This window comes from Cervus elaphus, chromosome 13 (genome assembly GCF_910594005.1).
Source record: "Cervus elaphus chromosome 13, mCerEla1.1, whole genome shotgun sequence".
In the NCBI taxonomy this organism is placed as follows: Eukaryota; Metazoa; Chordata; class Mammalia; order Artiodactyla; family Cervidae; genus Cervus; species Cervus elaphus.
In genome coordinates this window covers 30,830,179-30,972,524 of record NC_057827.1, presented here as the reverse complement: position 1 = coordinate 30,972,524, position 142,346 = coordinate 30,830,179, and the positions used below count along the sequence as shown (strand labels likewise).

At 43.8% G+C, this 142,346-nt stretch overlaps 5 protein-coding genes and 1 long non-coding RNA gene across 8 annotated transcripts in view; 3 read left to right on the top strand and 3 right to left on the bottom strand.

Annotated features, from left to right (window-relative positions):
* The window catches only part of TRPM1 (transient receptor potential cation channel subfamily M member 1), a 65,327-nt gene extending 23,880 nt beyond the window's left edge, over positions 1-41,447 (top strand). The window contains exons 14-26 of the mRNA XM_043922319.1: positions 2,863-3,003; positions 4,082-4,111; positions 8,717-9,009; positions 10,559-10,787; positions 16,193-16,315; positions 16,724-16,855; positions 19,653-19,781; positions 22,655-22,906; positions 24,377-24,551; positions 26,947-27,091; positions 28,953-29,155; positions 30,717-30,849; positions 40,118-41,447. Of these exons, the coding sequence (XP_043778254.1) occupies positions 2,863-3,003; positions 4,082-4,111; positions 8,717-9,009; positions 10,559-10,787; positions 16,193-16,315; positions 16,724-16,855; positions 19,653-19,781; positions 22,655-22,906; positions 24,377-24,551; positions 26,947-27,091; positions 28,953-29,155; positions 30,717-30,849; positions 40,118-41,375 (3,243 nt within the window). The 3' untranslated portion in view covers positions 41,376-41,447. The remainder of the gene's footprint in view (positions 1-2,862; positions 3,004-4,081; positions 4,112-8,716; positions 9,010-10,558; positions 10,788-16,192; positions 16,316-16,723; positions 16,856-19,652; positions 19,782-22,654; positions 22,907-24,376; positions 24,552-26,946; positions 27,092-28,952; positions 29,156-30,716; positions 30,850-40,117) is intronic.
* LOC122706823 lies at positions 4,522-12,202 on the bottom strand. The gene is made up of 3 exons (XR_006344472.1): positions 12,136-12,202; positions 7,233-7,237; positions 4,522-4,535 (listed from the first exon to the last, which is right to left on the bottom strand). It is a non-coding gene; the product is annotated as an uncharacterized LOC122706823 (long non-coding RNA).
* An 8,252-nt stretch (positions 41,448-49,699) lies between the features above and the next one.
* Positions 49,700-87,710, top strand: MTMR10 (myotubularin related protein 10). The gene is made up of 16 exons (XM_043921367.1): positions 49,700-50,209; positions 50,758-50,818; positions 61,896-62,032; positions 64,296-64,368; positions 64,815-64,957; positions 70,599-70,689; positions 76,558-76,717; positions 77,188-77,275; positions 77,356-77,444; positions 77,848-77,978; positions 79,009-79,078; positions 79,678-79,748; positions 81,240-81,409; positions 82,483-82,653; positions 83,754-83,936; positions 84,691-87,710. Exons 1-16 carry the CDS (start codon positions 50,150-50,152, stop codon positions 85,285-85,287), a joined length of 2,295 nt encoding a protein of 764 aa, XP_043777302.1. The 5' UTR covers positions 49,700-50,149; the 3' UTR covers positions 85,288-87,710.
* A 1,153-nt stretch (positions 87,711-88,863) lies between these two features.
* On the bottom strand, positions 88,864-111,998 carry FAN1 (FANCD2 and FANCI associated nuclease 1). Of its 2 annotated transcripts, none has more exons than XM_043921366.1 (14): positions 111,820-111,998; positions 109,822-111,363; positions 107,437-107,577; positions 106,842-107,043; positions 103,026-103,259; positions 101,364-101,495; positions 98,655-98,763; positions 97,597-97,716; positions 95,668-95,832; positions 95,082-95,229; positions 93,450-93,553; positions 92,503-92,697; positions 91,738-91,866; positions 88,864-89,107 (listed from the first exon to the last, which is right to left on the bottom strand). In XM_043921366.1, exons 2-14 carry the CDS (start codon positions 111,071-111,073, stop codon positions 88,970-88,972), a joined length of 3,069 nt encoding a protein of 1,022 aa, XP_043777301.1. In that variant the 5' UTR covers positions 111,074-111,363; positions 111,820-111,998; the 3' UTR covers positions 88,864-88,969. The 2 variants fall into 2 exon arrangements, with proteins under 2 accessions (XP_043777301.1, XP_043777300.1); XM_043921365.1 differs by having other exon boundaries at positions 111,833-111,998.
* A 3,285-nt stretch (positions 111,999-115,283) lies between these two features.
* On the bottom strand, positions 115,284-127,528 carry MPHOSPH10 (M-phase phosphoprotein 10). The gene is made up of 11 exons (XM_043922313.1): positions 127,063-127,528; positions 124,060-124,765; positions 123,351-123,502; positions 122,715-122,886; positions 120,436-120,577; positions 119,605-119,672; positions 118,639-118,776; positions 117,796-117,906; positions 117,187-117,294; positions 115,910-116,140; positions 115,284-115,529 (listed from the first exon to the last, which is right to left on the bottom strand). The coding sequence occupies exons 1-11, from the start codon at positions 127,149-127,151 to the stop codon at positions 115,380-115,382; spliced, it is 2,067 nt and encodes a 688-aa protein (XP_043778248.1). The 5' UTR covers positions 127,152-127,528; the 3' UTR covers positions 115,284-115,379.
* A 146-nt stretch (positions 127,529-127,674) lies between these two features.
* On the top strand, positions 127,675-134,768 carry MCEE (methylmalonyl-CoA epimerase). Of its 2 annotated transcripts, XM_043922526.1 has the most exons (4): positions 127,681-127,771; positions 128,005-128,168; positions 131,746-132,080; positions 134,352-134,768. In XM_043922526.1, exons 2-4 carry the CDS (start codon positions 128,162-128,164, stop codon positions 134,502-134,504), a joined length of 495 nt encoding a protein of 164 aa, XP_043778461.1. In that variant the 5' UTR covers positions 127,681-127,771; positions 128,005-128,161; the 3' UTR covers positions 134,505-134,768. The 2 variants fall into 2 exon arrangements, with proteins under 2 accessions (XP_043778460.1, XP_043778461.1); XM_043922525.1 differs by lacking the exon at positions 128,005-128,168 and having other exon boundaries at positions 127,675-127,771.
* The last annotated feature ends 7,578 nt before the right edge of the window (positions 134,769-142,346 follow it).

Here is a 142,346-nt window from a genome sequence, read left to right as displayed (position 1 = left end):
TCCCTGTGCCTCTTTCCAGAAGTCCTAGTAGGACAGGCCTCATGTCAATCTGCGTGTCCCATGCAACAGTTCTTCTTGGCCCTGTTTCCTCATTAGACAGTGATAGACACCTCCACTTCATGGCCCCACCGTCCTTTCCAGCACTACAACCCCTTACAGTCTTGTAGGATCCCATCTACTCCCTGTTCTGTCGTGGAGTTTCTGGGGTCCTGCTGCCCGCTGCAGGCTGGAGGATCAGACCAGGTTAACACAGAATGATTCATGCTGCCAGAAGCAACCCCTGGCATGTGGAGTGCAGGACGGGTGTTCGTGTTCTGAGCAGGAGGGAACAACTCAAACCGGAGGAAAGGGCCTTCAGTCAGAGTCCCAGACAGAGGGGTCAGACTTCAAACATATCTGATTCTACTGATGTGAGAATGTGGCTTTTACTACAAATGTTACCAACTGGCTTCTTGAGCTTCCTCAATCAATAGAGATGGACTAGAGGCCAGACAAGGAATTCAGGTGAGGCTTTATTGGGGTTCTTGCTGCAGCAGTGGGGAGTGAGAACAACCAACAGTTTCCCTTGCTTGCTCCCTGAGGAAGGGCAAGCTGGTTCCTTAGGCAGTGGAGTGAAAGTAGGTGTGTGTCCAGGGTCGGGCTGGAGGAGTGACTTAGGTGGGTTGCTCACCTCTTAGGTGGTGCTGTGTGAAGGGGGCAGTACCCTGCTTTTGCTCCAGGCTTCTCAAAAGAGGCAGTTGCAATTTTTGGTCTCTTTGTATCTTTTGGGTCCAGAATTTGCCCCAACTGCACATGCATACAATTATTTTTAGTCCCACACAGTTTGTTTGTATATTGTTGTTCAAGGAGAGATGTGTCCAGGTGCAAGCATTGCAGCGAAGGGTCCCTGGTCCCAGCCTATCTCACAAATGCTCACTGGATCAGAGCAGAATCATTGGGTCTGGGAACCAAGAGGGACTTGGGATTGTCCTGCCCTTGTTTCCCACTTTCCCAGATTTCTTAGTTTTGGAAGCGCTGAGAGTCAAAAGCCACTGCTACTCAAGTGTAGACCCAACCAACCAGGTCTCACTTAAGTGGCTTCAATCGTTCTCCTCCTGCCCTCCACAGACACAGGACACCCTCACTTGAAAGCCTCCCACATCTCATGAAGTTAAGGCTCCTTCTAAGACACTTACATCCACTGGGCCCATCACATGCCCACCATACGGGGTCTGCCACACACTCATGTGTCCTGTCCTGGGGCCGAGCACGGTCATATCTGCAGTGCTCTCCACCCTCGGCTGCAGCAGCCCCTGCTCTGCCTCAGTGTTACCCTCCCCAGGAAGCCCTTTCTCACCTGCCCACCCAGGCAGAGTGGGGGTCTGAAGATGCTGCTGTGTCAAGATTTGGGTGGCCTTGCCCTTAACCCCCTCCCCTCCACAAACAACAAGCTCACCAAGGCAGAGCTGTATCTTGTCCCCTCATGTGAAATCCCTGACTTGATCAAGGATCACGATGGGGGCTGAACAAACTTGCAAAGCCTGAGTGAAGGATGAGGTCCCTGTGCCCAAGGAGGACATTCGAAAAGTGTAGTCTACATGAGTGGAGAAGGAAATGGCAACCACTCCAGTATTCTTGCCTGGAGAATGCTATGGACAGAGAAGCCTGGCGGGTTGCAGTCCATGGGGTCACAAAGAGTCAAACGCGACTAGTGACTAAATAACAACAATAGAGTCTCAATGGGATGGACCCCAGGTTTCTGCCATCATTTCAGCTGCAGGAAGTTAACCAAGCCAGAAATGGCACATAGCATAGCATCCTTTGTTTGTTTGTTTGTTTTTGCATAGCATCCTTATAATGGATGGGTCAGCTCTGCCTCCTGGATCAGCCAGCTGCCCAGAGGCGTGAGTGACTGGCTTACAGGTGTATGGATGCTCTCAATTCCTCTCCCTTCTGCCCACACCCTGCCTTCATCTTAACACAGCCTCATCCATTCTGCAGCAGAAGTCTGCCCCTTCACGAGCTCCCAGCCACCTCAGGTAGTTTGTGTTCTTACTGAAGCATTTGGGGTCCCTCAGAAAATCCTGGGGTACCACATGGAGGTTTCTTCAGAAAGGTCCCAGTCCCAGGAGTGTCCTGTCCTCCCCTACCTTTCACAGAGTCCTCCTGCCCATCATGCGCTCACTCCCTCCTTCTGTAGAAAATCTGGACGCCAGCCCCTGAAGACACCTTCTCCCCTGCAAGCAGCTGTCAAAGCACCTTCTCAACAGGGCAAATCTACTCACATCAAGGAAGGCTTGTACCAGCTACACCATCTGTCCTCAATGATTTTTTCCCTTAATCAATTTTTTATTGAAGTGTAGTTGATTTACAATGTTGTGTTATTTTCTGCTGTACAGTAAACTGATGTAGTTATACATACATATACATTCTTTATATATATATTCTTTATTTTTATTTTTTGGCCTCACTCTGTTGCATGTGGGACCTCAGTTTCCAGATCGGGGACTATAATGGTGCCCCCTGCAGTGGAAGGCAGAGTCTCAACCTCTGGACCACTGGGAAGGTCCCTCTTTCCTTTATGTTTAAATGCACATTACTGGTCATTCTGTCCAAGCGCACAGACAAGCCCAGGCCTCTCCCCTACAGCCCTGCGGGTTTCTAACTCATCCCATGGGGAAGTTTAACCTATTTTCTGGAACATGGTTCACTCTCTTATCTCCCTCCATCCTGTAGTAACAGATAGAAGATAGTTTAATGTCCCATTGGTTCTGTTAACACCCACATCGCCAGCAGGGATGGCCATGACGCCAAGGTGTGTGATGCAGTCCAGGCCACAGGTACCTTCTTACAGGGCCTGAGACATGACTCCTTTCCTTACAGGGCAACCTTCCTCCTGACTACCACATCAGCCTCATAGACATCGGGCTCGTACTGGAGTACCTCATGGGTGGCGCCTACCGCTGCAACTACACGCGCAAGAGCTTCCGGACCCTCTACAACAACCTGTTTGGACCCAAGAGGGTAGAGCTCAGTGGACACGCAGTTATTCTGTGGTTCCCAGGGTCACACATGGTTCCTTGCTCACCTCCACAATAACTCAGCCTGTTCAAAGCCAAGCTCATTACCCCATCCCCCCCCCCCCCCCCCCACCTTCCAGTCCTCCTGTGGTGGCTTTTGGTGTGAAGCATCTTTTTTCCCTCCACCCATCAGGCCCACAGCCCAGCACTGGCACCTGCCCCATCCTTTGTTCACAGCTGTCTTCCTCCTGGGCTCCTTTGTCTCTGCTTTCTTCCATGCTTCCTGCCTCTGGAGCCACCCTGATCCTCCAAAGTGAGGATCCTGACGGGGCATTCCCTGCTCACAAACTTCCAAGGCTCCCCAGTGCCCGAGGAATCACCGTCAAGCTCCTGATTGAAGCGTCTAAGGCTCTCCCTCATTATCCACACCCTGTTGTGGGTGACCATGTACCACTTTCAGAACAAACTCTACTAACCTGTGGAGCTGTGTCTCCCCACTTCAAAACCCCACGTGTGTCCCAGGCCCAACTCATGTGTGAGACCTCCCATGAAGCCCTCCCTTCGCCCCACTCAGAGCCCCATAGCTCAGTGTCTGTGCTTCTGTGGGTGAACTTCTCTGGTTCTCCCTGGGGTGGGGTTCCTGTGTCTGCACGTCTGTCTCCTCACCTGACCTGGGATGACAGAAGCAGGGGAAAGGAAAATAGATTTTAATAGATGAAAGAGTACTTTATATCATGAACTGTGAAGGACAAATGCTTTCCTTAGGTTTGTCCTTCATTGTTAATTATACAAAGTACTTTAAAAATTTTATTTATTTTTAATTAGAGGATAATTACTTCATAATATTGTGTTGTACAGTATTAATTGCTTTACAATATTACAATACAATATTTCTGCCATATATCAACATGAATCCACCATAGGTATATGTATATGTTCCCTCCCTCTTGAACCTCCCTACCCAAAGTACTTTTTAATCTATTATTAATCTACTAGCGATATCACTAATATACAACTCACAGTATTGTAACTTCAGTTATCTGATTCCATTGAATTTTTTTCCCTCCCTTTTCATTATGCAGCCGAAAGCTCTCAAACTTCTTGGAATGGAAGTAAGTAGGACTTGTTTCCAGTGGTTTCATGGTATCATGGAGCCTCTTCATTTTGTATTTAACATAAAATTGAGTGAATTTGTTTTCCATGAATAAATCCACTTCACCACATACAAAGAGTTACTTGGATGATTTAGTCAGATTATATTCAAAGGTCATAGACATTTTTTTAAAAGGTAAAAGCCACCCAGCTGACTTTTATTAAAATTAAGAACAAATCAAGCTCACCCATTATTGTTGGCATCATTATCCCCTCTGGTTTTTAAAAGTGTTCTGGAAATTTTACCAAATGAAAACATAAATAAAGGAAGAATACATAAAAGAAGGAGGAAATTATTATTGGCAGAAAAATATTTTGTATCTAGAAAGTCCAGGAAAATCAACAAAGTTTCCTCATAATGGGACAAAAATATCCAGAAATAACCTTAACAAGGGAACTTAAGAACAAATCACTAGACATGAAAATACACAAACGAGTAGAGGAAGTACCATAACACAATATTAAGACTGAGTATTGTAAAGATTCTTCTCAAATAAATTCATGAGTTAAGTAGCATCCCAATTTCTGTATGGATTCAGGGTAGAAGGTTTTGATTCTTGCTCACAGTTGACACTGACCTTCAGCATAACTAGAAGGGTTATGAAAGTCAGAGTTGCATAATCCCTTAGTCTCTCGGATTGGTTGTATCACATAGGGTTTATCTACTGGGTGAAGCCTTGGTGGAACTCTCCTATATAATAGCCTGTCCAGTCTTGTTGTCAGAGGCCCATTTTTCACCACCTTAGTAATAACTTTTATAATAGGAGTTCATCGAGGCTTTCTATTTTCTGGAGTCAGCTTTGGTCAATTATATTTTCATAGAAAACAATTTACTTCATCTAGACTTTCAAGTTCACTGTTGTAAATCTTTATTGCTGTTTAGTCTCTCAGTTGTGTCCTACTCTTTGTGACCCGATGGACTGTAGCCTGCCAGGCTCCTCTGTCCATGAGATTTCCCAGACAAGAATCCTGGAGTGGGCTGCCATTTTCTTCTTCAGGGGATCTTCCTGACCCAGGGATTGAAGCCATGTCTCCTGCATTGGCAGGGGGATTCTTTACCACTGAGCCACCTGGGAAGCCCCATAAACCTTTACAGAGTATTTTAATTTTTTCAGTCTACTCTGTATCTTTAGTTGCGTATCAAATCTTGTTCCAGTTTTTTCTTTTTTTTATATCTCCTCCCTTTATTCTTAACCATACCTGTCTTTGGATTTCATTGGTATTTTTGCTTAATTCAGCAACTTTCTTTTTTTCTGTTTTCTATTTTATTAATATATTTTAATTTTTATTCATTCCCTCCATATACTTTGTATGGAGTTATTGTATTATTTTTATTGACTCAATTTGAAAGTGAAGTTTGCCCATTTTCAATATTCCTTATATTTCAATGAATTCATGAAGAGTATACGTTTTTCTCTGAGCATTGTTTTTCATGGTACCCTACAGGTTTCGGTAAGTAGAGCTTTTATTGATATTCATTTCTAAACAGTTTATAATTTCCTCCTTAATCCAAGAGTTATTTATAAGCATATTTTAAGTTTCCTAGATACAGACTTTTGTTATTGTGGTTATCTTAGTCTTATTGATTTCTAGTATTACTCTTTGGGTGTAGACTATATGATTTCCAATATCTAGAACTTGTTGAGATTGAAAATCTCAAAGGAATTGGGGAATAATGCCAGGTGGAATTTTGTTAATGATCCATGTGTGTGGAAACAAATGTATATTCTCAGTTTGTTGGGCACAATTATATACTTCTCTGCAGGAGACCTGGGCTCGATCCCTGGGTTGGGAAGATCCCCTGGAAAAGGGAAATACTCCACTATTTCCACTCCAGTACACTCCACTCCCTCCACTGAGAATCCCATGGATGGAGGAGCCTGGCAGGCTACAATCCACGGGGTCACAAAGAGTCGGACACGACTGAGCGACTTCACTTCACTTCACTTCATACTACACTCCAGTATTCTGGCCTGGAGAATTCCCTGGACTGTATAGTCCATGGGGTCACAAAGAGTCGGACAGGACTGAGTGACTTTCGCTTTCAGCATACTGTCAGATCAAACTTAGTAATTTTATTATTCAATTTGCTTCTATATGTACTAGTTTTTTCAAGTTAATTTCTGACTAAGGGGTGTTTAGAGGCTCTTACTATTATTTGTGATTGTGGATGGATTCATTTCTTCTTAACTTCCAGTTCATATCTTTTGTTATTCTATTGGGTTGCTTCTCTTTTACTTGCTTTGTGTCTCTTCATGCACTGTAGGGAAATGAACCCCTTGTCGGTTATTTTCTGCCTATAGCAATATTAAAATTATTTTATGAGAAGTTGCATACAATTAATATTTTAATAATATACTATGGAAAGGTAGGATTAAAGGGGTTTCTGTTTGGGACTTCCCTGGCAGACTTCAGTGGTTAGGACTGCGCTTCCACTGCAGGGGGCATAGGTTTGATCCCGGGTCAGGGAACTAAGGTCCTGAATGCCTTGTAGTGTGGTGAAAAAAAGCTCTGTTTTACAATTTTTCATTAGTCCTTAGTGGATTTTTATTTGACTTGATATAATATTGAAAATAAAGCTACATTTCCTTTTTAATTTCAATATTCCCTAAATGACTGAAACTGCAGTTTTACTGGGACAAATTAGAACAAAAACATTTAAATTCAAGGCAAGATATGATAGTTTCAGTAAAAACATCAGAATACCTCATAATGAGGTTATAAAACTTGGTTTAGTCATGAACTACTTGCCATAAGAATTGACGAGTCAGGCTCCACCCCTTTTCCTGCCCCATGCCCAGCCACTCCATTCATGTGAATATGGGCAAATTATTCAGACTTTAAGCCACAACTTCCTCATCTGACTGGAAGACATTAACAACCTCTCAGGATCAGTGTGATAATAAAAGAAGGTCACTGATGAGAAAGCTATTTGCAAAAGAGCAGAGATCCATTTCTATTATCCTATTGGGTACTGGATCCTCAGCCTGGAATAGTCTGTTCAGTTCAGTTCAGTCACTCAGTCGTATCTGACTCTTTGTGACCCCATGAACCGCAGCACGCCAGGCCTCCCTGTCCAACACCAACTCCCGGAGTCCACCCAAACCCATGTCTATTGAGTCGATGATGCCATCCAACCATCTCATCCTCCGTCGTCCCCTTCTCCTCCTGCCCTCAATCTTTCCCAGCATCAGGGTCTTTTCAAATGAGTCAGCTCTTCTCATCAGGTGGCCAAAGTATTGGAGTTTCAGCTTCAACATCAGTCCTTCCAACGAATATTCAGGATTGATTTCCTTTAAGATTGACTGGTTGGATCTCCTTGCAGTCCAAGGGACTCCCATGAGTCTTCTCCAACACCACAGTTCAAAAGTATCAATTCTTTGGTGCTCAGCTTTCTTTACAGTTCAACTCTCACATCCATACATGACTACTTGAAAAACCGTAGCTTTGACTAGACGAACCTTTGTTGGCAAAGAAATGTCTCTGCTTTTTAATATGTTGTCTAGGTTGGTCATAGCTTTTCTTCCAAGGAGCAAATGTCTTTTAATTTCATGGCTGCAATCACCATCAGCAGTGATTTTGGAACCCCCAAAAATAAAGTCTGTCACTGTTTCCATTGTTTCCCCATCTATTTGCCATGAAGTGATGGGACCAGATGCCATGATCTTAGTTTTCTGAATGATTCCATGCAACATGCATGTTTCACCACCAGTTCTCCCAGTCATTAATGCCTTCCTTTAGGATCCTGCTTTATTATTAGAATGACCCCTCATAATCCCTTGGAAATGGAAAGCATTGGCCTTCCCTTTATAACACATCCATGAAAAGACAAATCTCATTCAAAATAGAACTCCTGCTTCCTTAAACTCTTGGTAGATGTGTGTGCATACTCAGTCGTGTCTGATTTTTTGAGATCACATGGAACTGTAGGCCTTCAGGCTCCTCCGTCCATGGGATGCTCCAACCAAGAATACTGGAGTGAGTTGCCATTTCCTCCTGCAGGGGATCTTCCCAATCCAGAGATCAAACCTGTGTCTCCTGCATCTCCAGCATTGGTAGGTGGATTCTTTACCACTGAGCCACCTGGGAAGCCCAAACCATTGGTAGAAAACCAAGATATTTTTCTCTACCTCCTTCTACATTTTTCCTATTAATCTCTGGTTCAGAGTGTTGATATTTAAAGACATCCCTCAGGAAATGAGTTTTGTGCTTTATCTTTCCTATGGGGTGATTTGGATTGAAGTATTTTCTTTGTTTTCAGTTTTGCAGTTTCTCTTCAATTTTTAGAGGCTTCTAGAAAAAAAACACAAAAACCTGCCAACCCAGGAGTATAAACTTCAAACAGTATTACGCCTTTTCAGCTCATTTGATTTTCAATGGTTTACTTCTTGTAATAAACATGTGCATCTTTTCAAAAGAATTCATATGATGGGTGGACACACAGATGTACTTAAGAGTCTCTGTGTTCCCGCAGACAGCAAGGTTTCCCTTCTTCCAGTTGGTCCTGAAACCCTTTACTGCATGTTTATGGCAGAACCACAGTAAAGGTGTTTCTCTCCCCTCAGGATGACGAGCCACCAGCCAAAGGGAAGAAAAAGAAGAAGAAGAAAAAGGAGGAGGAGTTGGACATTGATGTGGATGACCCGGCCGTGAGTCGATTCCAGTACCCCTTCCATGAGCTGATGGTGTGGGCGGTGCTGATGAAGCGCCAAAAGATGGCAGTCTTCCTCTGGCAGCGGGGGGAGGAGAGCATGGCCAAGGCCCTGGTGGCATGCAAGCTCTACAAGTCCATGGCCCACGAGTCCTCCGAGAGCGAGCTGGTGGACGACATCTCCCAGGACTTGGACAACAATTCAAAGTGAGTGTCTGGAGGGGACGTAGAGCTCAGGGAGACCCAGGTGTCCTGAGAACCACCCCTTTTCCAGGAAGGGAGGCAAATGTGGTTCTCACTTAAGTATCATCAAATTTAAAGCTTGTTCATCAAATGCTTTGTCCATTGTGTCAATATTTTTCCTTCTGTCTTTCTGAGGTGTTTCTGGACCATCATTGTTTTTGTTGATTGTCTTCTTGTGCAAACTATGGAAATGCAATTTTTTATTAATTTTTATGGGAGTATAGTTGCTTCACAATGTCGTGTTACTTTCTGCTGTATAGCAAAGAGAATCAGTTACACTTATACATGTATCCCCTCCTTTTTGGATTTACTTCCCATTCAGGTCACCATAGAGCACTGAGTAGAGTTCCCTGTGCTATACAGTAGGTTCTCATTAGTTATCTACTTTATACCTAGTTATGTATATATGTCAACCCCAATCTCCTGATTCATTTCACCCTCCCTTCCTCCTTGGCATCCATATTTTTTCTCTATGTCTGTGTCTCTATTTCTGCTTTGCAAATAAGATCAACTATACCATTTTTCTAGATTCCACATACATACATTAATACATGATATTTGTGGAAAAACAATTTTAGACAGTATATCTTTATTGAAATATAGCTGATTTACAATGTTGTGTTAATTTCTGCTGTACAACAAAGTATATATATATATATATATGTGATTCTTTTTTATATTCTTTTCTATTATAGTTTATCATAGGATACTGAATATAGTTCCCTGTGCTATACAGTAGGACCTTGTTATTTATCCATCCTATATAAAAAAGCTTATGTCTCCTAACCTCAACTACCCACCCCCTCCCTTCCTCAGTTCCAGTTGGCAATCACTGATGTGTTCTCTATGTCCATGATTCTTTTTCTGGGAAACACAACTTAAATGCAAAGACAACAAAACTGATTTTCATAAGGAAACATGCATTCAGAGGAGTACAGCCTTAGTGAACCTATGCCCTTGGACTTGATTTTCCCAAGGACCTCTTAGGTAGAACAGGATGGCTACAGGGGGCTGGAGCTAGGTATTTCCCTACCCTCAGCTCAGTCAGGTTCTGATAAAACACCAATAGGTTGAACTCTGCTTAACTAGTATTCCCCAGGGCAGGTTTTGTTAGGAAGCGCTCTGTGCATAGTTCAGAATGGACCCCCCCACCCCAGGCTGGCAGTATGAGGGGATTCTCCTCCCTCCCGTCTTCCCTGTGAGAACATGGTGGGGCACCTGGAGGTAAAACTCATGAAAGTGTGGACACACTTTTCTAAGCCAGGGCTCCCCAGACTTATTAACCTGCCGACTTGTCCTCATGGGGCCTCCGGAAGTCAGCCTCCGACATGGCTGAGCACGGACCCTGGCCCCTGGCTGTCCCCTTGGGGACATCCAAGGAGCTCCCTGCTGGAAGAGGACAGGGAGTCAAGGACTCTGTGTCCTGTGGCTCCGTGATGTCCCCATGGACACAGCTCTCTAACAAAGTGTGTGGCTGCCACTGCCTCACCCGCTCCCGTCTGTGTCTCGGCAGAGACTTTGGCCAGCTGGCTGTGGAGCTCCTGGACCAGTCCTACAAGCACGATGAGCAGATCGCCATGAAACTACTGACATACGAGCTGAAAAACTGGAGCAATTCGACCTGCCTCAAACTGGCTGTGGCAGCCAAACACCGGGACTTCATCGCCCACACCTGCAGCCAGATGCTACTGACGGACATGTGGATGGGGAGGCTGCGGATGAGGAAGAACCCTGGCCTGAAGGTACCTGTGGTGTGTCTGTGTAGTGACAAGTGACACCTGTGGGCTCTGACTCTCTGCCTGGCTGAGCTAAACACTGTCTGTGGATTATTTCATCCTTGACTCTGAACAACCCTGGGAGGGAGACCCTGTGGCAATCCTTGCCTTCAGGAGAACCTGAAGCTTTGAGATGAAGGGACTCACCTAGGATCCCAGCTATGAGGTGAGGGGCAGCACCTGAACATGGGTGGTCTAACACCAGAGCCCAACCTGTAGCAAGACTAGCTTGTGGGCATGGTGTCCACTGTAACGAGTTGTGCACCCCTGACCATCCACCCACCACTAAGGCAGGCACCTGAGCTCTGTTCTTATAGATTGCCTTATGACTCTGAAAGTACTTGCTATCATTTTATTGTTAATTTTTATTGAAATATAGTTGATTTACAACGTTGTGTTAGTTTAGGTATACAGCAAAGTGAATCAGTTATATATATATATATTCCTTTTTTATATCCTCTTCCATTATAGGTTTTTGAGCATAGTTCCCTGTGCTATACAGTAGGTCCTTGTTGATTATCTATTTTATACATAGTATTATGTAATATTACATGTTATTATGTAATAATAGTTTTAATATTATATTAAAAGTATTTCAAAAGTATTTTAATATAATAGTTTGTATCTGCTAATCCCAAACTCCTCGTTTATCCCTCCTTGCTTTGGCTTTATTAAACATAAGTTTGTTTTCTATGTCTGTGAGTCTATTTCTGTTCTGTAAATAAGTTCATTTGTATTCTTTTTCTAGATTCCACATGTGAATGACATTATATGATATCTGTCTGACTAACTTCACTAAGTGTGATAATCCCTGTCAATGTTGTTTAATGGCTCAGTTGTGTCTGACTCTTTGTGACCTCATGGGCTGTATCTCGCCAGGTTCCTCTGTCCATAGGATTTCCCAGGCAAGAATACTGGAGTGGGTTGCCATTTCCTTCACCACTGGATTTTCCCAACCCAGGGATAGAACCCATGTTTACTGTGTTGCAGGCGGAGTCTTTACTGATGAGACACTGGAGCAGCCCATGTAATCTCTAGGTTCATTCATGTTGCTGTAATTGGCATTATTTCATTCTTATTTATGGCTGAGTAGTATTCCATTGTATATATGTACTACATCTTCTTTATCCACTGTTTTGTTGATGGATATTTATGTTGCTACCATGTCCTGACTATTGTTAATAGCGCTGCAGTGAACAAACATTGGGGTGCATGTATCTTTTTGAATTATAGTTTTGTTCAGATATATGCCCAGGAGTGGGCCTGCTGAATCATTTGGCAACTCTGTTTTTAGTTTATTGAAGAACCTCTATACTGAACATATCTACAAACCAGAAACCGACTCACAGACATAGAGAACAGACTTGTGGTTGCCAAGGGGGATGGGTTGGTGGGTGAGGGAAGGATTGGATGTTTGGAATTAGCAGATGCAAACTAGCCTATATAGTATGTATAAGCAAAAGGTCCCACTGTACAGCTCAGGGAACTATATTCAATATTCTGTAATAAATCATGATAGAAAAGAATATGAAAAAGAATATATGTATAACAGAGTCAATTTGCTGCACAGCAGAAATTAAACCCAATATTGTAAATCAAATATGCTTCAATAAAATTAAAAAAAAACAACAACAACCAAGGTCTGGTCCAGCTTCAACATGTAGCTGCCAAGTGGCAGAAGATAAGAAGGGCCGAGGAGCATTCCCAAGTCCACTCTGTGATCAAGTCTACAGGTCCATATGTTCCAGCTCCTCAACCCATAAACAAACAGGGTACATATGTACTAAAAGTTCACTAGGACTTCCCTGATGGTCCAGTGGTTAAGACTTTAGGCTCCCAATGCAGGGGGCACTGGTTCGATCCCTGGTCGGGAATCTAAGATCCCACATGCTACCTGGCATAACTTAAAAAAAAAAAAGTACTTGAATATATTACTAAAAAGTAATTTTTAAACATGCCAGAATTTTAAAGAGTGAGATTAAACTGTATTGTCTTCAGCAGCACTGTCCAACAGAAACAAAGCACATATGTGCTTTACATTTAAATTTAAACTTTAGATTTTCCCTTTACAAAAAGATTTTTAATAGCTATAGAAAGTTTTTCAAGTACGTTGTAGAAAGTAAAAATGAAACAGTTGAAGTTAACTTTTAAAAATTATTTGTTTATTTGGCAGCACTGGGTCTTAGTTGCAGCATGCAGGATCTTCAGTCTTCCTTGAGGCACGTGGGACCTTTCAGTTGCCCCATGTGGAATCTAGGTCCCTGACCAGGGGGACAACCTGAGCCTCCTGCATTGGGAGCACGGAGTCTTAGCCACTGGACCACCCAGGAAGTCCTGAAGTTAATTTTAATAATATATTGATTTAAACCAGTAGGTACAAAATGTTTTTGAAAGGAAAAATATCACTAATGAGATAGTCTATATTCTTTTTTTGTACTAAGTTTTTGAGATTTGGTGGGTGTTTTGCAATTTCTTCCTTTTCTTTTTTTAACCTAATGCTTTTTTTTTGATATAATGTCTATCCATAGGTATAAATATTTGTAAGCATCAAATTTCCTTCAAAGCATTTTAAATTTGCAACATAAATATGTAATTATTGTAAAGCCAGGATTGTTTTTTTAAATTTAATTCTTTGACTAGTTCATATCATATGCACATATTAAAAAAATTAAAACTGTTTATGGGACTTCCCTGGCAGTCCAGTGGTTAAGACTTCACCTTTCAAGTGTGGGTTTAATCCCTGGTTCCATCCCTGGTTAAGGAGCTAAGATTCCACATGCCTCTGAGCCCAAAAACCAAAACATAATACAGAAGCAATATTGTAACACATTCAATAAAGACTTTGAAAATGGTGCACATCAAAAAAATAAAAATAAAACTGTTTAAAAGTGTGACAAGTCTCCCTGCTACCCCTGTCCCCCATGTGGCCTATTCCACCCAGTGGCAACCACTCATATTTGTTTCTTGTGTATATTTCCATATGTAAAACTAATATGCATACTCTCTTTTCTTTTCGTGGTGAATTAAATATACTTACTGTTTTTTCTTTTTCACAAAGGTTGACATAGTCATTCTTATGTACCTTTTTTTCCCACTTCCTCTGGGAACTCTTTCTGTATTACAACATAGAACATTCCTTCATTCTTACCTGCTTCCCCTGTTTTCCTTTACAGTGGACTATCACAGCTCAGGCCAGTCCCCAGTGCAAGTCACTCACCCCTAGGGGTGCTACACTCATGGCCACCATGGCTGCTCTTGAACACGCATTGTGCCTCACATGTCTGCTAAGTGAACATCCAGAAGGGAGCTGTTGGCCCCATGGGGATCTGGACTTGTGATCTTGATAGCCTTTCCTTCTGTGGAAGTGTTCCCCCCCACCATTGTGCAGAGAGTTTTCCCACAATCCCACTAATATGGTGTGTGAGCACACATTGGAATTTTTACAATCTAATGGTAAAAAATGAGATCTTTGCATAGTTTCTTTGAATGTCTTTCTTCCCGCCCCCACTTTTTTTTTTAAAAGATGCTATCAGTTTCTTTATTGTTATTTTATTTTTGGCCACGCTGCAGGTGGGATCTTAGTTCCCTGACCAGGGATCAAACCACTGAACCATCTGAAAAGTCCCTGAATATCTCTTATGAGCGAAAATGAGCCCATTTGCTGTAAGCACAAATGTCCCTAAGTTCACTACTTTTGCCCATTTTTTTGCTGGGTTGTTAGAAGTTTCCTTCTTGACGTCTAGGAGATCTTTTCTAATTAGAAAGATTGGCCCTTTTCCTGTGTCAAGAGCTGCAAGTATATTTTCCCATGAGTTGTTTTTTACTGTGGTTGTGATGTGTTTTTGCTGTGCAGAAGTTTGTGATTTAAGTACAAGATCTATTGATCTTTGCTTTGATTGTGTGTTGATTTGGGAGCATCATTAGAAAGGCTTTCTCCTCTATTTATGAAAGAATTCTCATGTGATGATTCTTAGTTGTTTCATCGTCTCTGTATGCATCCCCCTCCCCTATTTTCTTTCATGAAATTATTGAGCTAGACAGTTATTCTAGTGATTGTGTGAGATATGGATCCAACTTAATTATTTTATAAATGATCACACAGATTCTCAATACCGTGCATTAAATAGTCATCTTTACTCCTCTCATTGGATGTGGTGTTTGTCTCACAAGTAATGACTTTGTATATTTGAATCTTTTTCTGGATCCTTCCATTCTGCTCCACTGTTTGGTCTCTTCATATACCTGTACTACACTGTTTTAATTATTAGTGTTTTATAATATAATTTTTAGTATATGGTAGAAATAGCCCCTTTGTGGTGTTCTTAATAATGGATGGCTGAGGGGAAATTTTTTTTAAAAATTAGGACTTAACATTGGAAACAGCTTAGTATTGGAGACACACAGCACAGCAGTGATAAAAATGGCAAGAGTGGGACTTCCCTGGTGGTCCAGCGGTCAAAACTCCACAGTTCCAGTACAGGGGCTGGGGGTTCGATCCCTGGCCAGAGAACTAAAATCCCACATGCTGTCCAGAGTGGCTAAAAAATTAGAAAATAAAAACAGGAACGTGGTTTTTAAAAAAATGACAGAGGTCTCCATTTATAGGTTAGGCCATCCTTTTGCAATCTAGGCTGAGCCCATGTTAAGTTCTTCTTTCTTTCTTTCTTTTTTTCCCAGAAGAACAGAACCAATTTACTTATTTTATAGAATCAATGCACATGATTGAGTATGAGGACTGGTAAATCTGAATCTGTAATACAGAAATCAGGATTTCTATATTACATTCTTGAGGCAGAATTCCTAGTTCTTCAGAAAACCTTTGGGTTTTTTTTTCCTTTTTTGTTTTTTAATGTTTTTTATTATTGTGATAAAAGTCACATAATATAAAACACACTATTTTAGCCTTATCTAACTATACAGCTCAATGGGACTAAGTACATCCACAAATCCTTCTTTTAGGAGCACAGTCGTCTTCCAACCCTTGGCCCATATATTCACATTTACATCTAAGTTATTTCTATTTAAAATATTTTGGCCTAATTAATTAATTTTTACTTACTATATTTTACTTTAAAAAATTACCTGCTTTGAAACTCAATGTAAGATCTTTACTTTTTAAGCTAGGATTCCACATCATCCTGCTTGCTGTTCATCTTGAACAATGTGGTGGTTGTTCACATTTCTCAGTGTCTGCAATTCTATCCATGTACAAAACCAAATAAGCCACAGACCATCAGAGCAGAGACAGACCCACTCCAGAGCTGCTTGCTTACTGAGGAATGCTGAAGCTCATCATTTAAAATTTTACCTATACTGGGAAAATTTTCAGGAGTTCTCATAACTTAAAAATCCACTTTTCTCATCATACCTAGGTTATCATGGGGATTCTTCTCCCCCCAACCATCTTGTTTTTGGACTTTCGCACCTATGATGACTTCTCCTATCAAACATCCAAGGAAAATGAGGATGGCAAAGAAAAAGAAGAGGAGAATATGGTCAGTGATGCCCCCAATCATCAACCCTCATCTTCAAAAGGGTTGCTGTTTCTCTTGCTGTGAATTTAGACACTGCAGGAATACAGAACATTTGAGGTTGAACATCATTAACGTATTTATTTGTTTTCCTTATACCTTCATTGGTGAAAGGTCTATTCAAATCTTTTACTTCTTTTTTTAAATTTATTTTTTATTGAAGGATAATTGCTTTACAGAATTTTGTTTTTTTCTGTCATTAGCCTTTGGAAAAATTCAATTATTAATAAATCACAATAATATATCAAAAGAAAAAGAATAGAGAGCATTTTTATGATCCTTGGAAGGTGCCTGTCTGTTAGCTGTGGGGCTAGGGTCCCGGGAGTTTCCCATCTGGCAGCCTGCTTGCCATGTGCTCTGCTCTGTTTTCAGGATGCGAATGCAGATGCCAGCTCCAGAAAGGGGGACGAGGAGAACGAACACAAAAAGCAACGAAGTGTCCCCATTGGGACCAAGATCTGTGAATTCTACAACGCCCCCATTGTCAAGTTCTGGTTTTACACAGTAAGGCCTCCCTTAGCATGTTTTAGATGTATGAGAATCAAGAAGAATGATTCTTCTTCTTCAAGAAAGTGCTTTTAAAAAAAATCAATGGATTTTTGAAGTGAGATTAACTCAGATCCTCAAATTATATAACATCCCTTATATGCAGAATCTAAAAAGAAATGATACAAATGAGCTTACTTACAAAACAGAAAGAGACCCACAGACTTAAAAAACAGACTTATGGTTACCAGAAGGGAAGGATGGGGGGAAGGGATAGTTAGGGAGTTTGGGATGGACATAAACACACTGCTATATTTAAAATGGATAACCAACAAGGACCTACCGTATAGCACAGGGAATTCTGCTCAATTTTACATGGCAGCCTGGATGGGAGGGGAGTTTGGAGGAGCATGGATACATGTATATGTATGGCCAAGTCCCTTTGCTGTCTACCTGAAACCATCACAACATTATTAATCAGCTACACTCCAATGTAAAATAAAAAGTTTAAAAAATCAGTGGATTAAAATGAATTATGCACATGAAGTGGGACTAACTCAGATCTTCAACTAAAATTGAACCTAGATAGATAATATTTATATACAGGAATGTGATCATTCTAGACCAAATATACCATTTCATAAAGCCAAATAATCATATTCTATTTCCTTAAGAAGAAGGATTTTTCAAATGTCTTATAGTAATACACACTTAGGAAAATACAGTTCTCGTCCAACAATGAACAAAGATGACTCATCTTGAGAGAGCATGCTGACAAATGCCATTGTTCAGAAGACTGATGGGATCACTCAAAGTGGAGTTGAATCCAGTGGAATCAAACCCTCTGATTTGAGGAACGAATCAAGGCCTCCAAACTGTGGCCACATACTCTCATCCAGCCCTATCTGTGGCCACTGTCTGGACGGCTATAGGAGGGCACTGTGCCTGGAGAAAGAATGGTCCAGTCTTACACATGCAGAAGGGTGGGAGAAGTGGGGCAAAGAGACTGGAGCAATTTGGAAGGTTCTGAAGGAAACTGCGCTGGTTGCAGGTGGTCCCAGCAGGGGTGGCGGGCACACTGTGCCTCCCGAAATCACTGCAGTCTTCGGGAGGGTCAAGACTACTCATGAAGTCCCAGGTACCAGGGCACAACCCATCTCAGGCAGATCCTGGCAGTGCAGTTCCATCAGTGACTCGGCATGAGTAGCTGATGGAAAGTGAGGAGCCAGGTCCAAGGCCATGGACAGGGTGATGGCTGTGGGTAGGCAGAAGGTGGAGGCGGAGCACTGGGGCACAGCACCCCCGGGGCTACATGGGGACCCAGGCCAGTGAGAGTCCGGACACCCAACCTCTTGGCAGCCACACCTGAAGCCACAGCTGCCACCTGTTCTTGTCAGAACCAGCTGGGGCCCAGGCAGTTCTGAGCCCAGGTCCAGAACCTGAGCTCAAGTGGATGAAGAGGGTGGGGCCAGGAGGCTGACAAGCCTTTGGTGTCGCCCCAGGGCCTCTAAATGCAGCCTGCAGATGTAGGGGAGGGGGTCCCATGCTTTTACAGCTCAGGAGATGCAGGTTCAATCCCTGAGCCGGGAAGATCCCCTGGAAAAGGAAATGGCAACCCACTCCAGTATTCTTTCCTGGAGAATCTCATGGGCAGAGGAGCCTAGAAGGCTAGAGTCCATGGGGTTGCAAAGAGTTGAACACAACTGATGTGACTGAGTACAAGGGGTTCCCAATGCAACCCAACTTTGAGAACTCTTGCTCTAATCCTCCTGCAAAGACTAGACATGGGATGCTGCCTGTATCCTGGTGAAAAACCAATCAGGAGGGGGCCATTAAAAAAAAAAGACTGGGAATCACAGATGATCAATTGCTAGCACACACCTTACCCACACCACCAAAACTTCGGAAGGGGCCTGGACCAGAGGGGTAGGGGCTAAAGCTGAAGATTCTTCATCTTTGGAGTGAATCAACCTCACTCATCTTCAGATCACCTTCCTCAACCTCATACCTCACTCCTGTATCACCCAACTCTACATGCCTCAAAGATAGGGACCCTGTTGGGGTGCAGCACACCACAGACATATGGATGCTAATTAAGGGGCCTCAGGACCGCTGGGCGTGCCGGGCAGATGCCCCATCATCACCCTCCCCTCTTTCGAAACTCCCATGTCCATCAGCAGTGGGAAGATTCAAGAAGGAAATTAGCAATGCAGGGAGGGGTCAGTAACATTTTCCAATTTCCAGAAATGTAGAAGGCACACCAGTATACTACTTAAAGTTTCTCTATTTATCATAATTTTGTGCAACTTCATAATTTCCCCATGAAGCTGATGTGCGTGCGTGCATACGTGTCTGATTCTTTGCGACCCTTTGGACTGTAGCCCACCAGGCTCCTCTGTCCATGGGATTTCCCAGACAGGAATGCTGGAGTGGGTTGCCATTTCCTCTTCCAGCAGATCTTCCCGAGCCAGGGATGAAACATGAGTCTCCTGCATCTCTTGCATTGGCAAGCAGATTCTTTACTGTTGAGCCATAAGGGAAGCCCCATGAAGCAGACAGTAGCAACAAATATACTTTCATTTAGAGAATGGACTTTCAGCGTGCATATTATGCTAAAGTACAAAATGCCTCCCAACCTGCCTCAAGGTTCTCTGACTGCACCTGTGATGTGAGTGGAAGGTTTCCTCTAATAGAGTCAGTGCACCTAGAAATGAAAATTTGTTTTAGAGGATGTGTCCCCCTGTAAACAGGGTTTCAGAGCTTTTCCAGGCGCTGATCCTCTCCTCAGACACTACTGTCGGTCTCTGCCTTTCAGATATCCTACCTGGGGTACCTACTGCTGTTCAACTACGTCATCCTGGTGCGGATGGAGCGCTGGCCCTGCCTCCAGGAGTGGATCGTCATCTCCTACATCCTGAGCCTGGCCTTGGAGAAAATTCGGGAGGTGACGCTGTGAAGACCTGTCCCAGCCCCACCCACCAATGACTTCAATTCAGATGTAGATCCTTTATTTATTTAAATTCTTTTTGGCCACAAGGCATGCAGGATCTTAGTTACCTGACCAGGGATTGAACCTGTGCCCCCTACAATGGCAATACAGTGTCCTAACTGCTGGATCACCAGAGAAGTCCTCAGATATTGCTTCTTATTGCAAAAATGAGTCATGTAAATTCCAAGTGCCCTGGATGTTTTCTTTCCAGGTGTCACAATCCCAAGTTGATTCTATTCCCTCGCAGATTTATATGCCTTCTGTTTCAAACTGAAACTGAACTTGGAAATCAGAACACAAAGCAGAGTAGATGGTGTTTAGTAATAAAAACAAGTCTGAGGGCCTGTAAAACCAGCAGGAATTCTGCCAGGTACCTGAGATAAACCCATGACTCCAACTTGGTACAAATTGGGGCTCCATTTTCAGGGAGCTGAATGTAGACAGGGATATGTAGGATATGACATTTTTCTTGTAACTTAGGACTTTGAACCACTCTGTCCTAGCTGGGTCTCCCTCCATCTGAGATGGGGATTCTTGCACAAGTGGTTTATTAAAGGAGAGCTTCCAGGAGAGCGGGGAGAAGAAGCAGGGTGGTCAGGCCAGAGAGGGGACAGGGCTGAGGGAGGTGTGGCTTCAGTGGAATCTGTCCCTGGCCTCATTGGCAGGGGACTCTGAGTGTATTCAATACTGTAGAGTCTGTTCCATCTTGACCAAAGGGACCTGAGTTTCATACCCACATCAGTCAGCCAGCAGGGCCTCTGGGTAAGGGCTCCCATTGCCCAAGGGGGCAGGTGGGAGGGAAGAGTGGCCCTTGTAGCAGGTGGGGGCTGGGCACCCCCACCCAGAGGAAGCCTCCAGCACCTCTGGGTAGGCTTCCAGCACATCTGCTGCAAACACAGGAAACAGGGTTTTCAACTAAGTGTTGAGAAAGGACAGACACCAGTTCATGCACAACTTATATCACGGGGACGTGAAACTCACATATCTGAGAGGGCGGCCTGTGCAGGTGGCAGAGAAAGTGTAGGCCAGATCCTTTTCTTTCTAATGTCACCTACAGGTTTCAGCTCATTATATCAGTTTATAAGAGAAAGCTTACATCCAAGGAAATGGCAACCCACTTCAGAAGAGTTGGGCACAACTGCACGACTAAATAGCAACAATATACCCGAGAAGAAGTGAAGTTGAGATAGCACACAGCAGAATTTCGTATTCTTTCTCCCACTGATAGAGAAGCAGTATTATTTATTTTGCAATATATTTTTTGTATTGACCCTTTCACTGAACTGAAAAATTATTACTGGCAACTTCTTCCCAGGAGAGCTAATTTGATGCTGTCAGTCTGATGACAGCCCCAGATGAAAAGTGCCAAGTCTAAAACATTACAACCCATCTCCTACAACTTCTTTCTTTTCTAGCTGGGCTTCATTCAAACTCTGCATGCGACAACTGGGACTTTCAAGTGGCCTGCGTGCCACTCTAGTGCCACTGTGAGCTCACTGAGCACCAGCCCTCTGCTAAGACACTGTTCTTTACTGCAGAGAGCCCACCGTCCTTGCCCCCCACTCCCAGTTATAGGAAAGAGTGCAGCAGGCATAAGTCAGAGTGCATGAGTTTTTAAACTAGTGAATGCCTTCTGAGTTGGCTTATGAATAGCCACCACCCCATCCCACCCCTGGCGTCCCCAGGACCTACCAAGAAACTCCATAACTAAAGAGGCACCACCTTTAAAGCCCCCACCCTGCTGCACACCATAGCTGCAGCCATGTTTGCTTTCTGTGTGCCCCTGCATGCTGCTTGTTAAATAGTTTCAGTTTTACTCTGAGGAGAGACATCACTTTGCCGACAAAGGTGTGTGTGTGTTAGTCACTCAGTCATGTCCAACTCTTTGTGACCCCATGGACTGTAGCCTGCCAGGTTCCCCTGTCCATGGAATTCTCCAGGCAAGCGTACTGGAATGGGTTGCTATTCTTTTCTCCAGGGGATCTTCCCAACCCAGGTATTGAACCTGGGTCTCCTGCATTGCAGGCATATTCTTTACCCTTTGGGCCACCAGGAAAGCCTCTGAGAAAGTGTCCTCTTAAGCTGTGGTAACTTTGAAAGGGTAAGATCTCAAGCAGGAGAAAATGAAGCGCAGCTTTCCCCTGACTTCTCATCTCTGAGTTACAAAGGAATCTGGGCTGATTTACCCATCCTATCCCAGTCCCTCCATCTCCTCTGGGTGGATGCCCCTCTGTGGGACCACACAGGTTTATCTTTGCTCTAGGGTTTTCCTCCTGGACTAACTCTGGAACATGGGCTCACAGGCATGTGTCCAGAGAATTGGAAGAGGGGTCAAAAGGCAGCTGCTTTCATAATGGCCAGAGGGACATAACTCAGAAGGCATTTCCTGAGAGTTTGTGAAACTAGGAATCCAAAGGAGTCTTGTGGAATTTCCCTTTCTAGATATGTTATCTGCCTAAGAAGATGAGTACTTAGAAATCTAGAGCAGGAAAGGGGACCAGATGCCCTGGAATGCTGCTGTGCTGTGCTTAGGTGCTCAGTCCAGTCCGACCCTTTGTGACCCTGTGGATTGTAGCTCACCAGTCTCTTCTGTCTGCGGGATTCTCCAGGCAAGAATACTGGAGCAGGTTGCCATGCCCTCCTCCAGGGGATCTTCCCAACCCAGGGATTGAACTCAGTTCGCCCACATTGCAGGCAGATTCTTTACCATCTGAACCACTAGGGAAGCCCCTGGAATGCTGCTCCAGCCCTCAGTACCCAAGATTCTAAGGTGAAGCTTCCAACACCACTCTCCCTGATTTTTGTTGTTGTTTGGCATTTCTTTTCAGATCCTCATGTCAGAACCGGGTAAGCTAAGCCAGAAAATAAAAGTTTGGCTACAGGAGTACTGGAACATCACAGACCTCGTGGCCATTTCCATGTTCATGATCGGAGCCATCCTTCGCCTCCAGAAGCAACCTTACATGGGCTATGGCCGTGTGATCTACTGCGTGGACATCATCTTCTGGTATATCCGTGTCCTGGACATCTTTGGTGTCAACAAGTACCTGGGACCCTACGTGATGATGATCGGAAAGATGGTTAGTACTGATGGCCCATGAGGAACTGCAAGCACTGAGGCTGTTGGTTAGGACCTGGGGCCAGGTCTCAGGCGTGAGTCTGTGACGTTTCATTTGATCTTTCCCCAGCAATTGGTTTCTTACAGGAAATGTTCTTTGCTTTAAGCTCTTCTACATATTGATCACTTAATTAAATCCAGTTGACAAACAAGAGTTAAGGGCCTACTGTATGTATATGGATTAACCCAATGGTTAATCTCCTAACATGTTGTAGAAGCCAGAGACAAACAGGTGGGTGCAGTCACTCCCCCACTCCAACTCCAGACAGTTTTCAGATCACACGCTCTAGACTGGAGTAACCTATAACTCGATCAGTGCTCTGTCGTGGTTGACTGCAATCCCATGGACTGTAGCCTGCCAGGCTCCTCTGTCTGTGCAATTTTCCAGGCAAGAATACTGGAGTGGGTGGCCATTTCCTTCTCCAGGGTATCTTCTCAACCCAGGGATTGAATCTGCATCTCCTGCAATCTATATCTCCTGCATTGCAGGCAGATTCTTCACTGAGTGGACACAGGCAATGCATGTGATGAGGTCAAGATAAATCCATGGCAACATTTATCCAGAAGAGGCTACAGAATATGAAACTAAGAATGAACCATTCTTACATCACTTAAAATAGTCTCAGTGCTAGGACTGGTCCCAAAAGACAGGACATCTTTCAAGCTTAGGAATAACTCTTTGTATGGCAAGTGGTTTTGAGGGAAGGGACATATAGTCTAGGTGATCCCAGTCAGGGCTCTCATCTTCAGGGATGTTCAAAATTAAGAATTACACAAGGCCAGTATTCATTGTAACCAGAGCATTACTCACTGTAACTACTCACCATTTGTATAATGAACGAATGTTAGTACACACTCTCAACTCACCAAATTGTTACCTCCTTTGACATCTCCTCTTTTTACTCCTGGGTTTCCCTTACAAATTCCTGTTTTCCCATAATGTTTCCCTTTCTCTACTTGCAGTTGTAGTTACTAGAGGAATTTGTTTATGGGTAACAAGAGAGGAGGGCCTTCACTGGTGGCTCAGACGGTAGAGAAGCCGCCTGCAATGCTAGAGACCTGAGTTTGATATCTGTGTGTTGGGAAGATCCCCTGGAGAAGGGAATGGCTACCCATTCAAGTATTCTTGCCTGGAGAATTCCATGGACAGAGAAGCCTGGTGGGGTACAGTCTATGGGGTTGCAAAGAGTCAGACATGACTGAGCAACTAACACACACACCACAGAGAAGAAAGATTGAGAGCAGGAGACGGAAATGGCAATGTTCTAGAATAAGGTGTATGTGTTGCATGGAATTCAAGAACTAGTAGCCCATGGATGGGAGGGAGAGGGGGAAAGAAGCTTCCGCCATCCTAATTAAGCACTCATGAAGTCTCTGAGGGGAGCACACAGTAATGAACCAGGTGGACTTGGCCCATTTCCTCTCTCCTCAGATGATTGACATGCTGTATTTCGTGGTCATCATGCTAGTGGTACTGATGAGTTTTGGAGTAGCCCGTCAAGCCATCTTGCATCCAGATGAGGAGCCTTCTTGGAAACTGGCCCGGAACATCTTCTACATGCCCTACTGGATGATCTACGGGGAGGTGTTTGCAGACCAGATAGACCGTAAGAATAGAATTCATAGTAAGATTCTCTTCCCTGCTTCCCAAGGCAGATGATCAGTTCCAAATTAATGGAAGAGCCTGTGTTAATTTGGGAGTAAAGTATTTTTTATTCTGTCATAGGCATCCAATTATTTTATGAAGAAATCAGTGCATATTATGAAATACAGATTTTTTGAGATGCCAATCTTCTACTCTGAGAACCACTCCCTGGAATTCGGAGTCTCACATCCCTTGAGCACATTCTACACATGAATGTGGTCCCAATGCCAACATCCTAATTTTTCTTCAACCTAAATCTCTTTCTGCCCTAAGATAGAGCTTGTGATGTTATTTCACTCTCTCATTTGAGAGTGAGCATGAGGATGACTAGTGCCTTGTGTCATCCTCTTCTTCAGGCCTCATAACTCCTTTTCCATATAGCTGTTCTTCTCCTCCTCACTCCTGGGGTGCTATTTTTGTACTATCAACAGTAATATGGATGTTAGCAGAGGAGATGAGCTACAATCTTACATGGATTTCTGGGGAATGCAGGCCCCAGCTCTGCCCAAGCTGAGTTGGTAGGTCACAGTGTCTCTTGTGTTGTAGGGAAGTGAAGTTCAAGTGAGCTTACATGATTTCACCTGGACAGTTACTGCATCACCAGTGAACAAGCATCTTCAGACCCATATTCATATTCACACCACATATTTTGATTTGTATATTGTGTTCTGTCAAAAAGTGCCAGGTACAGTACCATGGCTACTACTTCCAGTAGAAGCAGAAGCTTCTTTAGAATAGAAGGTTTTGAACATCCTTGAGTTGTAGGAGATGCAGGGTTGTTCAGTGTATCTTCACTAGGTGAGACTGATAACCAGTTCACACAAATGCCTTCCATCTACTGCATTTCATCATGTGATTCAGACCACATTTTTATCATGATTACCTCAGAGTCAATTAGTGGATGTGTTTGTAGCTTGGTAAACCAGAACATAAAAATCTAATTTGGTTTCAAAAGAATATTAACTTCAGAAAACATACATAAATGTGGAAAAAGTCCCTGGATCTAGACATAAGTTGTAATATTTTTAAATTAAATTGGGTAATAACAGAAAATGAAGAGGCAAACTTGAGGCTATTTTCAGTAACAGTGGGAAATGTAGATTTTCAATTCTTAATCTGATTACTTCATAGTAATTTTGCATTTATTTGTGCTGACGAGGTATTTGAGTTGGCATACAGGGGATGCTTGATTGGTCAACCTACACATTAAAATGATCATCTGTCAGTAGCCTCATGTCTTTTTCACAGTCTTTTTAACTACTGAGCTTTAGCTATTGCTTATGACATCATAAAATAAATATTCATGAAATATATATACATATATTTCCTAGAACTAATAATGTGCACAATTCTCCTAAGTAGATCACTGTTTCCAAGTGTGAATGTGTAATTCCCTTGAATACTTTGCATTTCTTGACAGCAAAACAGTTCTTATATTACTCATCATTTGTTTGACATTTCTCTCAACTATCTTATTTTCTTTTCTTCCTTCCTGTCAAAACTAAAAAAATAAAATGCTGCTATCCAATCACTCTATAGTCTACGCCATGGAAATTAATCGTAAGTTTACACATAATTGATGACTCTAGTCTATGGAATGTGTGTATTAACTAGTCTCTTCCTCAGCTAATTACCCAGAGTTGTATGCTGGTTTCAAATACTTGTTTTCTGGTATCAATGTTTTTTTTTTTTTCAATGTTTTTTTTTAAATAGGAAGTGAAAAATAAGTAGACTGTGAATTCATGGATATTACTTCATTAATGACTATTAGGATCATCCTATCTTTTTCTTCAGAAAATAAGTCCCATAGGATCAAAGTGGCATTTCCGATGAGCAGAGAGAAAAAAGATTCTTTTCCAAACAGAGCACAGAATAGTCAATTAATGAATTTGAGCCTAGAGAGGATACTTACCTCCTACCTCATAATAAAATCATTTTCAAAGTTAATGATCAAGAAGACAACGTAAGTTAATATTACATAATTAGAAGACCCAATCACTTTCAAATGGTTAACAGTAAAAAAAAGGAAAAAATCCATAAAGACAGATGTGTCTGCTTAAAGATGAAGAACACATTTTTTCATTATATATTTTCACTGTAGATTGAAAAACACAACACAGAAATGAGAAAATATTTATAAATATGACAGGTTAAGAATGACTAACTCTGAGTGCAGAAATGAGTTTCTTATCTCCTTTGTATGAGTTGATAATCTTTCACATGGAAAATTACTGCTTAGGAAATCAGAAAAAAAAATCACAGTAAAAAAGAAATAGGTCCTTTAATAGCATAGGTCAGTTATTAATCTTTTCATTCTATGTGAAAATCAAACACAAAAAGACAAACTCTCATTTCAGCTCCTTGTGGTGACAACCAGTACGATGAGGAAGGCAAGCGGCTCCCCCCTTGCATCCCGGGTGCCTGGCTCACGCCTGCCATCATGGCCTGCTACCTGCTAGTGGCCAACATCCTGCTTGTGAACCTGCTCATCGCCGTTTTCAAGTGCGTGTCTCAGCTGATGACCATGTGCTTACTGTTTACTACTTTACAGATTTTCAGTCTAATCTCAGAAACCTCCGAGGCTGCCTGGGGTTTACATGGAATCCACTAGGGCTTTCAAATGCGTACAAATTTTTTTTTTTTGCAGTCTTTTTTGTTCAACCACAATCAGACTTCCTAAATAAAGTGTTCCTAAATAAATTTATGTGTTCCTAAATAAAGAGTTGACACCTAAATATATTTAAATTCAACCTTAGTTTGTATTTTAACACTTTGGCATGAATTTTAATCTAATGAAAGTATTTCCTCAGATGAAAGTCTCTTGAGATAGAAAGATTTATCAAGTTGAGTCTTGAATTCATGATCAGAGGCACAAAAGCAAAGCTAATTTTATAGGCTGTGGCAATCACTGGACACTAACCTAAGCAAACTCCAGAAGATAGTGGAGGACAGGGAAGCCTGGCATGCTGCAGTCCATGGGGTCACAAAGAGTCAGACATGACTTAGCCAATGAAAAATCATGACAATTACTGTACTATTTATTACATGAAATATTTTTCTTATTATTTACTGAATAGAAGATAAAGTGACCTAGGGAAGAAATGGCTTAAAATTCACAGTCCAGTTTTCTTGTAAAATTTGCCCCTCTTGGCATGATGCATTGAGGATGTGACCATGTTTAATAAATGTTGAAAAAAACTATTTTAACTTCTAAGATGAAAAATATGAGAGAAAAATCCCTCACAGAAATAGACTCTCAGAGCTGACCCACTCCAGTATTCTTGCCTGGAGAATCCCAGGGATGGAGGAGCCTGGTGGGCTGCCATCTATGGGGTCACACAGAGTCGGACACGACTGAAGTGACTCAGCAGCAGCAGCAGCAGAGCTGACCAAGGCACTGGAGAGAATATGGTTACACTCCTGACTTGACAGATGAGAAAATGAAGGTTTGACAGAGGTTAACTGGCTTTTCTAAGGACCCCGTGCAGACCACATACTTGATCAGGATTCCAACAATTCTAGGCTTATTGCCTTCTGCTGGAAGCTAAAAGAAGACAAAGATTGTACCAACCTAATATCCAAAATATCCAAAATAATGTACCTTCAATCAAAGTGTTCAATAATTAATGAACTCAGTTCCAAAAAACTGTAGTCAACTAGTTTTATGACTGAATTGAAAGTTTAAATACTTCAAAATGCTTAGCTGAATGGCTCATATCTTTAACTATATGAAATAAAATGGCCTGAGCAGTCAGTAGACTATGGTGTGGTTTTTCAAGAAAGTAGGGGATAACAATCTTCATTCTTAATTATTTATACATGGCCCTTCAATGTAGACAAGCCACACTGATAGAAAAACCAAAAGACAAGTCATCTAGAAGTCAGCCCTAATTTCCAGAATGGAACCCAAAGGCCATTTTATTGCATATTTTCAATTCAGTGTGAGTAACTCTAATTCTGGGAAATTACAATCAAAAGTAATACAGCTGCTTTACAACTTCGTGTTATGTCCTGCTGTACAGCAGTGTGAGTCAGCTACATGTATACACAACATTGTAAAGCAGTTATACTCCAATTTAAAAAATTAAAAATTAAAATAATTATTCTAGTGCTAAAAAAAGTAATACAACTTTGCAAATAGGTTCCTCGGTACCATTTTTCTAGATCCTACATATATGCATAAGTACACAGTATTTGTTTTTCTTCCTGACTTATTTCATTCTGTATGACACACTCTAGGTTCAATATGATTATATGTATGACTTTTGTTTATTATATGACTATATGGTTATATTATGCGACTGTTGTCACAATAAAAAATTTTTTTAAGTATTAGCTAACTAAACATGTATTCTTTTTAAAGCAATACCTTCTTTGAAGTGAAGTCAATATCCAACCAAGTGTGGAAATTCCAGCGTTATCAGCTAATTATGACATTTCATGACCGGCCTGTCCTGCCTCCACCAATGATCATTTTAAGCCACATCTATATTATCATCATGCGTCTCAGCCGTCGCTGCAGGAAGAAACGAGAAGGGGACCAAGACGAACAGGATCGTGGATTGAGTATGTGCGGCACTCTTCTGTTTCTATCCTGGGCAAGTTTCTAAAGAGAGTTATAATTGGATACCCGTTAGTTTATTACTAATTAATATCACTGAAAGTCCACTCCTGAGGGGATGAAAAGTTGAGAGAGTTCTTGAAAATAACTTTTCTCTATAAATCCATTGTTCCTTTCCAAATGTTTTACTGTGTTACACTTAAGGAGAATGGGAAAATATTCCTGCCACTTTGCCTCTATCCGTAAAATATATGGAAAACATTTCCCAGAAAATCATGCCTGGTTTCACGTTCCAAATAGCAGCAATCTGAGTTGTGTTAAAAAGTGAGCTGTTCACTGTTTACAATAGCCAGGACATGGAAGCAACCTAGATGCCCATCAGCAGACGAATGGATAAGAAAGCTATGGTACATATACACAATGGAATATTACTCAGCCATTAAAAAGAATACATTTGAATCAGTTCTAATGAGATGGATGAAACTGGAGCCCATTATACAGAGTGAAGTAAGCCAGAAAGATAAACACCAATATAGTATACTAACATATATATGGAATTTAGAAAGATGGTAAAGATAACCCTATATGCAAGACAGAAAAAGAGACACAGATGTATAGACAGACTTTTGGACTCTAAGGGAGAAGGCAGGGGTGGGATAATCTGAGAGAATAGCATCGAAACATGTATATCATCAAGTGTGAAACAGATCGCCAGTCCAGGTTGGATGCATGAGACAAGTGCTCCGGGCTGGTGCACTGGGATGACCCAGAGGGATGGGATGGGGAGGGAGGTGGGAGGGGGGTTCAGGATGGGGAACACATGTAAATCCACAGCTGATTCATATCAATGTACGGCAAAAACCACTACAATATTGTAAAGTAATTAGCCTCCAACTAATAAAAATAAATGGGAAAAAAAAAAAAAAGTGAGCTGACTAGGTGTCATGCAACCCAGCAGACTCAGCCAGACGCTCTGTGCTTGAAATTTGAACTTTCAGTGAAAGGAACCAGTTGGGAGCTTGGGATTAGCAGATGCAAACTGGTATATATAGGATAGAAAAACAATAAGATCCTACTGTAAAGCACAGGAAACTATATTTAATACCCTGTGATAAACCATAATAGAAAAGAATATGAAAAAAAAAGTGTGTATAACTGAGTCACTCTGCTGTACAGCAGAAATGAACACAGTATATAAATCAACGATACCTCAATGCTCTGGAGGAGGGCATGGCAGCCCACTCCAGCATTCTCGCCAGGAGAATTTCACGGACAGAGGAGCCTGCCAGGTTACAGTCCATAGGATCGCAAAGAGTCGGACACGACTGAAGCGACTTAGCATGCATACCTCAATAAAAATTTTTATTAAAAGTGAGCCGTTCATCTCCAATGGAAAGATGATCACTGATATTACAAAGAGTCTTTGTGTGATAACCAGTCCAGGAGGCAGGGTGCTGCCTGCAAGGGATGGGGAAACGAGCTAGATTAAAGGCGGCCTGTGAAACTCACAAGGACGCACCTACCTGGCTGATGTCTCACGTGCCAACCTCTTCTGCGTATACGCAGAGCTATTTCTCAGCGACGAGGAGCTGAAGAGGCTGCACGAGTTTGAGGAGCAGTGCGTCCGGGAGCACTTCCAGGAGAAGGAGGACGAGCAGCAGTCTTCCAGCGAGGAACGCATCCGTGTCACCTGCGAGAGGTGCGCCTGGGGCATGGCCACTGGGGGAGCGGGGAGCGGGGCATCAGGGCCAACGGGGACATCAAGTTCGTTTTAACATTCACTCACAGTTCTCCTGTTGACCCAACTTTGGCTTTTTAATGCGTTTCCCTCCCTGAAATAGTGTGACTGTTCCAGATAATGCTTATATATTGTATAAATAAGTGAACGATGACATTTATTGCAAATATCCCAGGCCAAAACCAAACCAAAACAAACAAAGCCGTGACAGTTCTTCCCCAACCCCAAAGTGGGCGCCTTTACAATGCAATACATGGGGAGAACCATTAGCTGCAGGGCCGTGTAACTGCTGGGGACATTTCTCCCCGCCCTTGACATACTGTTGCCTTAGCCAAGGATGGTCTGTCCCCAGCTTGACCTCCTCATCCTGACTAGTGCCCTCCTTGCTCCTTTCCATCACCTTTCCACCCTCAGGGAACAGAGGCACAGGAAGGGCAAAGGCATCTGTCCTGGCTACCCATCGAGATCAGCATCATCGCTTACAAGCTACATGAACTGATTGCCTGTGCTTGCGAGTCAGTCAATTAGCAGAGGAAGGCAGGTCTGGGAGGGACAGAGAGGGTGACTTGTTCCATTCTTTGTAGTATTGCTTTTCCTGCAGCTGCACACCTCAGAGCAACCAGCAAAGGTGGACAAGAACAATCAATCCACACTTCGGACATTTTTTTTTTCTCGAATTTTATAGTCTTTGAGAACCTTGATCACTTCATAAAAGCAACGGAAGCTTGTCAAAGTGCCTAAGAATTGATAAGACATTGTTCCAAAGACTTTAATGGACAATGTCCGTAGAAGGATGAGCATAGTGAGGGAGCCATGCCTAAGAGGATTCTGGAGCATCATTCTTTTTAAATTTTATTTATTTATTTTATTTTGGCTGTAACAGGTCTTAGTTGCGGCACTGGGGAGCTTCGATCTTCATTGCAGCATGCAGGATCTTTAGTTGCGGCATGAGAACTCTTAGTCGCGGCAGGTGGGATCTACTTCCCTGACGAGGGATCAAACCTGGGCCCCTTTCATTGGGAGCGCAGAGTCTTAGCCACTGGACATTCTACCCTGGAGTCTTGAGCATTAAAGTTTTCTGAAACCATGCATTTCATGTCTGATATACATGTGTATACCGAGAAACTTAAAAACATGGTACAATGTCAAAAGACTATGTCAGCACATAGTTCCCAATCAGGGGCCCCAGCAATTATAAGAGAATACATGATACACAGTGAAGTCTTCCTAGTGTGTGTTTAGGCCACCGTCTCTGCCCCAGGCCACAGGAGGGACTCTGCTCTGGGCATCTGCAGGGCTCTGTCCCCTCCCCACTCCTATACCTAGTCACCTTGTATTAATCATTCTGCCAGCCAAACTCAAGGATTATCTACACCAGCTTTTGGCCTTAATACTTTTCAATAAAACTTTGAGACACTTCTTTGCTATTTTACTAGTAATTACTAAACTTTCGAGATTATAAAAAATGATTTCTGTATGAGAAGGATAAGGTGCCTCATCTTATAAACCTAATCTCCATGTTTTAGTTATACGTTTACTTGACTGTAATCACAGGCAGTGATTTACCATGGAAACAGTGCTCTGTTTCACCCTGCCTGGCCCCCTCTCCCTTTCCCAGCATTGTTTGGATTTTTACCATTCTTGGATCAAGGCTCCAGGAATGTGATTATCAGGTCGCTGCCAAATTGCATTTTCCTCCTGGGGCTCCTTGCACACGTAAGAGGAATGAAAGTGTGCTGGGGCTGATGGCAGGGGGTGGGGAGGTAGTAAAAACACAATGCTTCCCATTTCCCTTGGCTGAGTTCTCAGGGTGACAGGAGCACATTCCTGCCCCTTCGTTTCCCTTTGTTGACGCTTTCTTGACTGACTCATAGGTAGATGCCAGACACAGAAAGAGGAGGGGGTCCAGGAGAAAGTGGCTTTCCTTCACCCTTAACCAGGACTGCTGGGGAGCAATGGCGGGGGGGAGGATCTCTGTGAAAGTATCAGCAATTGATCTTTCGGTATCCTTTTCCCAAGTACCAGGAAGAGAAGATGCTGGTAAGAAAGACATAACGAAAAGAAACAAGACAGTAACTGCAAAAAGACCTGAAAGAATGATCAGTCTTAGAAAGGAGGTGGTGATTCCTCTAATGTAGAGAAGGCCGTTCATATAGGGGTGGGGAAGGTGGGGGTAGAGCTTACCTGAAAGTCTTAATCTTATAAATTCATAAGAGTCAAGGATGCTTAGATGATAGAAGAGGGTTGGGCTGAAGTGGTGGAGTTTCAATGTGCCTGGTATGACAATCTCGCTCCTTATGTGACTTTGAAGGCCAAATCAGAGATCGTTGCCGACATTGGACTGAGATTAAAAACGTCAGCTTTATTAGTAATAAATTTTGTGCTAGAGGACGTGGATCAGGTCTTGCCAAATACACACCCCTGTCCCCACCCAGGCACAAGAAGCTCCAGGAGCCCACAGGCCCCGCTGCCTTCTCCCCTTCTAAGCTTACTCCATGACCCTGACAAAATGAGAACCCACACTCCCTGCAGGCAGCAGGCTCCCAGAGAGAGAGAGAGAGAGAGAGAAGCATGCTCATGTCCTGGTCCCCACTCCAGAAAATAAATTTTTGTCAAGAGTAAATGAAAGGCTAGAGAGCGGCCAAGAGTTTTATACGAATGGAAAATTGACTTGTAAGAAGCAGTAGGAATGGGGAAAAAGAATGACCCAGGAACATTACAGACTTGAAGCCAGAAGGAGGATCCGAGTTCACCTTGAGGGGAAATACTGTAGGAACGTCATTAACCAAGAGATTGCCTGGTGGCAATAATGACAACACAGTTGTGACTTTGTATTGGGTCAAGTCAATGTGGCTCCATGCCTCTCAACCTGAGGACAAGGATGCAGAAAGTGAATGATGCTTGAGGTACAGCAAAAGGGGGCTGATGGGGGCCTGGGCTGCTGAGAACCAGTCAATGTGGGTACCATGGTGATGTCAGGGTTCACAAATGGCAGCAAAACATATTACATCACCTCCAGCCCTGTTTATCCCTGTCTAGCCCCAGAGTCCTGGTCATGATGGATGAAGACTTAGGGACTGTCACTGCTATGTTGGAAGTAAGGGAGAGACAACCTAGGATATCAATAAGAGCTTCATTGAGGGCCTGACCAGAGTCTGGCCAGAGCAGAGAACACAGTCAGGAAAGGTTAATGATTTAGATGACCTGAATTCTAGAATCCAAGGAGGTTTGAGGTGTGCCTGGCCGAGTTGCTGTGTATAAATGATGTGGCATGGAGGCAGAATCCCAGAGAACTTAATATTCTTCAGAGACTACTCAGTCTTTTGCTGACTGAAAAGAATGAGTACAGAAGATTGAAGACTCAAGTATTGTTCTTTGTTTAGTCTTTCACATGTAAAAACTCCATAAGTAAGCACAATCAGGTGCCACCCTGGGTGTTCTCCCTACAATTACTAAACTTAAAAGGCAGCCTCATACGAAGAAGCAGATGGGAAGTAAAATAGCTGAATTTCGGCTGGATGAGACAACTTTATGATCTATAGACCTGGAATGAAATGACAGGGTAGGAATAGTCTTAGAACTCAACATAGACAACCATGAGATCTTGAAACATGGGTCTTGTCAAGTAGGAACCGGACCTGGTTGCTCCACTAATATTATGTTTTTATGTTACCTTTTAACTCTATCATTAAGGAAATGTTCCCATATAATTTGTGAGATGCCTTGCAGGTAAAGGGTGATCGTTTCACATAAAAAAAATGACTGTACAAAAAATGAGTTTTAATAACTGGCTTACTACAGAGCTCCCAATGTCTGTGTTCTGTCCTTTGCAAAGACACACAGGACTCTTACCAAGAGAACGTGAATTTGGACCTCATATTTTTTTTGTTTATTTATTTATTTTTATTTTTAATTGGAGGATAATTGCTTTACAATGTTGTGCTGGTTTCTGCTGTAGAGCAAAGTGAATCAGTTATAAGTATCTCCTCCCCCTTGAGCCTCCCTCCCACCTCCCGTCCCACCCCAGTAGGCCATCACAGAGCACCAGACTAAACTCCCTGTGCTATATAGCTGCTTCTCACTAGCCTGGACATTATATTTAATAGATAAGAGTCTATGAAAGTCAATAAAGTTATGCCCTACTTAGGCATATATTCTCTTGGTGCATGCTAAGTCGCTTCAGTCAAGTCTGACTCTTCAACCCCATGGACTGCAGCCCTCCAGGCTCCTCTGTCCATGGGATTCTCCAGGCAAGAATACTGGAGCGGGTTGCCATTTCCTTCTCCAGGGGATCTTCTCAACCCAGGGATTGAACCTGTATCTCTATTTTTTTTTTTTTTTTCCGAACCTGCATCTCTTAGGTCTCTTGCATTGACAGGTGGATTCTTTACCGCTAGCGCCACCTGGGAAGCCCAAGTTACTACAAAGTCCCACTAATTTATAGATTTCTGTGCCTATTATGTGAATGGAATGGAAAACATTATTCACAGAGCCTTATCAAAAATGCATTTTAGTTAAACTACTTTCAGGTTTAGTGGTATAAGATTCAAATTTAAATCCTCTAGGTATTAGATCTACTGAGATACAGATAAAAATATTTGAAGATCTGTAACCATCTCTACCCATATGGTCATGTCATTCTATACCTGTTTAGCACCTAGAGTTCAGCGAATCCTTTCACTGAAAGTTTTTGAAGCTAAACTGAAACTGAAAGCACAACCCACAACCCATAAAGATGTTTTCTTTATAGAAAACCTCTATAAAGAAAAGAAAAAGTGATAGACTGGGTTTCATCAAAAGAAAAAACTTTTGCTCTACAAAAGACACTGCTATGACAATGACAAATGAGGCACAGACTGGGAGGAAACACATGCAAATCACGTATCTGCTGTAGGACTGGTATACAGGATATCTAAAGAACTCTCAAAACTCAATAATAAGGGGGCAATGATCCGATGAAAAATGGGTCAGCAACTTCCCTGGTAGTCCAGTGGTTAAGAAACCGCGATTCTAATGCAGGGGGTGCAGGGATCTCGCATGCCACAAACAAGACCTGGTGAAGCCAAATAAATAAATAAACATTAAAAAAAAAACCAAACTGTACACCAAAAGACAAAGTAGTCAACTAACTGTATGATAGCTTTAAAGAGAAAACATGGCCTTAGAAATATGACATTATTGGAAATATGTCTTTGAGAGGAAATCAACTTTGTTTCATGGGTAGGCCGTGGACCTAGAACAGTTTTTTGTTCTGTGCTGAAAAGAAAACAGAATTAAGATGTCAAAAGTCAGGAAAGTCTGTATCTCACTGTGAGTTCTGTCATAAACGATGGATTTCTCTTATATGCCCTCCTGCCATTCAGTGTGTAGAGATGGGACCCTTGCCCAGTGGTTTCCTCCATCCCTTCTCTTTCCCCTCCTGAAATGAAAATCCCTCTCTTGATTTCCATATATGGATGTCAGGATTCGTGAAACACAGGTAAGTCATCATGTTACAAAAGTTACAAATCAAGGCTGGAGGGGAGATGGTTCTCCAAGTGTCCTTCTGTTAAATCATTTCAGAGAGAAGTGAATGTCACCTGGTTCTTTCTTCCTTCTTTTACACATGCTCTAAAAACTCAATACAACTTCCCTTGATTTGGCATAAAATGTGCTGTCTCCATACTGTAGCTATTTAAAAACAAGCTTGAAATAACATTCTATTTAATTACTTTTTTATTGGAGTATAGTTGGTATCCAATGTTGCATTAGATTCTGCTGTATAGCAAAGTGCATCAGCTATATGTATACACATATCACCTCTTTTCTGGATTTCCTTCCCATTTAGGTCACCGCAGAGCCTGAGTAGAGTGCCCTGAGCTGTACAGTAGGTTCTTGACAGTTAATCTATTTTGAAACAATATTCTTAACTTAAACCACATCTTGAGGCTTTGTTTCCTCCACAGCTTCAGCTAAGGGAGTGGCTCCAGTAGGGATGGGGCATTTCCGAGACACCTAGAGAGGCGTCCTACACACAGCGGGGTTATCTCTTTATCACAGGGGAGGAGGGACGGTTAGGGAGATGTCAGGGAGATAGAATCAGATGAGTCTGAGGTCTCCTTTTTCTGAGTGGCTGGTGATGCTGTCTCTGGATTAGGTCACACAAGGGGTAAGTTAGGCAGAGAATTAGAAAAGAATTGAGAAGATACGTATCTCTATTTTACCAGCCTATTTATTTTTAAAAGTTTGCACAGCTGCTTTCTCTCAAAACTCTTGTGTTTGTTCAAGGATCTCAAGTCTGTTCCAGAGGCAATGTGATTTCTAATACAAAAAGAATGAATCCTCGCGGCAATGGATTTGAAGGGCATGAGAAGACATGACATTTAACAGAGAAAATTAAGTTGGACTTGAAATCATGGAAAATTAGGAGTGAAAAGTTCTTCTGTTGGTCCCTGAAATGCAGGAGGAGAGAGAACCCTTAGAAACTGTAGTTGGGTTCCCTATGGTTGTTGTAGTTGTTTAGTCACTAAGCTGTGCCCAACTCTTTGCCACCTCATGGATTGTAGCCCACCAGGCTCCTCTGTCCATGGGATTTCCCAGGCAAGAATACTGGAGTGAGTAGCCATTTTCTTCTCTAGGGGATCTTTCTGACCCAGGGATGGAACCCATGTCTCCTGCTTGGCAGGTGGGTTCTTTACCACTGGGTCACCAGGGAAGCCCAATGGTAGTGAAGCTTGTTTTTTTTTTTTAAATATTTATTTCTTGATTTATTCATTTATTGAAGCATAGTTGATTCACAATGTTGTGTTAGTTTCAACTGTACAGCAAACAATTCAGATATGTATATATATATTCAGATCCTTTTCCTATAGAGATTATTACAAAATACTGAGTAGAGTTCCTGGTGTTACATAGTAGGTCTATTTTGATCATCTACTTCATGTACACTAGTGTGTATGTTAATCCCCGTAGGGAAGCTTCTAAAGGAGGAAGTCACATCTCTTCATACATGGTGAATTTGGTGAAATCGGTCCTCCTGGTGGCAAACTGCCAGGAAGCCAGATCCTTCCTGCTCAAAGGATGTGGTTTCCTAAGGGGCATAAAAATAGTCCTCTCCCCATGAAAAGAATTAAGAATAGAATCCAAGGACCCTCCCACACATCAGAGCACAGCTGTTCAATGTGGCCAAGAGAAGTAGAACCTTAGCAGGTTTTAGTTCAGGCAACATTATGATTTCACAGGCTGTTGCCTGATTATCTAAGAATTAAAAGAAAATCCAAAAGCAGATATTTATAATCTGCTATGATCTTCCTTACAATCCCATAAGGGAATACCAATTATTAAATATAGTTAACAATTTAAAGTTAATTGGTATTCCTCAGATAGTTAAAATGACTTCTTGTCCCTGAAGTAAAATATCTGATAATCTGAACTTAATTATTTTTGCATTAAAAAATTATTTCATTGAAGTATAATTGATTTATAATATTGTATTAATTTCTGTTTCAAAGTGTTCCAGTTATATACATATATATATTATTTTTCATATTCTTTTCCATTATGGCTTACCCAGGATATTGAATATAATTCTCTGTGCTATATAGTAGGACCTTAATTGATTATACATTCTACATATACTAGTTTGCATCTGTTAATCAGAAACTCCCAAAACTTCCCTCCCCACTCTCTCTCCCCCTTGGCAACCACAAGGTCTGCTCTCTAAGTCTATGAGTCCACTTCATAGATAGGTTCATTTGTGTCATATTTTAGATTCCACATATAAGTGATATCATTTGGTATTTGTCTTTCTCCATATGACTTAGTTCACTTAGTCTGATATTCTCTAAGTCCATCTATGTTGCTGCAAATGCCATTATTTCATTCTCTTTTATGGCCAAGTGACTTAGCAGCAGCAGCAATATTCCTTTGTCTGTACATACCACATCTTCTTTATCCATTCATCTGTTGATGGACACTTAGGTTGTTTTCATGTCCTGGCTATTTTAGTGCTGTTATAAACACAGGAGTTCATGTATATTTTTGAATTATGGTTTTCTCTGGATATATGCCCAGGAGTGGGATTGCTGGGTTATAGTGCAACTCTATTTTTAGTTTCTTAAGGAACCTCCATACTCTTCTCCCTAGTGGCTGCACCAACTTACATTCCCATTGACAGTGTAGGAGGTTCCCTTTTCTCCACACCCCTCTCCAGCATTTGTTATTTGTATACTTTTTGATGAGGGCTATTCTGTCTGGTGTAAGGTGATAGCTCATTGTACTTTTGAAATGGCAACTCACTCCAGTGTTCTTGCCTGGAGAATCCCAGGAATGGCGGAGCCTGGTGGGCTGCCGTCTATGGGGTCGCACAGAGTCGGACACGACTGAAGCGACGTTAGCAGCAGCAGCAGCAATAATTCGTGATGAACCTAAAGTTAACTATTAACAATGTATTTTCTGAATCCCCTGAATTTCAAATAAGGATTTGAATGTATTTATTTTGTCATTGTAACCATTCCTTGCTGACAGTTATACTCAAATCTCAAAAACCTAAGTGTTAATCTTTCTTTATCATCAGAGGCAGTGTGATGTGCCAGCTAAGACAGCAGAGCTGGAGCTCATGCTGGAGCCCCAGTGTTTGCCAGCTGTGTGTCCTTAGGCAGTTTACTTACCCTCTCCTTGACTCATTTCCTCGAAAAATGTTGTTGTTCTTCAGTCACTAACACTTCAGCAAACCGATGGACTGCAGCTGCTAGACTCCTCTGTCCATGGGATTTCCCAGATAAGAATACTGGTGTGGGTTGCCATTTCCTTCTCCAGGGAATCTTCCCAACCCAAGGATCGAATCTGCGTCTTTCTACATTGGCAGGCGGGTTCTTTACCACTGAGCCACCTGGGAAGCCCCATCAATAAAATGGGGGTGTTGAAAAGAGTGCCTGCCTCATAGGGCTGCTGTGAGATTAAACAAGCCTAGAGTAGGACCTCGGTGAGTATGTATTAATACATATATAAGGTACTTAGTGTGATGAATGGTAAAGAGCACCATATGTGTTAACTGTAATTCTGTTGTTTCCTGATGTTCCTCGGGGTAATTTTCAGTGGTTATATTAGGAGAGTGTGACGTTTAGAAATATGCCGGAGTCCCATGATTCCCCAAAGCCTGAAAAAATCATACAACAACAATAACATTAATTTTTGGTTTTAATCTTTAGTTCATCTCAGTGTAATACACCTGTCCCTTTGTATTCACCAGAGTTGAAAACATGTCCATGAGGTTGGAGGAAATCAACGAAAGAGAAAACTTTATGAAAACTTCCCTACAGACTGTGGACCTTCGCCTCTCCCAACTGGAAGAACTATCCAACAGAATGGTGAACGCGCTGGAAAACCTGGCAGGAATCGACAAGTCTGACCTGATACAGACGCGGTCCCGGGCCTCCTCGGAATGTGATGCCACGTTCCTTTTCAGGCGGAGCAGCATCAGCAGCGCTGATGGCTACAGCCTGTACAGGTACCATTTCAACGGGGATGAGCTTTTGTATGAGGATACCTCCTTCTGCATGCCGCCAGGGGCAGCGTTCAGGAAAAAAGCTGGTTCCTTCCGTGGGAAGGAAGAAAAGGACCAAAGGACGTACCTGGCCCCAGAGCGCCAGGGCAGCCTTCGCCTGCCACCCAGTACCGGCGTGCCAGCATCCCCAGACCGAGGTCAACTTGCCTCCGACAATGGCAAGAGCACCTCGGAGCCAAAGTCAGGTCCAGATACTGGGATTTCCGCTGAAAGTGATGAAAGGCAGGTAGTCCCTAAAAAAGAAGAAATGACTTCCCCAAGTTTAAGTCAAACAGATGCTATACGTGGAGAAAACAAGTCGGATTTTCAAAATAAAACTCAGCTGACAGTGGAAACCACAAAGATAGAAGGCACCATTTCTTATCCCCTGGAAGAATCAAAGACAAGCCGCTATTACCCTGATGAGACGTTCAGCGCTTGTAAAACGCTAAAGTCCAGAAGCTTTGTGTATTCCCGGGGAAGAAAGGTCGTTGGTGGGGCTAACAGCTGGGGTGCAGCCGGGGACCCAACATGCCCCTCGAAAGTTCAGCAGTGGACCACGGAATGGAAGTATGAAGTTCAAAAGATTATGCGTTCTCGGAGCACGGAAATACCTTCCGTTGCCTCCGAAGCTGCACTGCAGGCTGAGCATTGTGGACATTTCACAGACAAGGAAGATGAAAACTGTGTTTTTAAAACAGCCCCTCAGATCTCTCGCTTGTCTGTTACTGACAGAACTGACAAGGTAAACTTACTGTCTGTGAAAACACACCAAACTTTGGGATTCCCATCTTCAAGGTCAAAAAGTTTACACGGCCGTCCTAGGAGTGTGAAAGCCCTCCAGGGCAACTTACACAGACCTGGACACGCCAGCAGTGTAAATAACTTAGTAGTTGTGTCTGGAATTACAATGGAAGACCCCAAGGTTCAGCAAGAGAAGACTTCCTCGGAAACAGAATGCTAGTGTGTTTTGTTTCTTTGGTTTTTACATCGGAACCGTGGATGTGTTCCATCTTGGTCATCTAAACATCATCAGTTTCTGAAAACATTTTCATTAGAGATCTTTGACCATTAATTTAATTTACATTTTGATTAATTTAAAATGTAAAGGCACTAAACTTTAAGTAATAGTCCGGTAGCATATGTTAGTAAACTTAGTTTTTTTTTTTAGTTGGAATAGGATCAAGAAAAGTGAAGACTCCAGTTGCTTAATCAATAGGCAAGAGCCTGTGATCTCTTTGGGGCTTCCCAGGTGGCTCAGAGGTTAAGAATCCACCTGCCACTGCAGGAGACCCAGGTTCAATAATGGGCTGGGAAGATGTCCTGGAGAAGGAGATGACAACCCACTCCTGTATTCCTGCCTGGGAAATCCCATGGACAGAGGAGCCTGGGGGCTGCAGTCCTTGGGGGTCACAAAAGAGTCCAACATGACATAGCGACTAAACAACAATTACAACAATCTCTGTTTCTGAGGGCAACCAAAAACAGCCAAAGACATGCTTTTGGGTGTCACCAATAGTTTACTTAAGGGAGTAAGCAGCTATGTGAGAAGGGGAAACGAAAGAAAAAGCAAACGAGAAAGGAGGGGTGGAAGAGAAAACAAACTAAGAAGTGCAAGAAGGGAGGACTGGAAAGGGTACTTAAGTATCATATCTTCTTTATGGGTTTTTGTTTGTTTTATGTTTTCATGTTTTAAAATTACACAATATGAAAAAAAGGCCACGATTATATCAAAGGTCACACTGTAATAGGGTAAGGTGACCAATAGTTTTGTTAATGTGTAAAGATAGTGTCCCATGTGAATCTTCTTGTTGTCACATAGTCCTGGATGCCAAATACAAATTAATTGTACTTCTGTATATTGCAATGGTCTGTGTAAAGCTTGGGCTAAAATCTAAAGGATCCATGTTCGAGGTGGGAGTTCTCAAGAGTGTCAAAGATGAGTCACGGCTAAAAACAAAAGGTGAGGCTCAATTTGGAATTTCAGACATAACATTGCCGTAAAGTGGCAAAGAGTTGGGGAGAGAGGTAAAGAGAGAGAGATACAGTGCCGTTGTGCCAAAGGTACTGATCAGAGACTCTGGAGGCTGAAGAGATTAATGCCCAGATCAGAATCCCTGAACTGGGCTGGATTTATCAGAAAGCACTGCTACACCATTGCGTGGATGATGGGACTTTGACATTTAATAAATGATAACATTTATTTAATAAAGAAAACAATTGCTTATCTATTGCTACACTGAGACTGTTCAATCAATCCTGCTCCCTGTGTTATTTGACCCAAGGATAAACCCATTCTATTTGGCCTCATTCCTAATTCTTTGCTTTGGATGCCCAGAAAACTTTCAGCCCTTTCAGTTCAGTCAGTTCAGTCTCCAGTGTTGGAGTTTCAGCTTCAGCATCAGTCCTTCAAATGAATATTCAGGATGCATTTCCTTTAGTATGGACTGGTTGGATCTCCTTGCAGTCCAAGGGACTCTTAAGAGTCGTCTCCAACACCATAGTTCAAAAGCATCAATTCTTCAGCCCTTTGCCACACCCTAAAAAAAAAGTGTTTCTCAGCATAAGCTGGAGAACCTCTGACAGCCCTAGAGAACAGGTTTGAAGAAGGCAAAGTTTCTCTTCAGAATTCTCCACCTGTCCACTCATTACACAGCCCCCCATTCTAGGTCCCTCCCACCTTGCCTCGGGTGTGGGGCCTGAATCTATCCCCAGGAGTCTCACTGAGTTTCCTGTTGACATACTGGAATGGGTAGCTATTCCCTTCTCTAGGGATCTTCCTGACCCAGGGATTGAACCCAGGTCTCCTATATTACAGGTGGATTCTTTACCATCTGAGCCACCTGGGAAGCAATATTTCTAATTCTGGTTTACCTAATTTATTCATGTTTCCTGTCATTTTCTTTGTGTCTTTTAGCTCCATGAAATGCTGGGCGTTGTTTTGATCTGTATGGAGGGTGTGTCTTCCTCATGTGCTTTTACTGTCTGTAGGAATGCTATTCTGATCTTTTTTATTGTAATACTTGTCTATGGGATTTGACTTCCAGGCTTTCCCTTGATTATTGTTATGTGAAATAGGTTTTCTCAAACTTTTTGAAGACGGCAGTTCTCAGGATAGCTTTTCTAGCTTCACAAGAAAACCTTCTTTATTTTTACAGTCTGGCATTAAAATTTTGTAAAAGCCAGGGGACTTCCCTCGGGGTCCAGTGGTTAAGAGTTCATTGCTTCCATTGCATAGGGCACAGGTTCAGTCCCTGGTCAGGGAACTAAGATTCCCACATGCCCTGCAAACAACAAAAGAAATTGTACAGTCAGCTTATTTTCAGAGATTCCTGGTCCTCCATCTTTATTTGGACCTTCCCTTTCCTTTGTCTTGACTTGGCTCATTTTGTTTCCATGCCCAGCAGTCTGTCCTTGGTGTGGCTCCTTTGCTTTAAAGGAAGTCCAGGTAGGTCAGTTTCAAGAGTTCCTCTAGCAGTTTCAAAAGTTCCACCCCTCAGACCTCACCAGGAGCCCCTGCGGTCCCAAACACCATTCTCTACTTGCTCTTCTCCACTTGATTGACCGGGCCAGTAAATACCTTCTGGCTATTTGGGAATTCTCCAGATGCCTCATTGATTCCCTTTGCTGATATCACAAAAATCTTCTAAGTGCTGTGGTTTGCTCCTACTTACCTATATTTTGGAAATCTTGGGGAAACCAGTTCACTTAGATTTGTGGTGAATGTTGTCCATGGGGCTTCATTTTTGCACTATAGTTCCTTTGTCTATTTTCCTGGGGAAACTGAAAAATTATGCTGCTGTTGTCATCGTCTCAGAATTCCCCCTCAGGAAAAAGATGTTTTAAATGACTTAATAGTTATCTTCAAAGGCCATATACTCAGGTAATGGCATAGTTTTGTAGACATTGTTGTTGTTTAGTTGCTCAGTCGTGTTCCGACTCTTTGCGACCCCATGGACTATAGCCCACCAGGCTCCTTTGCCCATGGATTTTCCCAGGCAAGAATACTGGGGTGTGTTGCCATTTCCTTGTACATAACCACCATACACTACCTCTCCCCCACTGCTTCCACCATCACTTTCTGTTATCTGGACTCTTCTAACAGTTCCTAACTAGCATTGTTAATGAAAGTGGGGTCTGGCTGTTGGCTGCTCTAAAGTCAGTAAAGGAGCAAGATTGGTGGGAAGTTTGCTTTATTTCAGAAGCTGGCAACGTTGCAGGGGGTCGGGGGAGAGGAGACTCCTGTTCAAAGGCTGACTCCCACCACTATCAGTGGGCAAGGGCTTTTCTAGGCAGAAGGAGGGGGCTTCATGCAGAAATAGCACAGGCAGCTCTGACAGTCATCTTGAAATTGGTCATCAGTGGTCTGACCAGTGTTATCTTGATCATTTTGAGTACAATTAATCTTCAGTCCTGGAGCTGGTGTGTTCCCATTTCTTTGAGGACAGTTCTCAGAATTGTGGCAGCTAAGGTCATGAACACAGTCTGGTTGTCACGTATTGATAGTTAACCTCTTCCGCCTGGTGGGGGTTTCAGTACCTGTAAGACAGTTCATGCGTTTGAGCAAGCTCCAGGAGTTAGTGATGGACAGGGAGGCCTGGCATGCTGCAGTCCATGGGGTTGCAAAGAGTCGGATACTACTGAGTGACTGAACTGACTGACTGAAGATAGTTCACAGGATATGGCTCAGAGTATTATCTATAGCCCCTGAGGAGGAACTAAAGGTCCTTGACTGTGCTTAATGACTAAACTTATTATTTTGTCCTGTTTGTCTGTTTTCCTTTGCTTCTACATTTTCTCACTTCTCTGATTAAATATATTCTTTGACTGAAGTTTTTCTACAGGCAAGAGGCAGGTTTAGGGCATGGGAGGTGGGGGCAGAAGGAATGTAGGGTCCTGTTCTATTCCGTCTCACAGCTTCTACCATTATGTACCTCTACAGTGGGGGGGGGGGTGTGTGTGTGATTATTTTAAAATGTCAGATCAAATCATTCTCAACTCAAAGCATTGCAAAAGCACCTAAACTTTCAGAACCTATGTGATCTGGCTGGTTGCTTTTCTCTGACCTCTTCTCCCACTGGATTAGGCTGCTCCGAACACACCGGCAGAATCTCAACCCAGGGCATTTGTATGACTCTCTCCTCTTCCTCCTAATTTCCACCTGGCTTGCTTCTTCACTCCCTTCAGTTTCTGTCTGCTCCAATGTCATCTGATCAGAAAGGCCTTCCCTGATCACACTGCATCTCCCATTGAAAAAAAAGCCCTCATCCTCTTCCCATATTTTTCAGTTCATGGCACTTGTTATACATTAATTTTGTATATCTTTCCACCTGTAATGAAAGTGCCAGGAAAGTAGAAACTGTCTTCTTAATGACCCAAGTAGTTTTTAACACAGAGTTAGCAATCAATAGGGCTTCCCTGGTAGCTCAGATGGTAGAGAATCTGCCAGCCAATGCAGGAGACCCAGGTTTGATCCCTGGGTCGGGAAGATACCCTGGAGAAGGGAATGGCATCCCACTTGCCTGGGAAATCCCACAGACAGAGAAGTCTGGCAGGCTACAGTCCATGGGGTCAAAAAAAGTCAGACATGACTGACTAAAGCACACACACCCGTAGCAATCAATACAAATTTGGTAACTGACTGAATGAATATATAAATTACCTAGCACATAATAGGTATTCACAAAGTGTTAGTGCTTTTTGTTCCCCTCTTCACAGGGAGAAGGAAATGGTCTGTAGGAATACCACTGTCCCCCACCATTTCTGTTCAGTCACTCAGTCATGTTCAACTCTTTGCGACCCCATAGACTGCAGCATGCCAGGCTTCCCTGTCTTTCACTATCTTCTGGAATTTGTTCAAATTCAAGTCCACTGAGTCAAATGATGCCATCCAACCTTCTTATCCACTGTCACCCTCTTTTCCTGCCCTCTATCCTCCTATCCCACACAATAGAAGAACCAATACAAGAAACAGAGTCAGAAAAACAGGAGGACAAAAGAGTGACATTAGGGACAAAGAAGGAGATAGGCAGCTATTTCAAAGGTACAGAGTATCAAGGAGACCAAGACTAGTGCTTGGAATTGCACTGATTCTCCCAAAATTCAGACGCTAAAGCTGAAATTCAATGAGTGTATTTGGATAGGAGATACCTCTTTGCGAGGTAATTTATGTTAAATGAGTTCATAAAGGCTGGGATCCTAATCCAACAGGATTAATAAATGCCCCTGTAAGATGAGGCACCAGGAACAAAATTAGGTCATTTGCAGATGTGGCTGGACCTAGGGTCTGTTTTAGAGTGAAGTAAGTCAGAAAAACAAACATTGTATGTTAATGCATATATGTGGAATCTAGAAAGATGGTACAGATGAACCCATTGTGGGGCAGGAATAAAGACGCAGACATAGAAAATGGACATGTGGACACAAGGGAGGGGTGGGATGCATTGGGAGAGTAGCACTGACACATATATACTACAACGTGTAAAGCAGATAGCTAGTGGGAAGCTGGTGTATAGCACAGGGAGCTCAGCTCAGTGCTCTGTGATGACTTAGGATGGGGAAGGTGGGAGGGAAGCCCACCTCAACAGGGAGGGGATATATGTAAACACATGGCTGATTTGATTCATGTGCAGCAGAAACTAACACATTGTAAAGCAACTGTACCCCCCAATAAAAATTAACTTGAAAAAAGAAGAGGCACCAAAGTGAGTTCTGACACCCTGCACCCACCCACCATCCACCTCCCACCGCTCAACTCTCTCCACTGTCTGCAAGCCCAGAGTGCTCTCACCAGAATTCCATCTTTCCTACTTGATCTTGGGCTTCCCAGCCTCCAGAACTGTAAGAAATAAACTGCTGTTTAAGCTGCCCAGTCGGTGATGTTTCCTTAGGGCAACCCAAGCAACACTAACACAATTAGATATCTGAAAAGGTCCTAACATTTAGGGTAGGTCAAGACAAATCTGGAAATCAATTTTTTGGTTTTTTAATTGTATGGTACTTAATAGAGTTGTAGATCCTAAAACTTGTATGGCAAAGCCCAAGTCACAGTAAGCCATTTCAGCATAAAGAAAGATCCATACATTCCTTGCAGAGCATGTGTGGGAAAAAAATCCATTTTGTCCAGTTTTATTAAAGTATAATTGACATATATCACTGCACAAGTTTAAGGTGTACAGTCTAATGATTTGACTCGCGTATACTGTAGAATGATTACTGCAGTGAATTTAATTGGCATTCATCATCTTATATAAATACAGTAAAGGGAGAGAGAAAAACTTTTTTTTCCCCTTGTGATGAGAACTCTTAGGATTTATTCTCGTAACTTTCCCATATAACATATAGCAATATTATATTATTTCTCTAGTACTTACTTATCTTATAACTGGCAGTTTGTAGCTTTTAACCACCTCTCTCCTCTCCTCCCACCCCCTTCCTATGGGAACCACAAATATGATCTCTTTTTTCTTAGTTTTTTTTTTTTTTATTAATGCAGATGAATCACAGACAATTCATAAAAAGGTGTTAAATGTATGTGTACAGCAGTATCTGTAATACCTATAACTCAATGGACTTGATATTTTAAAGTACAGTTATAGTACCCGAGCAAAATGGAATCATATGTCACTGAAACAAGTTAACCAGAAAGATCACTGGGGTTCTGGAGCCAAGATAAATTTTTTTTAAAGGTAAATTTTGAAGTCTTCTTTAAGTTTTGTTGTTTAGTCGATAAGTCTGTCCAGTTCTTTTCGACTCCATGGACTGTGGCCCACCAGGCTCCTCTCTCCATGGGATTTCTCAGGTAAGAATATTAGAGTAGGTAGCATGTTCTTCTCCAGGGGATCTTCCCGACCCAGGGATTGAACCCACATCTCCTGCATCACAGATGGATTCTTTACTACTGACCCACCAGGTTGTTGTTCAGTTGCTAAGTCGTGCCCAACTCTGCCATACCAGGCTTCCCTGTCCTGCACTATCTCCCTGAGTTTGCTCAAACTAATGTCCATGAAATTGGTGATGCCATCCAGCCATCACATCCTGTCACCACCTTCTCTTGCCCTCAATCTTCCAGCATCAGGGTCTTTTCCAATGAGTTGTCTTTTCCCATCAGGGAGCCAAAGTATTAGAACTTCAGCTTCAGCATCAGTCCCTCCAGTGAATATTCTGGGTTGATTTCCTTTAGGATTGACTGATTTGCTGTTCAAGTGACTCTCCAGAGTCTTCTCCTGCACCAACACTTGAAAGCATCAATTCTTCACGCTCAGCCTTTTTTATGGTCCAACTCTCACATCCAGTACATGACTATTATTGTAAAAACCATAGCTTTTACTATCAGACATTTGAACCACAAGGGAAGCCCCTTAAATTTTTTAGTGTTTCCATTAGGAACACTTGTCAGAATGATTGTGACTCAGATGGTCGCATTGGAGCTTCCCTATGGCATTAATTATAAAATGCTAGATTAGGGATTTATTCTTCAAAACATAAGAAAAACCTAGTTTCAATTAATAATTTACCAAAATGTAACATCAGCAGTCCCCTTCCACCCAAGTCGGCTCCAGTTCGGAAACATGCTAGAGTTCAGAAATGCTCTGGGCTTCATAAGCTAAAGGTAGCTGGTTCTTTGCAGTTATTGGGTCCATAGCCTATTTGGTCCAAACAGTTAAGGTCTACCTCTCGCTGGGCTTTTTGATCATTTATCTGCTCACTGGTATTTTTACACGTTAGGATAGCCAAGAAAAGAAAGGAAGGTAACTTGCTTAATATCTTTGTCCACACTGGAGTTTAATAAAGAGGGTAGAAGTTAAAGTAAACGGAGGCGTTCAGGTTGCCTGTCAACGTCCTCTGTCAACAGCCTCAGCATCCCACGCAATTCAGCAGGACACCCCAGTCTCAAGGATCCATGCACGGACAGACACACCGGGTGATGGGAGATGATCTCCCCCACTGTGCACCTTGAAGGCACCGCGCTGACGGTCTGATCCCGGTCACTGCCTGCTGCCCCAGGCCGCCTCCCCGGTGCCCGCCCGATCCTCACAGGCTGGCCGCAGACGGCGTGACCGGTCGGTCTCGGGCTACAGGGTCCCCTTTCCCCGCTCTGGGCTCCTCCTGACTACGGAAAACACCGATCGCGAGAGCTGGGGAAGTAGCGAGCGGCGTCCAGGGACCTGTCGTGACCCCCGCCGGCCTCCGTACGTCCCCGTGACCCCCACGGATGGCCTTCGTGACACACGCCGGCCGCCGTACGTCCCCGCGAGGCGCCGTGACCCTCGCGGGTCGCCCCCGTGACCCCAGCCGGCCGCCGTACGTCCCCCTGGCCGCCGTGGACCCTGCCGGCCGCCGTAGGAGCGCCCCCAGCCCCGCCCGGGCCGCGCTCTCAAGATGGCTCCCGGGCCTCACTTCCCCCCGGCGCACTCGCTGAGGGCAGGGCAGCGGCGCTCTGCACAGGCCTCGCGTTCAGGCGCCCGCGCAGCCTAGAGGCCAGGAGCGGCCGACCGCCGGCCCTGCGCGAGCAGTCTCGCGGGGCGGGGCGGGGCGGGGCGCCGGGCCCCTTCCGGGGATGGGCCCGGGCTCCTCCCCGCTCGGGCGGGCGCTCGGCCGTGTCCCCGCCCGTCAGCCCGCCCGGCCCGGCTGGCTGCAGACCGAGCCCGGGCAGTCGCACCGGGAGCTCTCAGCCCGCGGGCGTCGGGAGGCGGGTCCCGGGCCGCGACCGGGCCGTGCCGAGCGGGCGGCCGCATCATGTTCTCGCTTAAGCCGCCCAGACCCACCTTCAGGTCCTACCTTCTGCCGCCGCCCCAGGTAAACAGCCGTCTCCCCGCTACGCCCTCTCATCGCGCTTCCGGGGAGCCGCGCGCGGGCCGGCCCGGGAGGCTGTCCCGGACTCCGGACCCCGGCCCCGGATTCCGTTGAGGGGAAGCCACCTTCCAGCGAGCCCAGCCGGCTCGGTGGAAACTTGCAAAACTCCGCCGCAGCCGTTGTCGGCTCGGAGACGGAACCCCAGGGAGCGATCGGACCTGGATTTACTTAGCCCTTTGCCCGGCGGCTGTCCATGCTGTGACTGCCGGCGGGATTGCATCGCCTGCGGGCTTCTAGAGGAAGGGGTCACCTACCTGTGTAAATGTGAACACCTGGAGGCGCCTCAGGCGGTTGTGCAATAGTGTTTTTATGGTCCGACTCCCAATACCTTCCCGAACAGATCTTTACAGGGGTTTAGTAAAAATGTGAAAGAATTTAAGTGGGGGGATACGTGCCTGTCGCGTGTGTCATCACTTAGAAAAAAAATTTGCCTTCTCTCACGGAGTGAGGGGGGGATTTTGATTTTGATTTGTTTTGCTAATGTGTTTCAGACTGACGATAAGATTAATTCGGAACCAAAGATTAAAAAACTGGAGCCCGTTCTTTTGCCAGGTAAGCATGAGAGTTCTGGCAGATACTTTGACAGATACTGGCCTAAGATTATTTTACCAACTAGTATCATGTGGTTAACTTTACTCATTTACTTTAAACTTTAGTGAGTTAAACATCTAACAACTGTGGAGGGGGGAAAAGTTGGTTAGAACTAAAGGACAGCAACAAAAAGTAATGATTAATTGATGTTTGTCCTTGAAAATTGAAGCATCATAGAAAACTGTCAAGAATGTCATTACGTCATTTTCTTTTTGTCTCCTGAAATGTTCTTTTTTTAAGCAGTCATGAATTGCTTAGGTAGTGAGAGGACACTGCTCTTCATGCCCATCTGCAACTTCATGCATTTGTGGTTAATAGTCAGATCATCATTTCAATAGTATGAAAAGCAACTTTTATTATGTCTCAGTCTCTGTACTAATAACAAAGCTTAGTGCACTTTGAATCACTTGGCAGTTGTTTTTTTGAAGGTATCAGCTGGCTGTGTTTGCAAATCTCCTTGTTTGAATTTAGAATGGAGTTTCCCAACAGAGACACTCCAGACATTTTGGGCCTGGTCATTGTTTAACGGTTGTCTTGTGCATTGCGGGCTATTCAGCATCATTCCTGGCCTTTACCCCCAGATGCTAGGAGCACCCCCTCCTCTACCTTTTGTGAGAACCAGAATGTCTTACTAAACTGTTTTGTCAGCGGAGCTCTAAGCACAAAACTTTCTCCCTGTGGAGAAGCACTGGTTTAGAACAAAATTAACCTTAAATGACCTTAGAGGTATCAGTAAGAATTGATGGTAAATTGTTACACACTTTAGTTTTAACGCATATAAGATATTTATTTGACTGGTAATTTGAATTGTATAGTAATCATATGACAGTTAGGAAAAATCAGTAGTTTAACTCGATTATTGGGGAAAGTAACCAGGAGAGCCCATTTTAAATCTGAAATGCTATCAAATACCAGTCTGTGTGGCTACTATCGACATTTTAAAATCTCAGTCATTACTTAATGCTAAATCTGGTAAAATGACTAAAGCTCTATAAGTAGTAACTGAACAAATATGGAAACTTTAAATTTTGTGCTGTAAAATTTTAAATGTTAAGTAGGAACAAACAAATTTAAAACATCAACCTTTGGTTCCATGTTACAGATGTTAACTTTTAAAATTGTTTCAAACTTAATTATGGAAGTTAGTTATAAATATTTTCTCTTTATTTTGTTAATGCTTTTTAGCCAAACTGCATGTACTAAGTAATCCTTTGCACTTGTCCCCAGAGTGAAGAATAGAATTAATAAATAAACTTTGCTCCTTGTGCGTGATCTGTTTTGGCCTTAGTCACTCTGGTCTTTTAAATGTCCCTGCGGCAAGCAGTGCTCATCCTGAATGAGAGCCTGTGAACTACTGAACTTTGGCTCCTTTTGCTCTGACTGAGCAGGCCCTGTTCTTTGATTCCCTGCTTCCAATACTTGATTTGATTTGACACTAATAAACCACATGGTCTTAGCTACAAATGATAGAGCTTGATTTTCATTAACTTCTGTGTTTAAGATATGCTTGTGAAAGTGTTGATACATATCAGTAAGCTCTAAGAACTTTGTGCGCTTAGTCACTCAGTCGTGTGCAACTCTTTGTGACCCCATGGACTGTAGCCTGCCAGGCTCCTGTCTCCATGGGCATTTTCCAGGCAAGAATATTGGAGTGGGTTGCCATGCCCTCCTCCAGGAAATCTTCCCAACCCAGGCATCAAAGCCAGGTCTCCCACATTGCAGGCAGATTCCCTGAGCCACCAGGGAAGCCCAAGAATCCTGGAGTGGGTAGGCTATCCCTTCTCCAGGGGAACTTCCCAACCCAGGAATCGAACTGGGGTCTCCTGCATTGCAGGAGGATTTTTTCCCAGCTGAGTTCAACTAAAAACTGGTTCAGTTGCTAAGTCTTGTCCAACTCTTTACGACCCTATGGACTACAGCACACTAGGCTTCCCTGTCCATCACCAACTCCTGGAGCTTGCTCAGACTTATGTCCATTGAGTTGGTGATGCCATCCAACCATCTCATCCTCTGTTGTCCCCTTCTTCTCCTGCCCTAAGTCTTTCCCAGAATCAGGGTCTTTTCCAGTGAGTTGGCTGTTCGCATCAGGTGGCCATAGTATTGGAGCTTCAGCCAGCATTAGTCCTTCCAGTGAATATTCAGGGTTGATTTCCTTTAGGATTGATTGGTTTAATCTCCTTATAGTCCAAGAGACTTACCTTTCTGTTAAAAAGTCAGAGTTTTCTGGGGAAGATGGAAACCTATTTCCTAACTGTCAGTGGTTTACTTGTCTTAGAGATTGCAGCTCAATCTGGATCCTCTTAGCCATGGTAGCGTTTTTTTCTTTGGCTCTGTGTGTGCACACATGATGGCTTGACACCCAGCATTCTGTCTGCACCTAACCTGTTCCTCACAGAACGCTTAGTCCTAAATTAGCCTGTCTTTTGCCCTCCTTCCCCCTCCTGTTCATACCTTCTCCTGGCCTTCTCACACCTTTCCCATTCTTCCTCACTAGCCACCCCACCCTGCTTCACCGCTCAGGTTGCATCTCTGACTCCCGCTAGAACCTCTGCTGCTCTGTTTCTGGCCTGCAGCCACCTGCCCTCCACCTGTGGATCCTGGGAGACACATGGAGAGTAACTGCAGCATTGGTTATCTTAAGACCTGGGCTAGCTTAGGGCTTTTACTAAGAGAGCTTAATAATACAGTTCTAGCCTTCTTTATAGTTTAAAAAGAGGAAACTTGACCAAGTCACCTGTGGCTTTGCATAGGCACACGAAACAAGGAAGTAATTGTTCAGAGATGTAGTATTGGACGTTACGCTTTGGCATGGTGCCTTGGGTTCAAGGATATCCTACTTCAGCTGCCCAAAGTTTGAACTTTTAATTCAATAAGCAGATGAAAATTGGAACACACAATCAATTGTTTATTTGTGTGTAGTTACCATGTGTTCTGTTGAACTTAATGAGGCTATATTAAAATGAACTTCAGCTTTTATTAAGCATAGAAACAGAAGAAACTGACTAGAAATTTAATTTAGATGGTGGTTTATGTCAGTAATTCCCAGCTTGCCCAGTTTATGAAACTCGTTGAGGTGAAGGTTGTACCTAATTCAGCTTTGTGGCCCCGATGTCCAGATTCATCATTACCTAAATCTCATCCTTAATGCGGAGAAGACACTGGCAACACACTCCAGTGTTCTTGCCTGGAGAATCCCAGAGACGGGGAGCCTGGTGGGCTGCCGTCTATGGGGTTGCACAGAGTCGGACATGACTAAAGTGACTTAGCAACAGCAGCAGCATCCTTAATGACTGTGTTGTGTGTTGGTGATGCCAACACACAAATCATCCCAATCTTTTGAAAACAGGGAGAGTATGAATTTTAAACTGCATGTGTGCTTGTGTGTGTGTGTTCCAGCATATATAAGATTGTGTCTGTTTGGTAGCTGCTGGGCTGGCGGATGCCCTCTCTGAGCTCCTCCTGGGAGCCAGGCACCCAGGCTGCAATGGGGGGAGGAGTGGGCATGAATTGCAGCAGGGCCGGGGCAAGTTCACACAGCCTGTGGACAAGGCCGAAGGTGACCTGGGCCAGTGGGGCCCAGATTCTCATCAGGGCCTGACTGGCATCACATCGGGATGGAGTTTTTATCCACCCTTGGTCAAACTGAGATAATGAGGGAAAATGGGGCTTTTTTCCATAAAGCTAAATTGATGTGATTAAAAGGATTGTCCTTTATTCTAAGATTATGTCTTTCCAGCTTCTTTGGTGTAGATATGTTCTTCTGTTAGCAGCTGTGACTTTAATTTTTTTGAGTTTTTAGGTTAGCTCTTGTGTCACTTCCCCAAATTATTTTTGTAGTGTACCTGCTTTGTGGAATCTGAACTGGAGATCGTTCTGTAAAATTATTGTTATGTTAAAGGTACAGTTTAATGAGCACTCACACAAAGAACATCTCTTACTTTGTCTGCCTGGAGTCTTTCCACCATCTTCTGAAAAACGTACCTCTTCTCTTTTGACAAATTCTCCTTCCACATCTCCACCCAGCCCGGCGTTCTTGTGTGGCCAGTGAGGGTGATACCCCAACCCTAGACTGGCTGGCAGGCACACAGGTTTGCCTCTGGGTATCTTCAGATGGGCACTTAGGGAAGAGCTCCCTTTTGGTCGTGCTGCCTGTAGCTGAGGCTGCAGAGGACCTGCGCGAAAGAGTGATGTCACATTGAGAACTGCAGAGGCAGAGCCCCAAGGAGGGGGAGGGGGCAGTCTGGTGGTTCCCTTCTCCTTGAAGTCCAGCCGACACCAGAGACAGAATTCTTCTTCTTGCCAAGCCAGTTCCAGGCGTGTTTCTGACAGTTTCGATTAAGATCCTTAACTGATACATGATGTAGCCTGCAGGTAGCTCCTCAGAGCCTGTGTGGCCGAGCTGAGCTGAGGCTGGTGAAGCACCGTCGGTCTCATCGTGGGGGGTGATTGAAAGGAGTGGGGCCTTTCAGAGGAGGTGAGTTCTCCCTCCTCTGTGTCTGGGACGTGGTCTTTCCAAGGATCTGCAGACTGGGAATGAGGACAGCCTGAAGTGTGTGGCCCCCAGCAGGGAGTGGACTGTGGCGCTGGTGCTGCATGTGTGCTCCCTACTGCCTGGCAGAGGAGGACCAAGCAGAGAGGGGGTCCTGCCCTGAGCCTTGGTCCCACTGAGGAGGGGCTTCAGTGGAGGGAGTGGAGGTGGTGGGGGCTCAGAGGAAGGGCACCTGAACTGGACTGGGGAGGCCTGGGCTTGGGAGAGCACGTGCTCGGGGATCAGCTCCACTACCCCTTCTGTCTGCAGTGCCAGCAGCACTTCCACTAGATTAACCAGTAGAGCGATAATGAATGCGTGGATTGTCAGAGTCCTTTATAATCAGATCAGAAAAGGGTACGACCTTGGGCCATCCGGAAATGAAAATAGCCATTGTTGGACAGCTATCTGGTTTACTTGCATTTTTTTTTTTAACGTATTCACTGCTTGGACCGTTCATGTATTGCTGTTCTTTGCCTCACCATAGGTCTTATTTCCTCTATCGAATTGTAAATCCCTTAAAGCAAAGTCTGTTTCAGGTGTCGTTTGTTTTGTTTTGTTGTATCTAGGATTTAGAGGTCACTGTAGACTGAATTTCATAGTATTTTAATTTTTAGATACCCTGCTTTTGAGAGACAAAGGCTTTTAATTGTTCCTTGGAACCGTGAGCAGTGTAATGAGCTGCGGTGTCTCCAGCTAGGTCTGTTCCTCACTGGGACAGCCTCCTGAGGATTTGGAGCCGGCCACTCCTCGGCTCCTGCTGCAGGACCTCAGGCCACCTTGGCGCTCCTGACCCTGCGGCTCCCACTCAGAAACTCTTCATGAACCTCCACTCCTGCTCAAGCAGGAGACCATCCCAGGTCTTTAATCTCTGTAATTTGCTGACCTCTGCTCTGCTTCCCAATGTTGATACCTGTCTTTCTCCAACCCAGATGACTTATTCCTTATCCAGGCCTTGGTTACTGGGATCACGTGTTCTCTCTGTCTTGACTGTCATCTGCCATCAAGATTTGCCTCTTCCTAAGGCCTGCCCTGCTGCCCTTCTCCAACCCCTATCATGGGCAGCATTTGCTGGGCCTGGCGCTTCATTCCGTGCTTGTTTGTGTCGTGTGTGACCCTGTGAGAACCAGGGGCAGCCTCAGATGGCTGGTGCAGAGTTTCAGCTTTCCTTTGTAACTGGTAGGCCACTTTAATTCCAGGACCTGAATTTCTCTGCATCCCAGGACCCTCAGGTCCTGGCTTTAGTGTTGAAAGTCCCACACCCGGGGATCCTCAGCCCCAGGCCATCTGGAACAGTCACTCACCAGATGTAAGGCCACGACTGAGCTATGCTTTGGGCCTCTGCACATTCCATAGGTTAATTAGCTTCTGTGTATAGTGAGGCTTTGTCTTAAGCTATTTTTCAAACTAAAATTTATGGGAAAGTTATTTTAATTCATCAGATATGTACTGACTTTCTAAATGTGTAAGATATTATGAAAGATAATGTGACAGGATTTTTTGGTTCTCAGGGAGTTAAAAACTTGCCTAGCTGTACCATTTAGAGACTTATTAATTTTAATTATATTTCCTTATTTATCTTTACAGATGAAATGGTCTTGAGAAAACAAACTTTGACGATTTCTTGATCCCTTACCAGGTTGCAGTAGAATGTCTTGGCCTGTCATCTTCTAGTTCGGATTTTTCTCTGGTGCTTTTCGCATACCCTACACTGAAGCTCATTTCCTACTTTTTCTTTCCTGCGGCCCCTGTAGCTTCCTGCCCATGGTGTGCTGGCAAGTGCCTGAGGCTGAGGATCCTCCCACATGGCTGGCAGCACTTCGGCCTCCCTCCTCAGGGGAAGCCCAGGAGGACAGTCTCTGGGAAACCATCGAGGTTCTCAGGAGCTTTGAAGCTTTTGTGCTGAGTTTCCTCTTCAAGGTCACTAATTTAAAATGTAGCGAGAACAGTCTGATGGCTCTTGTGTGTCTGTATCTGTCCCCTCTGGGAAGAGGACTTTGTGTCCTCTATTTCTCTCCCGTCTGTGAGCTGGTTTCCTGGCCTACAGCTGCAGGACGTGGCTGGCAGCCGCTGAGGATAGCTCCTACCCAGGGTCCCCGCTTGTTTATAAAGTGTGAGCAGAAGACTGTTTTGCGAGCAGAGAGCCGGCTGTGTAATCCTTGTACTATAAAGCCTGGGTCTATAGTGTCATCAGCTTAACCTCCAGCCAGGTTAACTTGGCGCTTATTTAATGACGTGCTCACAAGAAGAAGCCCCTGCTCTGCATCTCCCCGTGAAAGTGCCCTCTTGTTCTTCTACCTCCATCCCGCCTTCCTGCCTTTTCTGCCAGGGGCTCATTTCCACTCCACGCTTGAAAAGTTGTGCAACAGTTTTCCTTGAAAGACCACAGCCCAGCGGATCTCTCTCTTACTTTGTTGTTTTATTTTTGGTTTGTATTGTTTGTTTCTTGTCCACTTTCTTTTCTTTGGTAATTTTATTTTAAAGTAAACGTTGTTGTAAAAGAGTACAGATAGTTAACACATAGTCTTCACCCAGCATCCCCTAATGTTACTATCTTATAACCTCAATAAATTTAGCTGAACTAATAAATTAATTAGTCAGCCAGGTGGCTCAGTGGTAAAGAATCTGCCTACAATGTGAGAGACGAAGGTTTGTTCCCTGGGTCAGGAAGATCCCTTGGAGAAGGAAATGGCAACCCACTCCAGTATTCTGCCCTGGGAAATCCCATGGACAGAGGAGCCTTGCAGGCTGCAGTCCATGGGATCGCAAAGAGCTAGACATGACTTAGCAACTAAACAACAAGAAATTAACAGCACTATTAACTAAGCTGCAAGTTTTATTCACATTTCCCTAGTTTTTTTTTTTTTTTTTTACTAATGGCTGTTACCTGTTTTAGAGGTCCCGTCAGGACACCATAGTGCACTCAGCTATCCTCTCTCCCTAGCTTCAGTCTGTGACCATTTCTCCATCTTTACTGATGGATCATGAATTCTTTCATCTTGGCTCCTGTATCCTTTTGAAATATCCTTTCTCTCCTTTTTCCTCTCCCTCTCTCTCCCCCTCTTTCTCTCCCTCCCTCTGTTCCCTGCCCTTCCCCCAACCCCAACTGTGGCAGACACATCCAAGGGAAGTCGTGGATCTTCAGCACTGCTGAGTGGGCTTCCTGAACCCCCTGAGGTCACTGCATCATTGCAGGTTGAAAGTGCCTGTTTTCTGACAGGACGTGCCCAAGTGCTTTTTCCAAGCCTCATTTCACTAATGTTAAGAGTTGTCACTTAAGTGACTATATCTAGCACAGAGCTGGGCAAGCATCTTCTGTGAAGCCCCAGTCAGTGTTTGAGACTTTGCAAGCCCTGAGGTCTGAGACTTTGCAAGCCATGAGATCTCTGGTTGCAAGTACTTAGCTCTGCCTTTGTCCTGTGGAAGCAGTCCTGACAGTACACACATGAATGAACATGGCTACATTTCAATAAACCTTTATTTACAAAAATCGGGGGCTGCCATCTGGGTTGGCCCACCTCGAACCCATTAAATGCCTTCTGCTCCTTTTCATGTTTGTCTCATTTTTGCTGCCTTGGTGGACTGCATCTATTGTATTTTTGCCTATGGAGGAGAGTGCAGCTGGTGGGGAAGGGCTGCCCAAGTACAGATGTCATCAGCATGGTTGGCTACTGTGGTCGTGTGTCCTGTCCCACGGGCCCACCATCCCTTCCTTTCCATCATCATCCCTGCTCCCCTTCCCGGGATCTTGAAATCCTGTGGCGAGGCTTTTTTTTTGTAAGCAAAATTTATCTGAGTATAACATACCCCCAAAATGTGTATGAATTATGTGTGTTAACCAGGTGTGTTTTTGTAGCATTGTTTTGAGACTCCGGGTTAATTGGCTCCTTGAAAGTGGCAGAGCATTGAATTGGTGTGGGCTCTGCTCAGTGAGCCAGGAGTTTGTGTAAAGAGCTCAGTGTTACAGGAGTGCCACCTCGAACTGTCTGAGCTGGAAATGACTCTTGTAGTTTCAGGGTTTTTTTTCCCCTCCAAGTTGACTGTCCTCTTACGATTGGTAGCTGTGATTTTCTAGTGGAGAAAAAAGGTTGAGTGTTCCGTTGCCAGATTCTGATATGGCATTTGGTAAACATTGTGTCCAGGGGGTTATGGAAGATTTAAATTTTATGTATTTGGGTTATTTGGTGAGAATCAACATATGTTGATGGCTAGCACTTTGAATCTGTAGTTCTGTTTGGTGCCTCCTGCTGCATCTCGATACAGAGCATTTAATTCTGTGTCAGACAGTAAAGAATCAGCCTGCAATGCAGGAGACCTGGGTTTGATCCCTGGGTTGGGGAGATCTTCCTAGAGAAGGGAACAGCTGCCCACTCCAGCATTCTTGCCTGGAGAATTCTGTGGACAGAGGAGCTTGGCGGGCTGTAGTCCATGAGGTTGCAAAGAGTTGGACATGAATGAGCGACTAATAACTTTTCATAAAGAAACAAGTTGAAATCAGAACCCTTGCTTGTAAGTTCCAAGTATACTGCTTGCTTAAGATCTTGGTCTCTCTTTCGGTCCAGGTCCCTCATCTGACTCTCTCAGCTGATGAGTTGCTGAGAGAACCACATAGGAAAACATTGTGACCCTCCCACCAGAGGATTTTGCAGCTCTCTGTGGTGTGGCAGAGGAGCAGGATGGCCTGGGGTGGTTTTCCGAATTTGTGGTTACCGCTAGCACTTATCTCCTGACCCTCTTGGCGCATGGCCCTATGACATCACTGGTTTCTGTCTGGCTGGAACCATGCCTGCCCCATTGGTGGTGCTGGTCTGGTGAACCCAGGGCAGTGAAGTGGTTCATTCACTTGTGTGCTAGCACTCATTGACTGGGCCCCAGCCCCATGCTCAGCCTTCACCTTACAACTACACTGTCAGCAGTGGAGAAAAATCAATCTGTGCTCTACCTCCAGGGGCATGTGGTCCTGAGGGTGGGACAGGCACTGACTTTATGTAGAGTGTATGTCATTGTACAGTAGCTGTGATTAGGGCTGAGAATTACAAGTAGATGATGCTGTGATTGATGGAGTTAATCTTTATAGAGGTTTTTCTCAGGCATTCCTGAGAAAGCGATTGGACTGATGGAGAAGGAAAGAGTATTCCAGGGAATGGGCACAGGGTACGAAGACCCCATGGATGAAAGTAGCCCAGCCCCTGAAAGTGACTAGAAGCCCACTGAGGCTGGAGAGGAGGGAGGGTGTGAGGACAATGCCGGGGCACGAGGGACCTGGCAGGCCACATGGAAGAGGCTTGTCTGCTTAAAAGGGACAGTTACTCCACTGGTCCAAGCCAAGAATTGGACATGAGCACATTTAAATTTAATCCTCAAGTAAATGTTAGGGTTCTGTTCTTAAAACTAGTCTTGCGCATTTTAAGAATTTTGAAAGTTGTCTTTGCAATTCAAGTTTATTTAAGAGAGAAGATTGTTTTGAGACAAGTTGTGTTCTGTGAATTGGTGGGTGTTTGGGTCTTGTCAGCAAACAGTTCTGTCCATCACTATTAGAGGGTTTATCAGGCAAAGTGGATCAGCACCCTAACCCTTCCACCGAGGACTCTAGACACGGATTATTGAAAAATATCCCTGGGTCTGATTGTATTTTAGAACTTGAAGGATTAATGATGACCATGGTTTAAATCAGTTACAGAAAATCACTCTTTTCAAAGAACATTATAACTTTTGTTTTGGTATCTTATATTTATTTCTTTTAACTCTTTTAACTCAAAAGCTATATTGTAGTTTTGTTGCCAACTAGTTATCATGTGAGTGCAGCAGGAAACTCGATTTGGCTTTGTGGGTTTATTTTAGGTTAAATGGGCTTCCCTGCTGGCTCAGGCAGTAGAGAATCTGCCTGCCATGCAGGAGACCCTTGTTTGATCCCTGGGTCCAGAAGATCCCCTGGGGAAGGAAATGGCAACCCACTCCAGTATTCTTACCTGGAGAAACCTATGGACAGAGGAGCCTGGCAGGCTGTAGCCCATGAGGTCACAGAGAGTTGGACACGACTGAGCGACTAACGTTTTAGGATAAATAGATTGCATTCTTAATCTTGAGATTAACACGGAACTGTTTCTCATCCCTTATGAAAGGAATCGAAGACATGGGCTTTGGAGATCAAGTCACATGTTAATAGAACACAACTATCCCATCAAATAATACTCTGCAGGAGACAGGGCAGGTCATTTCTTCTCTGGGATGCCTTTCGGTAAATAATGAGAGGCAGTGTAGCACAGTAGACAGTGCAGACTCCCGCTCAGCCCTTCTGGTGGAACATCTCAGACCCAGGTCTTTGTGCCTCAGGTTCTGTATCTCACAAATGGAACACAGCGCCCCACTGCGGCTGTTACTGTTGTGAAGTCCTGGCTCAGTGTTTCTTCTTACTGTCATCAGGAAATCTTCCTTCTAGGTCACACAGCAACTGTTGACATTTTATGGTGTGTTTATAGTTCACACAATGATATGTTTCTTTTTGTAAAGGAGAAATTGTTGTAAATGAAGTCAATTTTGTGAGAAAATGCATCGCATCGGACACAAGCCAATATGATTTGTGGGGGAAACTGATATGCAGTAACTTCAAAATTTCCTTCATTACGGATGATCCAATGCCATTACAGGTGCGTTTGATTTGTATGCTGTTTAATTGTATGAAGGCTTTATACTCTTATACCTTATACCTGGAGAAGGAAATGGCAACCCACTCCAGTATTCTTGCCTGGAAAACCCTGTGGACAGAGGAACCTGGTATGCTACAGTCCATGGAGTCACAAAGAGTCAGACACGACTGAGTGACTTCACTTTTATACTCTTATGCAATACATATTCTTACACAAAGCACAGATATGGAAAAATTACAATAAAATTATTAATAAGTGAGTAATGTAAGGTTGGATCTCCTTGCAGTCCAAGGGACTCTCAAGAGTCTTCTCTAATACCACAGCTCAAAAGGATCAATTCTTCGTCACTCAGCTTTCTTTAGAATCCAACTTTCACATCCAAAAAAAAAAAAGACCCTGATTCTGGGAAAGATTGAAGGCAGGAGGAGAAGGGGACGACAGAGGATGAGATGGTTGGATGGTGTCACCAGCTCACTCAGTGGACATGAGTTTGAGCAAGCTCCAGGGGTTGGTGATGGACAGGGAAGCCTGGTGTGCTGCAGTCCATGGAGTTGCAAAGAGTCGGACACAGCTGAGCAAATGAACTGAACTGAACTGAGTGCAAGGTTAGGAATGTATTAAATTAAAATTCGAAGTAAAGTTTAAGGAGAATGTTGAGACGGGTGCAGTTAGTGAGATGGTTTTAAGTCACATTGCTATTTTTATCCTCTGTGATCTTTGCTTATGTAACCTTTTAAATAAGGGAGCTATTATTTCCTTCTAAATCTTTTAACGTACATATAAAAACAAAGAGATTCTTTTTGACTGGTCATAAAGAGAAAAAAGTATACAGCAAATAATCTCATAAATGCTGCATGTTTTATGTATTTCATAGTATCTAACTGGTATTTTTCCAAAAAAGTCAAATTCTTATTTTAAATTTCTAGTACAGTTAGAATGAAGAAAATATTGATTAATAACCTCTTGCTATTTTATTTTCTAACTGGATAAGAGTAGCTCCATATAATTTGAGTTCTCAAAAGTTCAGTCATTTGACAAACTTAATAATTAGGGACTTTTCCTCAATTCTCATTTTCTATTTTGATTTGTAAAGTGTTATATACTTTACCCCCTAGACTTTTATTTGTGATAGTTATATTTGGGTGTTAATTCTAAACTTTTGACTGAAGTGTGTAACTATGGATAAGTATATTTCAATCTATTGCAGTGTGTAGGGATATTTAAATTTAAGGCATTTAGAGATACTTGCTATGTAGAGACATTGGCTTATTAGACTGTAAACTTGGGTTTTTCCTCTTGTTTTTAGCTTTATTTCTATCTTTGGCCCCAGATTTCACTGTAAATGAGACCTGTATACCTGGAAGAGCTTAAATCCAGTACCACTAGTAGAAAAAAATAAGCCAGTGCCCCACCAGCAGAAGGTTAATATCATCAGCTATGTCCTTAGTTTAAAAGTGTGTTTAAAAAGTGAGTTTAACAAACAAGCAGTAGTTTGACTAAAGATTTTTATTTCTGGTAGACTTTCTGCTCTAAAATCTCCATTGTGAAAATCAGGCCATGACTTTACCCATTAAAATCTGATGACTTTGAAGGCCCATTTCTTTACTATTTTAATGACAGTTTTACCTGAACTAGACATGCATGTGTTTGCTGTGAAGTGATTGACAGGATACTGTGACATACCCTGTAAGTTATAGTGACACTGTAGTGTGTAATCCGCCCTAATTTTATTGTTTAAAGTGTGGGAAAAAGGTGGAGAGAATGTGATCAAAGCAGGCATGTCATGTCTCTCTTCCTCCCCTGATTCCCACTGGAGTGTGTTCTGTGCGGCCACAGTGCCAGCACTGTCAGAGCTGCTGCTGCTGCTAAGTCGCTTCAGTCGTGTCTGACTCTATGCGACCCCATAGACGGCAGCCCAGCAGGCTCTCCCGTCCCTGGGATTCTCCAGGCAAGAATACTGGAGTGGGTTGCCATTTTCTTCTCCAGGGCATGAAAGTGAAGTCGCTCAGTCCTGTCTGACTCCTAGCGACCCCATGAACTGCAGCCTACCAGGCTCCACCGTCCATGGGATTTTCCAGGCAAGAGTACTGGAGTGGGGTGCCGTTGCCTTCTCCAACTGTCATAGCTACACACAGACAAGAGCTTTCTGTTCTTTTCAGAGAGCGTCCTTGCAGCTTCTCATCACACCTAACAGTAAGGCTTGTTATTACCATTGGGAAGTGATTGCTAACAGAATTAACATGAACATACTTTTTTATTTCAGAAATTCCATTACAGAAACCTTCTACTTGGCGAACATGATGTGCCTTTAACATGTATTGAGCAAATAGTCACACGTATGTATTATTCTTCACTCAGTTGCTAAATTCTTGCTTGAAGAATTATATCCCTCGAGTGCTTTGGTTGAAATTTTATTTCTGTAGGTTTTTTTCCTTTTTTATTTTTTGAGTCCCAGGAAAATTAATGAGAAAGTAATCAGTAAATTATTTTAAATAGAGATATAAAATATATGGCTTTTTATATTTTCTGGTATTTGTCCTCTTTTTAATTAAAACTTTAATCATTAAGTATAGATGGTAGTGATTTTGTGTAAAGAGATACCTTTGGTATCATCAGAAGCAGTGTTAAAACTGACCCCCCAAAGTTCTCAGAATCATATTTGAATGGGAAAGATTCCAGAGAGGCAGTACCCAAGTGGTGGGTGATCTTCCAGTTCTCAGCAAGAGTTTGTTAAAGTATACTAAAGAGTAAGTATCAAGAAAGAAATGTTTTTCCTTTTCAGTAAATGACCATAAGAGGAAGCAGAAAGTCCTGGGTCCAAACCAGAAGCTGAAATTTAATCCAACAGAGTTAATTATTTACTGTAAAGATTTCAGAATTGTCAGATTTCGCTTTGATGAATCCGGTCCTGAAAGCGCCAAAAAGGTAATCCTGTTAAGTTCTGTCACAACTTTTGCACTGTGTTTATCAGTTGCAGTTCCTTATGGAAGTTCTCATTTCTCAGCTGCTCAGTTTTGTTGTTGTTTTTTGGGGGGGGGGGGGGGGAAGTTATTAGATGTCTCCTTATGTAAAGTGGATGTCAGAAATGTTTCTAGAACTCTTTCCTTGGACTAGTTTATGGCTACTTTAAGCTATTCTACATAATTTTTTTTATCAACTTCTAAAATACAAAAAACTATTGTGTACCTTTTACATTAAGATCATTACCATCTGGTTTTTTTCTCATTAAAAAGATTGAAAAGATGATGCTATATTGTAATTGAGGTTTGGTAAGACTTAATTCAGAATCTCAGAGCTTTATCATCAAACTAAAAGCTCAACTGAGGTTACATAAGGTTAGGTAAATATGCAGTTATAGGAGGGGTCTAATAAATATTGGTATGATAAAGAAATTTTAATGAATTAATTTAAATGATATTCCACAGGGGCAACTAAAAGCTAAGGGCTTTTTAATTGCCTTGTTTTTCCCCTGCCTTCCAGGAAATGTTTACCGCAAACTCATGGAGTGAGATTCAAGGGCAGAAATTCCTTCTTTGAGTCCATATTTTGGCTTTAGTAGAGGAGTGAAGCTGGTCCTAAGCAACCTCCCATCCCAGCTAGTCTATGGTGCAGCAAGTACAGAGTCTACTAACAGAATCTCCAAGGGAGCCTTGCTCTCATGTATTGGGAATAGAGGAGCGATGAGGGAGTTTTGGGCCATGAGAAATGGGTGCATTTGTTCTCCATGGTCTGTAAACTTACTGTAGTTAATTTTCTGTTGATATCAGTGAGGCTATCGGAAAAATCTTATGGCAGCTATCTTCATGTACTTTGGTGGGGAGGTGATAAGTTTATTTTTAGAACCAGAGTCAACAGTTTCTTTACAGGAGGGCAAACATGAAATGAATATCTGAAGATGCCTGGCCATTGCAGCTCGGTTAGGTAGCAGAAGTGGTGGTGGGTTGGTGGCTGACCAGTTTTCAGAGAGTGTGTTAAGACCAACTTTCTGCATGCTGCAGGATGGGAAATTCAGCCAGATAACTTTTATGGCTGCTATTAGCCATTCAGTTCTGCAGTTGTGATTTTGGCATTTTACTAGTTTGAGGTACCTGTTCTTATGTAGAAAGACTTCAGAATTAATTAGGTGGTAGATTACATATAAAATAGTTGAACCAAGTTAATTTTTAAAATTCCTCTATAGTTGTTTAATCAAAGCACCAGGAATCTGCTTATGGAAACATCACCTTCAGGACGTATAGCATGTCAAGAATAGGGACACCATTGGAACTGAGGGAATGGAGTTACAACAGGATTTTTTTTTTTTTTTTTTAAGTAAGAAATTGATACAGTGGCCCAACAGTCTTCCAGGAAGTTTACGTTTCTCCCATCCTCTATTCTGTGTCTCAGATGACACTGTGTCAGTCATTGAAAATCATAATTATCTAACTCCTTCTTGCGCCATCTAGGATATTTGTTGCTAAGTATAATTGAGGCAATAAAGCATGAACAAATGAAAATTAAATTTAACAGTACAAAGTAGAAGCATGAAAGATGTTTCCACATAAATGATTAATTTCCAAATGAATGATACAGGAATTCAGAATATCCCTTATCTGTTGTTGCTGCTTGCAAGTGCTTCAGGGGCCTCACTGAACCATCTACACAAAACTGGCCAGGTGGCTCCAGTTTTTTATGCCCTTTCTGCAGACCAGATTGCTGGCAAAAATCCTTTACCCACTGTCTTAAAATATAAAAAGCAGTTACCTCACACCCAAAAGAAATACTGTTTTTGTACAATCATAAGGGGGGAAATACAGGAAAGAAACATAGGCATTAAGAATATAAATGGAGGGACTTCCCTAGCAGTCCAGTGGTTAAGACTCCGTGCTTCCACTGCAGAGGACTCAGGTTCATTCCTGGTCAGGGACTCACATGCTATGTGGTATGGCCAGAAAAAATACAAGTAGAGAATTTTTTCCCTGATTTACATATCTTCAAACACAGAGATTAAATCATGTATGGCTGCCAAAGTTTAATGTCTTCATGAATTTAAAACAAAAATTCTAGTATATCTTTTATTTCATGTGAAAATTTTTGTTTGAAACTAGGTCACAGTCGGGAAGTTACAGCTTGATTCTACCTCCTGGAAACTTTGAATACTGTTTTCTCTGGAAGTGCTCTGATTTTTGTAAATTGTTTTAAAATGACCAGATGCGTGTTCACAGTTCTCTGATGTATGAACTATTGATAATTTTTGGAAATACAGCAGTTATATTCCTATTTGAATTACAAAATCTTGAAATGTTAAATTGGTTCACGTATTGTTAAATATTGCTCCAAAGCCTTCTGGTAGTCTATTTTGTTATTGCCTAAATATCAATCAATAGTATTACAAAAAATTACAATTTCCTACAATAGCCAGGGCAAATGAACTATTTCAGAAGCAGTTTTCAAAGGTGTAGAGTTTTTCTGAAAATTTTTTAATGCTTAGGGAGTACATTACAAGATTGGGATAATTGTACATGAAAATGAGACCTACTTTTTTAAGTCTCTTATTACACTCTTAGTGATAGAACCTAGGAACGTGGACATAGGCTTTCTAGGTAGTGTGTGTGGAAAGGCTGAAGGAAGAGGACTCCTGGCTTTCCTGCTCTTCTCAGAGTGTCCTGCAGTGACAGTGGGAGTGTGACACAGTTGTGTGTGCCTTTGTCTGGGTTCCCAAAGGTAGCTCGGACTGAGGTTACCTGAGCGGAGTCATGCGCACTTGTGGTTACACTGCTGACCAACAGCTTAGGTCCGGCTGTGTCTCCTTCCCCCAGAATCAACTGTAGTGCAAGAGATTTAACTGAGTCAGTGTCACAGTATTTTTGTAGTCTTCTTTAAATGCGAATGCAAAGGCTTGTTTCCTAACCTTTGTAAATATGATGTTGTGCTATTTTTAAGGGCTTTTTAGAAATGGGCTGCGCTGGGTTTTGCGTAACAGATAGGCTTGGTAGCCATAAAAAACATAATCCATCGTCAGTGATCTGTGGATTTCTTTTGTGTAAACACGGCCCCTGACTGCTTTCTAAAGGTCTCAGAGAAAATGATAACTAGTATGATGGGCTTGGAGTACTTCCTGACTACATTAGGAACTCATTCTGTAAACTGGTATTTTCAGTGCAGCTGTTCTGAAGTGCAGAGCGCCCCCAGAAGGTACTAAGGAGATGGCAGAAGTGTAGAGTCTCCTAGGCTTCTTCAGATGTGCACGGAGGCGTTGCCTGGTCTTCTCTTCTAAAGGACTAACGTGCTTTCTCCTTCCCTCACTTTATCACCTTACATCCTCTTCCCTCCTCGTTTTACTTTCCCCTTTAGCACTCACACTTGTCTCTTTTACTATAGACTTTCCTGTTGATCTGGTTCAGTGTCTGTCTTCCCCACTAGAATGTAAGCTCAGGGTGAGCACAGGGTTTGTGTTTGTTTTGTTCATTCTGAGTCCCCAGGACTTAGGACAGGTGGCTGCTCCGTAAGTACCTGTTGAAGGGAGGAGACATGGTGTCTGCCCTGGAGGAATTGAACTTCATAGTAGAAGTAAAACAGATCCCAGTATCCTCCTCCTTATCCATGCTCATGACTAGTATGTGAAGCCCTGGAAAGGACCACTCCACAAGCTCAGTTAACTACAGAGCATTGACCGGAGATGACAGCTTCAGAGAAAGAGTGGTTGGTTGATCACTGGGGAAGGGCTTCTTGAGCAGAGTGTGGAGAAGGAGGTGGCTGGGACTGAGTCAGACGGACCATATTCAGACAGGTGCTTCCAGACCAGAGACTGCTGAGGGATGGAATGGGGGGTGGGGGTAGGTACAGAGACAGAGGGCTGGTAGAGCCTGCCTGATGGAGGAGATTTAATTCAGCATGCAGGTATCTGGTAACTGCAGCAGATAATCCAGAGAACAGAGTTGTTGCTCAAAAGTTCATCTTTAGAAGAGAATCCTTAAGTGTTATTATTTTTTTTTTAGAGTATAGGAAAGCCCAGAGAGATGCCATAAGGCAGGTATGGCTTAAGATTGTGGCGTGGGTAGTGCTGAAAAATGGGACAAAAATGAAAAAAGAATCTTGAGTGCAACAAAGCTTATAAACTAATAAGCATGCTGCCCAGAGGAGTAGGAAGTGACAAGGACTTTTTCAAGGTGTAGATTCTGTAGTTTGCTCCTGGAAGAAGTGCTCTAAGGACTGGTGAGCAGGCAGGGGATGGAAATGCAGGTCACTGTCTGCTAAACTTCCCAAGTGGGATGGACTCTAAGAGAAGGCTCTCCCACAGGCGTTAAGAATAGCAAGGTATTTCGTATGTTTCAAGGAGCCATTATTAATGTTGTTTTTTGTCAAAACTGAAACTAATGATAACCATTCTCCTAGTTTTATGTTTTAATTTAGTAAGACAGAAAGCATTTATTCTATAGAAGGCTTATAACATATATTTCTAAGAACTGACACATACTTACCAGTGAATAGAATCTGCATCAGCCCACTGCAGACATGGCTAATTTGACAAGGACTAACAATTAACTAAACTTCTTGCTTGCTCACTGTCAAAAGCATATCATTTTGGCTTAATGCTTTTTCTTCTAAAGGATAACTTTTTAAGTAAGGTGGTCTGTTTTCTCCTTTCATCTGTCTTCATTTTCCTCTGTCTGCTATGTGAGATTGTTTTCTCGTCTCCCGTCATCTAGTCCAGGGCTCTGTAAGCATGGAATACCATCCTTCAGTCTGTCCAGTAGCAGTTGAGGTTGACCGCAGCCATATCCCCCGTGTGCAGCTGCTTCTGAGGCTGGGCATGTGCTCGAGTTACCCATCCTCAGTGCAGTCTAGATTTCATCTTCATGGTTCACATGCCCAGACTGAGGCTCCAGGCAGTGAGTTGACTTCACACAGGTTCCTGGCAGGTGCTTGGTGGGGCTGGGATTCAAGCCCTGATCATTGGATTACAAAGACCATGCTTTTCCCAGCACAGGCAGAATCTCAGCCATTTTACTTAAACAGTTTTTTTTTTTTTTTTTATGTATCTCTTGTAACCACCCATGAACTTTTGGGTTTCTTACTAATTTTTATTTTTTTGTAGGAAAAAAATTGTAGCTTTTCTGTTTTTAGATTTTTCTAAAATCTAAAATGAGGTATGAACATTAAAAGAGCATCCCTTATACTGAGCCTTCCGAATTGCTGGTATTAAATAATTATCATCCTTAAAAAATGAAAATTTCTCTTTTTTTTTAGGAGTAGATATGTCACTGCCTTTTTTGAGAATGCTTCATTTACTTTCCCAGTTGTGTTTATCTGAGTAAAATTATTTCCCTGTTAAAATTCAGCTCAGCAAACACGTACTGAACACTTAGCAAGTAGTCACTGAAGACTGAACAGTGTCTGGGGGCACAGCAGTGAATGAGGTCCCTGGCCTGAGAGAGCCCATTCCAGCTCTGGGTCAGCAGGAAAACATGGAAACAAGTGTCCATAGACCCTGCCCCAGATGATGCTCCCCACACCCAAGGCCTCGTTGTACGTTTCATTTAACCACATGTGTTGAAATCAATTCTAAATGTAGAATTTTTCCTAGGTATGCCTTGCAATAGCTCATTATTCCCAGCCAACAGACCTCCAGCTACTCTTTGCATTTGAATATGTTGGGAAAAAATACCACAATTCAGGTAAATATGAAAATATTAACTACTGTGACTAACTTTACATTGTCTTAAATTTTATTCTTCTGTTTTATGAGAAGCCTCCAAGTACCTGAGCCTTAATGATTGTTGAATTATTACCTTCATAACTATTAGAGAATTAAGCAGTCTGTACTAAAAGAGATAATATTTGTTAGATTATTTCCTTTAAAAGTGAAGAACCTATAAGCAACTGTAACGAAAGGCTTATGGGAAGCATGTTAAGTGTTTTACCTGCAGTCAGTGGCTTGTATTTTATGATGAAGGAAGATAACTCTCCCTCTCCACCACTAATTGGTAGCTTGAGTTAAAGTAATCTTACTTGTTAAGAAAACTGGAGGAAATTAAAAGACATCTGAAATTCATAATATTTTTTGGAAAGGTGTGATTTCATGCAAAAGCTGAAGTGGCTGAACTCTTTAATGAACTTCATTAAGTCAAAATGTTGACTTTATAATTATGAATAAGATTCATGAAAGGAAGATGAGCATTCATCTGAAGGACAAAAAAAAGTATATTTTAAACCGATTTTACAAAAGTGAATAGTCTGTTCACATAGATGTCAGTGATGACACCACCAAAGAAAATTGCAAGTGATCATATAATTCTGAGTTCTTTTATATACAAATGTAATTTTGATCAACCGGTTTCCCTTTTTTAACCTCATAAAAGGCTAGAGGAAAATCAGTGAGGTCATGTGTCACTTCACCCCCTCATAGGTTAGTGACCATCTGTCTGTTGCTTGCTGAGTCTCATGCTTGCCCTGTCTTTACGGGAGCAGGATGACTCAGTTGCATGTTCATAGTGAAAGGTCCCTTCACTCAGCCAGCATGGTCCTGATGGGGAGCCTGTAAGTTACTAATTTTACTGGTCTTTCACATTTTGTTAGAACATGTATAGTAATCTAAGTAATGTGTGTAATAAAAGTGTATTCCAGTATCATCATGTTGTAAGTGCATTAAGATGCAGGAGCAGCACATAGCACCCGCAGATACATGTGGTGTCAGTGCACTTCACTGCTTCAGACGATTCTCCTGAACACTGCAGAGATGACAGGTGGAAGTCATAGCTTTTGTCTTATGGTACTATACTTGAAGAAATTGGATAACAAAATGTTTGTAACTTAATTTTTAGTATCAAAATATAACTGTTTGTAACTTAGGCTTGAACAATACAAATAATTTTTTCATTTCTTAACATAAAGAAAATCCACTTATTGTCTGAAGATGAGGTGCTGTAAGTCTGCACTAGGAGGTGGACAGATGGCCCTCTGGCACATCATCAGGCTGCACATGTGATCCTCGGGGTTATCCCTAATCACACTCTCACCTCTCCTAGGAGGGCCTTTGATTCCCACTGTTCATGATACAAACCAGCTGCCTTTTTTCTGGTAGGAATGAGTCCAGTGTAGAGACCTGCAAGTTCTGCACAGTGTGATGCCTGGAGCTCACTCAGGACAGTGAACTGTCTGATGCATTTGGTGACCTGAGGCCTGATTCCCTGACTGCTTATGGTTGTCTCCATCTACTCCTTGTGGGCATCTCTGGGATGTTAATATTTTAAATAGTTTATTCAGTCCATAGCCCTTCTACCACTGGGTTTCCTTATTCCCATCCATCACTTCTGTATCTTCTCACTTGTAGCTTGTCGAGAAAGTAATGATTGACGATTAACATGTAAAATATCTAGGAGCACTTACTATTGCATCCTTCAGACTCCTCCTCCTCGGCAGGCACTTTGTACACATAGTACTCAGCCAGAGTTGTGGGAAGGTTCCTCGTAGGGTAACATCCTTTCATACCCTCCCTGCTGTTGCAGAAGGTACACTGCATCTGTAAGATCAGAGGAGGCCTGAAATTTCCACACACTGCAGTCAGAATCCATACTGTGAATGGAAGACCCAGTAACCCTTGACCTTCCGGATGACACCTTGATTCAGCAGCTGGATTAGAGAAGCTCTTACTACAGGCAGGCAGGTGACAAAGCTGTTCTCACAGTTGGGATGAGCAGCAGGAGGATGTGCCCAGCAGTTATCTAAGAGCCTTTTAGCTGGCCTTAGTCGTCCTGAGGTTTTGTCTTGTGTTCAGCATCACTTGAATGCTTCTGGGAGGATCTTGATGTTTGGGAAGATGCCCGGCACCCGCGGGGTGGGACATCCCTTGGGACAGCCCCCACGCTGACACCGCGGGAGGCATAGGCACAAACAAGAACAATAGTTCTGTTTTTCCTCTTTTAACCTGAAAGCAACCACGAGGATGCTATTTTCACCAGTCAGTGTATTATTGGACAAATATCGTCCAAAAGATACAGGTCCATCTTTGTTACGAAATTGACAAGAGGTCAGATTGTGCTTCTAGACTAAAGAGTGAAAACCTCAGGTTTCTGGCAGGCCCAGGGTCAGCAGCTCCACCCTGTGACAGACCCCTGCTTACAGATGGGGCCACAAGATCTCGGGGTGCAGTGTAAATGCCACAGGAAAGTCATGTTTTCAGTGACGTCGTTTTGTTTTGCAATCTTATCCTCCTTTTGTAAGCACGGGTCTGAGTATTGGATGTTCCTTTCGGTGCTTATTGGAAAACCACTTGCAGAGTATGAACTCCATTCAAAACTGTAGAAAGTTTTAGTTTTTTGTTTGTCAGTTCTTCTAACATTCTCATGTAGCTGTGAATGGTTGTGACTGGTGCTCGTGTCTCTGCAGTAGGAATGCATCAGTCTATACACCAGAATCCCTGTTGGGAGAGCTTTTAAAAGACAGTAACACTGGCGCCACCCAGCCCATGAGGTCTGAATGTTGCATCCGAACCACTTTGTTGACAGCTCTCTGGAACTTCTTCATGATCACAGTTCTGTTTTTCTCTTCCTCGCCCTCTGTGTGACTCTGATTTCTGCAGTGTCATTGAAGTGATGGGCTTTCTTTTCCTGTGTTGACCGTTTTATGGTCTTTACTGTTGCTTGAGGCCATTCTAAATATGGAGGGGCTGGTTACATGGAAACTCTGTAGGGCTGGAGTCTGGGATAAGACCTGTGAACTGTGTCACAGGAGCTAGTGAAGGTCAGGGTGCTCTTGACCTTGCTCCATTTCCTGTCCCTGTCAGCTGGCTGACGACAGCTATCCTGAGACCTAAGTCAGCAACGTCAGGGTGGCCGACTCTTCTAGAGGACCAGCCCAGCCAGCCTTCCCTGGGCATTCGTACACAGGCAAGGGCTTCGGTCCTTGGGATCCTGGAAAGCATAAAAATTGCCGGACTCGCTAGTGACAGACTTAGTACCTGCTGCACATCCCATAATAAGCTCTCGCTGGAGAAGATGTCGAGTGTCCAAGAGCCCTGATCCTGGCGGCTAAGACATGGACAGGTTCTGAACAGGCAGAACCTATGGAATAGCACACAGTGCAAGACCCTGTAGGTGCCTTCGCTTCATGTTCAGAAAAAGCCATCTCTTCCTCCTCTGATCTTGAGATATTTTTGCCAGAGGAGCAGTCTCATAAACAGTGTGTGTGTTCTCAGCCCAGCTTCCTAGTCTTCGACCTCAGGACACTGAGAAGCACGCAGTCCTGTCTCCCCCCAGGGCAGAGCTGCCAGAGTATTTACAAGCTCCTGGCGAAAGTCCACAGTGTTCTTTCAGCTTCTCTGTGGTGGTGGTCTCGGTGCGTGGCGGGGACCTCTGTGCGGTGGTGGTAAAGGCAGCGTTTCTTTTCTCAGTTTCAATGTGGATGATGTTTGCTGTTTGTTTCTGATAAATAGGCTTTATCGAGTTAAGGAAATTCCCTTTTATTCCTAATTTGCTAAAATTTGCTATTTTTTTATATCATGAGTACGTGTCGAACTCAAATGTTTTTCTGTTCTTGGGAGGGTTTTTCCCCTTTAATTTAGTCATATGATGAAATACTTAGGTTTTCTAATATTGGATAGTTTGCTGTGGGTTTCGGTGTTTTGGAACACTGTGTAAAGTGGGAATTACCTGGGAGTCCCATGTGGGTTCTGAGTTCTAGAGCAATCATGGGTCCCAGGTTTCCCAGCATGTTCCTGTGGCTGTCACTCTAAGAGCAGGTGCTGAGACAGAGCAGCATGCCAGGATATGGGTGTAGAAGGAGCATTTTAACTTTTAACAAGCTCTGTTAGAATCATAATCATCATAATTCTGATGCCACTTAAAGGATAAAATCCAAAATTCCTAGCCTGGCGCCTGAGACCCTTCCTGATCTAGAGTCATGAGTGCTGTCCAGTGGTGGCGTGTCCTGTGCCCTGCATTGTCCAATAGAGAAGCCGCTGGCCGTATATGGCTGTTGAGCACTGGAATGTGCCTGAGGCAGTTGAGGAACTGAATTTAAAATCTCAGTTAAACTTAAATTTCAGTTGGAATGTAAAGAGCACATGTAGCTGGTGCTTGCTCTTTGGTACAGCACACCTGTGCGTCTGGGCATTCCCCAACCTCCCTGCCGCCACCTCTGGCACCCTTACTGCTCTTAAGGTAGTTAGCTCACTACTCAATGGTGTACAAATCAGCCACATTTCTTAAGTCCAGCTCTGTCCAGCACGCCCCTCTCCTTCTCATCAGCCACTGGGCAGCGCTTGCTTTGGCTGGTTCCTTAGGACTCTGCTCCGAGCATCTCGGGTCAGAAGCCTTCTTGCCCCACCCAGCCTGTGGCCCCAGCAACAGCGCAGGGCTTCCTGCTCCTCATCGCTCACGTCCACCCAGTGCACTGTGATAAGCGCCTCGAAGTAGGGGTGAAGTCTTACTCATTTGTCCATTTTCAGGCCTTAGCCTGTGGTCAGATCTCAGAAAATACCTGTTTTACAGCAGGTTTAGTAAGTAGTCCATAGGAACGGGCGTGGCATGTTCATCGGACGGAGAAAGGTCTTCACAACTACAGGGGGATGGGAGTTGGAGAGCACTGGGCAACAAGGGTCAGGGCAGGCCTGCGAGGGCACTTCAAGAGAATGCAGTTGGAGACGTTGGGGCAAGGGCAGCATCCTGAAAGCCTGTTTCTCAGGAAGCGTGTCTTGTGGCAGCAGTGGCTGGGCTGAGTGCAGCTCAAGTAGCAAGAGCCCAGGCTGAGAGGGGTGCCCTCCGTCACCCAGATTGGACCCTTCTTTCCCTCTGGTCCCTCTGAAGCCGTGCACATGCTCCCAGCAGGTCGCAGCACTTCTCAAGTGGAAAGCTTCCTTGCTTGGGAAGGTCAGGTCCTGGCCCCTGTAACCCTCCATTGCATTGGCCCTCTAGTGGGGTGTGAGGAGTCCATGTGACCTTATCATCAGAGGAAAGCTAAGTAGAGACCAAGAGTGTCCCAGTGAGTCACAGTAGGCAAGGGCTGAGAAGTCGGTTGTGGAGAGATGAAAGGTCCAGACGGCTCAAGAGTGCAGGCGCTGGTGGATGCATTCATTTCTCTAGGCAAAACCAGCAGTGACCTGGGTTCATGCTTCAGCTTGGGGCAAGGGGTCAAGAGTGACCACAAACAGTTGAAAGTTGAGGAGGAGATGACTGGAGAGGAAATGTGGGAGCAGCATCGTTCAGACCCTGAGAAGGTAGTCAGTGAATGTAACAGGCAGTGTGTATGATGTAGAGTGAGGGTGGTCCAGGTGGCCACGTGAGCGCCTTCTCTAGTGCTGGAAGGCACTGCAGGCAGAGCCAGTGGATGGACAGGGCATGGAGGTACTGCAGGAGTGGACGCGGGGGCTGTCCTGAGAGAGGAGGGGGCTGCCTCTTGTCAAGGACAGGGGAGGACAGGCCAGGACAGGTGAGGTGGCCTTGGAGAGACCAGAGACAAACAGAGATGCTACATCGCAGTGTGTTGGCGACAGGAGGCAGGAGAGAGGGGATTCAGAGCAGGCTTAATACTGTTGCTTTTTCTTGTAGCCAGCAAAGCTAATGGAGCACCCTTGGGAGCTGGGGGTGGCAGCAGCCAGAAGACGCCACTGTTCGAGACGTACTCAGACTGGGACAGGGAGGTGAAGAGGACAAGCGCCTCGGGCTGGAGGGTCTGCTCCATCAACGAGGGCTACATGATTTCCACGTGGTGAGTTTGCTCTTGCAGGGTGCTCACTGCTGGGGTGCTTCTAGGAGTAGTCGTCAGACTCTGCTGTCATTGGTAACTGGTTGGGAAACAGACGAGGGAGAGAGAAGGAGTCGATGCTTCTCCGTAGACTTGAGGGTCAGGTTGGGTTGGTGTGACTGGTGTTTCCTACCCCATAGCCTGTTGAGAGGACCAGGGTGGATTTTGTGTTTTTTTTAGAAATTGCATACATGTTTGATTAATAGTCATTCTAGACAATATTTCAAATGCTTCCTTTGGATTCTTCCTCTGCTATAATACAGCTTTTGGGATAATTGACCATGTTGCATCTGTTTTAGACCGTGTCTAGGCTCCTCAGTGTACCCACAGTGCTCACCAGGTCGGGTGCACGTTAGTTAAAGTGGGGTCTGCAGAGCACGCTTGTCCCACTGGAAGCCAAGCTCTCACATCATGATTTGTGTTTTCATCTGCAGCCTCCCAGAGTACTTCGTGGTGCCGAGCTCGCTAGCAGATCAAGACCTGAAGGTCTTCTCCCATTCTTTTGTTGGAAGACGGATGCCAGTAAGTGAGGCCTGCTGGGTCTCTCCAATACTGTGTTCCACTTTCCAGCTGGTTAAGTAAAGATCCTGCTTCTCTCCTAGTTCTGGTGCTGGAGCCACTCGAACGGCAGTGCCCTCGTGCGCACGGCCCTCATAAGAGACATGCTGCAGCAGAGGAAGATCGAGCAGAGGTGAGTGGGCCACCGCCCTCGGAGCTTGGTGTATCTTTGTCGTTCTAGCTAGAGAGTCAGAAAGCACCATGTACTTCATACAAGCATTGCCATTGTAGAGAGGATGTGAACGTATTAAAATTAACTCTCAGGTTATACTAAACATAGTTTAGTTCTTTGGCATACAAGGATCTTATGTTGCTGACATCTTGCTGTAGTGTTGCCTCTAAAGAACTTTCAGAGTGCAGTGATTCCCGGTCAAGACACTGCAGAATGAATCAGGTTTTTCTTATAGTTCAGTGCGTCCTAGGTTTATCAAGTCAAACCAACTAAGATGGTGGCATAGTTAGCTCATAGTAGGTGCTCAAAACATATATGTTGAATAAAAGAATGAATAGTGACTCAAAGGTTTTGTCTTTATTAGGATTTATAATGCAATAACTAAAAGTCATCCACAGAGAAGTGATATCTACAAGTCAGATTTGGACAAGACCTTACCCAACATCCAAGATATTCAGGTGGCTTTTGTAAAACTTAAACAACTGTGTGTTAATGGTAATTTTATCCTTATTATATATATATACACATGTAAACAATGACTAGGTGATTTTATGAGGCATTGTACGAGGCATGTCAGGAAAAATGACATTACTTAAAAATTTAGAAATAGTTAATAAGTAGAGGCTCATTGAGATACCTGTACAAATTATCATTATCTGAGACTGTCAGAAGCTCTTAGAAAATGAAGTTTAAGCTGCGTTTAGTTTTGGAGGAAAAGTGTCTGCTAGTAGAACAGTGTGCGACCTCACAAGTAAACTAAGACCCTAATGTGCTGAATTATGTTTTGAGCCACATGAGAATGTGTGCAGCCTCAGAGTTCCCATATTTTTGCTGGAGCACACGCTCATGGGGTGCTTAGATGTGCCTACCCCTGGATGGCTGAATCACAGGAAAGGGCCCTTGGTGTGAAGGGTGCGCAGAGAGCCCCTCATCACTGGGCGGTGGAGAGGCAGCATGACGGGAAGGCGAGCTGGAGTGGGGCGGGTGTGTGTTTGGAAACACAGCAACTGTATCTTTCAGCCGTCCAGTACTTGGGGTGGCTGGGGATGGGGTTTGTGAGGCAAGGGGCACCTTGAGACGAGCCAGGACAGGCCCCGTCAGGAAGCTGCCCCCTTCCCTGCAGGGGTTGCACCAAGGCCATGTCAGCCAGGCAGTGGTAGCAGGGAGGGGTGGGAGGCAGGGAGGGCCAGGCCTCTGGTGGGGAGGCTGGGGAGGGAAGGCCAGGGTCAGCAGCTCTAGGAGGCAGAGGTGGTCGGAGTCTCTGAGATTTCCCCGGAAGAGCCAGAGAGGAGACGGAGGCCTGGGGAGTGCTTGGTTCCATTCTTTATAGAACTGTAGTGCGACTTCTTAAATGTTTTTATTATTAAATGCAAATGCATTACACTTCTTGAAGCCAACTTTTAAGTATTAGAAACTGTGATGTATCATCTAACTCTCAATTTGATCATGTTAAGAAGCCCAGAAGTGTTATATTGAATATATATACGAGTGTATAGAATTACATATGTAATTATATTAATTGCAGAACCATTTGAAGAAACTGAAGAGAAATGGCTATCTTCACTGGAGAATACACGGTGGTTGGAGTATGTAAGGTTTGTACAACTGCTTTCTTTTTCTCTTAACTCTTTATTTTGAAATAATTATATATCTGCAGGAGGTGCAAAAATATTACAAAGCCGTGCACTCCTTACCTGCTTCCCAGTGGTAACAGCTCACACAATGGGTGATGGCTGTGGAGCCGAGGAGCTGACAGCAGTGTGAGCTGGGCCCTGTTCAGCATTGATAGACAGGTGTTCTCGTGGCTTCTGTGTGGGCTCATCACGTTTGTAGACCCACGTGACCACCAACAGAGTCAGGATGCAGACCGCCCCATCACTACATCTCCCTCCTGCCACCCCTGGAGGGCTGCGCCACCCTCCGCTACAGGTCCACCCCTGCCCCCACTCATCTCTTCTCCATCTCTGTAGTTGGGTAATTTCAAGAAGGTCATGTAAATTAGCAAAAGTTAATGAATTTCCCTGATACAGAAACCAAACTGTATTCATATAAATACTGCAGAAACTCAGAAAGGTTACAGAGACTACAAATGGGTATGGTGAGAGATTAGATTTGCTTGACTTCAAGTACTTTAAACAATATATCTGTAGTGGAAGTTTGGTTTTTAACATTGTGTTTCCCTTTCTGTTTCCAGGGCATTTCTTAAACATGCAGCAGAACTCGTGTACGTGCTAGAGAGCAAGCGTCTGTCTGTAGTGCTGCAAGGTAACTCCTGACCACCGCGGTCCCTGGGCCATAGTATCTTGGGTGCTGTAGCTTTAGGGTACACTTTGAAATTAAGACATGTAAGTCCTCCAACCTTATTACCAAAATTGTCTTGGTTATTCTAGGTCCTTTGTATTTCTGTGTAACTTTGAGGATCAGCAAAAAGCCTGCTGGGTTTTGGATAGGACTATGTTGAACTGGAGACTGGGGAGAATACTGTCTTAATGTGGAATCTCCCAATCCATGAAATGAATGTCTCTCCATTTATTTGGATTTTCTCTCATGTCATGTCAGCTTTATAGTTTTTAGTATAGAACCCTTGCACTTATTTTGTTAAATCTGTGTTTTATTTTTGATGCTGTTGTGAATAGTTGCTTTTTTAATTTCATTTTCAGATGTATTGTGTACTCATTGTGTATAAAATTCCTTCAACCTTAGTAAACTCATTCATTAGTTTTAGTAGTTATTTATGGATTCTTCAGGGGTTTTATTTTACATATGGACACACATTGTCTGCAAATACAGTTATTGCTTGTTCCTCTCCAGTTTAAAATGCCTTGGATTTCTCTCTTGCCTGATTTCCCTGTGTAGAGCTTCCCAGACAACATTCAGTAGAAGTAACAGAACAGACATCCTTGTCCTGTTGCCCATCTTAGGAGGAAAGTGTCCAGGATCTCACTGGCAAGAGTTGATGTTAGTTGTAGGTTTTTGTGGATTCCACTTGTCAGGTTGAAATTCCCGTCTCTTCCTAGATTGCTGAGAGTTTTTATCCAGAATAAATATTGAATTTTAATCAGACAGATGCTTTTTATGTATCTAATGAGATGATCATGTAATTTTTGTCCTTTATTTTTTATTATGGTGTGTTACTTTGTTGGGTGTTAAACCAGCCTTGCTTTTCTAGGATAAATTTTTGCATTCCTGAGATAATTTGGTTTGTTTATACTTTGTTGATGACATTACATATAAGGAATACTATATGATAGTTTTCTTCTGATTTTTGTGGCTGGCTTTGATATCAGTATTTCTGGTCTTATTATTAAAGGATATCAGATATGAAAGATGGGAGGGAAGCATTTGCCACCTTGTCAGATGATGGTGGATAGTTCTGTTTCTCTTGTTCACCTCTGAGTCACCCTGTCGAGCTATCAGTGGAAAGATTGTGGGATATTTAATGCTGTTGCCAAAACAGGAATAGAATGGACTCTTGGGAGATTTTTACCACAGATCATTGAAATGTAAAAAGAGTGAGGGCTATACTTCTGATATCTAGAAAACATTCATATGTAAAAGTCCATCTCTCCATTGAACATGAGTGTAAATGATCTGTAGGTAATATTTAGAGTTGCTGGCCTGAATGAAATGTCCCAACACGGATGATCTCGAAGGCCGCCGCACACAGAACACTGCAGTGTATGCTCTACCTCCCCTTCCGTCCTTCTCTGAGCATGCTGCTGTGTACTGAGTGTTGTCTTTCTGTTTCACTGACAGAGGAGGAGGGAAGAGACCTGAGCTGCATCATAGCTTCTCTGGTCCAAGTGATGCTGGACCCCTATTTCAGGACCATCACTGGGTTTCAGAGTCTGATACAGAAAGAGTGGGTCATGGCCGGATATCCGTTCCTGGACAGATGCAACCACCTGAAGAGATCGGAGAAGGAGGTAACGAAGCCTTTGTGCTTATCATCAGCCCTTCAGTGTGCACAGGGTACAGCTGCGTCATCGTGGGGAGAGAGACTCTGTGCGGAAGGGGACAAGGAAGCTTCTAAAACACTGCCTTCACTACATCCTAGCTTCTTAGTCCAAGACTGACCCGTGGATTAAGAGTTCAAGTTGAGGTGTTTATGAAGACTATCATAACTATATGATAGGCGACACTCTAAAAAGTAATCTGTTGAGTTTCTCTTAGTTGAAAACTGCTTGAAGAAATGCCATTAATACAGCAGGTCTTCCGTAAGTAGACAGTAGGCACATTAGGTGTTTTGGAAAACCAGCTTTGGAGTATCATAGTTTCTTAAAATGGGGTACGAGGGAGGCTGGGGGGCACATGTAAGAGCTGCGAGGCTGGCAGGGCCTCGGGTCCTTGTGGGGCTGTGAGAGCCCTGCGGTGTCCCATGTCAGGGAGGCTCCTAAGAGCACTGCTGACTCGCTGTCGCGTGTAACAGTCCCTGCCATCTGAGGAAGCCCCAGCAGGGAATGCTTCCCGGTTGACTCTGACTCATCAAGGCACACTGGATGGGTGCAGGGGCTGCTGCCAGCTGCTGCATTGAGGGTGTGCCCCGGGACCCCAAGGCCACACCAGCCAGTCTCTGAAACCCAAGTTATGTCTCTGGATGCTGACTGAAGGGTCAGCCAAAAGTTGTTAGAGAAGCTGCTTTATGGTTTGGAGGTTTTTGTTTTAAATGTTCTGAAGAACTATTTCCAGGTTCGGCTTAAACACGTATTTCCCTGTTCCCCCTTCACAGGGTGATTCCCTGCCTGTCTTTCCGGTTCACCACTTAAGCGTGGTGGACTTGTTTGACAGAGCGGTGCTGAGACACGTCCCAGGGCAGGCTCGGTTTCAGGGTGGCCATGGCTGTCTAGTCTACTCATGTATGCTGAGCTCAGCTTCGGGGCCACGCACACAGGCCTCACTGTCTGCTAATCTCTTCCTTCACGTCAGTGAGAAGTTTGGGGGTAGACGTGGGCCCTACAGGCCAGCACTGAGTAATCTCATTTCCTCGTGTGTCTGCCAGGCTCCCGTGTTCCTGCTCTTCCTGGACACCACGTGGCAGCTGCTGGAGCAGTGTCCAGCGGCCTTCGAGTTCTCTGAGACTTACCTGGCGGTGCTGCATGACAGCACCCGTGTGGCCCTGTTCGGCACCTTCTTGTTCAACTCTCCACACCAGCGTGTGCAGCAGAGCACGGTGAGCACCCGCCGTGGCAACGTGCAGTAGCTGCCTCCTGTTAAACTGTCTCAGTTATGAATACCATTTAAGCTGTAATTTCAGATGGATAACAGTCCAGGAACCTGAACCTGTTGCATTTGTGAGTGAGCATTCTAGGTGTTTCTCTCTGACATTTATTGAAAGATGCAGCTTATTTTAACCACCGTAAATGTTGTACTTTTGTATTTATATGTTCATGTTTGAGCTGTCTGAATGGGTAATTGGTAAGATCCTGTTTGAAAACATTTATTTCCTAGGACAGTAGAATAAAAGGGGTATAAAGCAAATGATTTTTCTTTGAGAATTCTATGGGGAAGGAATTTGAGAGGAAACACAGGCATGATGCAAGACTGGAACTCTTGCTAGGCACTGCTTACTGAGTATCCTCAGACCCTGATGCTGTGGGGCAAGTCACTTTTATATAGGCCTGTCAGCTTCCTGTCCCAACTCTTAACCCAGAGGAAGAACCGTGACTAGGGAGGGTCTCAAGCCAGACTTGAAACCAGCTTCTGGTTGCCCTCCTTCTGGAACCACGAGTTCTGTCTTATCCATGTCTGGAGCAGTGGGTGTAGCCACAGAAGCTGCAGTGCCCAGAAGGACGCTCTCATGGGCCTTCAGGAAGACTGTAAGAGGGGCTGCCTTCACAGTGAGCTGTGGCCCTAGCCAGGGCTGGGACTCTGCTGAGTCTGAGTTCCTCATCTGTGAAGCTGCTGCCTCAAACCAGCAGCTGAGCATCCTGAAGACGCATGCTGTTCAAGACTGTGGGTGTGAGCATTTAAGGAGAGGGTTTTTTCAGGCCACTGCGCCAGGGTGAGCTCCCTCCACGAGTTCACACTTATGAACATGCTCACTACCCAGGGCCCCCCTCCTCCTCATGCAAGGGCCATGCCCTCCTCGTGCCAGCTGCCAGCAACGTCTGTTCTGGGGAGCAGAGTGTGCTGCTCCAGAGGTGTGGGAATCGCCCTCATTCAGAAAATTTCACTCGTGTAATGATGAACAACTCATCAAAAAGGAAGTTATCAATGAGGAAATCTTGAGTTTGGCATTTTTCACAAATGTTCAAATATTTTATTTTGCAGGAATTTGCTATAAGCAAAAACATCCAGCTGGGTGATGAGAAGGGTTTAAAATTCCCCTCCGTTTGGGACTGGTCTCTCCAGTTTACACCAAAGGATCGCACCCTTTTCCACAACCCCTTCTACATTGGAAAGAGCACGCCTTGTGTGCAGAATGGTTCTGTGAAGTCCTTTAAAAGGACAAAGGTAAACTACAAAAATGCATTAATGGTGGAAACCTGGTGTTTGCGCACACATAACCAAAAACATCTTTTTCAGAACAGAGTATTGAAAGTCCAGGCATGTCCCACGACAGCATTGCCAATGCAGGTTTGAGGGGTCATTTGCTTTCTTTCTTTTATGGCTGTGCCATGCAGCTCAGGAGATCTTAGTTCCCCAGCCAGGGATTGAACCTGTACCCTTGGCAATGAGTGGGAGGAGTCTTAGCCACACAAAGCTTTTTTCATTATTATATTTGTGATGGTGATCTGCGACCAGTGATCTCTGATGTGACTATTGCAGAAAGATTACAACTCGCTTAGGGCTTAGATGAGGGTTAGCATTTTTAGTAGTAAAGTATTTAAGGTGTGCACATTGTCTTTTTAGACATAATGCTGTTGCACACTTAATAAATTACCATATACTGGAAACATAACTTATATGTGCCAGGAAACCAAAAACCTGGTGTGACTTGCTTTATCGCGAATCCACTGTCTCCCAGAGGTCTGCCTATGACGGATTGAATATGTCAGCTCCACCCCCATACAGACCACAGCCTGGCAAAGTCAAGGCCCAAGTGTCCAACTTCAGTGGAGGAGGATTGGAGCAAGTATTACCAAGGGAGGGACAAAATGTCCTTTAAGGTTGAAATTCTACCTGAGTGTATGTTCACCATCACACTTTTACCATCTCTCTGAAAGGGGAAGCTCCAGGAGAATAATGCTAGAATCTCTCTGTACAGAAAAGCTACAGCTCCACACTGAGAGGAATGCCAGCCTCCTTAAAGAACGGCATCATCAGTGAGCAGGAGTTACGGCCAAGGAGAAACTCACTAATCCTGCAGGTGAAGCCAGCGCCTCTGGAGCCGAGGGACAGCCAGGACTGGGGCGCGGAGCAGTTCTTCCAAGAACGGGCCTCCAGGCCAGCCGACCTGCACGGGACCATCCTGCCACGTCTCTCAGGGGCACACATCAAGCTGTGGAAACTCTGCTATTTCCGCTGGGTCCCCGAGGCCCAGATCCAGCATGGGGGCTTCATTACAGCCTTCCACAAGCTCTCACTGCTGGCCGACGAGGTGGACGTTTTGAGCAGGGCGCTGCGACAGCCCCGGGGTGGCCCCACGCCAGCCCCTGGCCCCGAGCAGGCCCCAAGCAGGCTGTACTTCCATGCTGGCGGCCCACACGACGCCCCAGGCACACCAGACTTCCTCTCGTCCTCCTTCCCCTTCTCCCCAGTGGGCAATCTGTGCAGGCGGAGCATTTCGGGGACACCGCTGAGCAAGTTTCTCAGTGGGGCCAAGATATGGCTGTCCACTGAGACCCTCGCCAATGAAGACTGACCATCCTGAGGGACGAGCGGGACTGCCTACCCATGTGGGGCCGAGATACGGCTGTCCACCGAGACCCTCACGTGGAGACCAAGGGGGTCTTCCTGCACGTCCTAAGGGGTGAGCACAACTCCTGCCCTAGATGTCGGACATGCTCATCATTATCTGTAACAACTGAGATTTGCACTAATTCTTAAAAACACGTTGAATTATGTTTCCTTCACAGTTTTTTAAAAGACAGGCCTGACTTTTGTTATTTATGTTCTCTTTCTCTCATGCTGGGTCTGGCTCGTTTTTAGGTCATTTGCAGGCAGACATTCCCACGATTTTATTACTGTGATCAGACTAATCAGGTTTTGTGTGTGGCCTTTGTCTTTCTAACCACCTACTAAAGCTTCCCTGATCCTTGGTCGGATTAGCAGCCCGAGCAGCAACCATCAGGGGAGTCAAGAACTAGTGTCTGGTGTATTTTCAAGAAGTATCCAGCAGACCCCAGTGGGTGTTCATGGGTATTTGTGCATTTTGCTGGTCACTTTCATTATCGCTAGTTGAACTCACCTTAGAGTTGTGTGTTCCCACACTGTAATTTATTTTAGATTGCTGTCTGGGACCGTAGATCACTGTGTTTTAAAATCATGAGTTTGCTTAGGGCTAACTTTAAAATGATGTGCACTGTGGACTTCAAAAGCATTTGCTATAGATTATATAATTAAACTTAGAAGTGCCTTTGATTATTAACTATTAAGATATGAATAATGCAGAGTAAAACAATTTGAGTTAGGATATCAGAGTCCCACCGCACATCAGAAGGAGGCTAGTCACGAAGCCTCCAGCTGAGAGTCAACTGGACACCCCAGGTTTGGGGGTAGGGGGGAGCGGAGCCAGCACTGGCAGTGTTACTGAGACCCAGCCACTCTGGGCACCTGCCCCTGGAAAGGGGTGGTGAGCTCAGGAGTCAGGTCACCTGCAGGGAAGGACAGAGTGCCAGCACTTGGGGAGGGAGGACAGGTGCGTAGAGGTGGACTTCTCTCAGGATATTGCCATGTTAACCAAGAGCACCTGCCCCGCCCCACCTGTGACAGCAGCGCTGAGGAGACAGACGAAGACGGGTGTGCTCTTGTCTGAGCTCCTGATGGCAGGTGTGTCACGGGAGCTGCACCAAAGCTGCAGGGCAAGAGCATGAGCTCGTAGCGGCCGTGCTGGTCGGAGTCACTACACCCTTCACTTGTGGGAAAAGATGGATGTTGGAAATGTGGCTGTCATATCGTTGTCTTAAACTGCCATCTTATTTTTTTCAAAAAATGTTTAAAGTGTGCAGTTAGATTATGTCCTTTTCTAAAACAGGTTTTTTCAAAAACAGTGCTTTACCTTCATATGTAAGAAATAGGTATTTCTGTTTGAATTACTTGCCTTTAGAAAATTGTTGGATAATGCCTCTGGATTTAAAAGGATGGAAGTTCCTATGCAGTGTCTAAGGAAATCCATCTTGTGGATAAACCCAGTGTTTCTCCCAACCTGCCGAGAAAATAAGGGCTTTTTCAGTTTACGTAAGTAGCACTGTTGCCACTAAACATTTTATAGTCCTTGACTGGAACCAGCTCCAGCCCCCTGAAAACCCCAAAGCCCATCTTGCCACTGCAAAGTGTAACAGTTCTTCCCCATTTTTCACTAGGCGGCTTTTTAATTATTACAAATTGTCTTAATTTGTTACTGTTTTTTCAGGTTAAGCATTTATTTCTCTATAGCTTTCTTCCCTATCACATTTATTTCAATTGTTTTAGTAAATGTTTTTAACTTGCAAGTTTTAAAATGATTAGGTACTCTTAATGCTGTTTTAAAGTAGAAAATGTGCATATTTTTGTATGATAATCAAATGTAAAATAGTTTTTTGTTTTATTTTTGCTGAACAGTTGTTATATCATGATTATTGTGCCACACTTTATCGTGCATAATATGAACAACAACTATCCCAGCATTAAGTCCTAGCCCCTGCAGAGCCACCGGCCCCATTGCTGGCCCAGGATGTGGGGACAGAGTCCGAGGGCAGCACCGGCCATGGATGCCCAGCTTCTGCTGACAGGGCCATGCGGGCAGACTCTCGGATAGGACCTCAAGGTGTAAAGTGTCTTACTGTTGTTCGTGATGGAAACCAACTTTAAAACCAAAAGTGTCTAACTTTATTTAAGAAAGTATATTAATTTGTGCTAACAGAGGGTGAAAATTGTTCAACGCGTACTTCAACAAACTATTCTTGCTATAGCAGTAACCTCGAGTAGCTGAAACTTGATTTTGAAAGAAAATGAAAACCTTTGTGCCTAAAATTGATTGTGACTTGCATTAAAGTAGGATGGGCAGGAAGGTGAGAGATTCTGCTTTCCAGCAGTGATGAATGTGAAGGAAGTGCTGAGTGCTAATAAAATGTCCATAGCAATGGTTTCCTTTGTTATTGATGTGAGAGGTGGGATGTTTTCTCCTAGCTGTGCTTGTGTCTCGTCCCTGCTGCTGCCTGCTCTAAACCTCAGTTCACAACTGACTGTCGTCACAGCCATGGGGGTTCATGGACCAGGCCCTAACTCGGCCTTGCACTGTATACATTAAAAAGCTGGGGAGTGGTGTTTCCTTAAGAAGATCGGGGAGTAGGATCCTGGCCGAGCCGCCCAGGCCTCCCATCCTGATCAGTCCCTTCCTGTGTCCATTCCCCTCCCCACCCTGCCCAGGGCTCTGCACACCTTGGAGACACTGCAGGTTGGTTCCACACAACCACAGTAAAGTGAGTATCATCACAGTCTGCAAGTCATGTGAATTTTCTGGTTTCTGAGGACATGTGAAAGTGATGCTTCTGGTATACTATAGTCTATTAAGTGTGCATTATATCTAAAAGAAGTGTACACTCCTTTTAAGTATTTTAAAATACTTTCCTGCTGAAATATACTAACCATCATCTGAACCTTCTGCAAGTCAAACCATAACAAATATAATAACAGAGAAGTCTGAATCTGTGAGAATCACTGGAATGTGACCGAGACCCAAAGTGAGCACTGCTGGAAGGATGGTGCTGACAGACCTGCTCGATCCAGGGCTGCCCCAGACCTTGGATCTACAAAAACAGTAGTGCTGAAGTGAGTTCTGCCAGCGTGGGAGACTGCCTCAGTCATCGGGGACATCCCCAAGGGTCAAGACGGAAAGGGACAACTAAATGCCTCTGGTAGCGAGTGTCCCTCCCCATGGTGATGCAGGCCCAACCGGAGCAAGTGTTGACAGAAATAACAAGGCACTTGATGACAATGTGTTTCTTAATTCCTAAAAAAATCAGAGAAATCAGAAAACATATAAATTCAAGAATCTGTTTCTAATATATTTTTTAGAAACACTGTGTGCTACTTTCATAAAAGACCAAAAGCTGTGAATCGTCTCGTTTTGCAGTTTTCCAGTTTTCTGTAAATATAACTTAATAACATAATGCATTCAGCTCCTGAAACAGCCACCAAGGTTCTGACCTTTTTGGAAGTTCTTTACTGATATGTGGGATCAGTGAGTGCCCTGAAGCCAGTACTGAGGTTGGTGATACAGACACTGTACAATGATGAGTCCTTAAGGTGCCAGGTTTATTATGACAATAACAAAACCAAAATTAAATAGGATGTAGTGACATTCTATGCTCTGATGGTCCTAGATGCTTCCGAGCCCTCAGCTCTCAGTCAGGACCCCTGCTCCTGGCCCCGACTGCAGCCACGTGGCAGACCTCCACATCCGCCCCCAGCCGGCGCAGCTCGTCCAGCCAGATCATCTGCTTCTGCGACAGCCGGTCGTGGGGTCCCTTCACTTCCACCAGCTGGGAGGGTAGTTGTGGAGTGATCAGTGTTTTATTGAGACAGAAGGGCTATTCAGGTGGGCTGTGGCAGTTCCCACCAACGACCATTTATTTAGAAGGCTTGTCCAGCTGCACTGCTGTACTTACATGTCTATAACAACTAAACATGTACATATGAATTCAGTGAGAAAGTCCCTTATTCTGTAGAAACCAGACTGTCCTCCACAGAGAATTAGGAAATGGATTCATACGTAATACGGCAGCTGAAATAGTTTTCCAGCACACACAGCACTGTTATTCTCCTGCTCAACACCCCTCAGTCACTTTTTTGTTGTGTCTGCAATTAGACCCAAGCTCCTTGCCAGGACCCACAAAACTGTGTGGCCTGGTGTCTTCCCCACGCAAGCAGAGCCCTTGCCCGTGCTTGCCAGTCCCACTGCCTAGTACACGTCTCCCTACTCTTCACGTGTCTGACACCTTCCCCCTCAATGCTCAGCTCAGATTTATTTCTAGGAAGGTCCTTTCCCTTCCTGTCTACTTGTTTACGATGTGTATCATAAGATAAAACTGCTCATCACACATCAGCTCCATGGAACCAGAACTGTGTCAGAGTTGTCTATCACAGAGCACCAAAATTCAAAACACAGCGATGGAGACTACCAACATGAACTACAAATGTTTTTGTTTTCTTTTTAAATTAATAAAGCATTTCCACAGCCTAACAGGAGTTAGAGAGAGCTTAACAGAGATCCCAAAGGGCAGAACAGAGAGAAAAAAATATTTGAATAGATAATGGCTAAAACATTTTTCAAAGTTGATGGAAATTATAAACCCAAAGATCCAAGAAGCTCAGTGAACTCCAAGTACAGACCCCTAAAGAACACGACTCTAAGAAACATAAATTGCATGTAAGTTTGAAAAAAAAAAAAGGCAGGGTGGGGGGGATCTAATAAAGCAGCCAGAATTTTTAAAAGCCAGAGGGGAGAGACTACAGACTTCTCACTAGAAACAATACAAGCTAGATGACAGTGGACAAATATTTTAAGGCATTAAAAAAAAAATTCTTTGCCTAGGAAAAAATATCTTTCAAAAACGAAGACTTTAAAGTCTTAAAATGTATAAAACCTAAATAATTTATCATTAGCACACTTCCATTGCAAGATATGTGAAAGGAAGTTCTGTCAGGAAGAGAATGATAGTACATGGAAATCTGAATCTATATAAAGGAGTAACCATTAGAATTTGTACCTATATGAGTAATTATAAAGGCTCATTAGTACACTGTAGAAAGCAAAATAATGTGTTACAGGGTTTATAACATGTTGACGCATAATGTATGAACACAGCACAAAGGCTGAGAGAGGAGATATATGTTGTAGGGTTCTTTATATTCTGTGTGGACTGGTAGATCACTTCAAAGTAGATAAGTGTAAGTACACACTGTAAACACCACTCCAACCACTTAAAACACATGAAGAGTCAGAGCTAACAAGCCAACAGAGGATAAAATGCAACCTTAGACAAAATGAAGAACTGAGACAAAAAACAAATGGAAGGTTTAAAGCCAAACATGAATAATCACATTAAATGTAATATTCCCAATACTAACAAATTAAGAGCACAGGTTGTCAGATTAGATTAAAAGTAAGACCCATATATATGCTGCCTACAGAATATAAGAAACTCAAATATAAAAACAAAGATAAGTTTTAAAAAAGTATATTAACTGCCGGCAGCCAAGAGAAAGCTGGAGTGACTATATAATAAATTTATATCAGTTGATTTCAGAGCAAAGAACATTACCAAGAATTAAGGAAGGTCATTTTATAAAAGAGTTCAATTCATCATGGAGACATGACAATCCTAAGTTTATATGTTGAATAATAAAGCTTCACAATATATATAAAGCAGACATTGATAAAACTGAAAGGAAAAACACCCAAATCCACAACTGTAGTCAGAGGTGTCACGTGACACCAGAAGCATGACGCAGAGAGAACAGATGAGCTGAACTCATCAAAACTTAATACTTCAACTGTTCAATACACTAGACAATGAAAAGTCAAGTCACACACTGAATGAAATGTATCTGATAAAGAACCTGTATGATAATTTTTCTTTTCATCTCAAAATTCAGTAGTTTAAGAAAACCACTAGCCTGTGACAGGCAGGATGAGACCAGGTAGACCAGGTGAGGAAAGGGTGGTGGCCGGCCTACAGCATGTGAGCAGATGCTCACTCTCGGAGCTTAGAAAAATCACCCCCAGCCATCCCGGCCTCTTACCTGCTGCTTACATCCTAGGCTCATACCTGCTGAGTCCCTGCCCTTGACCTGCTTCCAACAGTGGACACAGCACAAGCAATGGTTTGTTGCTGCCAAGCTCAGCTGATAAAAGAGACTAACTTCATCCTGCTTACAGCCTGGCCCTTCTCCCTCACCTGCTCGGATGAAATAGGCTGCCGCGTGGGGAGAGGCCAGGTGTCAGCACTGTGGGCGCCTCTATCAGCAGCCACCGAACAATCCTAGCCCTCAGTCCAGCAACTCTTGAGGGATTCAATCTTGTCTATCACCAAGCAAGAAATGCCTGGATTATGGCCTTTAAGTTGATCATAAAATTACAAACATGACTTTCCATTCTAGCTCAACTGACCTTGACGTGATGACTCTGGGAGCTCCACACAACCAGGTCGGGGAGGCCCCCTCGGCAGTGCCGGAAGTCCACAGCCAGGCGCCGGCACACGCCACTGAGGATGGAGCCCCCTAGGCAGGACACAAGATCCTGGACAGGAGACACAGGGACGGTTAGCCCTCCCCTGGGATGGAGACCCCGGAGCCCCCATTGATGGTGAGACGGGGGAGACCCCATGTGTCATTCAGCAGAGATGGGGTCCTAGGACACCAAGCGTCCTTCTGCCCCTGGTGCTGGCACCCCGGCCTCTGGGGACGCTTTCTCCTTGGTCAGTTACCAAGCTTTTACCCGGTCAGGAACATCCAGGGAGCAGCTAAGAAGAGAGGATTTGGGGTGAGCACTTAGGATGCGACAGTGGACCATGGAGGCCACTGGTCACAGGACGGGGAGAATGTCCTCCCTCCAGGGGCCACAGGCCAGGCCAAGGAGGCTGCCAACCAAACGGGCAGAAGGCATAACTGGGGCTTGTTCACACTTGGGACTGTCCCTTCAGGAACAGAGGCCTGTGGGCAGGGGTACGACAAGCACATGCATATACACATGTGTATGCATGTGCTTGCATATATACATGAACAGGTACACACATACACACAGGTACATGGGTGTGTGCATACATACAGGTACACATATATGTGAATGTGTGCATGTATGTTTTTTGTTACAATTGCTAAAAGGAAACCCACATTGGAGGCACTTCCTAAGCGAACCCCGCCTGCAGACTCTCACCTGGGCTTGCTGCAGAGAAGAGAAGCGATCCCAGCTGACCAGGGAGGACACCCTGCCTTCCTGGGCCTGCCACGCAGCTGCCACCCAGGCCCGCAGGCTCTCCTCAGGGGCGCTGTGGATCTGCTGCAGCCGGGCTTCCATGGCTGGTGCCCTGCTCTCGAAGAAACTGTCTGTGCAGAGGTCCAGCGGGGCCGCCTGTGTGCAGGGAGAACCAGCTCACACTAAGTCTGGGAGGCTGGGGTCATCAGAGGAGCCAACACCCATCAAATCTGGAAACTGGCTACTCTGATGAAGTGGACTCAGGCTTTTTCTCAAAAGATATATAAAAATCACCCAAGTAATCTGATATAAAAGCAATTTATGACACTGGTTTTTTAGAGAACTAATTTGCAAAGACAAGCACAATTTGCCAAAAGAGTTCTTAGGTTAAACTGGTGGAGCTCTTGGACTTCCCAAGTGGTGCCGGTAGTAAAGAATCCACCTGCCAATGCAGGAAACACGGGTTCGATCCCTGGGTCAGAAAGATCCCCTGAAGGAAAGAATGGCAACAGACGCCAGTATTCTTGCCTGGAAAATTCCATGGCAGGCTATGGTCCATGGGGTCACAGAGAGTTGGACAGGACTGAGCGACTGAACATGCACACAGAGTGGAACTCTTAGCAGACATGTGTGACAACACAGGAGTGTACCTGGGCCCCACCAGGGTGAAGCCAAAGACACTGACACTAAAAGTTTCAAGAGGAATGATTCCAGTAAAGTAGCTTACATTTTAAATTCTATGAATCAGATTTAAAAATTAAAAGCCATTCTTACAGTGAAATTAGCACTAGGATGCAGAAGAGTATAACTGGGGGCAAGTTTCTGGGGCTGCAACCTCAGGGTCCCAGGGTGGGAGTGACTCACGTGTGAGTACAGAGTCTCTGCGGCTTGAACGCAGCCAGGGTTACCTGATAGGCGTTTCTGAAGGCGTCTGGCACCCCGTCCATGAATATGATGTCCCACAGCAGGAGGCCAAACAGGGTGCTGAAGGTGGACCCCTCCCCATGGATCCCTGAGACAAGGCACATATGAGAAAAGTCCATCTCTTCTGTTCTCCAAAGACACCACCATAACCTACTGCCAACTCAAGTTGAAGAAAGTAGCAAAAATATTTCAGATTCAAAGCACAGGCTGTTACTGTTTATAATAGCCAGGACATGGAAGCAACCTAGATGCCCATCAGCAGACGAATGGATAAGGAAGCTGTGGTACATATACACCATGGAATATTACTCAGCCATTAAAAAGAATTCATTTGAATCAGTTCTAATGAGATGGATGAAACTGGAGCCCATTATACAGAGTGAAGTAAGCCAGAAAGATAAAGACCATTACAGTATACTTACACATATATATGGAATTTAGAAAGATGGTAATGATAACCCTATATGCAAAACAGAAAAAGAGACACAGATGTACAGAACAGACTTTTGGACTCTGTGGGAGAAGGCGAGGGTGGGATGTTTTGAGACAACAGCATCGAAACATGTATATTATCTATGGTGAAACAGATCACCAGCCCAGGTTGGGTGCATGAGACAAGTGCTCGGGCCTGGTGCACTGGGAAGACCCAGAGGGATCAGGTAGAGAGGGAGGTGGGAGGGGGGATCGGGATGGGGAATACATGGAAATCCATGGCTGATTCATGTCAATGTATGACAAAAACCACTACAATATTGTAAAGTAATTAGCCTCCAACTAATAAAAATAAATGAAAAAAAACAAAAAACAAAAAACAAAGCACAGGCTGTTTTCGTGCCATTCCCAGATCATTTTCTTAACATTAGATTGCTTATATACAGAAGCCTTGCTTAAGGATGAAAGTCTTGGTAATTATGACAAAATTCAAATGCATGTTTCAGAGTGGAAAAACCTAAGGGACATGTTTAAAAACAAACAGGAGGTCTGATGTGGGAGGGTGAATGCCCAGGAGTCTTTGCCTTCTGACCCCATTCGCCTCCTTCCACAGCACTCCTCTGCCTCAACCTGGACACCACATAGTGCCAGGGTTTTTAAGACTCGGGGTTTTACAGAAAACTTCCAGTCAGAGACCACCCAGTCCAGACCCCCTGTCCCCACCCCACATCCAGACCACAAGATGGGGTGGTAACCTCAGAGAGGCCCAGCCCAGTTCCAGGCCGTGTGAGCAGTGAAGCAGGGTCCCCAGGGCTGGGGCCTCTCCGAGTGGGCCCCTCCTGGCCCCTTGGCACACCTGATGCCCCCACCCGAGACCCCGGCGCTCCTCCACACACTGCAGTACCTCTGAGCGGTTGGCTATGGGCAGCATCTTGTGGTCCTCCCCCAATCCTGTCCACCTGCCTGACCCAAGATCTCCAAGAGCAATCCAGCCACCCTTGCTCCTCATGTCCCCACCAGAACACGCCACCCTCATGGTGGCAGGTGTGAACACTGGCCATGAAGAAGCACACGGCCCTGATGAACTGGGGTGATAAAATTCTCTCCTGAGCCCTCTAGGGCCTCCCACAGGGACAGGATAGAGTGACAACACCCCCCAGTGTGGCCACATGGCCCAGAGTTACCCTGGTCGAAGCCGCAGTGTCTATAATGGGCCAGCGCCAGCTCCTCCACAGAGCACAGGAGAGTGGCAGGGGTGGCTCCCCCAGCCTCCAGCACGAAGACAGACTTCCCTGATCCACGCTGTGGGCACAGCCGGCCTGTGACAGTCACCTGGGTGATGGGGAGGAACAGCCGTTAGCCCCACTCCTGCTCCAGCCCTGAAGCCCCAGACAAACTCTCCCAAAGGCCCCTCAAAGGCCACCTGTCCTTAGTGCAGCGGTGGGCTGGTCTGTGAGGACATGGGCAGGTCATCGCCTGGCCCCCAGGAGCGCTGCTCCGAGCTGCTCTCCAGGGTCCTGACTGGGCTGTGGGCAGGAGGCCTGGCAGGGGTGTGAGCTGCTGACTCAGGGGCAGAGTCACAGCCCCTGCTGACCAGGCTTCTTTGACACCTCGATGCCAGGCTGAGGTTGAAGCAAGGCTGGGTCACTGCCCACAGCAAACCAGAGGGCTTTCTGTCTATTGAGAAATGTGTGCTGGAAACCGCTCTTAGGCTGTGTTCAGGAAAAACCCCTGAAATGCACCCACAGTGCCCCCAGAATATTCACTCACGTGTCTGACATCCTCCACGGTGACCTCTGGGAGCTGGCGGAGGAGGTGCATGTACTTCTGGCCGCTGGGAGAGGCCCGCAGGCGCGCGGCCCTTTGGTACAGTGCCAGGCGGTGGCCTGTCCGGACGTGAGGATCGGCCAGCCCTGCAGCGATGCACTGGACAGCCTGTGGAGAGCACGGCACTGTCAGTGTCAGTAAGGCCCAGGCAGCGGCACCCCCATTTCATGGGATGGGAAGCCCCACCATCAATTAATCATTCCTTTTGCTAATTAGCGGTGGGCAAAGCCGCCCTCCAGGGACAAGGACATTATTCCTGTAGATCTCACACAGACACGTTCAACGCATAGATGGAGCACAGACCCTGAGGCAAAGGTGTGGGGCAGAAGCAGTCATGTTCCCAACACCATGTCCTGGTCACACGTGTGGACACATTGCCTCTGGAGACAGAGGAGACTGGGGAGAGGGACCTGGGGTAGGGGTGCTCGGGGCCCCAAGGGATGCTCAGGCCAACTGCAAAATTATATGTGGATTTTTGACCATGTGGGGGTGGGGGGGTGGTCAGAACCCCTAACCTCTGAGTTAGTCAAAAGTCAGCTATATAATTAATGCCACTGAACTGTATACCTAGCAATGGTTAAAATGGCAAGGTTTTTTTTTGTTGTTATATATAATTACTACAATAAAAGAATAAAAAGTAACAACAACAACAAAAAAGCCCAGAAGTCAGTGAAGATCAGACCATCAGAGTGTAGCAGCCCAGAGGAATCCAGCAGAGAGAATGAGGCCCTAACGGAGCCGGGCTAGCTGTAGGGAGGGGTAGCCTTGGGCTCGGCCTGGCCAAACTAGCTGCTGGGCAAACATGAGCCTCTGCTGGGCTGGCCATTGCCTGCTCTGGAAACTGACATACAGAGGGAAGGAATGGTGACAAAATCACAGGTTATGAGTGGCCAGGAAGACCTCTAGGAAAAGGCTAAAAAAAACCAGGATGCTCCATCAACGTCAAAAATAACCTCTGAGCATTAATGAATACTCCTCTCAGCAGACCCAAATGACTATAAACTCCTCTGAAATTTTATTTCAGGGAGAGAGAGAGGCAGTGTGCACACGCCCTCTGTCCACACTGGGTGGGGGCCAGCGGGGGCCTCTCCTGACACTGGGCACCATACCCACCTCCAGGAGAACAGTTTTCCCTGGCTCAAAACACTTGAGGTGACAAGGTGCCTTTTAGTTTCAGGCAGTAAATGGAACGTGTCCAGGCCCAGAGTCAACTTTTCCAGCCCTCCATCACCAGATTCACGTGACCTGCCACTGGAAGAATAAAAGCTCCCAGGGCAGCAGTGCCCTCCGCTGGATGCAGACATGGGGTTGGCATGGACATGGGACCACAGGCAGCCACACAGAGGACCACTGTCGCTGCCTCACAAGGCCCTACCCTGCTGGCCACAGTGGCTGGCAGCCAACAGTGTTCTCAGACTCAAAGTCCCTACCAAAGAGGGCAGCACCCAGATGGGATGGAGCCAGACGCCACGTCTTCACCTATGTTTCTACCAGGAGGCCCTGGGCAGTGAGTGAATGAAACCACCGTTTCCAAACCAGAGAGCGCAACTGTGTGAAAGTGGGGGACACCTAACCCTCCAGCTCCCGACATGATCCACCTGCTGACCCCACGGTCACCCTGTGGTCACACCCCTGCTATTTCTGGGGTTGGCAGAACACAGACAAAGAGGGATGTTTAATAAATCAATGCTTTAAAAAAAAAAGAAATCAATGCTTTAAATCAACTATAGTCCAAGATAAAATATAAACTTAAAAAGAAAGAAAGAAATCAACACCCTCATGACATTTAGAGTCTTAAGGTATTAACAGTTTGCTTTAATGTTAAATGTACATGAAGCTGAAGAAAGGTCGGTGCCCCTAGCAGCTACGTACCGGCTCCAGGCGCTTCAGGTGCTGGTGTAAGTTAAGGGCCAGCCGGTCCCACCATCGGCCCCTACTGTCGGGACAGTACACGTCCTGGGACAAGAGGTTTTCAAGCTCCTCCACGGCTTCCTGCAGCAGCAACAAGAAGGGACACGCATTAGACTCCTGCACACTAAGGCTGCTGTTACACTGAGTTGTCAGGAAAACTGGTGAAGGGTATCAGCATCCTTTCCACTCTAAAATAAGGCCCAGGACCCAGGACTGCCGGGAGGGGGCCCTGGGATGTCCCCCGAGAGTGGCCTGAGCTCCAGAGGCACCCCCACTTCTCAGCAGGGCCCCTGCCACCTCACGTGGATGCAGCTGTGACACCGTGTGGCACTCTCTGTGCACCAGGTCAGCAGCACCGGCCACACGGGGCCAGGCTCTGGGCAGGAGCAGCAGCTGGGCTGCAGGTCCACATGCTTCTGGGAACCCAGCTGGCCATACGGCCAAGGGTGCGAGGAATCGGGGAGGGGGTTGGATAGGTATGAGGCGGGGTCTCCACCCAAAGGCCCCACCTCAACAGGCGGACTTTGTGGTCCATGTTCATGGCTCACGTCTCATGCTCATCTTTTGTGGTTCCCGAATCTCTGAAAAATCTAATGATTCTCCTGAGAAAAATGCACAAACCCCAGAGATGCAACTGCAGATCTACAGACTGCTGAAGCCAGTCCCACGGAGCTGCCCAGGGTCCATGGACCCAGGTGAGGAAGCCCAGCTCTAGCAGAGCCTCTTTGTAAGACGCCGAGTTTCAATACAGAAGTATCCGCACAGCAAAAGCTGAGTCCTGCAACCTCACAGCTCTGAGTGTGAGCAGGGGCGTGACTGGAGCCCTCACTCCTGACCGTAGGTTACTTCCAGACTGTCCATGACTGCTGTCCTGGGAACTTGAGCTGAGGCGAGGCTTCCACCTCAGAGATGTGGGGAGACCCTCCCCATCACATGGGGGCTCTGACAGCAGCTCAGCCCTGGCTGCAGACCACGACGGCAGAAGTCAAGAGCCAGGGGCGGATGGCTGGTGCACTCACCTTGTACAGGTGAAGTCTCTGCAGTATTTCAACGTTTCGGGACAAAATCCTCGTGTAAACCCACCCAACGGTAAAACACCGGAGGAAGAGCGGTAAATTCTCATGGTACCTAAAACGAAGACGTCCACCAGCAGTTTAGTGGTTTGGTGTGTATATTGTAAGACAATCCTAAGAGGTGATTTAGAAAAGGCAGAGGAACCAGAGATCAAATTGCCAACATCCATCGGACCATAGAAAAAGCAAGAGAATTCCAGAAAAACATCTACTCTTGCTTCATTGACTATGCTAAAGCCTTTGACTGTGTGGATCACAACAAACTGTGGAAAATTCTTAGAAATGGGAATACTAGACCACCTTACCTGCCTCTTGAGAAATCTGTATGCAGGTCAAGAGGCAACAGAACTGGATGTGGAACAAAGGACTGGTTCCAAATTGTGAAAGGACTACGTCAAGACTGTACATTGTGTACACTGTCACCCTGCTTATTTAACTTATATGCAGAGTACATCACATGAAATGCCGGGCTGGATGAAGCACAAGTTGGAATCAAGATTGCCAGGAGAAATATCAATAACCTCAGATATACAGATGACATCACCCTTATGGCAGAAAGTGAAGAACTAAAGAACCTCCTGATGAAACTGAAAGAGGAGAGTGAAAAAGTTGGCTTACAGCTCAACATTCAAAGAATGAAGATCATGGCATCCGGTTCCATCACTTCATGGCAAATAGATGGGGAAACAATGGAAACAGTGACAGACTTTATTTTCTTGGGTTCCAAAACCACTGCAGATGGTGACTGCAGCCATGAAATTAAAGGACACTTGCTCTTTGGAAGAAAAGCTATGACCAACCTAGACAGCATATTAAAAAGCAGAGACATTACTTTCCCAACAAAGGTCTGTCTAGTCAAAGCTATGGTTTTTTCCAGTAGTCATGTGTGGGTGTGAGAGTTGGATCATAAAGAAAGCTGAGCACCAAAGAATCAATGCTTTTGAGCTGTGGTGTTGGAGAAGACTCTTGAGAGTCCCTTGGACTGCAAGGAGATCCAACCAGTCAATCCTAAAGGAAATCAGTCCTGAATATTCATTGGAAGGACTGATGCTGAAGCTGAAACTCCAATACTTTGGCCACCTGATAGGAAGAACTGACTCAGTGGAAAAGACCCTGATGCTGGGCAATATTGAAGGCAGAAGGAGAAGGGGACAACAGAGAATGATATGGTTGGATGGCACTGCTGACTCAATGGGCGTGAGTTTGAGCAAGCTCCTGGAGTTAGTGATGGACAGGGAAGCCTGGCATGCTGCAGTCCATGGGGTTGCAAAGAGTCGGACACGGCTGAGCGACTGAACTGAACTGAAGAGGTGAAAAAGCAGACTGAATTTCTTTCTTCTAAGAAGATACATTCTGAACACCGCCTGTCGTGTGCAGTTTTTTACACCACAAATCTATGCTCTCATGGCCACCTGCTTGAAGTCACCAGACGGCGATGTGAAGTGAGAGCCAGAGGTCAGCAGACACCAGCCCCCAGGCCGGACTCAGGGCCTCCACCTGATTTTAATACAAGTTCAGTGTGGTTTCCATGTTTATAAATGGCTAAAAGAAGTCAAAAGGAGAAAAACTGTGTGGCACGTGAAAATTACAAGAAACATACATTTGGAGTCAGAGAACACACCTGCACTGGGACAGTCCCGCCCATTCGCTGGCAGAGCCTGACCACTGCCCCACTGGGCCTCCACACAAGAGGCTACTGACTTCTGTCCTACAGGAACCCAACTTTCCCAGCCACAAGGTCTTATCTTTTTTTTTAACCAAGAAAATCATCCATTAACTTATTTTAACCATTTGTTTTGCTGTTTGGTCTGAGAAATGTTTACACATTTGCCCAATTATCTTAAGAAAATCCCCCAGGGTCCATGCACATCATGGGCTAACACTCGTTGTAAACACTGGTTGTCTCCTTCCTGCAACGGCCTATAAGTAAATGCCTCACTCTGTCTGAATTACTCCCAAACTAAACACGGAGAAAATATTCAGTTGTTTTTTCTTAACAGTAAAGGCTATTTTCCTGGCTATGGTTTTTAAGTTTGTATTATTTCTGTGTAGACTTTTGTCCTAAATGTCTTTCTGAAAGAGATATCCAATACTACTAATTTTTCTCATCACTTTGTACTAAGGAAGGAAAAAGTTTCTTAACCCTATGGAACACGTTGAACATTTTTTTTTTCCCACGTTGAACATTTATTAAACCAAAAAGAATGAAGGATCATGTGCTGTGTACTTGAACTCTTGAAGTAAATGTTCAATTTCATTTTCTTTTTTTTTTTAAGGTATGATTCATTTTCTTGTTCAAAACAACAGCTCCTGGAATTTCCACCAGAAGAAGACAGCTTCTGTCCTGCGGCCAGGCTTCCCCCATGGTTGTAATTCAGCTGACCAAATCCCAGAGGGGCCAGTCCCCCTGCAGGTGGCAAGCCACTGTCTGCCACAGATAGACCAGGGTTATAAAAATCACTCCAAACTTTCAGACACTCCCTGCTACTCACCCGGCACTTTTGACCCCATGTAAAGCGAGGAGGAAGTTCAACTACACACGCTGGCCTCACCACAGAACAAAAGGAGTGCGTTCCTCATGAAGAAGATGATCTTATACAGTTAGAACAACTAGGTTGGTCGGTAACCCTCACAGGCACCAGAGAACCACCTCACCTCAGGGACGGGTGGTCTTTCAGTCCATCCCAGTTCTGCTTTGCACACCGAGCGAGCTCCCTAGCCTCCTCCCAGGCCCCGCTGGCCATCGCCGTGGAGATGTCATTCAGCATGTGTGCGGCTACTGCGTACCTGGCGGGGGCGGGGACAGGCGGGAAACCACGACATTCAGGTTTCAGGGGAGGATGAGCACTGATGTACAGAACCTCATATCCCCACATCCCACCCAACACATTCAGATCCGCTTTTGAAAACACAAGGGTTACGTTTTATCTCAGTAATAATTTGACTATTACTCCATGAATAGCCTAGAAGTGTTCATACAGGCCTCCCAGCCAGAAAGCTGAAGACACACACACCTTACCATCACATCACATGTCCCGTTATATGATGCAACACTGACCAGCTCTTCCTCCCTGACCTCCAGTGCCCACTCACTCATTCATCCATTCAACAATCTGGGAGCAACTATGACAACATGTAACCAATCTCAGGATTATACAGAAGTGTAGGTTTGGTCATTTAATCACTAAGTCAGAGATGGCCAGAGGGATACTGCCCAAGCTAAGAGAATTATTTGGGATTTTCAAAAACAACTTCAGGGACAGTATCTGGGAGATGGCAATGCTGAAATGTTCTGAACCCATGTAACTGAAGAGAGACAGCTTCTCAGCATGTCTTTAGATACCAAAGCAAAGACACAGGCCCCATAGTTCTGTAACACTGAGTGCATAGTCACTGTGCTCTGGACTCACCCTCGAGAGAAAAGCACACACCAGCACTGTGTGCAGAAACTGTCAAATAAGCGAAAAACAGTCCCCCAAGTGTAAAAATTTGCTCACGCACGCTTCCATCTAGCTCTCTTTTAATACTCAACTGGACAGCTCTAAGGCAATGAAAAATGGAATTGGAGAAAGCATTCTAACTAGAAGATCTGACTGAAAAAGTTAATCCTACTGAATACAAATAAGATATTGACCATCCTAATAACTAAGGCAAAATGGGCTAAAATCAGTTTACATTGACTCTGTTTTGATCCAATCATTTCAATAGCTTATTTTTTAAAGCACATACTAGACAACACTTAAACATCTTTCCTAAAATCAAATATCAGAAACCATTTCAGCTAACTTTGAATCACAAACCTGCAACATCTATGCAATTTTTTTTTAAATCAAAATCCACTTTTGCTAAACACTGGCTAAATCCATGCATCAAAACAGATTCATGAAAACTTCTATTGTCTGCGTGATTCTGGTATATGGTCCACAAGTTGGTTATTAGCTTTATTTTAAGCGTCATTACCAGGAAGATATTCAGCCTTGTTCATGCCAACAACATACTCACAAGGCAGGTTTGTTCAAATGTCTATATTTAAAAAATGCTCCCCCTGCCAAAGCTATTTGGGAATATAAACCAGGGGAAAACAGTGAAGCTCTAACTCAAAACTCGTGGGTTTTGGCAACCTTAATCAAACTGCATTTCTACATTCTCCTCACAGTCCTGGAAAAGTATACAAGTAAGCAAAAAACTAAACAGGAAGCAAAAACTTAAAAAATGGTTTTGAGCAGATGTTTCTCTTGTGGATGGCAAAAAACAATAATAGATCCTTCTGCATAAATTTAAAAACACACAGATGTTACAGTGAGCAACCACTTTTACCTAATGAGATCATCCCTGTCCTGGAAGATCGGGGTCTTCCGATTGATGGTGTATCTGGGGAACTCCAAGCGGCCCAGGTTGACCAGCAGCACAGTGGAGAGCTGACCCTGGCCCCCACAGGCGGCATCCTCATCTTCCACCATGTCGCTCAAGGAGAAGAGCAGCAGGGCCCGGGAAAATACTGCCCGAGGGCCTCGAGAGACTCTCAGGGAACATCCCGCCACGTCTTTAGCTCTGAAAAATACACAGTATGGAAGAGACTTGCTGGTCTGTAAGCATTTGGACATCAGATTTCATAGATTATTTCAAGCTAAACAGTATTCATTATTCTAAACCTGAAGCAAACCTCTGGCCTCTGGCTGTGTGATGTTAAAGCATTTGTTAACCTCTCTGGGGTTCAGAGCCCCACCTTGGAACACGGTGAAGATTTGATGAAATTAAACCTGCAGATGATTTCACATAGTGTTTGCCTCAGTAAAAGAGCAGAATAAGGTTTATGCTGGTCCCGAACACATGAAATAACCAGAGAAACTCAAAGTGTTACCTGTTTGACATTAGCAACTCTCAATTCTTGACTCCAGTGACAATTTAGATTAAATAATAGATATTCATTTATTTAAGATAACTTTATTTATTTATTTATGGCAGTGCTGGGTCTTTGTTGCTGTGTGCAGGCTTTTCTCTAGTTGCAGCAAGTGGGGGCTACTCTCGAGTTGTGGTGCACAGGCTTCTCATTACAGTGGCTTCTCTTGTTGGGGGGCACAGGCTCGAGGGTGAGTGGGCTCAGTAGTTGCAGTTCCTTGGCTCTAGAGCACAGGCTCAGTAGTTGTGGCACGTGGGCTTAGTTGCTGGCAACACGTGGGATCCTCCCACACCAGGGATCGAAACCATATCTCCTACACTGGCACATGGATTCTTTACCACTGAGTCACCAGGGAAGCCCCACAGGTCTTTATTTAGAAAGTCATTATCCAAGGCTCTTGGTCAGGCAGCAGGTCACAACCAGGGCCTTCTGGCTCTAACAACCTGGACACCATGCATGACAGGGTTTCTCTATTGACATCTGGGCATTAGACAATGCTCAGCTGTGTCCCTAGCCTCCACTCACTAACTGTCAGTGGCACCCACTACCCACCTCAGTCACAACAAGAACGCCTCCAGATGATGCCAGGCATGCCTGGAGATCAAGGTCCCCCAGTGAGAGCTGGAGTCCAGTGGAGGACCTCACCTTTCCTACCAGCCCAGAAGCTATGAAACCAAAGGCAGAGCTGACTCCCTAGGGCATCCAGAGATCAATGCCCCCAGCACAGTCTCGAAGACACAGGGGTAGGGTTCCCACCTTACCACCATCTACATGAGGACCACGCAGCCACAGAGCCTGACAGCACCCCAGCCTTCCTCCCCATGCAGTCCCGAGCGTGTCCAGTGGCCCGGGATTCCAAGTTGCAGAAGGAAACATTCAGTGTGACTAAACACACAGAAGGATTCAAAGAGTGCGAATAAGGAGGCTTTTTCTGCAGAGGAAGGTAACCAGGTATTACCTTCATGTGGAGACTCAGGTTCCACTCCTGGGCTCCACAGCTTAATGAAGAAATAAAGGACACTGTCTGTCAACAGACAAAATGATAAAGGTGTGCTATGTAATGGAGTATTAGCCATAAAAAAGAAATTCTTCCATTTGCAACAATGTGAGGGATCTAGAGAGTATTACCCTTAGTAAAACAAGTCAAAGACAAATACTACATGTTATCACTTCTTTGTGGACTCTCAAAAACAAAACAAATGAATGTATATAACAAAAGAGAAATAAATTCACAGCTAGAAAAAATAAACTAGTGGTTACCAGCAAGGAGAAGGAAGCAGGGAGAGGTGAGACAGGTAGAAGAGTAAGAGAGATGAAATACCCTGTAAGAAATAGATAAGCAACAAGGATGTACTGCACAGCACAGGGAAATACAGTCATCATTTTGTAATAAATTTAAATGGAGTATAATCTGTACAAATACTGACTCACTATGCTGCAAACCTGAAACTAATATGTCAACTATATGTCAATCAAAAAAAAATTTTTAAGGATAGTGATTCTAGTAAAAAACTAGAATACTCTTAATGGGCTTACCCGGTGGCTCAGTGGTTAAGAATCTGCCTGCCAATGAAGAAGACACAGGTTGGATCTCTGCTCCAGGAAGATCCTACATGCCACAAAGCAGCTAAGCCCATCCGCCATTAACTACTGAGCCTGTGCTCCACAGCAGGAGAAGCCACTGCAATGAGGAGCCCTTGCATCATAATTAGGGCAGCCCTGCTCACCGCACCAGAGAGAAGTCTGCACAGCAACTGAGACCCAGTCAGCCAAAAGTAAATAAATAAATTTATACATGTAAAAAAATGGTCTTAAGATTCTCATTTTCCTATAATTCTCATGTCAGTGATAAAAAATGTTCATCTCAATTCTATTTCTGTTCCTACATGCTCAGTGCTTATACTGAGAAACAGCTAATTTAGTGTTCACTTACTTTTAAAATATTACACACATGAATACCATGAAATACTTAAGAAATAAAATTAAAGACTTAGAAGACATTTAACCACAGGGATGAGGATCTTATACCCCTAAATCAATTAAGTATAAATACATAATCTAGTTAAATACTTTTGGAAAATCTACAGTATAAACTTTTTGAAATGTTGACAGTGACATTTTTCTTAATAATGTGTGCCTTATTTATGCCTGTGTTTTACTAAGATTAATATTTGTAATATCTTCCCAATAAGGATGGCTCTTGGCACATTAACAGCTCAAAGTTACACACACACACACACACACACACACACACACACACACATTATATAAAATAACAATGACATTGCTTTAAACTGTTTGCCAAAAGCATTATCTCATCTCATTTTCAACAACTCTGGAAAGTGGATTTCCAGACTAAGGTTGATATAGTTATACTTTAGACATAACATGGGCAGAAGAAATAAATTCTGAGATTTTTATGATCTTTCCTAACCTGAAACTGTTCAGGAGCTTTTATAAGGACAAAAGAAACCATCCACACAGCTTTTGGAAAATTTTAATGTTTCAACTCAAGAGAAATTGCATATTATTGCTGACAGATCATGTTTCAATAAAAAGTCTACTGAAATAAAAATTTGGCTGGATAATTCATGTTTAAATCTTGTTTAGGAGAGTAGTTAAAACTGCATTTTTCTTGAGTAACAAAACACTAGAATATGCTAAGGGCCCAGTGCCTCTAACCTCTTGGCTCTTGGTTTTTCTTGTCCTAGAAATCAGTGTGGTATGACAAGAATTACAAAAGCTAACCCAAGAAAGAATCCAGACCTGATCATTAAGGTTCTCTGCCTTTTCAGTATGGCAGCAATTGCAAAAACAATCACAATCTGGAAACACGTACCATCTGTTTTAAGACCTTAGTATGTGCTGTGTGTGTGTGTGTGTTAGTAGTGCAGTCATGTCCAGCTCTTTGTGACCCCCATGGACTGTAGCCTGCCAGACTCCTCTATCCATGGAATTCTCCAGGTATGAATACTGGAGTGATTTGCCATTTCCTTCTCCAGAAGATCTTCCTGACCCAGGGATGGAACCCAGGTCTCTTGCATTGCAGGCAGATTCTTTACCACTGAGCCACCACGGAAGCCCAACCAACAACTCAAAAGTTCTTACTGTAACAAGTTCCTTCGCTGTTCACCTGAAACTACCACAACATTGTTAACTGACCACACCCCAACGCAAAATGTTTTTTGTGTTAATAAATAAATAAAATGATTTAAAAAAAAGAGCCACAAAACCTTTTCAGGATCACTGCGCCAATGCCAGGCTGGTTCCGGCCCCAAGTACAGACTGAAGGCTGCTTGGCCAATCTGAGGAACGCGTCCACCAGCTGCTGCTTCTGCCCATGAGCACTTGCCAGGTGGAAGGTCTTTGCCAGGGCTTTCAGTTCCGGAGCAGAAAGGAGCTCCAGCACCTCAGGGAGTTCCTGCAACTCAGATTCTGAAATTTTTTTTTTTTTAAAAAGTACTTTAAATAAGTTTATTATTTTCCAGTTTTATTGATACTTTGAGAAGAAAGCTTATTTGTTGTCCTAAGATTAAGAACTCAATTTAGGGATTTCCCTAGTGGTTCAGTGGTTAACTCTGAGCTCCCAGTGCAGGTGGCCTGGGTTTCATCCCTCTTCAGGGAACAAAGACCTTACATGCCACAACAAAGATCCAACACAGCCAAATAAATTAAAAAAAAAAAAAACAAAAACCCCAATTTAAAAGACACACACAATCACTATTTCTCAGGCACCAATCAGGAGATGACATGAAACTAGCACCACCCTCATTTTGCAGAAACTCCCTTCACGGTGTTTCCACTTTGGTTCCCCTGGACGAACCATACCTGTCTGCAGGAAGCCTGCATGTGTCAGCTCTCCAACCACAGGGGTTAAGTCAGCAGAGATCTCTTCATAGGCCAGCTTGTTCACCTTAATCCAGCCAAACTTACGTTGAAAAAGTCTTACGTATAACTTCTGACCATTGGCTGTGATAAAGTTAAGATAATCAGTGAAAAACATTCTATTTCTTCTCAAAAACCACCTCAGTCCTGCTACCATTTCCTTTTGTAAACCAAAGTGAGTAAAACATGCTGTGTTACAAATGCACATATGCTGACTCAACTGATCTTCCAAGAATATCATTTTCTTCCTTTGGAAGACAGAACTTATTTCAAATACAAAGTCCTGTGGGAATGTCTCCTTGGCCTGTGTGCAGGACAGGAGGAGCAAGAGGACACAAAACCTTTGTGACAGTCTTTGGAACTAAGGCTCCCTCTTCTCTTCTGTCATGAAAAGTGGGAGTGGGCGCCAGTAACACCATCCTCTCAAAGCTGGTGAAAAGATTAAACAAGATAAGTATATAAACCATTCCAAAGTTGGTAATGATTATTAGCCACTTAAAAACCTAAAGGACTTCCTTGGTTGTCCAGTGGTTAAGAATCGCCCATCCACTGCAGGGTCCCTAGTCAGGGAACTAAGATCACACATGCTTGTGTGGTGCGGCCAAAATTAAATAAATAAAATTAAACAGAGAAATAACACCATCTATTTAAATATATATATATACATATATCTTTAAAAAAATAATAAAAAATAAAAGGGTAAGATGAAAGTTCCCCACTGTCTAACCAACATTTCTAGTCCCTCAAGAGAGGCACACCCGCCCCCTCACCGAGAGTTCCAGTTATTCTGTTCTCTGTTTTTGGTTTCATACGCAATATTCTATTTTAGGCTGAAAAATCACATGAAAAGGATTTTTTAAAAAAAGTCGGGCTTTGGTAGAGCAGCCATCTCTAACTCAGTGATCTCCACGAAGCTATTTAATTAACCTGGTCTCAAGTTTTCCTATTACCCAAATTATCTTTCAATTTCCAAATCTAGAGTGGTCTCGGGACTTCCCTGGCCATCCAGTGGTTAGGACTCTGCTCTCCCAATGCAGGAGCGCTGATTCCATCTTTAGTCAGGGAACTAAGATTCTGTATGCTGCATGGTATGGCCAAAAATTTAGAAAAACAAAATGATATGACTTTATTTATTAAATTTTCTACAGTTATTTCCCTTTTCTCTTGAAAGAGGCAAAATCGATTCACAGTAGCTATTTTCACAACAGAGACACTAAAGATGATTCTCTGTGGAGGGCAGCCCATAAGAATCTGCAGAGCTTACACTAGGAAACTGTTCCTACTTCTCAATCACACCACAGCCCAGGGTTACTAACTACTTTCATAAACGCTCGTACGCCAACCAAAGATCTGTGACCACCCTGGATACAAGAGTCGATAGGGTGTCACCCACACAAGCAGAGCCACAGTTCCACTGTGTGAACGTAAAACTGAATTCCTTCTCTTACCCGTTATTGGTAACGTTCAGGACTTCTTTTTTGTAACTGGACTGGGAGTCAGACCTGCCACTATTACTAGTGGTCAGCATGGCCCCCAAGGAAGCTTTTCCTGCTTGAGAGGGACTCATGTGCACATAGCCATCAAGATCCTTTGGATGAGCAGCTGATGGCGGGTGGAAGTGGGGCAGGAGGGAGTGCACAGCTCTTGCTCTAAACCTGCGCTATTAGCTTTGAGCCACACAGCTGGCTGCCAAGGAATTTAGGTATGTTTTTAAATGTACCAATTTACAAAATTAAAAAAGAAAAAAAATTAATGTATCAATTTAGCTTGAAAACTTCCATTTCCTGCATACCTTTACTTTAAAAGGCAGAGCCCAGGCAACTAAAGTGTTATTGGAGGAAAAAAATATGCCCCAGTACCCCTTAGTTTGTTTATTTGCCTGTATTTTATTTTCATTTTTGAGGAAATGGCCCGCAAAAATGACAAATCCACCAAATACAACCACAAGCTTGATTACATGCCTGAAATGCAAGGTACACTTTTCTAAGTTACACTATTTTTTTCCCCCTAATCTGGGAAAGGCTGTTTTTACAACCATCAAATATACATAAAAAGGACAAACAACTGCTTCCATTACAAGCAAAGTACAGTGTATAAGGATGACAGTGCAGAAGCAGGCATCACCTGGCCCCAAATCTTATCTCTTTTTAAAGGCACATCGTTGTTGAGCTGAACACCATCACTGACTCTGATTCCCCTGAGTATTCCCAGGGGGCTCCCCAAACCACTGACTCCTCGGGGTCATCAGCTTTCTGCCCATCACATCCCAGATGAACTCAGGGCAGCAAATGGCAAACAAAGCCTCAGAAGCAAACAGGCTCAAGATACCTGATAACTGATGAAACTTAGTTACAATGCCCTTCTCCTGTTCATCAAAGAGCATCCTGTCTTCTTCATTCTCAAACACGGCTTTCAGCACCACCAGGAAACTCCGAAGGTAGTAAGGATGGTCTGGCACTTCTGGACTTGTGACCCAGGACACATCACAGCTTGACCTCTTCTCCAAAGGCATCTGATGAGTGATTTTATCCTCTAAGCTACTGTCAGATTCTGGAGGAAGCATTTGGCTGTTGGTCTGTATAGAAGCACCAACTGTGGAACTCGGAGGTTTTGCCTCCCGATGTGAGCCCTGATTTGTCACTTCTGAAACAATAGTCATTTTCACCTCTTCATAATGACCTGTCTCACATTTTTCAGTAACTTCACCATCTACTCCTTTGACACTCTCCTGCTTTGCAAGATGGTCCTTAGAAGCAGACTTTCTATGCCCAAGAATTAAATCTGATGAAAACACAGGCACATCACCTGTGCAGGCAGGTGTTAGGGTTGATTGCTCACATTCCTGGGCAGCTGTCTGGCCTTCAGCTTCCTCCACCTTAGTGCTTTCCACTGTATGTGCTGGGGTGCTCAGCTCCTCCTGAGAATCACCAGTAAATATGTTCTCCTTTTGAGAGCTATTCTCCAGAAGTGGATCCTGGCCCTCCACCTCCAAATGCTGATCAACCAGGCTCTTAACCCTTGTGCATGAGGACCTCTGCAGACTCTGATTAGTGAACCCCTCATTCTGATTCAGGGATCTTTTAGCCTTTATGTATCTTCTGGACAATTTAGAGGACAGGCTTCCCAGAGAAATGACTTTTACATTATGATGTCTCAGCTCTTCTTGATTTCTGCACACCGAGTCACCTTTACTTTTAAAGTAGGGGCTGGTCTGCTGTTTTTTGCCCATTTTTGCTGAATCATTTTGACAAGGGGTTAAATTTATTGTTGATGGTGACGACTTCTCTGGTGTTATATCTTCTAAGGCATTATTGGTCAAATCTATGGTGGGCACGTTTGAACTTAGGCCAACATGCCCCGGACCACCTGGAGTCATGTTGCCGTGGTCAGCACACATTTCATCAAGGTGCCGGTTCAGGTCATATCTTTGCACCATCTTACTACAAATAGGGCAGGCAAGTTTAGCAGGGGGTGCATTGTTAAAAAACGAAATAATAGAGTTAGATTCATTTTGTTTAGTCTTGCTGCTTGATAAACTTGTACGAGGCCTTTTTTTTGAGGATTTGCCTACAGACATCATGAGTATTATTAGGAAAGCTGGGTGGGGACTTCCCTGGTGTCCAGTGGTTGGGATTCTGTAATTCCACTGCAAGGGGCCCAGGTTCGATCCCTGGTCTGGGAACTGGGATCCCCTGCATGCCCCAATGGGCAGCCAAGGAAAAAAAGGCAAAGTTGGGTGTTTGTTTCAAGTAGTAAAACACAAGGTAAGACTTGGGAAAGAGATCAGTGGTTTACTTTTACTTCCCTGATTCGAAATCATAAAAAATGGGATCCTATTGGACTTCATGTTACTCATTTAGTTTCTTCTTCCTATGAAACAAAACATGTGAATTAAGAACATATTTATGAATTCAACACCAGAGGCGGGAAACGATCAACGATAGTATCTCATGGGATGGGGCCTTGAATAGACTCTGGCCTTGGAAAGAAAAGCCCAAGGCCCGGCTGTCCACGCGACCCCAGGGTGTCCCTCAGCCGCGAGGATAAGTTCTTGGGCTCCTCTGTAAGATCTAAATCAGCCACCCTAAAAAGGGACGTCTGACTACGCGAGGTCTTCGTTTAAAAACCGCCGCACGAGTAACTTCTCCCAGGCAGAGCACGCCTATCCCGCCCGCACAGGCCTGTAATGAGAAGCGCCGCCGGGAGTCGCGGGCATCTGTCCACCCCACCTCGTCCCGCCTCCCCGCGATCCTGCAGCTCCAGCCGCCGAACCTCCTGAGGCCAAAGCTCTGGCAGGCCAGCCCTCCCCTGGGATCGTATGCGCACCTGAGATACGCACCTGGGAGGTGCACCTGGGACTCCGCCGCCAGCCCGGCTGCCCTCCTCCCTCCCTTCCTTCCGTTCCCCCAACTCGCTCTTCTGGCCCAGCCGCCGCCAGCAGCCAGCTCTCCTCTCACAGCCCCCAACCCCGGCCAGACAGCCCCGCGCCTTCTACGGGCTACGCGCGCCAGGCATTCCCAGCCGATTCCCGAGGACTCGGCCATCACAGGCTAGGCCAGCGGAGGTTCGAGCAATCAATCGGCCTTCCCTCTCCCCTTAAAGGCAGCCGGCGGTTCGGGGAGGCTGAGCCAGAGTAGGTCGGCCCAGACTCCCCACCTCCTCCCTTTCACAACCTGGCGGAGGCGGGCGGGCGGGAAGGTGGGCAAGTTGCTGTTCTCGAGCATTCGGTGACCAAGGAAGCCGCCTCCTGGGAGGAGACAGAGGCGAAGACTCCACTTGGCCAGCAAGCCTGTGCTGAGTTTCCTGGAAGAGATGCTGTTTGCTGCCTAATGCAAGAGATTCCAAAACCTCAGGAGCACAGGAGTCCAGGGCCATACCACCTTGAACTGAACGCACCCCATCTCATCAAGAGCAAAAGGCTAGTAGATCAACAAGGACCTACTGTGTAGCACAGGGAACTATATTCAATATCTTGAGATACCCTACAATGGACAAGAATCTGAAAAAGTACACACACACACACACACACATCTGTATCTATGAATCACTTTGCTGTTCACCTGAAATATTGTAAATTAACTGCACTTCAATTAAAAAAGGTAAAAGAATAAATGTATTGTAGGTAATAGGGAATGGTGAGTTTGCACATTTTTTACATTAAAATGTAGTTTGTAAATGTAGTTTTTCTTTGTGCTAATAGTTTAATATAATGAGGTTACATAATTTAACATAATGGTTATGTGTAACAACAACAAAATTACTGAAAATTTATCAGCCAGACCTTGAGTGCAGTTACCCTTATGGCAGAAAGTGAAGAACTAAAGAGCATCTTGAGGAAAATGAAAGAGGAGAGTGAAAAATTTGGCTTAAAGCTCAACATTCAGAAAACTAAGATCATGGCATCCAGTCCCATCACTTGATGGCAAATAGATGGGGAAACAGTGGCTGACTTTATTTTTTGGAGCTCCAAAATCACTGCAGATGGTGATTGCAGCCATGAAATTAAAAGACACTTACTCCTTGGAAGGAAAGTTATGACCAACCTAGACAGCATATTAAAAAGCAGTAGACATTACTTTGCCAACAAAGGTCCGTCTAGTCAAGGCTATGGTTTGTATGGACGTGAGAATTGAATTATAAAGAAAGCTGAGTGCCGAAGAATTGATGCTTTTGAACTGTGGTGTTGGAGAAGACTCTTGAAAGTCCCTTGGACTGCAAGGAGATCCATCCAGTCCATCCTAAAGGAGATCAGTCCTGGATGTTCGTTGGAAGGAATGATGTTGAAGCTAAAACTCCAATACTTTGGCCATCTGATGCAAAGAGCTGACTCATTTGAAAAGACCCTGATGCTGGGAAAGATTGAGGGTAGAAGGAGAAGGGGACAACAGAGGATGATATGGTTGGATGGCATCACTGACTCAATGGACATGGGTTTGGGTAGACTCCGGCAGTTGGTGATGGAGAGAGGCCTGGTGTGCTGTGGTTCATGGGGTCGCAAAGTCGGGACATGACTGAGCAACTGAACTGAACTGAGTGCTGATGTCAGCTGGTTCCAACACCCCAAGGGACCCAAATGGAAACTTTCTGAGGATGGGGCACCTGTCTGTGGTCCCTTACCACTGCCTACAGCAGCAGCCAGCACTGTGTGATTACTCCATAAATGTGTGCTGAATGATTGCATGAATAAATGAACAAACCAAAGAGAAAAGGGACGTGAACAGGGAATTCACTGACAAATATGCATCGAGTGCCAACCTCATGCCTGGTAAAGTCCTTGGTGCTGTGAACAGAACAAAGAATGCAGAAATGAGGGGGAAAAAATCCTGCCTTTGTGGCGAATACATTTTGATGAAGGAAGATAGAGAAAAAACAAAAATATACGTAAATTATAGAGAGTTTAAGGCAAGTACAGATTAAATGAAATTCCTGTTTTATGACAAGGTGAGAAAAATTTAAACACGTCTTTCCCAGTTTGGGCTTCTGCATTAGTGTTGTGTGTTCTGTTATCAGCATTAATCAGACCTCCTTTTTAATCTTATCAAGGGTCACAAGTCCTTAGGAGATAAGCTTCCTTCTCAATAGTGATGGTCCATGACCCACTTCCCTCTCATGCATAAATCTAGATGTGTAAACCATCAATAATACAGCATTTAATGTACAGATCTGTGTCTCAAAACCATATGTAATTGCGCCTTGACCTCTAACAGGCGAAACAGTTGTCAGAGGGGAAGGAGGCTGCCAGGAATTCCCTCTTTAGGGTAGCTTTTCCTACCAGGAAGGAGACCAATAGTAAACCTCCCATAAATTCCCTCTCTGGGGGCATTTTATGGCTATGAAGATGGAAAGACCCCTGGCACCTGAATTTGCAAACATTATCACAAACTTATCTCCCATTTATTGTTGACATCTACCTGCTTTTCTTTTCCCTGACAAGTTAGGTGGATAAATCTCTAACCATTTACCCATTTGTTTAACCATTTGCTTCTTTTGTAAAACTACAATACATGAATACTTTCTCCTGTTAATCTGTCTTCTATTGTCAGTTTAATTCACAGCTCTCAGGGACTAAACCTAAGAGGGTAGAGGAAAAGTGTTTCCTCAACAGCAAAAAATCTAGATGGCTCTTTCAAGAGGTTTAGTCGTGAAGGAGAGCAGAGAGGTGAGGCAAAACTGAGCAGGTAGGTGGGGTTAAGAGTGTTGTTACTAAACAAACGCTGCAAAGGCTATGGAGAAAAAGGAACCCTCCCACACTGCCATTGCTGCTTCAGCGTCAGCTTTGTTCTCATCCTCTACTCCCAAAAGGGTAATGTGAGGCCCTAATAGATGAAAGACAGTCTTCCTTGGCTGGGAGGTCAAGACAGGGAGCACCATGGTGGTCATGGAAGGTTCCAAGGGCCACCGGTCTGCCCTCCCAACACACTCACTTCTCTCCTAGCCATGTCACCTGCCTCCTCCCACCTGAATGGGGATGGGGCTCCCCAGCCTTCACAAGCCTCTGCTCATGCAACACAAGATCACTTCCCAAGGAGAAGGATGTAAGATACATGGATGGAAACCCCACTGTCCTGTGGAAGGATGGCAGGGCAGTGGGAGAAGAGAACCAAGGCCTCCTGAAGACACGTGAGGACCTCTGCTGTGGGCAGCTGGCTGTGACAGGGAAGGGGGGTGGGGTCCAAGCCTGCAGACTGGCCCCTTCCCTGGCCAGGCCTACTGTGGGGGGGCACTGGGAAGAGAGGTCCCCACACACACCCAGAGGAAGGCTTGCTATTCTCAAACATCTGTAGTCTGTGTGAAGAAAAGTTCTCAAAAATTTTATTACAAAACGGAACCATGACAGAATATAAGCTTACACATGTAAATAGTATTTACATTATATGCAAAATATATTACAGCTTTAATTTATGAACCGATATATCCTGGTTTTTCTTCTTTTTCTTCTCGGTTTTCTTTGCATTGCTGATTTGCATTTTCACTTGATCTTGTAATTTAGAAAAGAATGCCTGAGATGATTTTAAGGCTTTGTCTTTACCTTCATCCTGCAATTAGAAATAACACAAGGTCATGCTGTAAGGTATTATGCTTAAAGATGAACAAAACCAAATGATTACAACAGGGCATCACGGTGTAAATGTGGAAAAGAACTAGACAGAAGAATTATGACAGCCTATGTCAATTAGAGCAGAAGTATTATACACATTTTAAACGACTACAGTGGTCTCACAACGTCGGGTGACCATGAGCCCCTGCACTTGAAACCCAAGGTTTAGGCTGTAACACAGCCAGTGCCCACGGCCTTTCCCCTCCCCTCCCTTTCCTTTCCCTCTGTGGGTGGGCTTGGTCACTAGACGCCCAGGTCACCTAAAGTGTGCCATCGGCCCTGTATTCACGCCCCGACAGCTCTCCTCCCCATCCTCACCTTTAGCAGAGAGGCTTTGCCCGTCTTGGTCAGCTGTTTCAGCTTTTCAGAGGCTACTGCTTTGGTATATCTCCCTGCCTGGTCTGGGTTACTCTTTTCAAGAAGTCTTCTCCGCTTTTCTTTCTCCTTTATTTTCAAATGCTTTTGATATTTCTTTTTTCTCCTTTCTCGTTTCTTATCTGTAGCTGTTTTCTCAGCAGCTGTTTTTATATCTCCAGCTTTATTTTTTTCCTATTGAAAAACCACCAACAACACACTCATTAATCTAACCTAATGACTTCGGAAGCTGTAAGAGAAGCAACTGCATGGACTGTGGCCTAAGTGTGAGAAGCAGCCCGATCCCACCCGGGCTCTGAGGGGCTCTGGCCACTCAGCAATGTAAGACCTGAGAAGCGCTATAAGACCCAGGAGGCACTGTAAGACCCATGACGTGTGCTCTGACGGTGACAGTTCGGTCTGCATACTCCTTTACGAAGGTGGCCTGGAAAGCATGGGTGTCAGGCTTCCCCTGTTGGAGAAGCAGGCAGACCCCATCTGGGCTCCAGGGACCTGCCTAGGCTGCCCAGCTCTGAGCCACTGAGGGCAGGAAATCTAGCTGGTGAAGGTCCACTTCCTCCCTTTTCTCCTCCACTCCAGCTCAGCCTAGGGTAGTAGGCAGAGGCTCTGAAGGGTGGGTGTGGGTGGAGCAAAGCAAGTGAGCACAAAAATGGAGGGCTCTGCTGCCAGGCTGCAAGGGGGATGAGGCCCTGGGAAAAATCAGTCCTCCTGGCAGAAACCACCATCCCTGTGCCAGGCGAGGGCTCCCAAGTACACAAGGCAGGGGTGTCCTGTGTGTGGTATGTCCAGCTCTTCCTAGACCCCCACACTCTGTTCTAGACCATGATTCCAGGACTGATAAGCCTCACGTGGATACAGCAAAAGGGGGAAATGCTAATATCAACGCACGGCTAAATACATGCAGTTTGTTTCAAGTCTAACATCTTAGCTAACATCTAAAACCTCAAACTTCTAATATTCAACCTGAATTGTAACAAGATACTGATGCTAGATATTTGTAATCAGCATTTACAATATTTCTCAAACCTACATCTCATAATAACACCTGATTATAGAAAACTTGTATTTGAATATTCTATAATATTACTAATTTGATTATAGGTGGGAACTGCTGAGATATGCTAGAATAAACACTACAAGCTCAGAGAAAACAATGTTAAATGGAGATCTGACTATAAACTACCAATTTATAAACAGACACTTCTATACTGGCTTCTCACCTTGACCTCCTCTGGGGCCAGGAGGGCTGCGTCACTGACACTCACAGGGGCAACCTCCTCCATGGTGACAGCGGGCAGATTTGATACCACTTTGATCTCTGGAACAGGCTAGAAAAAAGACAACACATTTGATAGGAAGTCAGAAGTGGTCCTCATGTAAAACACTTAAATACTGAACCTAAAGAAGTATAACATACTTCATGGAGATTATTTAGGATGAGAGGTGTGAGGTCTGTTGGCTGAGCTAGTGGACATGAAGGATCTAACCCAAAAGGTAGCAGGCATTGATAAATGCCAGGTACAGACACCACCCACACCCCAAGTCCATCACACAGTGAAAACACAACCCCAGAGACCAGACAGGGAGAAAGGGTGGGAAAGGAGGAGAGCCTGTGGCTAGGGCTGAGGGTCTGGCAGGGACCGCCAAGGAGATGGAAGTCAGGCTAGACCAGCTAGGGGGCCCAGATCCATCCTGGGACCAGACACGAGCCTTCCACATGGGAGGCCCAACCTGTGGTTCATGGGAAACCCTGCAGGTGTGCATTCTGAACCCAACCAAACAGCGAGTCTCTCATCTGTCATCTATTCCCCGAGATGTCACACACTTACTGGCTTGGGGATGAAGTGGAAGTTTGAAAGCGCATCCAACTTTAAGAAGAGGGAGTCCATCATCTTCTGGATTTCTACATGCTCTGGATTTTCTTCCTCTGCTGTTTTTTGCTGAGGAAATCAGTTCAACATCATCAGACTAAAGTGGCGACACAGGACAGAACACTCAAGGACCATGAGAGCATCACCAGTTTCTCGTCATCAGGCTTCAGCTCCAAAGACACTTCCCAAGGTAAGGTCACTGTCACAACTGAACTGCTAACATTTAGAACTTACAATTTAGTGCCCTTAATAGTTAGGCATTGTTGACGGGAATGTAAAATGGTGCAGTCACAGTAGGAACACGTCTGGCTCTGCCTCCAGAAGTTAAACAGAGCATCACCATAGGACCTGGCAGCTCCACTTTTACGTATATGCCCGAGAGAATTAAAGCAGGTACTCATACACTTATTTAAGTACCTATACACGTATGTCCACAGATACACTATTCACAAAAGGCAGAAACAGCCCAAATACTCATCAACTGTTGAAACTGGATCTGTAAATTGTGGCACACATATAACAGAGTATTATTCAGCTGTAATAATTGCTGGAAAGTTAATAATTAGCTGTGAGAGTACCCGGGGACCAAGAGTGACTGCAAACTACCCCTAGCCAGTGATATTCCTTGGGAGCACTACAGCCCCTCTGCTCCTATAGCCACGCTGCCTCACACTACACAATGTGACCCCAGCTCAGGACTTCAGTCTCTCACACCTCTTGAGCAGTAGGTAGAATCCACAGAACTCGTTCTCTACATCTCCTCCCTGAATGGCAATGGCTTTGCCATAGTGGCCTCCTCACCTGGTTGAGTTTGATGTACTCCTGTTCGTAAATTTCAGCAAGGCTCAATTTACTCTTCTCGTGGTCCAGTGTTAAACGCTTTTTATACTCAAATGCATCCTCTTTAGGCTTTTCTTTGCGTACGACATCATCCCAAGCCTGAAACAGGAAAGGCACATGGAACATAAATTGACAGACAAAATCTATAACTTCTTTCTAGGGTCCCTTAGGCCTCTTCCTCTGGAATATCGATTATCATTACAGAGTAAGCAAACTGCAGCCAAGAGGAAGGCATTTTCTCAAAGCAGAGAGGGCATCACTTAAGTGTCCTTTTTTGTTTTAAATGCTGGTTACCAATTTGAATTCCACAGCTCCCCGTGGTGGTTTGTCCAACAGTCAAGACAAGAGTTTGCTTCATTTCAAATGAAAAGATCCTCTGTGTATCATACCCATCCCTCAAATCCTTCCTATTTTAAGCATACACATCTTACAAAGTCACCTCTTGCTATACATGCCCCATACCCAAGTTTTACTCTAAGTTTACAAAATAAGATCAGTTTTTAAACAAAAACTCTTTGGTAGGTTTTACACACTTGAAAACTAGACCCTTCATATGTCACACTAGACACGGTGCCTGGACCAAGGGTCCTGGGTGTGAGCATGTCAAGCCAGACCCTAGTCGCCCTCCAGAGCTTCATCCCACACCACATGAAAGGTTAGCAAGGCTGGGGGTTGTGGGGGATGGCAGGGGCTCTGGCTACTTTGTTCTCCTCAGGAAGAACACCCTTCTTTCTGGGGTGCTAGCAAGGACAGTACCTCACACAACAAAGGTCAAGGATAACTTTGGGGTAGACTTAGGGCTTTTAAACAAAAACTTGATAGGAACAAATATTCTAGGAAAAGAGAGTGCTATTCCTACTCCCAAAATATTCTATTTCTAAATATGTCAGTGAACTTTGAATTAAATTAAATTTCATTCTTACTGACCTGATCTCTTATCCTCTGCTTAATGATATCCTCTAGTTGGAGAGTGGTCTCCTCTGTGATCACAGGTGCTATAGGATACAGAACGTGTATTGTTAGGTAGATGGAAATGAACCCGTGATTTTGTGAATTCTTGGGCCACCCCACACCTCCCATATCAGAAATGGGGGAAAAGGGACACTAATGTGTGTGTTAGCTAACCTTTTTGGTGCTCCCTGCAATTTGAGAACCACAAAGCTACAAAGTACACACAGTGGTAAATGCTAACACTTTTAACCTGTGCACCTGGGGATGCACTCCTTTATACACTAAATACAATGAAAATTCATTCTGACATAATGGGTACAAGAAAGAATTCAATGAGATGGTCTGGGATTTTGGCTGAAGTCACAATTTAGTCACTGGACAGTAACAGCAGGCACTGTAAACAGATTAGCAGCAGGACTCTAATTATGGGTGGCACATTAGGCATGACAGTACAGTAGTAATTCTTGGATGGATTAGTGGCCTTGTGGCTGTACAGGAGAATGTTCTAGTTCTCGGGACCAAAGTGTCATGATCCTGGGTACTTACTTTCAAATGACTCGGGGGAAAAAAAGCACACACACACAGCCACACATAAACAAGGGGAGAAAGCAAACATGGCCAAAGGTTAACAATCGGCAAACCCAGGAGAACGGCACACATCTGTCCACTGCACTCATCTGCAACTTTTCTGTATGTTTGCAAGTTTTTAAAATAAAAAGTTTGGGGGAAAGAAATATTACTCCAAATCTATGAAAACCACCAAAAAGGGTACGTGAACACCTGTGGAATCCCAGAGGGCACACGCACCCATGCGCACGGCGTGGTCGAAGTGCAGGGTCTCTTCCAGGAGGCTGTTCTCGGGCCGTTTCTGCGCTGTCACTTCTCCTTGAAGCTGCCAAGGTTTCTTCTCCAACAACTCTTTTTCCAAAGATGCAATTTTTTCATTCATCTGAGAAAGAGACAGAAAGAGTTACCACACATTTGGAAACAGAATTAGACATACAGGTGAGTAAAAGCAACTAATATTTTTACTAGTGGGAGAGCAAGAAATGCATTGTTCCTGAATAAAATCCTGCTTTGTCTTTGCATTTTTTTAAGGATGGCAGTAGTGACTTCTACTCCTATCTGGAGATAGGATAAGGAGCTATAAATGACCTCTTTCCCGCACTTGTTTGAAATGTTATGTTTACTATTTACTCACCTCTCCCAGAAGCATTTGGGTGTATTTCTGGGCTCTATTCTAGTGAAACTGACCTATTTTATTTATTCAGTAACCACTATCAACTTAATTATTAGAGCATTCCAAGACTAAGTAAATTTTTTATTAGAGCATCAGTATCTGATGGAGCCTGACCCTTCTGACTCCAGGCTTCCCAGGTGGCTCAGTGGTAAAGAATCCACCTGTCAGTCCCTGGGTTGAGAAGATCCCCTGGAGGAGGAAATGGTAACCCACTCCAGCATTCTTGCCTGGGAAATGCCATGAACAGAGGAACCTGGCGGGCTGCAGTCCATGGCGTGGCAGAAGAGTCACACACGACTGAGCACATACATACTACCCCCTTGATCCACACCCACAATCCAAGTTATCTCTAATGTCTAAAGAGGTGGCATCTATAATGACTTCATGGTGTATAAGATGACAGCATTTTCAGCAACCTTACCAAATTATTTTTCCTAATAGCTTTCCAGTTCACCTGCTTGGTTTTTCTAGTTCTCTCTCCAAATATGAAAGCTTTCATTTCAGTTTTCTCATCTCTTACTAGTGTTTTCTTTCATAGTTGCCCTGGATGAGTAACACTTCTATTAAGAATCTTAAGTAACAGTGGAAATAGTAACAGTGGTAATGGAAATAAGTCTTATTCTTGATTTTAAAGGGATGTTTCTAGAATTCCACCATTAAGCAGGATGGCAGATTTGGGCTAGATACACTTATAGTTCCCTAGAAGTAAAAAAAAAAATTTAGGAATGAATATTGAATTTTACTAAATGTCATTTTTTGACACATATGGAGGTGACTATATGATTTTTCTCCTTAACCTACCATAACAAGTATTAACTTAAATGAATAGATTTCCTAATCCCAAATCAAGAGGACAAGGCCCACACAGCTATGGTAGCGTTACTTTTTTTGCATTTCCACATCACTATTCACAAGTGAGACTGTGCGTGTTTCAATGTTACATGTCAGGTTTGGGTACTCGTGTAATCATAGCTTCATAAGAAGACAATTTGGAAGCTTTACTCTTCATATGCGGGAACTGATCAAACAGTACTAAATTATCCACTTCTTGAAGGCCTGATACAATTCCCCAGTAAACTAAACCCACTTTTTTTGTTTTTTTTGGGTGGCAGTGTAAGGAGGGAAGGTCACCAACTCAAGGACAAGTTTCTCATTTTCTTTCACTTTTTTTCCTTGAAGACTTTCTCTTCAGGGAACAATCTGATAATCATAGATTTAACTCAGATTCTCTTTTTAAAATAATGCTCTTGATATCCTTGGTATCTTTGGTTATTTACTTATTCTCATTTCAAGTTGTGTGATATAATTTTAAGACAGTTAAATGATAAAGCCCAATGTCTGGAACCAGGCTATATCTATTATTTTCAAACAACATTTTGTCTGACAGCATGTCATAAGGGAATAATTTTTTATCAACTTTGGAAAATGTGTTTGAGATGGTATTAATTAGATTTCTGGCTGCATGGCACCTCACAGATACAAGCAATTGAAGCGGTTACCAGGAGAGGCTCATAGGACAGCCAGTTACGAAAAAACCTGTCTCAGGTATAAAGACAGCAAGGACAGAGAAACAAGTTTGATACATGGGCTCCATACTGAAAGCCACAGGTTCGGAAATGCAGCACTGAATTTTGTAAATTAGCTGCTTCCCACATGGTTATCTCTATGCACTGCCACAGAGAGCAACAAGATTTTTTTTTTAAAGGATAATTAGGTGTACCATCGAAAAAAACAAGCCCCCTGCCATACACACACACACAAAACCAGGGCAGATTAGTTAGTAGTCTGAGTTCGACAATCACTGTTAAACATAATTTAAAAATCCCTTAAATTTCCTAATTATTACCTTTTCTTGTCTTTTTTCAAAAGAGGACTTGACTTCATCAGAGTCTTTCTGTACATTTAAGACATTTTTATCTTCAGTGTCCTCATCATTGGGCAGAGCAAAGGTCACTCTTTTCGAGGTTTCTTTATGTTGTTTACTGTCTCCACTTTCTTCAAGGTCATCATCTTCATCCCTATGAGACCAAAACACTTATGAAAGGAAACATACCAGTTTTCATTAGAAAATCAAAAAGAAACAAACTTAGCAGTTAAATTTCTTTTGTAGACAATGCAATTAAATATTCAGAACTTTCAGTATTTAGGTAAAATAGAACAAAGTGTCCAACATATAGAAAACAAATTATTCATCAATCTATAATACAGACTTATCTCACCTAAGTAACAACAGGGTATTTTTATTGGCACAGAAAACAAATCAGAGCTCCTGGTAAGGAAGGTCTGCCTGCTACTGCCAGTCAGGCTGATTTGCACTAGGCCGTCTCTGACGTCCCTTCAAATTTGGTGACTTCCTCTGGCTATTCTGAGACTGTCTGACCTTAGAGAATCCCACTTCTTAGGGCAATCACATCTGACGACTAGTAGTACACAGATGACTGGGCAGTTCCAGCTTACAGTGTAAAGGACTCAAAATACTCACGTCTCAGAAATGCTTTCTTCTCCTTCAGCAATCTCTTCCTCTCCATTTGAAGCCAGTTCATTCCCATCATCGTGGACACTTGCTACGTCTTCATCACTTTCAACTGGATCAAAGAAATCTTTGTATTTCAGGTTTCTGGAACTTTTACCTGACTAAAACAAAAATGCTTTTAAAACCTTTAATCAAGGATAGAAAAATACATTAAATCACGCATAAATGTGTATGCATACTGTGTAGGGGAAGTCAGCAACTAATAACACTACTACAAAACCCTAAGAACTATCAGAACACAGCAAACTGAACGGAAGCACACATTCATTTATAACTGAAAGACAGAGCACCACATTCTTCTCTCCAAATCTTCTAACTACAAGTATTTCCAAAACATCCCTGACTACATAAAGTAAACAAATATCTTCTTTCATTCTTATTCTTAGTGCTTGGTGAAAATCCATGTTTGAGGGAAAATTCTGAATCTCCGTAACATGTGTGACTATGGTTCTGAAGCTACAAAGGAGTGTTTCATGATAAGGAAATGACGGCTTTGCTTTAATTTCTCCAGTCCCCCCCCCCTTTTTTTTAACCTGATCTAAATATTTCACTGATACCCTGGTGAATTTTGAAGTATTTTAACCCTCTTCTGGAGAAATAGAACCCCATCTCATGTGATGAGGCAAAAAGAACACTCTGTCCTCTCCCCAAACTTTACCTTAAGATCTTGGCCCCCAAACAGTCCTTCATCTTCATCGGAATCCACATCTTCAAAAAAATCAACATCATCTTCCTCTTGGTCATCTCTGTGTTCCTCTTCCTTTTCCATGTTTTCTAAAAAGGTCTCCATCTCAGAGAGCTTGAAGAATTTATCATCTACTATGGACTTTTCTATTGGTTTCTGCTTTGGTTTAGGCACTCTGCTTTGCACCTTGCTCTGACGTTCCAGTTTGCTGATATCAAAATCAAGATCAGAGTTCTCATCACTGAAATCTGGGCTTTCCCTCAGATGCAATTTGCTTGAGTTTGTGGCTCTCTGATCTGCATCAGGATCATCAGCACTCAGGTCTGACACTTCCTCCTCCTCTGCTTCCTCCACCTCCTCCTCCTCTAAATCTTGTTCCAGGTCCTCCTGGCCAGCAGCCTCCAGCTCCATCACATCCTCTTCACACTCCTGCTCTTCACTCTCTGGGAGAAGACTGATGTCTTCATCTTCAATGGTTTCACTAACTGCACTCTGGAAGTGCTGTAAAATTGGTTCATTTTGCAGTTCCAATTGTTGCCAAATCTGCTCATCATCGAAATTATTTATCATCAATTTTTCTAAAGGACTCCCATGTTTCCTGTCATTCTCTAGTACTTTATTAAAGTCATAAAGTACTTTTGTTAAAGAAGTAAACTTTGATGCCAGTTCATGTTGAATGCTGTTAAGAGGCAGGGAGAAGGAGTTAAGTGATATTTATAATTAGAGTTAACAAGTTCACAGCACTCAGAAATGAAAGGAAAAAAAAGGCCAACACATGTGCAAAATCAATTTTTTTAAAAGTTGAAGTACTGCTTTACAATATTATATTAGTTTCAGTGATTCAGTATTCTTATTGATTATACTCCATTAAGTTATTAGAAGCGAATGGCCAAGATCATTCCATTGCCATACAATATATCCTTGTTGCTCATCTAGTTTACACATGGTAGTTGGTATCTCTTAATCCCACACTCCTATTTCATCCTACAGGTCCCACTCCCCCCCAGCCCCCAGCAACCACTTTTTGGTTCTGTATATTTGTGAGTCTGTTTCTGTTTTGCTATATACATTCATCTATATTTCTTTTAAAATTCCACATGTAAATGATAACATACAGCATTTGTCTTTCTATGACTGACTGCAATAGGCATACTATTCTCTAGGTCCTTCCAGGCTAAGGCACATGGCAGGATGAAATCTCCATTTTAAGAATAGATTCTGGCCCCCAAGAGTGTACTGTCTTGCCCAAGAATTGCATTAGTATATAAAAGGTGACAACCCAGTATCTCTGAATCTGCTAGATTTCAGGCAGGCAACCCACTACAGACCTCTCTGCCTAGAGATAAAGAGTGAATCTTCTGGATGAGGAAATGGCAACCCACTCCAGCATTCTTGCCTGGAGTCCCATGGACAGAGAAGCCTGGCGGGTTACAGTCCATAGAGTCACAAGAGTCAGACACGACTGAGCATGCATGGAGTGTATCTTAGCCTTAAATTCTCAACTCTGCTATATCACAGGCCACTCCACTCAGTCAGTCCACAGTCAACACCTGCTGTGGCAAGAGTGGTCACAGAATAGCTGTGACATCTGAGCTGATACCTATCTGTAAGATGACAGTCTGACAAAAATCTGGAGACACATATTTCAGGCAGAAGAAATAGCAAGAATAAATTTCCTAAGACATAAATGAGGCTGGTGAATCTGAGGAGCAGAAAGGCCAGCTTGGCTTGAGTGTGGTGAAGGAGGCAGAAAGGAAGGTTAGAGAGATGGGTGGGAGCCAGATCATGCAGGCCTCAGAGATAAGAGGCTGTTATTTTCATAAGTGAAGGTTTTGGGTACTTCCCTGGTGGTCCACCAGCTAAGACTCCACACTTCCAATGTACAGGGCCTGGGTTTGATCCCTGGTCAGGGAACTGATCCCTGACCTGCTGCAACTAAGAATTCACATGTAGCAGCTAAAGATCCCTAGTGCTGCAACTAAGACGCGGTGCAGCCAAATAAATCAGGAAATATTGAAAGTAAATAAATGAAACAGTACAAATATTTTAAAATCTTTTTTAAAAAATTAAAGATTTTAAAGCAGAGAAGCAAAATGACCTGACTTATGCTTGGAGAGATGGCCTGCCAAGGAGAAGGAATGAAATGAAGGTGATTAGGAGGCTGATGCAGGCAAAGGATGCACAACTGTGCTGGGATCAGAGCTGCGGAAATGGTGAGAAATAGTCAAATTCGGAATATGGTTTGGAGATGTAACTGACAGGATTTGCTAATGAACTGGATGTAGTGGAGAAAAGGGAAGACACTGAGGAAGTGGCTTGGTTTGCGTCTGAAAAACTGTAAAGATACAATGTGATAGGGAAGGCAGGTGGAGAGAATGGGGAAAGGATCTCAGGGAGGGCAGAGAAGCAAACAGAGCAACAGTTCATTTTGGACAGACTGAATCTAAGATGCTGAGTGTACGGCTGTAGTTGGCTGTGAGCCTGGAGCTCAAGGGAAAGGTCGGGCTTGAAATACAAGATCTCTATATAGTCTTCGAACAAAAACACCAAGAGCTCGTGCTGGGAAGGGAGATTAAAGACAATCCTAATTTTCAAGAGGTTCAGTCGTGGGGTGGATAGATAAGCAATGAGTACTTTCAATAAAGCCTGATGATGAGTAAGTAAGCACTGGGTGCTCTGGGAACAGATGAGACCAAGAGCACGCCACCCGGTGCGTCTGTGTGAAGGATGAGGGCATGAAGACCTCGAAACTGTAAAAACCCAGGTTAGTTTGAGTCCAGCAGCACAGAACTGAGAGACCCACAGAACATAGCTCTTAACTATCTAAAGAAGTGTGACAGGCCAGGGGAGCGCAAACTACCTGAAGCGTAAGGAAAAGAGCTCTCCCCTTCCCCTAATCTGGAACCTGCCCGGAGCCCGCAGCCCGCGCCCACGCGAGTCCTACGCCGCCCCAGAGCCCGGGATCTGGGCACTTACGTGAGGAAGCACTCTGGCCTGTCGGTGGCCTTACCGACCTCCCTCAGGCACCGCTCCAGGGTCCGCCGGCGCCAGGCTGGCGGGGCCATGGCTTACTGCCACTCCGGACACAGCGCCGCATGCAAAGGAAGTGAGCCACCGCCCGGAAACCGCGCCGCAAAGATTCGCCCCCGCGCGACTGAAGCCAGGAAACTAAGGTTCCGCGGCGCACAGGTTCCGGACCCATCTCCAGCTTCAGCCAATGACGGCCCGAGAACTTTAACCGGTTTTGCGCAGGGCTGGGGCGCGGGCCTGGAAACCGAAAGTCGCCTTTGGTCAGCTGGATGAAATTTCTCCAAACTTTGTTTTGTATTCCTGAGGGGCCCACAGGAGGTGTCGCGTCCTCCTTTTAAGTTTCTGCTTTAGATGCACTCGGTGACTTCAACGTTGTGCTGTAAAACAGAGGGCCCGCCCCCCCGCACACACAAAAACGCAGCACACTCGTCAGACCCCGGAGATTTTGTTCGGCTCTGAGCCTCCCGCCCCTCCGGGCTCTTGCCCCGCCCCTAGCCTCGTTTGCTCCGCCCTTTAGGCCTCTCGCACCGCCCCTAACACGGTTGTCCCGCCCCCTGCCGCACAGTCGCCCCTCCCACGGAACTGCAAGTCTGAAATTAGCAGATGCTTCCCAAGATGGCACGAGTGCTGAAGGTGGCGGCCGCGAGCGCCGTAGGTGAATACTCCGGGATCGGGGCTGTCCGAGGGGTGGGGCTCAAGGGAAGGGAGGCGGGGGCGCAAAGAGGCCGCGTGTGGTCAGCACACCTGGGTCTGCTGCGGTCTGCCCCCGAGGCGCGTTCCTTGGCTGCTGTCAGCGCCTGTAGAGGTTCCCAGGGACGCCTCGGGTTAGCCTGCGGATTTCCTTCTGTGTTTGCGTCTGACGTTCAGCAATTCTCTATGTGGCCCCAGAGGCGGGGTCGTCCAGCTAAGGGGCAGCCAGGCCGAGCCAGACGCAAATGTAGTGAATGGCAAAGGGACAGTGAGAGACGGGGGAGGAACCAGAAGAAGCGCTGAAAACGCAGGCTGAACTCCCGGCCCACTCTGGAAGGTCAGTTGTGTAAAGAATATGGAAGGTGTGTGTCTTCTTCCCACGTGTCCTAAGATATTCATGATCTTGTATAAAGCCAGGGAAGAAAGCAGCAGACGGATGTGGAAGGTTCCTTGAGTCCTCTATACCACCATTAAAAAAGAAACAAAACCCCTCAAGTTCTCTGACATACCAGTTCATCTACTTTCTCCTCTTTTTTTTTTTCCCTCTTCATTCTTCATCAGGGGGTAACCATTTCTCTTAATCTGAAATTCCCTGATAGGAACGAGTTGCCAAGTGGTGATATCTCAAGAGTTACTCCTGAACATTCGTGACAAAAAGTACTTAAGCTGAGCACCTTCAAAAAGTGTTCAAGGGCATGAACCCTAAATAATGTTAGGTTTCTCTCCTAGAAAATGCTGTCTTGAAACTTACAGTTGAAGTCCTTTAAAGTCCTGTCTCTAACTGAACAAGTACTTTATTGATCACTGTTTTTGGCTCCCAGGTGGCTCAGTGGTGAAGAATCTGCCTGCCAAGCAGGAGACACAGGTTCGATCCCTGGGTTGGGAAGATCCCCTGGAGAAGGAAAGAGCAACCCACTCCAGTATTCTTGCCTGGAGAATTCCATGGACAGAGGACCCTGGCGGGCTACAGTCTATGGTGTTGCAAAGAGTCAGACATGACTTACTTAGCGTCTAAACAACAACAATATAGTCTTTCTTATAGTCACAAAATGTCTTATACATCTATCATTGCTAGTCATCAAATCTAAGTGATGAGCCCTATACAAAGTGCACCGTAATAGTTGTAACTGTCTCAGCCCTGGATCAGTTTAAAGAGGTGATATATACATGAAAAAATACTCACAAAACAGTCATCTCATCTCTTAGAAAGCTATTTCTTAGAAAATAGATATTATTCATAGGCTTTACCCTAAAGATATTAAAAACTGAGAATCAAAGAATGGTAAAGAAGGACTTGCCTGGTGGTCCAGTGGTTAAATCTTCATGCTCCCAATGCAGGGGGCATGATTTTGATCCCTAGTTGGGGAACTAGCATCCCACATGCCACACAGCTCAGCTAAAAAAATGGTATATAATGTTAGTAGAATGGGAAAATTAAACATCGTGGTTGAACAACATCAACTTTGTTGTCAAACAGACCTGGACTTGAGACCCAGCTTTGCCACTCATTGTGACCTGGAAGAAAATCAGACCAGTTTTTTTTTTCCCTCTAAGTGGGAAGATTATTAAAGTACTCCCTTGAACTATGACTATTCTCTCTTAATTTATGGCCATCAAAACTAATAGGCAGAGCTGGACCACCTCACGGTGCCCTCCTGTTTCAGAATTGGTGATCACAGTTTGCTTAGGCAAGATTGTGTGGTAGTATTGTTGCGTAACTCTAATGTTAAGATAACCTGTAGGTCTTTATTGGGAGAAAGGTCAAATCAACGAGTTGTTACACCATGGGATCTGTCCTCCACAGGTGAAAGATCCCAGCGGTGTGGAGAAGGCGTCGAGACTGGGCCGTTTCTGCAGTCTGACTGATGATTTTCTTGGTTGTTAGCATTTTTAAAATTCACTGTGCCCTTCATATGGCTTCTTGGTCTCCACAGAACCCTGCTTGCCACTGAACCAGCAGTCACTGTGTGTCATTAACAATAAGAATGGCCAAATTTATTGATTGCCAGTTATATATGTCTTGCACTGTAGTAGTATATTTTTGACATCAAATACCTAATTTTTACAAGAAACTAGCAAGGTAGATATTTAGTGGGTAGGACCAGTATTTTTTTTTTTAACTAAAATAAAATAGAAGAGAAAAGATTAGAACACATCCCATCTAGTAAGGATTAGGTATTCTTTTTATGAAATTTGCTTTAAATGGTATCTTTATGTGTGTACTGGCTTGGAGCACAATTGAATTTCATGGTGATACATTGAAAGATACTCCAAAGAACTGGGGTCGCCAAGGAGAACACGAGCACCAGTTGGGACAGTGCATGGAGAAGACACAGAGCAAGATGACGTCGGTAGTGGGTGTCTGTCCCCCACGGCCAGCAGGTCTGTCTCCCTGTAGCTAGGGCAGGACACGTTGCCTGTACACGCTCCCCTTTGCCACAGTGCCGCAGTACAAGGAGCCTTGTCCCACCCCTGCGGAGGACAGGTGTGACAGTCAGGCTTTAAGCAGAGACAAAGGAGCAGTCACTGATCCTGGGTGAGGGAGAGGCCCCACACGGTGCTAAGAGTGACTCAGGCTGTGAGCTCTGTGTCACCCGGTGAAGCATTCCAGGCCCCGCCCGCTGCGGCTGAGGAGACTGCCTTCCCAACAAGGAAGACCCTACAGTCCTCAAGCAAATCAAATGGTGCTGCTTTAATTTTCCTGTTAATCAAAAAACTTTAGTAAAGGGAAATTAATAATAATTTTAGCTTAGCTGAAGCTCTGTGATACTAGGTACTATTTAAAGTGTTTTTCATTAAAAACTAACAACGCTTTGTGTAAAATATGTGTTCTTGGGATTTCCCTGGTGGTCCAGTGGCTAAGACTCCAAGCTCCCAATGCAAAGGGCCCAGGTTTGAACCCTGGTCTGGGAACTAGATCCCACATACTGCAATTACGAAATGTCCCACATGCCACAACTAACACCTGGCACAGCCTAATAAATAAAAATAAAACACATGTTCTTCAACTTGCTATTTCATACTTGTTTATTAAGTGATGTAGTTTTGCAAGGTTATATTTAGACCTCATACTTATTTGTGATTTTCATTCTGGGGGGGAGTCCAGCTCTTAAAGTCCAGTGTTTTGGAGAGAACACATTGCAGGCTGCTTCTGTTTCCAGATGCAAAGTTTCTTCACATTTAGAGGCATTTCTGCTTCTAGTCTTTCAAAATTATTAAAAGAACAATTAAACTCACTCAGAGAAAGTTCTCATAGATTTAAGTACCCTCTTGATCTTGGCCTGTTTTTTCCCCTAATGAGATATTTTCTTTAGTTGATAATCATCCACATAAAGTACACATTAAAAGGTGCGTAAAGTTATGACTTTTACTAACTTACTACAGAATGTAAGACAAAAAAATTGGTTGTAGGTAGAGAAGAAAATTCCTTGCTGTCATCATTAAATGCATGTCATTTCACTGTCACATTCAAACTTATCCTTTATGAAATACAGAGAGTAACAAATGATTCTTTGTGATATGCAGCTTTCGTTTAAGTGTTAATGGTAAATATAAATTCTTATGAAAAATGTCACCCTTTGTCCTGAATCTAAAAAGCACAGAAGGGAATTCCCTGGTGGTCCAGTGGTTAGGACTCTGTGCTTTCACTGCCAAGAGTGTGGGTTCAGCCCCCGGTTAGGGAACTAAGATCCCAAAAGCTGCATGGTACAGCCAAAAACAAAGCAACAGCGAATAAAAAGTTTAGAATTAGTCTTTTAATTCCAGACAGTTATTTCAGAGCAGGATGAATAATTCTGATGTACGTTTTTCATTTATCTCCTCTGATTTAATTTCCCTAATTAAAAAGAATGAGTAAATAATTTTTACATGTATTTTTAAAAATTAATTTTAGATATCAATTTTCAAAAGAGGGATGTTAATGGCAGTTCAATTTTTCAGGGCTTTTACCCAGACTTTGGACTCCAGTGTCAACAGTGAGAACTTCCGCGTCGCTGTCCTCACATCCAGGGGCTGGCCCTGTATGGAACCTGGGTCGACTCAACCATGTTGCAATCGCAGTGCCAGACTTGGAAAAGGCCAGAGCATTTTATAAAAATGTTCTGGGGGCCGAGGTGGGTGAGCCGGTCCCTCTTCCAGAGCATGGAGTGTCCGTCGTTTTTGTCAACCTGGGAAACACCAAGATGGAGCTGCTGCACCCACTGGGAAGTGACAGTCCAATTGCAGGATTCCTAAAGAAAAACAAGGCTGGAGGGATGCACCATGTCTGCATTGAGGTATTTAGTTACTTTAATCCTTGGTGTTGTAAATTTCTCTTTTAAAATGTCTTTTATGTTTTTTAAATTTCTCCTTTTGATTTGGTTTGATCTCCTTGCAGTCCATGGGACTCTCAAGAGTCTTTTCTAGCATCCAAGTTCGAAAGCATCAGTTCTTCAGCACTCAGCCTTCTTTATGGTCCAACTCTCATATCTGTACATGACTACCAGAAAAATCATAGTAATATTGGTCCTCTTCAAAGATGGATCTATAGATATAGTCTCTTTCCCTCTAGAAAACTGCAAATCATAATGAAAATATGTCTCACTGAAGTTTGGATTTAACTGTCACTATCCACTGAAGTTGGCCAAAACAGATTTGCATTTTTGCTGTGGTATTTACTGATCATGTGCACCTTCTGTGCAGTAGGAATACACTGTTTTCCTTGTCACAAAGCAATTAGAAGAAGCAAGTGACAAGACTTTATAAAGTAAGAATTTCCATATACATGCTAAGTATTATAATTATTTTCTATCTTTAAAATTTTAATAACTTGACCCTTATTACAAAGGCAATACATTTTTAGTTACCGACTGATTTCTCACATCTTCTCAGTTGCATCTGCTAACAGTTTCTGGGGAAAAAAATGTTAGGCAAGAACAGTCTCTTTAGAGAGGCTTTATCCATAAATGTTCATGTTCTGAAAACTGCTTTTGGAATATCAGCAGTATTAATTATGCTTCAATTTACATTATTTTGGTAGGATAGGTCTCTTGATTTAAAAAATGACATAATTAATAGTTAGGCTTCATTTTCAGTCCAGGAAAGAGGGAGGTTGGATTCCAGCATGAACACAAGTATTTATTCAGTTCACATTGCAAACGTATTAGAGAACCTACTGCGTATCCTCCACCGAGCACTTGTGTTCAGAAAGAATGTACTCTGTTTGAAGAGATTATAGTTTATTTTTAGTAACATTTGGCATCCTCATCCGTTGTTCAACCAGTTTTAAAAGGCAGTATGTAATCCTTGGCTCTTTGAAAATAAGGTTGTATAAATGTGAACATTTGTTAAGTCTATATTTGGATACATGGATGTTGTTCTCTCTGGGGTTTTGTAATTTTTTTTAAATTGTTTGTCAAGCTATTAGATCATTAAACTCCAGGGTGATGTAGGACTGCCTCAGAATGCAGGGGTTCTTACTATCCCTTTCTATCTACTTACTGGGTTCCCAGTCTAGGAGGATGACTTTCTAAGACAGGTACGTGTTAAGTCACTCAATTGTGTCTGACTCTTTGTGACCCTATGGACTGTAGCCCGCCAGGTTCCTCTTTCCATGACATTCTCCAGGCAAGAATGCTGGAGTAGGTTGCCATGTCCTCCTCCAGGGGATCTTCCTGATGCAAGGATCAAATTGTGTCTCTTATGTCTCCTGCATTGGCAGGTGGGTTCTTTATACTAACACCATCTGAGAAGCCCTCAGAAATGAGAAAAATCACTCTTCCATCAAGTATTTAGAAACACATTTGCTCCTTTCTAGACTACCAATAAATATGAAGAAAATAGAAATGGCTTAGAAGAGAGTTGCAAAATTATACATGTCTGGATTTTTCAAGAATGGTGAAAGATATTCTGGTGACAGTTTAATAGTGATTTTCATGTATATGAAGTTCTGATCTCAAAAGTAATAACCAGTGATTTCCTTGGTAGTCCAATGGTTAAGAATGCACACTTTCAGTGCAAGGGGCGCAAGTTTGATCCCTGGTCATGGGAGTAAGATCCCACATGTCATACTGCATGGCCAAAATAAAAGTAATAATCAGACAGTTTGGCAGATGGGAGGTTTGGAGATCAGGGAGGCACTCATATCTGTTGAGTACCTTCTATAAACTGTGCTCGAAGCTTCTCATCTGTTACCTCATTTTGAACTCTTAGCTATATGTATGGTGGGCCTCATCTCTCTCTTGTAAATGAAGAAGCCAAGACTCTTAGGAAAAATAACTTGTGAAGAATCATCAATAGTGCTGCAACAAGAACATGCTATGAAGTAAAGCAGACATCATTTAGGTCCTAAGGAGAAATGTTTACTAATAGAGAAAATGCTTAAGCACTGTGGTTGCTCACCTAGGAAAATTTAGCAAACTCTTATTTTTGTGATGGTTAAAGAACGGTTCTGCCCAAAGGCAGAGGAGTTAGACACATGTTTGCAAAGTTTCTTCTACGTCTTATGATACTGTAGTTTGGTATTTTTATGATCTCAAATGTGTTCTTGTTTATTTCCTTTTCTCAAGGTGGATAATATAAATGTGGCTGTGATGGATTTGAAAGAAAAAAAGATTCGTATTTTAAGTGAAGAGGCCAAAATAGGAGCACATGGAAAACCAGTGATCTTTCTCCATCCTAGTGACTGTGGTGGAGTCCTTGTGGAATTGGAGCAAGCCTGATGAATAATTCACAAGAAACTGATCACCCTGAAAAAGCCTTATCACAGGGTGCTTCAACATCGAGTCCTTCACTGCTTCTGTCACAGAACTAAATTACGGAGATTTTTTAAATTATATATGTGTATATACATATATACACACACAAAATCTTTGCTGATTATGTTGGATTCTTTTTTCTTGATTTGGAGAAAACTTTGACTACTGAATACTTATGGAATATTATTAAAGTCATATTCATAGAAATAAATTATTCCTGTTCTGAAATGGGGTTGAGTACAGTGAGTCTGTTGAGTGGAAAGGGGGGCAGGATGGAGGCATAGAGGACACCTGACAGCCACATGGCCATGTATTTGGGACAAACTGCTTCCTAAGGATGTTACAGAGAATGTTTTTAGAGCAAACTGTTTAAGGATAAAAAGTGTTGACCTCAGAATTTTTGTTCTTCTGTAGCAGTGCATCCTCACAAGCTCTTTATTTTGGGGGCTAGTGCTGGATTATAAACAGGAAGTTTTGTGGCAAACTTGGTGCCTAATCTAGTGGGTACATAGATAGGTGATTTTTTTTAGTCAGTAGACATAGAAAATTGGAAATAGCAAAGGAATATTTCATCCAAAGATGGGCACAGTAAAGGACAGAAGTGATAATGACCTAATAGAAGCAGAAGAGATCAAGAAGAGATAGAAAGAACATACTGAAGAACTGTACAAAAAAGATCTTAATGACCCCTGATAACCACAATGATGTAGTCTCTCACTACATCCTTAGGATGTACCCTAGGAGCCAGTCATCCTAGAGTGTGAAGTCAGAGCCAGTCATCCTGGATTGTGAAGTCGAGTGGGCCTTAGGAAGCACTTTATTTTTAGCCAACAAAGCTTAGTGGAGGGGATGAAATTCCAGCAGAGTTATTTAAAATCCTAAAAGATGCTATTAAAGTACTGCACTCAGAATGTCAGCAAGTTTGGAAAACCCAGCAGTGGCCACAGGACTGGAAAAGGTCAATCCTCATCCCAGTCCCCAAGAAGGTCAGTACTAAAGAATGTTCAAAAACCACCAGACAGTTGTACTCATCTCCCATGCTAGTAAGGTTATGCTCAAAACCCTCCAAACTAGGCCTTAGCATTATGTGAAGAACTTCCAGATATTCAAGCTGGATTTAGAAAAGGCAGATTTCCTCTTGTTGGGCTCTGAAATCTCTGTGGATGGTGACTGCAGCCATGAAATTAGAAGACTATTGCTTCTTGGCAGGAAAGCGATGACAAACCTAGACAGTGTGTTAAAAAACAAAGACATCATTTTGCCAACAAAGCTCTGTATAGTTAAGGCTATGGTCTTTCCAGTAGTCATGTACAGTTGTGAGAACTAGACAATAAAGAAGGCAGAGCACTGAAGAACTGATGTTTTTGAATTGTGGTTCTGGAGAAGACTCTTGAGAGTCCCCTGGACAGCAAGGAGATCAAACCTGAACATTCGTTGGAAGAACTGTTGCTGAAGCTGAAGCTCCATTACTTTGGCCACCTGATATGAAGAGCCGACTCATTGGAAAAGACCCTGATGCTGGGAAATATCAAAGGCGAAAGGAGAAGGGGGCGACTGTTGAAGAGATGGTTAGATAGCATCACTGACTCAGCGGACATGAGTCTGAGCAAACTCAGTGTTCCTGACAACTACATTATTTCCTTTTCTTCTGGCAGAGTCATGTTCCATAGTGTACATGGGTCTCTTTTTCTTTATCCATTTATCTCCCCATTTACAATATATTTATTTCCATTTTTTTGGCTGTTGTAAAGTGTAGTCCAGTGCAAACTTGGTTGCATGTGGGTTTCAAAATGTTGTCTTCTCAAATATTCCTTGGAGTGCTTCTGCAGGATCTTATAGTAGCTTTATTTTTATTTTTTAAGGCAGTTCCATTCTCACCTCTATACTGTTTTTATCTTATACCTGCTACAAGCACCATAAATGGTGCTAGGGCTCCCTAGTCTCTGTATTTTCACTGTTTCTTCTCTGTAGAATGTTCATGATGGCCTTTCACACTGGTGCAGAGTGACCCCTCATTATGCTCTTGACTCACACACATCTTTCATAGATCATGATGTTCAGCAACTTGGGTATTTTTTAAAACAGTGGGACAAGAATTTACAGTTGAGAGTATTTTTCTTGAAAGTCTGCGAACTTTGAACTTGTTTTGATGGGATTCCCTGGAAAATTTTTTTAAGGTCATGTATCATTTAGATCCCAGCACTGCTTGTGAATATGAAGTAACTTAGAGCAGTATTTTTAGATTGCTGTTTTGAAAAATGGACACAAGGCAGAGGAACACCTTCAGGCCCAAGTTTTGTTACTATGGGATCCAAGGCCCGAGTTGTAGTCTTAGAGCCCAGTTGTAAACTAGAGTGGAATACGTGAGAAGAAGCCACCCAAAACTTGTGTCTCTTTAATATTTTTGTTTCCCCTAATAGTATGTATTTTTAATTGGAGTAAAAATGACTTACAAGGTTATGTTATAGGTGTACAAAATCTTGTTCAGTTATACTTATTTCTGTATCTATTCATCTTTTGGGTTTTTTTTTTTTATCATGTAGGTTATTACAGTGTGTTTAGTCCAACACACTTTCTCAAGTAGGCCCATGTTGATCACTTATTTTTTATGTATTTGTGGGTGTGAGTTATTTCCTCCCTCCTAATTTATGCCTTTTTTCCCACCATCCCCCATGGGTGACCATAAATTTATTGCCTAAGACTGTTTATTTCACATGTCAATAAGCTCATAGTACTAAAGATGCCTTAGCATGCACGCATGCAATGAGTACCTATTTCCCACCTGTACATGATATAAGAATTCTCTCTCTCCATCTGACTTTACCTAGTGATATTACCTCTAGATTTATCTGTGTCCCTGCAGTTGACATTATCTCATTTTTTTAAGTCAGGACCATATTTCTTTGCATGCATGTATTCCTTTTTCTTTATCCGTTCGTCTGTTCATGTACATTTGCTTACTTCCATATCTGGGCTATTTTGTGAACTGCTGCAGTGTGTGCTTGTGTGCACAAGTTTTCTAAAATCTGATTTTCTCCACATACGCTCTCAGCAGTTAGACTGCCAGATTATAGGGTCCGTCTGTCTCAGCCGTTAAAAGTGCACATCTATGTATGTCCTCCTAGCAACAATTACCAATAAACATTCATTGGCACTATCTAAGGGTCGTTTTTCTTCACCCAACTCTTGGGTTCTTTGTCTCTAGAATTTTTGAGAGTGATCTTTTGGACTTCTCTATGGCCATACGTTGTTTTCATTTTGATTGTCCTGTGTCTAATTATTCACCTGAGAACCTTTTCCTGTGCTTTCTTAAGAAAAACTTGTGGACTATATTTACCTCTTAGTATTTTCTTCTGATAGTTTGACCTTTTTTTGCATCTTTTATTCTTTAGCTCTGGAGACTTCTTGATATCAAGTGTCATTTATAGCCCAGCAATTTTTGTGAATATTAAGTATTCAGAAGCAAAACCTTTAAGGTTGCTGCTGTGGGGAATTGCCAGAAGGCTGCAGGACATCCTTATGCCCAAAGGCGGTGACCCTGCCAGTGAAAATTTTAGAGTTTTAATTGGGGTCTGTACAATATTCTGGGCTTCTCCAGTGGTTCAGATGGTAAAGAATCTGCCTGGAATGCAGGAGACCTGGGCTTAATCTCTGAATCTGGAAGATCCCCTGGAGAAGGGAATGGCTACCCACTCCAAGATTCCTGCTTGGAGAATCCCATGGACAGATGAGCCTGGAGGGCTACAGTCCATGGGGGTCACAAAGAGTCAGACACAACTAAGCGACTAACACTTCAGACAATATTCTGGCACGTACTTGAACCAATACCCAGAAGTTTATTTTAACGACGTGGTTTGCCTACCAGTAGCGTAGGAGCATTCCATTTTCTCCAGTTCCTATTACCCTGGTATGACATCTCAAAACTGAAAAACTCTTAATTGTTGATAGGAATATCAATTTCATTTTAGCTCAGTTTGAACAGAGAAGCAAAAATATCAGGGGTGAGATGTATGAAGAGCGTAACATGGAAACTTACAGTACCATATGTAAAACATAGCCAATGGGAATTTGCTATGTATGATTCAGGGAACGCAAACAGGGTCTTTGTAACAACCTAGAGGAGAGGGATGGGGAGGAGGGAGGAGGGAGGCTCAAGAGGGAGGGGACATATGAATACCTGTGGCTGATTCATGTTGATAGTTGACAGAAAACAATGAAATTCTGTAAAGCAATTATCCTTCAATTAAAAAATAAATAAGTTTTAACAAAATCAGGAGGCCTATTTGTTCAGGTTTCTTCAGGGAGAAAAATGAAACTATTAGAAGGCAAAGTACATGCAGCTTATGGGCTCTTTGAATCAGTATTTTTTGCAGAAAAATTCTTATATATTTTTTCAAGTGTGACTTTTCATTCATATAACAACAAATAACAGAATTAGAAGAAACTAATTTGAAATGATGGCTTGTTTCTACCCAGAAAATCTGAATACAAAGGAACCAATGAGAACTGCAATGATTAGGGTGCCAAGCTTTTAAGAATATTTTAGGTTTGCAAATAATTAGTATGCTTGCAAATTTCAACAGTATATTTTTATTCTGATAAAGAATATACTTTTCCAGAGGCTTTTAGTGTGGTCACCTCCTGCTGGAAGCCTGGAATGCTGGAATCAGGTCACTTCCTATCTGTCTTTAACTGGGCTGTACTCTGAAAAATTCCTGGATCTCCCCTGGATCCTGACCATCATGTGGCCAGAGAAATTGGTAACATTGTTTTGCCGGTTGAGATGTTTAATGACAGGATTCTTTCAGTTTCCTGATGTGGGTGAAGTATGGAGCCCAGTGATGATTTCTTCTTCAAGAAATGTACATCCTAGTTCCCACACGAGGGTGAACCCCCTGTCCAATGCTGAGAGACCCTGCATGTGAGTGACCTGTGCCTCCTGGGAGACCATCCCCAAACTAGTTTGAACCTGACCAAATTCTGTCTACGTGGTAGGTTGAGACCTCTCTAAGTCCTGTGTACACTAATGATGTTTAGACAAGACCGTGCACTTTCTGCGATGAGAACACTTAGACCTGACTTGTACTCTGTGCACTAGGACATGGAGACCCGGGTAGAGACCCGGCCTGGCCTCTGTCCTGGAAAACTCCGTGTCTGCATCTGAACGTCAGTGCTCAGATGTCTGGGGTCTGGGGCTGAGGTGGGCTTCTCTGGGTAACCGTGCTCTCCTCTGAGTGGGGTTCCATGGCCCTCCCGGGGTCAGTGCTGCGGTAGGGCTCCTAGTCTGTCCCCTGCCAGGTTCACTTCCCTGGGGCTCCTGGAGACCCCTCAGGTGGGCTACCTGGTAATTACTCCAATTTTCCAGCACATTCAGGTTGAGTAGGGAGGCAGCTTCACCTGGTGAATTGATTCCAGGGCACAGGGATCAGGCAAAAAGTCAATGGGCAGCAGGTGAGGTTGCTGCTGTGGTCTCCTTCCCGTCGACTCTCTCCTCTGGAGAGAACAGAGCTGCCCCGCGTCTCTCAGCCCAGCTCTCCTGTGTTTCTCAGCACCTCAGCGGGACAAGAAAGACAGAGCCTGCCAGAACCGAGGTAGTGTGTTCACGTCTAGCACGAGCTTTCAAAGCAGCAAAAAAATCACACAGAATGAAAGTGAAAACAGGAGGGGCCTGACTTCTCAGGGACAATTGAGGGGAGAGGAGACCGTCCCTACACTTCTTTCTAGGGTCCCAGGAGGACCCAGAGACCTGGCTTGTTTACACATTAGGGGCCTGCTGACCACAGCCATGGTGTCCTAACCAAGGGGATGTGTGACCCCAGGTTGGGGGACTAGGCACTGTGTGACTCTCATTCCATCTGCATGAGTCAGGATTATATGTATTGGGAGACCACACACAGACAACTAAGAAAAAGGAAGAATACATGAGAGCTTCACTGGTGTTTAGGAATTCATGCTTCACAGTATTCACTTTATACAGGCCTGTGCCTGTTTGCCTCTTTACCCCTGCAAGGTTCACCCTCCCTGGGGCTCCTGGAGCTTCCTCAGGTGTCTACCTGGTAATTACTCCAATTCACCAGGATGAGCATGGTGGGGAGGTAGGTTTACCTGGTGAATTGATTGCAGGGCACACAGATCAAGCAAAAAGTCAATGGGCAGCAGGTGAGGTTGCTGCTGTGATCTCCTTCCAATCGGCCGTCCCTTCTCAGCAGAGACCAGACTTACCCCTCGTCTCCCAGCCCTGCACCTCGTGTTTGTCTTCTCAACACCTCAGTGGAACAAGAAAGGACCGAGCCTGCCAGAAACAAGGTAGTGTGTTCAACATTATCATGACAGCTGTAAAAACAGTTAATATCACAGAGAACCAAAGGGAAAAGAGGAGGACTTCTATGGGACAGTGTGGGGAGAGGAGACTGACTCTACACTACTTTACGCCATCCCAGGAGGTTACAGGAGCCCACTTGTTTTCACCTTAGGGGCCCAACCAGCAGAGACCTGGTGTCCTGGGACCAGGTGCAGGGTCTGGGGATTGTGTGGGTCTCACGCCATCCACATGGGTCAGGATCCGGTACCTGGAGACCACATATCTGCTCTTTACCTGCAGTGTGTCTTGTCCCCTCTGAGATTCCCAACATCTGAATTGAGGGTGTTGCCCTGATTAACCTGTGGTCATTTTTCTTCATTTTGTTGCATTCATATGAGGTCAGGCACCTTAGCGGGTTGCTGCTATGTGTTCTGCTGAGTGAAAACCTTTGGAGGTGTCATATTAATATCATAGCATATCACATGTGTAATTCATAGTGTCACTACGATCTGATTTCCCCTTCACCAAACTCAGATAGTTTACTTTGTAATTTAATTTTTATTTTATATTGTACTAGAGTTGATTTCCATTGTTTCATTGGTTTTAGGTGTATAGGAACTTGATTCGATTTTATATAGAAGTATATCTATTCTTTTTCCATTTTTTCCCCTTATATAGGCTATTACAGTCTTTTCAATAGAGTTCCCTTCTCTATTCAGTAGGTCTTACTAGATTATCAATTTGATAAACATTAGTCTTTATATATTAATCAAAACTCTTTATTTATCCCTCCCTTTTAACTTTCTTTTGATAATCAGAATTTGGTTTTCACAATCTGTGAGTCCATTTCTGTTTTGTACATTAGTTCATTGGTATGTATTTATAGATTCCACTCGTACATAATATCTTAGGATGTTTTTCTTTTTCTCTGACTTACTTCACTTGGTATGAAAATTTCTCAGTCCATCCATGCTGCTGCCAATATTATTATTTCATCCTGTTTAATGACTGAGTAGTATTCAAGTGTACAGATATACCACATAGTTTTCATTTTTCTGTCAGTGGACATTTCGGTGGATTCTATGTTTTGGCTGTTGTAAATAGTGCTACCCTGAAAGTTGGGGTGCACATGTTACTTTGACTGATGAATTTCTCCAGAACTAAACCTGGATTTCAGGATCATATGATACCTGTATGTTTAGTATTCAAGGAAACTCTTGCTGTTTTCAATAGTGTCTTCATTCACCATTTACATTCCCACCAAGATGGTGGGAGGATTCCCTTTTTTGTACTTTCTCTGCAGTATTTATTCTTTGCAGATCTTTTCCATGATGGCCATTGTGACCAGTGTGAGGTGATACTTCATTGTAGTTTTAATTGGCATTAATTTACTAATTACTGATGTGAAGTATGTTTCCATGTACTTTTGTTATTTTACACCTTGTGAGTACAATTTACCTCTTGAATCTGCTTTCCTGAAAGTTGGCCCTGTTTGGAATTCTTTT

Excerpts from the sequence above, each read along its gene's own strand:
- MTMR10 (XM_043921367.1), top strand. The coding sequence starts at position 50,150 with ATGTTCTCGCTTAAGCCGCCCAGACCCACCTTCAGGTCCTACCTTCTG. Across the intron at positions 64,369-64,814 it reads TATTGAGCAAATAGTCACAC|TAAATGACCATAAGAGGAAG; the intron begins GTATGTATTATT and ends TTTCCTTTTCAG. Across the intron at positions 64,958-70,598 it reads GTCCTGAAAGCGCCAAAAAG|GTATGCCTTGCAATAGCTCA; the intron begins GTAATCCTGTTA and ends AATTTTTCCTAG.
- FAN1 (XM_043921366.1), bottom strand. The coding sequence starts at position 111,073 with ATGATGTCTGTAGGCAAATCCTCAAAAAAAAGGCCTCGTACAAGTTTA. Across the intron at positions 95,833-97,596 it reads ACCTGAAGCGCCTGGAGCCG|GCTGTCCAGTGCATCGCTGC; the intron begins GTACGTAGCTGC and ends TGCTCTCCACAG. Across the intron at positions 91,867-92,502 it reads CTTCTCTGCAGCAAGCCCAG|GATCTTGTGTCCTGCCTAGG; the intron begins GTGAGAGTCTGC and ends TCTCCTGTCCAG.
- MPHOSPH10 (XM_043922313.1), bottom strand. The coding sequence starts at position 127,151 with ATGGCCCCGCCAGCCTGGCGCCGGCGGACCCTGGAGCGGTGCCTGAGG. Across the intron at positions 123,503-124,059 it reads TTGGGGGCCAAGATCTTAAG|TCAGGTAAAAGTTCCAGAAA; the intron begins GTAAAGTTTGGG and ends TTTTTGTTTTAG. Across the intron at positions 117,907-118,638 it reads AGTACATCAAACTCAACCAG|CAAAAAACAGCAGAGGAAGA; the intron begins GTGAGGAGGCCA and ends TGATTTCCTCAG.
- MCEE (XM_043922525.1), top strand. The coding sequence starts at position 127,720 with ATGCTTCCCAAGATGGCACGAGTGCTGAAGGTGGCGGCCGCGAGCGCC. Across the intron at positions 127,772-131,745 it reads GGCGGCCGCGAGCGCCGTAG|GGCTTTTACCCAGACTTTGG; the intron begins GTGAATACTCCG and ends TCAATTTTTCAG. Across the intron at positions 132,081-134,351 it reads TGCACCATGTCTGCATTGAG|GTGGATAATATAAATGTGGC; the intron begins GTATTTAGTTAC and ends CCTTTTCTCAAG.